The sequence below is a fragment of the Pteronotus mesoamericanus genome, unplaced genomic scaffold, assembly GCF_021234165.1.
Source record: "Pteronotus mesoamericanus isolate MK-2021 breed Mesoamerican mustached bat unplaced genomic scaffold, CSHL_Meso_final contig_101, whole genome shotgun sequence".
Classification (NCBI taxonomy): Eukaryota; Metazoa; Chordata; class Mammalia; order Chiroptera; family Mormoopidae; genus Pteronotus; species Pteronotus mesoamericanus.
In genome coordinates, this window is record NW_026555001.1 from 22,100,621 (window position 1) to 22,244,799 (window position 144,179).

At 39.7% G+C, this 144,179-nt stretch overlaps 2 protein-coding genes across 2 annotated transcripts; one reads left to right on the plus strand and one right to left on the minus strand.

Moving 5' to 3' along the window:
- Positions 1 to 898: 898 nt before the first annotated feature.
- On the minus strand, positions 899 to 82,121 carry VSNL1 (visinin like 1). Its single transcript, XM_054566543.1, has 4 exons — positions 81,857 to 82,121; positions 49,991 to 50,157; positions 3,335 to 3,550; positions 899 to 1,873 (listed from the first exon to the last, which is right to left on the minus strand). Exons 2-4 carry the CDS (start codon positions 50,150 to 50,152, stop codon positions 1,676 to 1,678), a joined length of 576 nt encoding a protein of 191 aa, XP_054422518.1. The 5' UTR covers positions 50,153 to 50,157; positions 81,857 to 82,121; the 3' UTR covers positions 899 to 1,675.
- Positions 82,122 to 96,828: 14,707 nt separating this feature from the next.
- Positions 96,829 to 104,070, plus strand: RAD51AP2 (RAD51 associated protein 2). The gene is made up of 3 exons (XM_054566556.1): positions 96,829 to 100,051; positions 100,387 to 100,470; positions 103,952 to 104,070. The coding sequence occupies exons 1-3, from the start codon at positions 96,829 to 96,831 to the stop codon at positions 104,068 to 104,070; spliced, it is 3,426 nt and encodes a 1,141-aa protein (XP_054422531.1).
- The last annotated feature ends 40,109 nt before the right edge of the window (positions 104,071 to 144,179 follow it).

Sequence of the window (144,179 nt, forward strand, 5' to 3'; positions counted from 1 at the left end):
AACCCTTGGGTCTGTGCTCTCTGGGGCAGCAGTTTGGTGCCATCAGCATTGGTGGGGGCCTGACTGTGGTTTGCTTGCTCAGTTTGTGTTGAGTAGACAAATGGAATTTTTAAGACCTTGATCTCTCGTCTTATTTATCAATCCTATGGCAGACAAGGCAAGAGTGTTTAGGAAAAAAAGCACTCAATAAAAAATGAATCACATAGCACTGCACTGTCTGATATTATACTAACTACATGTGTCAGATTAAGATGAAACGAGAAACAGCTCCTCAGTCACACCAGCCACACCGGCCACACGTGACTGGTGCAGGTTTCCTTCACCATCAAAAGGTCTGTTGGCCGGCACCGTGGGAAGAAACTGCACCACTCTAGGCTCTGAAAATGCAAACCTGCCTTCAGAGCTCTGGATGGAATCTGGTCTTCCTTCTTTCCCTGGGGTTGAAAAGGCCAGAGTGTTGTTCCCCGACTAAAAAGAACAACTAGTGTGCTTTTGATTTGGGAAGATGTCTTCCCTCCTGCAGGCTTCTTCTGGGAGACACTCCCAGCCCGCCGGATGTGCCCTCCACAGGGCCGGGCAGAACGTCACACGTTGCTAGCACCATGGTTGCACTGAGATACAATCTATGTCCATGTCACGGGCATTTTTTGAGAATGAGAAAAGTTGTATGTTTTCTGTAAATGCCACGTACTATATGAATTGTCCCTTTTTTGAGGACTAGGGTGTTGTTGGAAGATTGCTTTCCCCCCCTTTTGTTGTCATTAATTCTTCAAATCCGAGTTGTCTCCGAGTAGATTTGGTGAGTTATTGGTAGCTGACCCTTGATATTTATGAACATCTGTTTCAAATTTAAAATTAAGAAATAAGAATTGAGGGAAAAAGTCAAATGTTATAAATTTATTTGGGACATCTTTTGCCACCTCTTCGGAAGCCTCTGAAAATTCAAGCAGAAATCAATACACTTTCATCTTTTTTTTTTTACTTTCAATAAATAATATCTTTGTGTGTATGTATATATAGATAGGTATACTTAATTAATGAATCATCTAGCAGGACTTTTAAGTCTTATATTGCATTAATTCCAAAACATCTCTTTCCAGATTGGGAGGATGCAAATGAGGTGAGAGTTAAGGCAAACCTAAAAGGCATGCAAATGTCGTACATTTATATTCACTGGTAATACAAGCTCTTGTGTGCGGACCACACAGAGGAGCCCTTGACCCCTCTGTGTGTCTGTCCAGTACTATTTTACAGGAGAATGGTGACACACATAATTAAGTTACGTTACTGTTGGGGGGGGGTCTCAGTGCCACTAACATTGTGTAATCAAGGAGACACAAGCATTAGCAAAACAGGAACAAGAAATCATATAACTCTTTGCAGCACATTTATCGCCAGGCTTTGGAGAAGGAGGGTTAGTTATGAAATAATATTACACATATCACATTGTGGCAGGTTGTTCGTTTGTTGGTTTTATAATATACGCTTTTGAAAATTCATTAGCAAATGACATTCTCATGCACACAAGTGTTTCAAACACAAGAAGCAAGTCCATGTATAGGTAGTCCAAGCAATATCTGTGTGTGTGTGTGTGTGTGTGTGTGTGTGTGTGTGAATAGCTGCAGACTGAATGGAACATTGAGACTTCTGTGTGGTCCATAGCGTTGACCTCCGCTCATTTCTGAATGTCACACTGCAGAAGTAATACAATGGAAGGGTCGCTCTTGGCAGCTTCTTTGAATTCATCCAGTGTAATCTGGTCGTCTTTGTTCTTATCCATCTTGCTGAAAATCTTGTCGACTCGCTGCTCGGGCGTGAGGCCATCCTCGTTCATCTTCATCATGATCACAGTGCCCACCATTTTGTAGATAGCCTGGGGAAACAAGAAGCCGGCCATAAAGTTCTCCCATGATGTGATAGGAATTTCAGTTTACACCAAAGGACTCCCGAAAAGTTTTTAAAGAAGAGAATGATATAATCATGTATGTGGGGGTCTTATAACCAACTAGGTAGAATAGAATTTTCGGTGATTGCCAGATTTCTGGCTGGAGGAAGTGGGTAGAAAAAGTAGCTCCGTGGTGAGATCAAGAATCATGGGTGAGGAACATGATTCTAGATTCTCAGGGAGGAAAATGACAGCTTCTGTTTTAAACACTCTGAGTTTGAGGTGTAGATGATAGTTAGCAAGCCCTAGAACTTGGGGATTTAGGAAAAGATGAAGTGTGGTCTCACCTGATCGGGAACTTCCAATCAGTTTAGACATTCAAGCAAGATAGGCCACTAAAATTTAGGACTGAAAGAAGGTCATGTAAGGAGAGCTGTGGATTAGGTAATGTGTTCGTAAATTAAAGACTAGAGCAAGAAGATTCCAACTGTTCCATTAAGCATACACAGTTCTCAATGTGGAAACTTCCTAGGTAGAAATAATTTCCCCGCCTTGGGAAAGTGCCTTAAAAATAAATGCCCATCTATACAAAGACTTGCAGGTAAACATTCATAGCAACATTATTAAGAGCAAAAAAGTGGAAACAACTGGTAAACAGTAAGCAAATATGACATATTTATACAACTGAATACTATTTTAGCAATAACAAGGAATGTAATAAATCCTACAACATAGATAAAAAAGGAAGCCAGACACAAGAGGCCACATACTTATAGTGTCTGATTCTATTACATGACATGTCCAGGAAGACAAACCCATGGAGACCAATAGTTCACTGAGTCTGGGGGCAGAAACAGGCAGGCAGGCCAGGGGACCTCACTGGGGGAATGAAAATGTCCTAAAATTGAATTATGGTGATGGTTGCACATTTTGCTACATTTACTAAAAATTATTTAATTGTACATTTAAGATGGGTGGATTTATGGTCTATAAATTTTGACTCAATAGAGTTTTTTTAAAGAAATGCAAGCCGGAAGGGCTGTGGCAGCATCTTATACCCACAGGGGAGGCTAGTTGGAGGAGGCAGGTGACTTCTGGCAGAGCAGAGCTCAGCCACGGGCGAAGAAACTAAGTCCTGAGAGCATCCTTCATGCCCAGTAGGCTTATGTTTGCAGGAGATCTTACAGCGTGTGAGTGGCTGGTTAATATACTGATTTTCAGCTGTCAGCACCTGGGAGGTGGGACCTGGGACTTTTCCCAGCGCACTGTGCTGGAGTGGGGGGCGGGGTTAGAACTTAAGGGCTGACGTGTTGCTAGCCCAGTTCCTGAGGGAAGAAAACGAGCCACCATAGTAGCCGTATGCCCAAGAAGCTCTGGCGCAGCCCCGTGGCCTGCCTCTGTGCCCAACCGCCTGGGGCCCAGCCGCAGCCCAGAGCGCCCGCCGCTCACCTCAATGATCTCCAGCATCTCCACGCGGGTGATCTTGCCATCGCCGTCCAGGTCGTACATGTTGAAGGCCCAGTTCAGCTTCTGCTCGAAGCTGCCCCTGGAGGTGATGGACAGGGCGCAGATGAACTCTCGAAAGTCGATGGTGCCGTCCCCGTTCTTGTCGAAGGTTCGGAAGGCGTGCTGGGCAAACTTGGAGGCGTCTCCGTAGGGGAAGAACTACAAAGCAGAACAGGCACACACATTCAGGTCGTCAAGGAAAGAACCACAGGCCGGGGTCTAGGCTGAGGTCTGAGCCAGGACAGAATGAAAGGCCACAGCACCGTGGATGGTCTCATGCCACTACTGGAGGGGCCTTGACAGGCTCTCCGGTGCGTCTCCAGTGCTCAAGGCCAACAGCAGGCCCAGGAAGTCGTCTGTCTCTCCATGGGACCTCACTCACAAGCATCCTGGCTGTTTCCTCTGGGCGAGCATGGTGACACACAGCTTTCGGGTTGATGGGGCTTGGGTGCAGGTAGCTAGCTTTCCTCATTTGTGGCCTCTCTGGTCACTTCTGCAAGGACAAGGACTGGGGCAGGAAGCAGACTTCTCTCCCTATGTGGGGTGGTGCTAGATGAACTTCCACATTTCTCTCCATGTGAAAGTCTGTGTCCACTGCCCCATGAGGCCAGAGCAAGATTGTCCGGACCTAGATTCTCCTGCCGCCGGCTCGCTGTCCCCAGCCTGCTGCCATCTCTGGGTGCGGCTCAGTGTCCGACTTCTCTTTACAGGGGCTTTTCTTTTGTGGAGCAGGCATTTAAAAGCCATTAAAAATAGAACATGACTGGGCTTACTTTTGAGAGATCTAAAGAAATTTCTTCTCGAGCCACGAGTTGGCAAGGGTCATACAGGAGATGATGACACAGGGGGAGAAGACAGAGGAGACCTTGAGAAGCCAGGCCATGCAGAATGAGGCGGTGGCCTCAGCCATGGACAGGAGTCTAAGGCAGTCACAAATGGCAGGCACTCTCTTTCTGCCCCGGCAAAGCTAAAGGGCATTCTCCAGGTGGAGGGTAGAAAAGAAGCAAATAAACCTCAAAGCCCCATCTTGCCCCAGTAACCATGTGTTATTTTAAAGCAGAGAAGGTATATATGTGTTTCTGGATGCATGAATCCAGCAAATACAAAATTCAAAGCATATTCTTGAGGATGTCACTGGTATTCTTGTTTCTTTGTAAGTTTTGCCACTTGCTAGTGGGACAGGCTGGCCCTCCCCACTTGGAACTACCTCTCATTGGGGACCCTGAGTTCTTCTTTCTCGTTGTGTATCCTGACCTGGGACCTGCTGCCCACTCCTCTTACACTTAGAAGCACACTGGAAGGAAGATTTCCCTCCAGAGATAAAATATGCTTTTACATCTCAGAGCCCCACACATGAGGCCCACAGAAGGGACCGGCATTGTAGGGGGAGGAGGAGCCAGCCTAGGCTTGAATTTCAGCAGCAGCCACTTCCAGACATGAAGACCCTTTCTAGTTACGACTGCTGTGCAACGAACTGCCCCGAAACTTAGTGACGAAAAACAACGGCAATCTTTTATTAATGTCAAAAAACAAAAATTTGACAACCATTTTTTTTTTATCAACTCTTTCTACGGTTGTGGAGGGCAACTTTCTCCTTTGTTCCCTCATTCCCTAACATATCGTATTTCTGCTATCCTTCATTGTGCATTATTCATCAAAACCCATTGTGACCTTTATTTTTCCAGGCTCTGGCCTCAGTGCTGGGAATACAGAGCTCGGGACCTTATATTTAATAGAAGAATCCAATGTGAAATTTTCAACAGTCATGCTATCAGGTGAGAGCTAGGACCCAGAAGTGGGCAAAGTCTTCCTAAAGCTCAAGAGTGGTTTCAAGGAGGGGTGTTATGGAGGGAAAATCTTTCTTCTTCTTCCCTGCTCAGCAGGTTGCCCCTCCCCATGCCTCCTGGGAGCTTAGGCCTGACCCCACGTTGCCAGGTGCTCAGTTTTAAACCAAGCAATTTGAACTTGAAGATTTCTAAATATGTAAATTTTGTCATCATGTGCTCTGAATTATGTTTCACTCACACTTCTGTAGAGTTTTGTAGAATGTAGAGAAAAGCTTGTAGAGTCTTTGCTCCCCTCACAACAACCAATTCTCAGACTCTCTGGACACCAACTCGGGGCTCAACAACTCAATTCAGTTCTGACACTCCCTGCCAAGAGTTAGCACAGACCCCGCAGGTCAAGGGCGCAGCCCCGCAAGACTGCTCCCACTGCAGAGGTCAGTCACAAGTCCCAGGTTGCCGCCTGTACCTCTGACAGGCCGGCTGTAAAGTTGGGCGTCCCCTCAGTCCCTTCCTTTGAAAATGTGCAAGAATGACTCACAGAATTCAGAAAGGTACTTGATTTGCTATGACCAGTGTGTTATGAAGGTATAAGGGAAACAACTCAGGAACAGTCCAACAGAAGAGATACACGGGACAGGTATGGGGGCCCGTGTGTGGAGCTTCCACGTCCTCTCTGGGCACACTGCCCTCGCCGCGCCTCAGTGTGTTCACCAACCCGAAGCTCCTGAACCCTATAGTTGATGGGGTCTTACAGAAGTCCAGTAAGCCGGCATGGTTGATTAAGTCATCCTCCACCAGAGACTGCCCTCGATCTCCAGCCTCTCCTCCCTCCCTGAAGGTCTGCGGCGGGGTAGAAAGTTCCCACCTCTAATCCTGCCTTGGTCTTTCCCTGACCAGCCCCAACCCTGCAGTCATCCAGGGACCCCCAGCCACCAGTCATCTCAGTAGCACACACGAGGCACTGTTATCACTCCAGAGATTCCAAGAATCTGAGGAGCTTTGGTCAGGGACTGCGACCAAGATCAGGTATGCACTTAGTGTATCACAGTATCCTCTGTGCCTTGTGCAGGATTGGTCTTCATCTCGTTCTAGGTGGGTGATGTTTGCAGATGTGTCCATCTGGCCGGGGATCTTGGGCCGAGCTGTTACCTGTGACATAACCTAAGAGCAGAGCAGATCGGGCCCCTTGGCTGATCCCGAGTCTCCTTAGGGCTGTTCTCCTGCCTGCCTTTCCAGAGGCGCTGACATGAGACCATTGCCGATTATTTCTCTCCATCTGTGAGGGTTTCTGGCTGTGTAATGCTTTACCTATCTTATCTCTTACAGCATATTTTTAAGCTAAGGAATATCTGACAGCTTTATCTAAAAATAGCTGGCACCTTAGGTCAGTATATTAAAAATTAATCTAGTCCAGAAATTCTTGAAAAAAAATCAATGGTAAATTTTCAGCCATAAAAGTTATATAGGCCTTGCAGAAGGTTCATAACTGACTTTTATAGCTAATGTGTTTGTTTTGGAAGATCTGGGTGCTCAAGAGCCCTCAAACATCTGAAGGGGCTGCTTCCTTTCGAAAATTCATTCTATCATGTTCTGAGTGCTCTAAGCTTTTCCAATCAGGGGAACGCGCCTTCTTTTGATGAAATAATTTAGCTCCAGCTGGATCACCACAGAAAAATGAAGCCACACTCCCTTCAGCCTCTTCAGGAAGAAATGAGGGTCTTGAACTCATATTCACTTCTCTTGGAGGAAAACAGTGCCTGAGAATTAAATTTTTTTTTTTGCATATTGTTGCTTTATATGTTTTAATATTTTTTAAGTCAATGCACTTTGCTTCCATACCTGCATTAAATATTGATGTGAAAATAATTTTTGGTGGCATGAATAATCTACAAACCTTTTAAAATAATAAAGAAATTGGAGATTGAATAATTACAAATATGTAATTATATATATTTCACTACTGTGTTAGTGTTATAGTTCAGGCTACTATAACAATCTCACAGACTGGGTGGCTTAGAAACAACAGAAATTATTTCTCATAGTTCTGAAGGCTGGGAGTCCAAGAGGAAGGTGTCAACATGGCCAGGTTCTGGTGAGGGTCCTCTCCTGGGTTACAGACAACTGGCTTCTCAAGCCTCTCTCGTTCCTCTGCTTTATGCCCCTGTGTCGGGACTCTGTCCCTAGGTGTCACCAAACATGCCCCTTGCTTTCATACGTCCTATGCCTCCCCTTTGTCACCCCCATGTCACCTTGACCAATCAAGAAATCCCACCTTTTCTTTACGTCCAGCTCACATGCGCCACCACCCTGATACTTTCACACTGGACTGAATCTCCCCCTCTGCTTGGTTTGTGCTTCACTCATTTGGATGAATCTCTCCGGACCCTCTGCCTTAGACCGTATAGTAAGTCCTATCCTCACCTTTGTTCCTCCTGGCCCATGTGACAATTTGCTCATCTCTGCACCCCACCCTCACCCAGCTCTTCCCTGAGGGCCTCCTGGGAGCAGCTCGGTGAACTCCTGGTGAGCTGGGGTGTGTGCTCTCGCACTTCTTTGATTTGTCTCAGTGTCGCTTTCTAGCTCCCCTTCCTCTGTGAAATGGGAACGTCGCATGAACTGAGTGCACATGCTCCCGCCTGGCAAGAGAAGGGTTTTCACCACAATTGAACGATATTGAGAAATATTAAAATATTCATCATTAAAATGTCATCGCTTGCATTCTCAGAATTCCCTGCACTGCTTCACTGCTTTATTTTTCTCCAAAAACCTGACCATCCTACAAGTTCTTCCATGAGCAATGTCAGCTCCAGGAGGCAGAGAGCCTTGGCTGCTCTGCTATTTTGTTCAGTGCCTAATTACTATATAGTAGGTGCTCAATAATTAGTTAGTGAGTAAATGAGTGAACTAAGTTCTTTTTGAGCTCTTCTTCCTAATAGCTGTACTGTGCAATTGCAACCGATCACACGTTCAGTGTCTTCTAGAATCCTTAAGACAACCCAAGGGGATGGTTTGGTTCTTAACTTTTACTTAGTAATAGAGAGGCAAGTTTTTAGGACAGAGGTTTAGGCCATCTGCCATTCCTATTTATTTAGGAGATTATTTATTTAATATCTGTTACTGAACTAAAATTCCCAGAGGGAAAATTCCATTTGCTCACCCATGTATCCAGTGCCTACAGCACAGGTTATACAGACGGTAGGTGCTGACTATGATCTGGTTGAATGACCACATGGAAGGAATGTTTGCAGGGCCAGCTTGAGGGTAACAAACACTGCTGCTGAAAACAGCTACCTCTTATTGAACACCTATTAGACTCTAGCCAGCTCTGTCCAGTAGACCTTCTTGTGATGATAGAATATTCTATAAACCACACTGTTCAACATACTAGCCACTAGCCATGTGTTAACCATTGTGCTAGGTATGGGGAATAAAATAGAAAAAGTCAACACATAGAATATTGAGGACGATTAGGGTTGTAACGCTTGAAATATTACATGTGTGACAGAAGAACTGAATGCTTTGATACTATTTAATTTACACATCAGTGTCGATAACCACATGTGGCTGCTGGGTTCTGTATTGACTAGTACCATCTATTCTCTGTCATTGGCTCTCACAGTACTCCTGTCCAAAGGTTACCCTCAGCTCCATCTCATGGACCGGGAAATGAGGACTCAGAAAGGTCTGGCAAACTCTGAATTCTCTTCCCACTGTGTCAATCTGTGGCAATGCCCTGCTGAGAGTAAGAACACACAGAACAGAAAAAGGCGGAAAGTTAAGGGGATTTTCATCCACCTCATCATTTGTTGGAAAGCTTTCAACATTATCATAGCACTGGAGTGGGCTCGGTTCTAAACTTCTAATGTGTGTCATTTCATTTAGTTCCTATAGTGTAGCCTAATGCTGGGCACTCCGCATTGTTGGCGAGGAAACAGGCTTCAAAGGTCAAGGCATTTTTTTGTAGAGGTTCCCGTGTGTCTGTGGCAGAGACAGGAGCTGAATGCAGATAGGTCTGATCATTTCTGCCACATCTTGTTGTTTCTCTTAATCGAGTATTAGCTGATGAAATAAACTTAATTCCACATTTGACGAAGAAAAAAAATTGTTGATTATGTAGTTTTTAGTTTCCCTCTTCTCTGACACTTAAAATCCTCAGCCATGGGTATTTATCTCCCTCTTCTGTCATTTTGTGTGTACTACAAGGAAATTACTAAAAGCCTGAGGGATGCTTTTTTTTTTAAAATGACACATTAACCAATATTTATTGAACAGAAACTATGTGATAGGCACTGTGTTCAGTGCTGAATCAAATAGAAAAAGACTCAGCACATTAAGATTAGTGGGGCAAGCAGACATTAATAACTACATAAATAAGTATAAAATACACTATGATAAATTACAAGTGTATATATAGAGAGATGCAAACAAGAATAATGGAGATGATGTGAATATAATACTTAAAAAAAATTAGTGTACAGTTTCCTCCCACCACCCTATGCCTATTATACTGGCTGTTCTTCATCATAGTTTAAGAATGGTTTCCAAGTCTGAAACCTGGGCTCACACAAGTCTGGACCACACCCTCGTTCAGAACCAACCAAAGTGCAGAAGAAAACTGCAGGAAATCTTTGTGGCCTTTGTCTCGCCCAAGCTATAGTAGGAGATTTTGCAGGAATTAATCATCTCCCTTGCAAGACAGTCCCCCAAAGATAGTGGGCCCAAACCCTGTATTTCTTTGCAATAATCTATCCAGTTGTGAATATTAAAAGGGGTGGCGAATGATCCCCAGACCCCTTGTGCTGAATATGCATTGTGTCACTGCCTCTGCTGCCTGATCCCCCAGGGCGTTCCAGAGGCTGTTCAGTGGCTGCATTAAGAAATGGCCTCAAAACACTGTGCTATATCCCCTCCCAGTGTTGCCGCTGCACCATCTTGCTGCCAGCACACCTCCTCTTTCCAGAAATGGTTCTAACTGCAGATTCTGACATTTAGACTCTCTCCATCTCCCAGAGCCTGCCTCACTCCGATGGAGGATGCAGGGCCCCTAGAAGTGCCCCAGGCTGACCCTCAGAGGCAGGAGGTTTGCCCAAGCCCAGCTGTGGCCCACTGTGACACCAGCTGTGTTGTGTCGGGGGTAGGGCAAGGGGCAGCAAGGTCTGTGAGGAGGACGGTCTCTCCAGGGCTCTGTCCACTGTCCAGCTCCTGGCTGGTGCAGGGCGGCCCTCAGACCTCACACTGGATTTCTGCCCATTAGCCAGCCTGACATAGAATTCACGATGGAATCAAAGAACAGAAGAGGATTCTTGGACCGCTCCACTGCCCAGCCTTGGAGAGAGCTGCCATCCTGGCTCGGGTCAACTCTGTTTCCTTTGTTCTCAAACGTCAGAGGCATATACTCTCTGGCTTATGAACCCACAAATTCAATCTCCTCCCCAGGGGTAGAATCTTCTTTATTGCACCCCTGAAACATGACTATTGAGCCTCCAAGCTCATCTGCCCTCACCACTGCAGGGATTAGAGACTTCTAGCCTCCTGTGGATGACCTGGCCCAGTACCCACGTCCTCAGGCCCTGCTACAAAGGCAGGAGTTACCGGTTCCTGAGTGCCTATCAGGGAGAAAGGCCTTCAGCAGGATCACAGGCTTCCTCAGCTGGTTCTTCAAGAAATTTAGGCGTTGAGGGCTGTTCTTCTGGGTTAAGAAACTGGCATACGGTGATACCACTAAGGGTGTGGGGCGGGCCGGACTCAAACCCAGCCAAGTGTGCAGAATGCTGCCTCTCCCGCCCCTGGCAGACCTGCCCAGGCTTTGACCTAAGCTGCAATCAGCTCATCCAGGGGAGGGTCCACAAGGTTCTCCCTCTCTCTGCCCATTGGTCTGCTTCCTCCTCCCCACACGGCACTCATCCTGGGCTCACTCCCTGTCTTTGTCCTTGTCAGCAGGGCTGAGCCATACATCAGGCACATGGGGAGGAGGACATACCTGTAGGGACAAAAGGGGCATGCATACGACTCCTCGCACCAGTCCAGGCTCATCCCTCCTCTCCTAGCAGCAGACTGTGCCCAGGGCAGGCGAACAGGGCCTGTGGCTCCCAGCTCTGTGGTTGCCGCTACTGGGGAGGGAAGATGTGCCAACCGAGACCAAGGCCAAGGGTTTCAGTCAGCCTCCCGGACTTCAGCTGTGGCCCAACACAACACCAATACTTGGTACCCAGCCCCCTACCCTACGTACACAAGGGCTGCAGGAGTCTGGTGTGTCCTTAAAAGAAATCAGGACCCACCCACCCAAGGCTGACGAGAGGTGGAGGTGGGATGGGAACCCGGTTCTGTTTCACTGTGTGGTATGGCTAAGTCAGTTAACCCATTTGAGCCTTAGTTTCCTTATCTACAAAATGGGGCAATAATAATGAATAGCTATGACATAGAATTGTAAGGTTTACTGGAGATGACAGATGTGGAGGGTCTCTGAGGCTCCAAGGACCTGTGCCCCTGGGTGCTGCAGGTCTTCCTCTCCCCCTCACCCCTCAACTCCGCCCTTCTGCATCCCATGCCCCAAGGCTCACAGGCGGCCCCTGGGAGAGCGCGGTCAGTGGGGAATCTCTGCATACGTCCTGGGCTGCTGGCCGAGCTGGAGCTCTTGAGGGTTATCTTGGTATTCGGTTTGGCTTCAGGCTCTTCACCCCATGGGGCCTCACTGGGAGCAGGACCCCATTCGCTGGGCTGCCTCTCTGGCCCCACTGACGTTACGCCTTCTTTGCCTCCTAACTTCTCCCTCTACTCTCATTCTCAGGCGTCTCCAATCAGATCCCCCCACAGCTCCAGAGGGACCTTTTCACGCCCAAGTTTGCTCATGTCCACTTCCCATCAGATTGCTCTCAGAAGAAGGAACAAAAGATTCCACAGGCCCATGAGCCATTTCAGGCCGTCCTGCCTCTGGGTCAGGTTTCTGGTCCCCGCCCCTGCTCCAAGGACTTTCTTCATCACTAGGAACCTTCTGGTGTTCTTGGTTGCAGTCACGTTGTTCCAGCTGCAATGTTCCTTTTCTGCACCAAACCAGTTAATTCTTATTCATTCCTCAGACCTTGATCTAGTCTTTGTTTTCTCAGGAAATCCTTCTCTGAGCTCAAGTCACATACACGCACATTATTGGAACTCGCCCTTGGCAACATTGATCATAATCGTGCAGAAATGCCCGTGGGGTTGTTTGAGAAATACCATTCTCCCGCAGGGGACTGTAAGTGAAATGGAGGCAGGGAATGGCTAGGTTTTGCACCCCCCTCCCCCGCCCGGCACTGTATTCCCTGGTGCCCAGTACAGGGCCAGGATGCACAGGTGCTCAGTAAGGAAGTGTCTGCCCATTAAAGTAACTCAGTGTTTCAGGTCTTTCTCAAGCCTGAAGAGACGGTGGCACATGCACCCGATGACCATTGAAAGGGCTGAAAAGTGTTCTGATGGTTGTCATAACTCACTATGCTAAAGCAGGTTCACCATTTGGCTTGAAGACTTGTCATCCCCACCGCTACCTTAGTTGGTGATTCATGAGGGCATGAATCATCCCCAGAGCAGCACATGCACTTGGTCACGTGGCTAGAGGAGGAGAGAGATAGCTCCCCTTAATTAGAAATAGTGAGTCCAAAAACTGTTTTCTTGCCAAAGTGTTCATTCAACAGATCCTCACAGAAGCCTAGTCGCTACCAAGCTCTGTGCTGAGCTCTGTGTGGGCAGCAGTGGGGGTGAGGAGAGGCAAAGGGGAGTGACAATAAATGTGACACCTGGTCCCTGTCCTCCAGCAGATGCAGCAAATCAGAAGTAGATGCCGCTGAACCCGGGAGCTTCCACGCACAGGCTCACTGGGAGGAGCCTAAGACATACCCATCCCACCCCACACCCAAAGGAGTCACCCAGGTCTCGTCCCACGGCCACTTCTCAGAGCTGTCCCTTCACTTGTCCTCTGGGGGACAATATCCATTTCCTACAGTCCTGACTTCCTCAGGACCCCAGCCTTTATTACAAAGCAAACATTGTTAATTCATGGTTCTTGTATAGCTACATCTCTTTGAGGAGGAAATGAGTCCTGAATAAATGTCTAGAAAAGGGGCTTTTGCTTTTTGGAACAAGAGAAGCAATTTCTATTTGTGTCTTAGACCAGGTCCCTATTGCATTTGGACCCTTGCTTCACTGCCCCCAGAAGGTCATGGACGCCCAGAGACACTCTGTTCGGTTGTTATAGAAAACTACCTATCGGCAGTAGAAATCCAGATTCCTCGCTCATTTTCAGGTCTGACACTTGGTTCTTTTCCCCCAGGGCGGCAGGAGCGTGGTATCCTTAACTGAAAGCAGGGGTCCCCAAGGCTGATGAGAGGCAGACGTGGGACAGGAACCCTCACTTCAGAGTTCTCTCCATGAGAAAAGCCAAAAGCACCTCTACTTTAGAGGAAATAGTATGCTTTGTCCTTTATTGTATCCTCACTCCTCTTGGAATAGGATATGGTAAACTGTAGGTGCTTTATAAATGCTTAAGATGGATAAAGGAAGCAACTTGGTGCAGAGGAAAGGATGCTAGGTTGAGTGACAGGGTGTCTGGGTGTGAACAAGTTTAAGCCATTTTGCCTCTTTAGGGCATCCATTTCCCTGGATATAAAGTGTGGGGATGAATCAGTAAGCTTCAAGATTCCACTTAGTTATAATGTTTTATTTATTGTTCTTATTCTGGAAGTGAAATTTCAAAAATAAAGAAATAAAAAATGAATGTGGCAAATGTGTGTTACTTTCCTGGTTTTGGATTCATCATTAACCAAAGCACATACGGCTCCCTTGTGCTGGGATGTCCTAATGACAGGATAAACTTTGAAGGGCAACTACATCTCTTTCTGTTTCCTTATATCTGTATCTATATCACATCTCTATCTCTGTCTCTGTTTCTGTTGGTAAAGACGCAGACCCTGAAGAATACTTGTTGGTTACTCAGGCTTTATAACCAGATGAACTCTCTCTTTACTCCTGTTCAATACCCAATTCACATTACAAACTAGATCAATGGCATCCTGATTTGGGACGAGGGCTCCTACAGTGCTTCTCTTGCTGATTGTCAGCTCCCAACACAGATCAGTCCACTGTTAGCACTTATTACAAAAGAGGAAGTCAACAATAGTAAATTACACTACAATAATTGTCATGGGTTGCCATGTAAAGCTAATTTGCTAGATTTGAAAGAAGATTGTTTTATCAACTTGAAAAGGAACTCATTTTTGAAAGGAGGGAAGGGGTGAGTATCTTTGATGCTTGGTGGAAGGCTGGTCCCTTTGGGGAAAACTGGAAAAGGACGCCTCATCTGTTACTCTCTTCACTTACTTCAACTCAAGTCCACAAAACAGCAGACTTTGCAGCCGGTTCTGAAACTAGCTAATTGTCCCTTCTCCCCACCTCCTCCTAGCATTAAATGGTCTGTTTAGGCGCGATTCCCATTTCACCCTAGGGCCAGGTCCTGTCACACGCCATGGTGACAATGGTAAGACTGTGCAGTCTGGCTGCATCTCAATTAGAATCCTGGTGCAATGCCAGAGGCCACCAGGTCTGCCAGCCCTGGAGAGAGACCACTGTACAACAGGTCCGGTGACAGTGACAACCATGACAGCCTGAGCCAGGGAGTTCTATCTGCCCAAGTCGAATGCCTTTGTAAGAAATGAACATATTTAGGGCCTCTGCCTCTGAAGATGTGTCCTCCATTTCCCAGAAAGGAAGAACCTTCCTCTCAACTCTAAAATGTTTTCCCCCAATTTATCGCCATCCGCCATTGCTGTAACTTCTACCCTAACTACTCCAGTCCCACGTAGTCTCATGTCTGCCAACAGGGGTGGGGAAAGGGCTGGCTGCGGAACAAGAAACGAACAAAGGAAATGCAATAAAATGTTATCAGAATTAACTCCACTTGTGTTTTCTACCCTTTTAAATACAGTAATTAGAAAATTTCAAATGAATATGGCTCACAGTATTTTTCCATTGAGCAGGGCTCTTCTTGAAAAAGCTCATTTGGAGACTGCTTCCGCAGTCATAAAGCGCCTGCCATTCTTTATGGTAGAACCGCAGAAAATCAGACCTGGAATGAGGAACCTCAAGCCATTTTGTTCAGTCTCCTGATTTACAGGCAGAGAAACCGAGGAATTGAAAGGAGAAATGATTCTGGTGCTCTGCGCATCACCTGTAGACACCCCCACCTCTGTACCCTGACCCGCGCTGCTCTTCCCACACCACCACCTAGGGCTGATTGGCCTGCTGTTTTCAGGTGTCCCACCCAGCCCTGGCCTCCCCTCCCTTCTGCTCTGGGAAGAGCTGAAGGGCTCTCGTAGGGGAGGCTCAGCGTCTTTATTCATGAGCTTGCTGGAGGGAGCCTATTGGCCTCTCCTCCCCAACCCCAGCCTGCCCCCATAAGTCTGCTCTCTGCTTTCCCTGCAGAGATAAATATGGAAATATGAGAGGGCAGCCTCCCTGTCAGGAGTCAGGACTGCCACCTTGTCTAAAGCATCAACCGCCAGGCTGAGTCTCCCCAGCCCCAACTCAGCCCTGATTCAGCCTCTGGTACCTCACTCTCCACCCCCGCAGGCAGCTTCACCCCGGGCAGGCTCAGCAGACCTGCCAGACATCCCTCCAGCTGGTTTGTGGTTTCTGTTACCCACAGCACCTCCTGTAGGCTGCTCCCCCAAACCCCACAAAGACACAGTCCTTACCTCCTGCTCCCATCAGGCCCCTGCTCAAGCCCACTCCCTCCAGCAGATGACGCCTGACCTCTCTGCCTGGCCTTCCTCCTTCCAATCCCAGATGCCCGGGAACTACATTGCTGCTTTCTGAAGTGTGGTCCCTGGACTGGCAGCTTCTGAATCCTGGGGAAGTGGTTTAGAGACCCCGTGGCCCTGGGGCAAACCTGCTAAATCAGACACCCCCCACCCCACCAGGAGATTTGTTTGCAGGAAAGGAAGCTGAGCTCTGGTTGCCAGCAGTGAGAGCAGGACACAGTGCTATCCCTACAGTGCGCTGAGCTAAAGGTGGAGATTCGCAGCTCAGGAAGAATGTCCTTTGTTGTCCTACGTTAGAGCAGTGCTTTGACACTTGTGGTCTCACATAACCACCCACTGCCCTGAGTGGGCGCTGAGCAGTGAGTCCAGAACCCTTGGCTCTGGCCAAAGCCCACAGCCCCTAAGGGATCTCTGAGCACCTTTGCCCAGCGGGAACGTCAGAGCGGCCAAATGCTGTCAGGCTAGAGTGGGTGCAGCCAACCCACTGTTAGTGTATGGGGAGGGTTAGCGGCAGAATTGGGATGGATGTTGCCCTTTTTGATGTCTTTGTTCCTGTATTTGTTAGATCAGAGGTGTGTAGCTTGTTGGCTGAGAGTGTAGCCTGTAGAGCCAAACAAGTTTAAATTCTGCCACTGACTAGGTATGTGATCTTGGACAAATTCTATGGATTGAGCTAGTAGTACTCAGTTTAGAGGGTTGTTAGAGATTTTGTGGTGAGACATCGGTAATGTGCTTAAACCACGCCTGGCACATAATAAGTGCTCTAAAAGTTTAATTAAATCAGATTCTCTTGTCAAGTGTGAGGTTGACAGTTACACAGATTTAGAAGCATAGGCATTGATAGAACCCCTAGGGCTCATTCTACAGAGAAGATGTAGGCCCAGGCAGCTAGGTTCCTCTCCCAATGGGGGAACTTTTTACTCTGACCCTTGTGTGATCCGGGGTCACACCTTGCAGGGAGTGATTAGAAAATAGAGTGACTTCAGGTCTGGCACCGGAGCCTAACCTGCACACCTGGCTGTGGTTCCTGCCCTTGTTGTCCTTCAGGTGAAAGGGTTCTGGCTGTGGCCCCTGCTGGCAAACTCCCTGCAGACTTCCCCTGTGCCCTGCGCCCTGAGGTCTTGTCTCTAAATTGGTCCTTGCTGGGGTTACTCCTCAGGGAGAGGAAAATCAGGGAGTTTGAGTTTGGGACTAGAGACCGAAGTGGAGGGCTCCCCCTCAGGGAACTACATGGAAGTTTCCATCACTTCTGCCTGAAGCTCTGCAGGGAGGATAAGAAATGCAGGAGTCTGATTCCTGGGCTCGGCTGCCCTTTTAGTGAGTTTTACGCTTCTGCTCTTTGTACTTATGAGTTATGACTCTTGGGGCCTCTCATGGCCCTTCCCAAAGAAGCCTCTACCTTCCCCCAGCAGGTCCTGGACTCTAGGTTACAGTAAAAGGGACTCCCTTCTGGAATCAGGCCCCTGGAGCCCAGCAAGATCTAGCAAATAGATAACTGGGAGTTTTCTGCAGGGATCTGGTCCAGAGGCCTAGTCTGGTCTTTCTATTTTTCCACTAAAGGGTTGGAGAAGGGATGGGGTTGGCGGGGGAGGTGGGAGGTGGATAAACTTCCTTTACTGCCCTGGTGGAGTGAGGGAGGTCCCTAAAACCTCAGCTTTTCTCAAGTTGAAAAATTTGGACTCTGGTTGACCTGGATTCTATATGGGCTTGAAGGTGGTAAAAGGAAGATTTAGAGACACCAGTATGCGTCCCACACAACCTACAAGGTGAGACACGCCCATCCCTGGTGGCCTTGCATTGCTAATTGACTTTGGGTGTGCCTGTCTTCTGCCCCCTAACCAGACTGGAAGCCTGGCCCACGGTTTGCTTTTCTGCATCCCACCCAGCACCTAGTCCAGCACCAGGCACAGAGTGGGTGCACATAGAAAGTGATTACTGATCGATTGCCCCATATTTTTTTCCATAAAAAAATAAAAGAAAATCATTTTTCTATGTATTTTTTAGTGTTCCTCAGTTTTTATATTCCCAGCACAGACAGGATACAGCCTTGCGCAAACACAAAATAATGACAATAATAAAATAGCATCTTTCATTTGCTGAGGCCCTATTATGAGCCAAGCACTGTGTGGGAGTTGCAAGTCATTGCATGCATCATCTTAGTCCCCACAGCTCAGTCCATCCCGGGAGGGAAACCACAGGAAGAGCTGGTGCCCAGTCCCAGGCTTCCTGACTTGATTTCTCTGTCCTCCCACTAAATCCCAAAGATCTCAGCCTAGCAGCCAATTCTCCTCCCGCAGATTTTTACATAAACAAAATAAGGCTTTGAAAAAGATGAAAAACCCTTCGCCCATGTTCCCACACTTAGGAAACTACAGAACTGAAATTCAATCCCAGATGCTTCTGCCTACAAAGCCCACCCTTACTTTTCTACATGATACATAACATTTAACCCACAATATTCAAATTATATTATTTTAATAGGCAATCAATATTAAAATTATTAATGAAACATTTTACAATTTTTTAGACTGTCTTTGCAATCAGTGTGGATGTCATACTCATGACACATCTCAGCTCTCACCAGCCTCATTCTGAGGGCTTATGGCTCGTGGCCACTGTGCACAACCTTGTAGCTCCAGACAGGGTGTCCAATGCAAAAGAATGTGTTTTAGTTACCCAAATTCTGGAAGTATAGGCTAGTGCTATAAATAAACTTCAGGAACATGTACATGTGAGAGCTGTATCCTTGGTCAAGGAAGCAGGGGTTTGTGTGTTAACCAGGAAAGCTGTGAGCCTCTTGAGAAAGGCTATAGCCTCTCAGGACTGGACACCAGTTTTTCTTCCCACCCTTGGACAAAGCAGGCTTCTAGCCCAGTGAGCAGCCAGGCAGTCTAAGCTTCCTGTTTGTGCACGGGGCTTGGAAGAGTTGCATGGATCCAAGCTTCCATTCCGAATCCAGGTGTCTGATGCCCTTATTCCTTGGTAGAAGCCTCCATTCCCCCCCACAAACCCTGGCCTGTGTTTCCCTTTTCTAGGTACCACCCACCAGGGGATGCCACGGCACTCACACTGGCTTTAAACTGTGTTTCTATAATGTTACTCCAAGGAGAAGTTTATCCAGCAATTCCTGACCCCTCTGAGAAATCAGAAATCCTTCTCCGAGAAGCCATAAAGGAGGCAGCTTAGGTCAGGGGAATGAATGAGGGCTCTGGAGCCGTAGTAACCGCATTAAACCCTGACTCCACTTCTGAAGTGGCCACGTGGCCTTGAGCAGGGCACTTTGCTTCTGTGCCTCAGTTTTCACTGGGTTTGAAAAAACCAGTCCCATGAGTGGTTAAAGCAATTAACTGTGTAAGCATTTTGTACACTGCTAGGACACACAAGGACAAACCAAACCAAACCAAAACAAAACAAAAACATAACCTCTCTCTCCTCCTCCTGCCCTCATGCCTGCAGATGTCTGTTTTAGAGTCTACATTAAAATCTGTGCCATCTCTGAAAACAACGTGCCTCAGTTCTGTTGAGGTATGATTGATCGATCACACATTGATTCACACCCATGCTCCAGGCATTGTTTTAAGTCCTTTTTACGAGTTTTAACTTCTTACAACAGTCCTATGCAGTACTCACAGATGGGGAAACTGAGGCATAGAGGTAAGGTCACCCAGTAAATGGCTGAGCCGAGATGTGAACCTAGGAACGCCACCTGCAGAGCCATGGTGCTGATCTGTTTTGTCTCACCGTTAGAGCAGAGGGTCCCTGAGGAGGGGACTTTTGACGTGAAGCTCCAGAGACAGGACATAAACCAGGGTGGAGCTTTTTGGGCAGCCATAATGATGGCCTGAACTCAGATCCCGCCATGGCACATCCTATCAGCAGACATTTGTGAACTTTTACATTTTGCCTGTCACCTGTTACCCACCAGCCATCCCCGCAGCTTCCCGCTGCCTGTGGCTTTCCATCAGGATCCTATTTTCTGGAGCATCCTTCCCAGCACGCCTTTGGGATTCCTGGTGTGGCTCCCAAGGCCTGACCCTGATCTCTAGAGTCATCCTGTGGGGCACCTGTGGTTGCAGCAGCCAGAGCGGCACTGACTTCCCAGCCCTGCCCCAGAGCTAGTTGCTAAGCAGCTGGTGCACACAGAGATGTGTGGAAGGAAACCCTCATGGTGACAAAAACAAACCCTCACAAGCCCAAAGCTGTGTGTGTGTGTGTGTGTGTGTGTGTGTGTGTGTGTGTGTGTGTGGTGAGACAGTGCTGGCTTTGCCCTGTGGCAGGGCTACAGAGGAACAGACTGAAGCACAGAAAGGGGAGGAGGGATGAAGCTACGGGACTCAAAGCAGGGAGGTAACCATTTTCTCTTATGCGGTAGTTGTGCTCCCCACAAAATAGAAACAGATACACAAAAACACTTGTTTTCCTCCTCTTCCAGCTCTTGCCAGAGAACCCCATTCTTTCTCGCTGATCCCAATTTCCATGCAGAGGGGAAATGAAAGCATGGGGCTAGGCAAAGGGGGCCCTGTGGGTCTTGGCCTTGGGCTCATTTTCCCCACGTAGGCATTGCAGGCATCTTCCCTGGCCTGGGCAATGTCACACACTGCCGTTGTTGCTCCTCCCTGGACAAGGTGTTGAGAAGCTGCCAAGTGCAAAGGCTGGGGGAGGGAGAGATGGAGAGAAGGAAGGTCTGAGTACCCTCTTTCTGGTCATCTGTAATACAAAGCCAGTCTCTAGTCTTTCTGATTCTTTATACAATTTGTCGGGCCCAAGGCAAAATGAAAATGTGAGTTCCTTGTGAAAAAATTATTAAAAAGAATAAGTTTTAAAAAGAATTTGGAAACGGCAACATCAGAGCGTTAAACCAAGTGCAGGGCCCTTCTGAGCACAGCCGTGTAGGTGGCAAGTCCACGGAGCCGGCCCTGCAACCTGTCTCTGCCCTGATGTCAGCATATATGAGGATTCAATGATCGAATCCTTCACTTCTTCACTGAGAGCTCTTTGAGGTCCTCCCTCCAGACCTCCCACCAGCCTCAGGTTTAAGCCACCCTGCTTAGCCCAGTCACAGAAGGCCTTTGATCTCTTTGATGTATAACCAAAGGGAATTCAGTGTTGATATTTTTTAAAAAGGACTTTTATTTTCATTCAATGAAGATAACAATTTTTTTTCCTGACTAGCAGGGTAAAAGCCATTTACAAAGAAAAAATCTAAAATGTAGTAATTAAGGAATAATTATTCTAAAACCTACTACTGTGAGAGAACATTATTAACAGTAATATTGTTCATTCATTGATTTAACAAGGGTGTATTGAACACTGACTATGTTCCATGCATTGGGGGTGCAGCAGTGATTCATACCCACAAAAACCTTTTTCTTCATTCTAGTCATTGATTATGCATGTGGTTCTGCACCCACATACACACATTCAAGCGTGTATATTTGCAGTTTCTAACTAGATGTAATCATTTAGTGATAGGTCATGAAAATTTTTTCATGCCACTGACTTTAACTAACTGTATGACCCTCTTTTTTTTTTAATGGCTGATACGTTTCAAAATTTATTTAACCAAATCTTAACTCTTACCCTTTACACTTCACACTTCACCAATGAAGTTTTAATTGTTTACAATTTCATTGTTATTACTACCCTGTGAAGTTTTTTTATTTATAAATTAGTTCTGGCTGTCTCCTAAAATAGGTTGCTGCATTTTGATTTTGATGCAGAGTGCCAGGCGGCGCTCCAACAGCGAGTGCTCCTTTGTCCTGCGCCCCTGACAACGCCGAGTGTTAGCACTTTCCCTAATCTCTCCTCTCATACAAGAAACATGATACCATGTTGTTACGTAACCGTGTTTGCATGTCTCTGGTTTCTAGTGAGGTGAAATATGTTTTGTGTTTTTTAGGGTGGAGGAGATCCTAAGTAAGCTTGAGGATAGTTTTTATTCTGTACAGGGGTTTAAATTTTTAGATAAAATCTATCAGTATTTTTCCAAATGGCTTCTGGTTTTGGTGTCATAATTTGAAAGGCCTTCCCACACTGACATTCGAAATATTCCCCTCTATTTTTCTCTTTCTCTGTGTTTCTCTCTCTCTCTCTCTCTCTCTCACACACACACACACACACACACACATCTTTGCATATTCACAATGCATTTTGTAAATTTAATGGCTAGAAAACTGTTACTGATTTAATGAAGTCTCCATTTTTTCCCTTTCTGTCTCAAAATGCCACATTTACACCATGTACTGGGGGCCTGTGTTTAAATTTGTTATTCTTTTTCTGTTGCTGTCATTCAGCCTCTTCCTCTGTCAGCAGCATAGTGCCTCAATTACTGCAAGCTTATAATATATTTGAATATGTGGCAAACATCCCTTCCACTCTTCTTTTTTCGATTATTATTGAAAATATATTCTCCCAGAGAAACTTCAAAATAATTAGATCAAGTCACAAAACATCCAAACAAAGCAAAATCAAATGAGATTCTGACAGATTGCTTGAGCCCTGAGCTCATTTAGAGAGAGCAGACATCTCTGCAACGCTGCGTCGTCCTGCCCAAGCACGAGGAGGGTCCCTTTGCTCATTCATGCCGGCCCAACTGACCAGGCTTCTGGAGGGTGCACAGCCATCTCCTTTTCTCTCAGAGCCTGGGCGGTGGCCTTGCGTCTTTGGAGCGACTCAGCAGGGGCTCTGGTAGTACTCCTAGCGTCAGCCGTAACCCACTGCCAGGTAAGTCTAGTCTGATGCACTCAGGGGCTCACACAGAGAAGGGATTTAGAAAAATCCTGCCCCAGGAGTAAATATGTCTTTCCCTGGAGACATTCCCTGGAGAGGGGCAGTCTGAGTCCTTTCTGGGTGCACCTTGGAGGGTAGGTGCTTTATGTGAGCGTCTCCTCACACCCCCTCACCACCCCTGGAGTTGGGCGGTGCTGCCCTCATGGCAGGGAAGGAGCTGAGAGTTCGCTGACCTGTCCAAGGCCAGGCAGCTAATGCTCTTGCACTGGATCCTAGGTCTGTGTGCCTCCAAGCCTTTCGCTAAACCACCCTGAGCAGCGAGGGACCTAATATCAACCTGAAAACCCAGCCTGCGGTGGGTGGAGGTGGGGGGAGACAATTTAGGAGCCACAGGCTGGGAGCCCAGGAGGGTTCCAGGCGGGGTGGGTCCCCAAGGCAAATGCAGAGATGGGACATGGGCTGGGACCCGAAGCCTCATCTGCATGGCTCTGAGCCCTGCTTGGAAGGCCGACATGTTCTTTGTCCTGGGGGCAACAGGAGTTTGGAAGTTCAGATGAGAAGGAGCCGAGGCCCTGTGGCTGTGGGAGAGACAGGATGAAAACAGGTGGGACAGGGGAAAGGATCAGGACACCAGCAGGAGAGAAGGGCTGTGTCCCATAGCAGCTGAAAGCAGGTTGCAGAGAGAGCCTGCTCCTGAGCCTGGCTTCTCCAAGATGCTGACAGGACCACAAGCAGAAAAGAGGCAGAGCTCCTGCTCAGGTCCAGGTGCAGCTGCTGGCTTCCAGTGCCTTCTCTGGCTAACGCTGCCAAGTTCAAGGACAGTAAATGTATGGAGCAAGGTTCCCTAGCACCCCAGTAATGGCAGCCTCCTCGAGGTGCTCTGGACTTGGATTTTTTTCTTTTAACACCATTTCAAGGGACATGCTGCCACAAACTGGAACCCACATCCTAACACTCAGGTTCCTGCCATCCTCACCATCTCTTCTCTCTCGAGAACAAACAGCTTCTCACACCTGCTGCCTTTGATCACCATCCAGGGCACTGAGGGTGGTTTTTCTAAAACACAAATTTCACAGTGTCACTTTGCTCTTTGACAACTTCCCTGTCCCTTCAGGCCCAGAGGAAACAGGGTAGACTCTGGGCCTCCGAAATGAGGCACTGATTGCTCATCACATCCCCCGACCCCTACGCAAGACACCAGACTCCATGAATTACTGGTTTTGATTCAAATTCTCCATATGCCTCCAATGCTAGGTTAATTTAACAAACGTTGATATCCAATATGTGCCAGACTTGGTGCTAGATTGAGATGAATACAGAGAAGATACAGCTGCTGCGCTCAACAGCTCATGCTTGGTTATGCCTTTGCTTACTCAGGCTAGAAGCTCTATCCTGGATTTGGGCTTTTTTAACCCTTTATATATACTTGGGGTCCTTATCCCTTTGTGTCTTATTTTATAGCTATGTGTCTACCCTGTTAGACTCGGGTACATGACCAAGGGGAAAAGGCCATCTCTTGTCTGTCTTTGATCTCTCGAAGCACAGAGCAGGGCACAGACAGGTGCCTCATTGAAAGACGGAATAACCGAATAAATCCCAGAAGCAATCACAGGCTTGTCTGGAGGTAAAGGTATCTGAGTGTTTGTGGTGTCCTTGTTTTACCTCCTGAGCCACGCTGAGGCAGCCACCTAGCAGTGGTGTTATGGGAAGGGACCAAGTGTGGAGTTGAACAGGTCTGGGTTTGCATTCTAGCTAGGACGCTGTTTGGAGGCAGTGTTGTTGAAATGAGGGTGGAGCTCCTGGGATAGGCCAGGAGGAGTAGGCCTTGGACAAAATAGCCCTTTATTGCTGCCAGAAAACCTTGGGGCTGACCCAAACTCTAGCTTGGGTCTCTGTGGCAGGCATGTTGGACCAGCAGGCCTGGGCAGTGGTCAGGCCCAGTGGGAAGTGCCCATAATTCCTCAGTGTGTGAATAAATTAATGAATCTTCCCAGTGCTTCGTCTGAGAATTATAGTGAAGCTTTTGGCCAGTGACAAATTTTTCCTGGTGTCCTGGAATTGTGGCCAATGCCCACAACTGGGAATCAGAAGTGCTAAGCACCTCTCATTCTAACTTTAGAGAGCTGCTGGCAGCTGGAGCCAGCCATCTGCAGATGGAGCTTGTTAAAAGATGCTGATTCAAGAACCAGTCCTGCATCCAACCACCAGTCACCTCAAGCAGACAATCAATTAACAGTCACTTCTCTTTCCTTAAAGTTTCTGTTATTTTATTTAAGCAATCAACTCTTTAATTGATTTGGGATTTAGTTAATGTCTGTTGGAGGGAAAGGATCTGAATTTATTTTCCACGCTCTCCCCACAAAAACCCAACCAGTTGTCCCATTAGTCAGTTATCAGTCTAGGATGGCATGTGATCATATGCTACATCTTATACACGCAGGCTAGGGGTTGTTTCTGACCAACTTGTGCCAATTTTGTTGTTATGGCATCAATACTACACTGTTTTAATTACTGAAGTTATAAAACATGTTTCAATATCCGACAAAACAGGTATCTCATTTGCTTAAAAGTCAGCTGATCTCAGATATTTATTCTTCCAAGTGGATAAGTTAAAACTGACATCTAACGACACCTAAAACTAATTACAAAATAACTGATATCTTTAAAATATGTCATTTTGTTATCCAGGAAAATGGTATTTCTCTCTATTTACTTAAATTTTCTGTCCCTCAATAGTTTTCTTTATATAAGTCTCACACTTTTTTTTATTGCTTATAAGTATTATCTTTCTCCAATTTTTTTTGATTAAGTATTGACTGTTACATATTTAAGTTATATATAGTCATTTAAAATTAATCGTTATTAACCTAATTTCTTCTGTTGATTCTCGTGGCACCTTGGGCAATACATGGTCCCTCAACAATGCTAAATATACGAGGTCTGTCCAGAGGGTATCCAGCCATGTAATATGAAAAATAGAGACATTTATTGAAGAAGATATAAGATACAAGAAACATTGTACATAGGACAATGATGCCTCAGTCTCCTTCAAAGTAGGTACTTTGGGGCCTCACACAGTTCTTGCAATCACCATCAGCTTCCCTGTTGCATTTTCCTGAATCTGGTTGATGGTCTGACATCTCTTTCCTTTCAAAGGTGATTCTAGTTTTGAGAAAAGCCAGAAGTCACGGGGTGCCAATTCTGGGCTCTAGGGGAGCTGAGTCACCTAGGTGACTTGTTTCACCAAAAAACTCTGCACGAGACATGATGCATGAGCAAGACATGTTGTCATGATGAAGCTGCCAATCACCAGTTGTCATAGTTGGGGCCTTCTGAATTATTCCAACAGTTTCTGTGGAGGATGTTCAAGCTCAATGCAAAATATGATGGAGGTTGGTTGCTCTTCTCACTCAGTCGTTTTGAATGCAATAGTACACATGCTCACTCAATGTTGTCTACCACCCCCACTGACTATTACAGTGAAGTTGTCATTGTTCACACATGCACATTCCAGTCCCCCCTCCTTGGCTGCCAAGTTACATTGATGTCGTGCAAACCATTTTTGGTATGTTAACAACAGCTTGATATTTTCCGGACAGATCTTATCTCTCTTAATTTCTCATATTGGTGCTGATTTCCTATCTTACTGGATGGAGGAGAATTTCTATAACAAAGTTAAATAACAGGGGTCAAAGATCAAGGAGGTTTCTTTAGTCTTGATTTTAACAGATGTTTATTGTTAAGGACAGTGATGCCAATGTAGATTTCTGATACCTTCCTCACATTAAAAAATTTCCCTCCATTATTAGATATTAATTTTTTCCCTTTTAGAGGGTGCTATCATTTTTCAATGTATCTGTCCAAATTATTATGTTTTTAAAAATATAGGTGTAATTATATTATAAAGTATTTGTAGTTTTCCTAATGCTAAACTATTCTTAAATTCCTGAGGGTGGGCAGAGGGAAACTTGCTTGATTGTGGTGAATGACTGTTTTAATATGCTTTGAGTGTGGATTACCAGGATTCATTGAAGGCTCTTCTATGTTTAGAGGTAAGACTGGTGCTAGAAGAAGTGATCTTAAACAGGCTTGGCCGCTTTGGGATCCCTCTGGGTATGACTTCTGTGATGAATGGGGGAAAAGAGAGGCAAGGAAGTGACCCAGGGGCATTGGGGAGAATGAGTGAAGACAGGAGGCAAACTTCTACTATTCAGATCACCTTCTCTCACTGTGACTTATCCAGGTCTTCCTAGCTCTCTAGAAGAATCCAATCTAAAAATCAGTAGCTTTCCCAGAAACTGTTGATTTTTATTGGGCTGGCTGTTAAGTGAGATTCCCTAACTGAGATGATGGATAGTCCTCTATCCCTCATCAGGCTCGTTCTTATACATAAAAATGACAGGACTGCTCATGACTCACAATTACATAGCACAAGCCTATTATAATTTTCATGTTAGCTTGCCTTATTCTACTTATTAGCATTTGATTATACAAATATTCTCTTATGATTTTGTTATGCTTAGATATGAGAGAATTATAATTTTGTTCCTTAGAAACAATGTAAAATTCAAATAAGCCTTCCCTAGTAAGTTTAAATTAAGAAGTTTCACTTTTTTTTTTCTGAATTTATCCGGGGTTGCTCTGCTTTTTTTTTACTCAAGTGAAGATTGCGTGATCTTTGATTTTTTTTTTTTTTTTTTACTATACATCTTTGATTTCTGAGGCTTGGAATCTATTTGCAATATCACTAAACAAAAGACAATGACATGTGTGAAATTCTTTCTCAGAAGATGACAACATGATTAGCACATTGCTCACCTGCCTGCCCACTGTTCCAGGGGAGCAGAGATGACTACATTCTGTTTTAATAAGGAACTTGGTTTTAATTAGGAACTTGATCCTTGGGGGAGGGGTCCTAGGCTGGAGTGACAGTCCTCCCTCCTGAAAACCATTATTGAGGAACAATCCACTGGGGGCTCAGCTGGTCTTCCCCAAGGGAGGGGGGCCATGCCCATCCTCTACCTGGCTCACCTGGTGGGTGCCTATGGCCTTGCTACCTCCAGCCTTACCCTCCCACTTTGTCAACCTATTGTCCACCCTGTAGCCAGAATGAACTACTTACAGAGGGATCCTGTTGACCTCTCCAGGTTTATCTCCTTCATACAGCGGTGCCCTCCCTGTTTGATTGACACTTCATGCTCTAGCCAGATGAAGTTTGTGCTTCTCCATGTGTGACAGGTAGTTTTTTACCCCCATGCTTTCCCCAGAGAGGAAAAAGATAGCTTTTCCTCTGACACAGATCTTTGAATAGCTTCCACTCTGACACTTTCCTACCCCCTGGGCATTTTCCAACACATCCTTCTACGAGGACTCAACTCATAAAGGAAGCTTGAACTCAGAGCTAGGCTGAGTACTTTTCCTCCAAGCATGTTAACACCCTAACACTGTAAACAGGACTCCAAAGTGGCCTAACCACACTATTGTGTTCACTTAGAATAGTCCTGTGACATCCCTGGGAGATCTTGAGAGCAGGGGTGGCATCTAATTTGTTTTTAAGAGTGACACTAACTCATCTTTTAGTCTCATTTGTAGTACAGTTCCTGGTCACAGTAGGTGTCCAATAAATCTTTAGTCAGTGAATGAATGAATTACCCTCATTTTTTAGGCATGGGGGAGGGGAGAGGCAGTAAAAGCAGCACTGCATAGGAGTCAGGACATGGTGTTCTAATACTGTGACCTGGTTAATCTACTTCCTTGCCTAGAAGGGGCCTTTTCTGCCTCAAAATCTACCTGATTGAGCATATTGAAGTCTTATGCCCAAAGTTTTCCACCAATGTAGCCTTAAGAGAAGAGAATACCTGGGGGCTGCTGAGTTTGACATTTCACATTTTATTTAACAGTTACATAATATTTGCATTATACTTTCCTAAAATGTCTCCTTTTGAAAACTGAAACATGTAACACGAATGAATGTCCATCAACAGATGAATGGATCAAAAAAATGTAGGATATACGTACTACAGAATAGTACTCAGCCTTGAAAAAAATGGAAATCTTACCCTATGCAATAACATAGATGTACCTAGAAGATTTAAGTGAAATAAGTTAGTCACAGAACAACAAATACTGAATGAGTCCACTTACATGATGTATCTAAATAGTCAAACTTATAGAAACAGAAAATAGAATGGTGGTTGCCAGGGGGTGGGGGGAAGCAACAATGGGGAGATTTTAATGGATATAAAGTTACAGTTATAGAATAATAATGTTTTAGAAATGTGCTCACAACATAGTGCCTACAATTAACAATATGATATCGGGTGCTTAAATATTTGTTAAGGTGGGTGGATCTCATGTTGAATGTTCTTAACCACACACACACACACACAGACATATACACACACAAATAGCCGAGGGACACAAGGAACCTTTGGGAGGTGATGGATATGTTTATTTCCTTGACTGTGGTGATGATATCATGGGTGTATGTGTATGCCCAAACTCAACCAATTGTACATAGTATATACATTAAATGTATGCAGTTTTTTGTATATTATACCTTAATAAAGCTGAAAAATGGAAACATGTTTACAACAGCTATAGTTATTTGTACTCAATCACCCCTCAATCTTTAAATAAAATTAGCATTCAGAGGAGATGCACCTTTGTTACCCTCTGCCCATGCCCAGCTCACCATCATGTGGGTAACTCGTTAGTATGATAAAAGGAGAGGAAAGGGCCCTGATCCTGGATTCAAGAAGCCTAAATCCATTCCAGTTCTATCACTTATTAGCTGTGCTATTAACCTCTTTGGGCATTGGTTGGCTGACTCTATAAAACAGGGGGGATGGCAATGCCCCAGGGTCTTGTGAAGAGTCAGTGGGACACCTGAAGAGCAAGGGTACAGGGCACTGCTAGTTCTCTTCCTTCATCTCTGACCATTAGGCTCTCGGCATAAATCTCCCCCATCCACCCCACCCCAACTCATTTGGTCATGGGAGAATGACCGCAAGCAGTAGACGGGAGAGTTTGGGATGACACAATGGAAAACAGTCAGATACACCTGGGGCCATTCCTTCCTCCCCTCCCTCACCACCTAAGCTTACCGGGCCATTTCACTGAGCTCCTTATGTCTATTTCCTCATGTGTAAATTAGGATAATTATACCATCTGTGTAGGCCTTCAGTGAGGATTACATGAGCTAATATGTGTGAAAATTTACCAGAGTGTTTATCACATTAGCTGTTCAATAGGTGCCAAATATTATCATTCTTACAGTAATGGGCTATTGAAGACCCTCATTCATAGAACCCAAATATAGTAGGCAGAATAATGTCCCCCCAAAGGTAGTCTACTTTCTAATTCCTGAAATCTATAAAATGGAATTAGGGAGATTGAGATGAAAAAATTATTTCTGGATTATGCAGGTGGACCCAATGCAGACAGAGATTTATAGATGCTACAGTGTTGGATGTGAAGATGGAGGAAGGGCCATGAGCCAAGGATACAGACAGCCTCTGGGAGGTGAAAAGTGGGATGGATACTTCCCCTGGAGTCTCCAGAAGGAACGTAGCTCTGCTGTTTTTAAGACATCATGATTTTTAAGCCCAGTCAAACCCATGTCAGACTTCTGACCTCCAGAACCATAAGATTATAAATTTGTGTTGTTTTAAGCCACTCTGTAGTAATTTGTTTTAGCAACAGTAGGATACTGATTGACCAAGTGACTACATCCTTGAACACAGACAATTAAAAGACACCACAGTCTTCCTCTGATCTCTAGGTACCATGACAACTGCTGGTCCCTTTCATACTTCCCTCACCTACCCCTCCCCACACCCCTTCCTTAGGTTACTGATGCTATCTGGGGCTGAAACGGGGCTGCCACACCTGAAATGTGCTACTGGGAAGAAGAACCACACCTCTTCTTCCCTGGACAAAAAAGTAGAAGGAAAAGTTGCAATGATGCATGTGTGCCTGATGTGTGTACATAGATGAAGGCATTTCAAAACTGAAAATAATGCCAGATGATAGGGGCAGTAATCCAGCCCTGCTCTCAACTCCAGAATGTCCAACACGGCAAGCCCAGGATGAATGGTAGTTGCCATGGAAACAGTGTCCCTTGGTCCCGTTGGCTGCCTCCTTAGCACAGCTCTGCCTCTGTGCAATCCAGACTCCACTCAGTGCTTGGCAGCTCCATACCATGACAGGGTCTCTGTACCTCGAGCACTTCTGCTACTTTCCATCTTTCTACATTAACTGCATGGACTCTAGAAGCCAGAAAATTGGCTTGAGAACTGGGATGAGAGGCTGCAGGCTCTGCTGGACAGAGTACCAGACCCATGATTTCCTTGTTAAGGTCCTTTTCCTCTTCTGAGTCCCAGTTTCCACTTTAGTGTGATGAGTAGGGGTTGGCCAGGATGACCCCAGAGAGCTCCTCTAACAACTGTGAAATTAAGTTCATGGAGATATGATGAACTTAGACTGAGGAACAAGAAAAAGATGAAGAATGGTCAGGATGATGGCTTTTTCTCTATGTCCTGAAGGCCAGCCTTTCCCACTGGAGGGGAAAGACTTGAGGGGCAGCTGAGTGCAAAGGAAGCAGCTCCCTGTGTTATTCATAGTGATTCAGAAGAGTGTCCTATTCTATAGTGAATGAAGTCAGAGAATGAGCAGCCTGTCTACCACATGACCTCCTGTCACTGAGCTCTGAGGGCCTTGCTTCTTATACTACTCCTCGGGGACAATTTCAAAGCTCTTAAGCCATTTGGCTCCTTCAGCTCATGCCACCTCCCACTTCACCACCAGTCAGCAATGGGATGTGTGGACAAATCCACTCTGTCCTTCCCCATCTTTGTGGGACTTGCCACAACACTGCATAGAGGATTCAGGGAGCTAGCAGGGTGGATGTGGCAAGCCTACTCTATGACATTTCATAGCACTTCATGATAAATACATTGGAGTTCATCAATTAAATATGAGAGCTTGACAGGAGCCACAGAGCTGGTGGCAGGGCCACCCGGAGTCAAGAAGCAGTGTGTGGCTTATTGGGCTCCACTCTGTGATGTTCACAGAATGTAAGCACCTTGTTCCTTTCATCATGACATCCCAAGGGAGCATGTCACAGGCCAAGAGAACAGCTTGAGTCCAGGGCTGGAGGAGAAACAATGAAGAACATTTGGTGACTATACTCTGCCAAGGTTAGTTAGTGCACGGATTTACATAGTGAGAAAGTAAGGTAATCAGGCCCTTTGGCAGATAGTCTAAGTCAACTACCTACTACCGCATCTTCCCCAATTTTTTGTTAACTTGGCTTTTGCTCAAAGAATCAATGTTTTCACCTTTAGGTAACATGATGATGAGACTAAAACTAATAATGATAATCCTGTTTCTTGCTTTTATATTATATAGAGAGAGAGAGAGAGAGAGAGAGAGAAAATTAAATATATAAATATATATGTATATATAAATATTTTGGACACGTGATATAGTTTAGGCCAAAGAGAGGGAAGAGTAAGTCTGTTGAAGGTGGGTGGGTAGGAGGCACTTTTTGGAAATCATTTAATCTTTTGATTTCCTGATTTAAAAAAAAGACTGATGCTGTTGGCGCCCTTTCCCTTTCTCTGGCAGACTTGAATAATGATGTGATGCCTGGAATTGCAGCAATCAGCTTGTATACATGAGGAAAAGGCCAAGAAATGTTCAGAGTTCATGCTTTAATACTAAACAAATCTCTATCTTCAAACTTCTTTTTAGATGAGAAAAATAAGCTCTTGTCTATTTAAGCTACGGTTTGTTAGATATTTTTGTTTCTTGTAGTCAAGTAACTAAGACAGGTCCAGCATAAGGAAATAAAATTTGTACATGAATTTTGTACTTTTCCCTGTAGGCAAGTATAGGAGGGCTTTATGTTGTTGTTAAAGATTAATTTAACATGAAAAGTAATACATGTGTGTTGTAAAAATTTCAGGCAATGAGGAAGTATATAAAGTAAGGAGTAAAAGTCCCTCTCTTACCAAACATTCTTGAAGGTACACGTTATGAAGAATGGGGTCAGGGTGAGGAAGAGATGTGTGTATGTTTTGCAAAAACAGGGTTATGCTATGGAGTGTTTTGTAGTTGGCATTTTTCATTTAATAATACAGCATGGATCCAGGTGGATCCATGGCTCTTGTGGCAGCTGTACTAAAGGAAGGTGAAGTTGATATGATTCAATGATCTATAAACGGGACATAAACAAAATAGATAAAACCTCCCTTGCCTCTGGAAAGAAAAAGGGGACACTGGGATGTGTTGGTAACTTTCTAGGTGCAGGCATTATGCTTGGTGTTTTCATTTAAGCCTAGCTCCTCTGGGAGATTATTCGCACTTTACAGATGTGGAGGTACCCTCAGCATTGGAGCTTGGTTCTACGGGATCTCCAAACCTCTGGTTCCTCTGTTTCACCAATAAACGGATTTGCTTTTTTGCATGGGTGGCCCATCATAAATACTCCCATGTTTCAAGCTGCCAACTGCAAATATTTGAACTGCCTTGATGGGGAGATCTAATTCACAGTGAGCACCCGGAGAGCCTCTTCCTCCTGGGTCCTGCTAGGGCAGCAAGATGTTCTGGACCTGATCCTGAGGCTTGAACGCACCCTTTGGTGTTGGCTAAAGTTAAATAAGCAAGGCAGGGACAAACGGGCAAGATTCAGAGGAAATGGGAGATAGGGCGACAAAGAAAAAGTGTCCTGTGGAGCCCATCAGGCTGGCTTCCCTGCTGACTGTTAAGCAAAGCTCTTGGGAATGTGACAACTAGCAAAACTCAGAATGAGGGGTAATTATGCTGTCAGGCTGTCAGACTCTCAGAGGCACCCTCGGCTGCCCAGGGCTGGGGAGATTTGCCAGCAGGGTTCACTGTGAATATGTAATTTGCTGAACATTGTTAAGCCAATGTTTCCCCCAACAGGGAAGTCTGACAACAGGAAGTGTAGTTTCAACGCTCCCTCCTATGCTGCTCTAAAAGCAAAGGTGGTGAGAGAAGCCATCAAGTCTTTTCATGTCCTCAGCCATGCCCCCTGGGGGTGGGGCTTTGCTCTGATAGAAGGACCTCCTGGTGCAATGTCCTCTCCAGCACAGCCCAGGGGGATCTACCCCAGTTCAGAGCACAGCTGTAATCTACTCCTTTCAGGAAGTCTGTTGTGACAAAACTCCCCATCATGTGTCCCAGCTTCCACTCAGCTTCCCTAACCTTCTGCAACCTCTTTTGAAGGGACCTGAGCACATTTTGCCATAAAGAGATAACTGTTTACCTCTCGTCCCCTGGATGGGGAGATCTTTGGAGCAGGATCTTATCTGATTGATTTCTAGTTTTTGATCGCCCTGCAGAAGAATCATTGAATGCCAGCCACTATTTACGCTTCTGTAGAATAAATGAAGAAATAATAGGTAGAGGAAAGATGTATGCCTTTCTTCTGGGTAACAAGATGGGAAGTGAGAACATGAGTAAATGAGCCCTGGGCCAGTAGCTCTGTCTAGCTCAGGGGAGGCCAAGCATCTTCTGCATGGAGCCCTGCCCTCTGCATGGGGGAGACCCCTGGGCAGCATGAGGAGTGAAGAGTATTCCACAGAAGGGAACGCTGGGGTGACTCTCCAAGGAAGAAGAGCCCTTAGAGGTTATCCAGTCCTGATGTCTTTCACAATGAGAGAGCAGGCCCAGAGGTGTGCGGGTCTGAGGTCTCGTGGGCTCAGCGGTGGCCGAGATTAGAACCTTGTTGGCTAAGGTTGAGGAGCCCAGAGCTCACTCACTGCCCAGGCTTCTTCTGTTTTCTGTCTTGTGGCCATGATCTGAATTTGGCCACAATGATCTCTGGAATGTAGACACATGTATTATTCAAGTATTTTCTATAATTTCACTGTACTTTTCAACTGATTTCTTTGTTTTCTACAATTCTGACTTTCTATTTTCAGTTAATATTTTCTGTACACTCACTAAAGAACCCCCTGTTGAAGATTCAAGAGGCTGCTCCTGTAGCTGCTGATGTTACACAGACAGAGTTGTTCTCTTTTTGCCATTTAAGTTGGACTCCCTGACCATTCGCAGACTGTGATGGATCATGGGAGAAGGATGCTGCAATGCAGCCTGAGTTCCTGAAAGTGAGAGAAGAGGGAGGAGGAGGGGGACAGTGAGGGTGGTAGTTTTGGGGGTGAAGATAAAGAAGGGAGTGGCCTAGAGAGGAAAGGCAAGGAAGGGGAGTGGAGAACCTTGAGTGCCCAAGTCAGGACTGGTTGTCTTATTCGCCTCTATGTCCCCAGCACTGGGGACAGAGGCTGGGCCTGGCTTTGAGGGGAGCTTGGGGATCTCTTTGTTGAGTGAATACATGAATGGCTGAATGGGCAAAGCCACCTTCTGGGAGATGAAATAGTTGCTGTTTAATATGACACTAAATGGGGTGGTCTGTCCCCATTTAGTGTCATATTAAAGCCCAGCTGTAACTTGGGGAATACATTTCAGAGTCATTGTGGAGTTTTTTAAAGTGTAGATGTTCGTCTCACTTCCTTTATACTGAATCAGAAGAGGGAGGGAGGGGCCCATCAAGCATGTAGACATTAGAAATGCACACCCTGAGAGGCTGGGAAGCATTATTTACCACTGTTTTAGATTTGTCCAGCTTCCCTGGCCTCTTCTGGAGATGGCCTTACAGTAGCTGTTGATTAATCTCTTTAGTGGCATATTTGGGGTGATCATCCAGTGAGGCTTGTGGGGCTGAATGTCTCCTTGGATTTCCCCACCCACTAGAACCCCCACCCCTGTACCAGGTTCTCTGATGAAGGACTGATGGGATATTTGTGGAGGGAGAAGGGGGCCTTTATAATAAGGAACACTTTGGGTTGGGAGGTCCTTGGTGGTCAGTCCCCCATGCAAGCCACAGGGATTACATGAGTGTCAAGCATCCTCTGAGACCACTCTCTGCTTCCCTCCTTTGGGGTGGGAGCTTCAGCCCCAGCAAAGGACCACGTAGCAGAAATCCCTTGGCCAAAGTGGCCAAAGCAGCCAAAGTCAGGAAAGGCAAAAACTTTTCAAAAACTTTCAAAACACCTATCCCTTTCCCACCCTTAACACACACACCCCCATACACACACACCCTACCCCCGACACACACCGTACCCCACACACACCTGGAGAAAAGGACACAGTTTATCAAATTCTCACTCTTAATGACTGAAAAAACCTTGCCTTGTCCACCTGTGTGATGTGCTATGAATTTCAGCACATAAAAAAGGTTCCCTCCATAGGCGTGAAATCTCATCTTTATTATTTTGGCTTTCCTGATAGACTACAAATTCCCGACCATGACATACACATTGAGTCTACTCAGCCATCAATGTGTCAGTATAAATAAACTGATTAGAAACATTTGGGAGAGCAGGTTTGGGTGAGAGGTGGGGCAAGAACAGAGTAGGCAGGCATGGGGCAGGGAGCTATGAAGCAGACACCAAGGCACGAGAAAATGGAAGTGGCCAGCTCAGAGACAGAGTTGCCTAATTTCAGAGCCACCACTGTCATTATCCTGATCAGAATAATCATGCAAACCTCTTCTTAGCCTGGAGCAAGTGCACCTTTTGATTCAGTTCAAGCCCTAATTCCTGGGCAAAGCCTGCCCCAATGCAGCTGTGCATGAGTGTGCTACTGCAATTGTGTTACATGGCATGGTCACCCTGCATTTGACCTCTGAACAGGCTTGATCTCTCAGCACAACTGAGAGCCTCACAATGGCGCTGTGTGTGAGGTGTAGCTAGCTCCATCATTTGGATGAAGAAATGGCAGCTCAGAGAGTTTATGTAGGTTGTTCAAGATTGCCCAGTAAGGTCAAGGCCTGGAGTTACAGAGTTAAAACTTATATACCACACAGCCATTCATTAGTTGTGTGACCTTAGACACGTTACTTTTCTCTCTTTCTGGTCAGTTGCCTCCTCTGCAAAATGGAGATAGTAATGGTACATAGTGCAAAAAGCAGTTGTATTAATTAAAAGAGTTAATACAATACATAGAATTGTCCCTGGCACATAGTAAATGTGGCATAAGTGTTTGCTATTATTCTTATTCTTGATATTGTTAGTACTCAATATTGTTTCCAAGAATTCTATCACCTCTGTTTCTCTCATTGCATCTACTAGACACATAGTAGGAACTAACTAAATATTAGTTCCCTTTCCTTTCCTTTTCTTTTGTCTTTCTGAAACTGACATCAGGGCAAAAAAAAAAAAGTCACAACTGCTTGTTCTATGGAAAAAAGATTTTTATGTTTCCCGGGAAAAGAAGCCAACACTAGCATGATTGGATCAAAGCGAGAACAGTTCAGGGCCTTGAGCTGTAGCCCTGACTGGCTCGAGTTCAGAGGAAGGTTCCTTGGAAACACACAGTGGAGACGGACAGCCAAGGCCCTGTCACCCGGATGCTTCCAGTCCCATATCACTGACACGTTGTGATCCATCGTCATGGTCTCGGTCCCCGACAGGGCTGTTTTGATAAAGGACTGACTAATGGGCAGGAAGGGGAACCTTTCACCATGTGTTTGTTTCCATTAGATTATGAATGTATTTTTAGTGTGACTGAGAAATATCTAGGATCTTGCCTTGCAAGAGGATTCTGTGGACTATGACTAGGAAAAAATAAATCTTGGCAAAAAAAAAAAAAGATTGCAAATACTTGCTGCTGTTAGGAGCTCCTTCTTTTCATTGCCACCTGACTGACTTAAGATGTAGCTCAATTATTATTTCTTCTGGAAAGGCCCCCTAGAGCCACTTCCCAGCACTACTCATTTTTAAATGACATCTAGCACAACATTTACTTCATTGTATCATCACCTCCAGATTACTTGATGGTCTCCCCCACTGGCTGGGCTCCCTGAGGAAAGGAGTCATGGCTGTTGGTTCATTTCAGTATCCTCAGACAGCAGATGCTCAATGTTTAATGAATAAATGTGTATATATAGATAGATAGATAAATGGATGGATGGATGAATGAAATACAAAGACCAGTCATTCTGCATCAGTAAATCTTATTATAAGTGTGATTATAATGTCTCAGCATCTCTCACCCATTGTTTGTCCTTCATGTGATGCTGCATTTTTCTGATGCCATGACAGTCCTCATCTTTGTATGTTATTCAAGTCATGTGAGAAAATAAGTGCCTCTGCTGCCAAAATGACATAAGGAGAGCAACACAAGTACTAATCATGGTCTACCAGGCCAGTGGCACATGCAGCAGAGGTGCCCCAAGGGGTGTAAAGAGTTGGGGAGCAGGCACAAGCAGAGGTGATAGAGAGTCTTAGACTAGCAAATGATGGACAATGGCTTCCTGTGTTTAAAAAATAAACCCCACTGACTGCAGCAAACATAGTGACCAATCACACAGACTTTTATGATCAGATTTACTCTCTATTTGGATGAGGTTTCCATTGGGCTCCAGTGAGAGTCAGAGCGAAGCTCAGGAGAGGCTGCCTGGCTCAGCCCAGGCAGTAGAACAAACAGGGTACCTGGGCACCACCCATTCTTGGTAAGGCAGAATCACACACAGAGTCCATTTCTGCCAGTCATGGCCCCAAATCCCATCCACAGGGAAGCTCAAATAGCTGCATATCTTGCACTTGACCTTGAGAACTGAGGCTGATGACAGGAAGGAGCCCCCTAAAACATTCCCTCTGGGCAGACGCTGCTAGCAGTCCCCCATTGTCTAGTATTCTCTCCTTCCACAGTAATGGACCTTTTAGTTGGGCATACAGCCACCCAAAACTAAGGCTCCCTTCCTAGTGTCCCTTACAACCAGGTGTTGTCATGAGACTAAACACTGGATATGGCCTAAGGGAATGAATGCAATCTCTGGGTCTTGCCCTTAAAGGTAAGGGCATATTTTCCCACTCCTGTCTTCTCCTCATCACTAGCTGGAAAGTGATACTGTGGGGAGCCACTTGTGACTCAGAGCAACACCCCGGGTAGGGGCATCAGGATAGAAGGAGGCTGAGTCCCTCAAGCTTATGGAGCAGAGCTGCCAGGTAAGCTTGGACTTTCTGTGAAAGAAAAATATTCTTCAGCCATGCTGAAACCATGTGAGTCTCTGTTGCCCTCAGTTGAACTTTTATCCTAACTAAAGTGTGTGTTGGGAGAGTGTGTGTGTGTGTGTGTGTGTGTGTGTGTGTGTGTGTACACCCTTGAAGACCTTCATGTCTCTTCTATTGACAGTTACTAATTCAATAGAGTTTTGGTCCTTCAAGGCAGTCATTCATCCATTTAAACAATAAACACATATTGACGTAGGTCCCTAACACAAAATAACAGAGCACCTTCAATATACTTGAAATCTTAAAAGGAGATAGTTAGACTGATTCTTCAAGAAATGGTTCCTTACTGGATATATACTATTATATTAATTCTGTATCAAGTGGGATCCTTAGGTACCCAGATCTTTCTTCTTCAGTCTGACCACTAAGATTTTTCTATTTAGGTGGCTGATCCGGGTGTCTAATGCTACCCACTTTCAAATGTCCTCGCCATGTCCTTATCCTAAAAGCTGAGAAATATTTCATCCAGCTCATTTCACCTCTTGACTCCAGGACATCCCTTGACTCTTTGCAGTTGGTCTTGTCTTATGTAATCTCTCCCCAAGCCATCTAGATCCTCATCCAGGGAGTTACCCTGGCAACCCAGCTAAGTCATCTTGAAAGATGTCTCCAGGCACAAGCTTCAGAGTCTGCAAGAGATTTGACTGGGGCCAAACTATGAAGCCACAACATATTAGCTCTAACAGTATGTCATCATTTCTTGTGCTCCTGATAGACATGTTACATTTTTTTAAAGAATACGGATAAAAATAAGTCCTACCTTGACTATGCAGTGAGATTTACTTAGAAAACAGACCATTCCTGTCTTTTGTGGTCTACCTCGCATTTCTTCTAAAAGAAACTCCTTTCAGTTTTCACATTTTTTTCTGACAATCTCATTACAAACTCGAATACATGCAGCCTAATTTTCAAGTCACCCAGATAGCTTTCTTATATTAGACATCTTGAGCTTTATATCTTATCCTTTCATTTCCTCTTTGGGAAAGTAGTACTTAAGGAAGTTCATTGACTACTCTCTTTGCTGGCAAGTGCATTGCATATTCATAAGAAAATTAGCTAACTACTTGACTCTGAGAATGGGGATGCTATGTTATCCTGTTATGTTACATCCTGTTTATTTAAACACCCTATATCAAAACTGTTCATTATGATTCTCTGTAGGTTTATTGTGCTCGATAATATGCTATAACATGTTCCATTCCTTTCATTTATTCTTCAAACTGAATTTCAGTTAAGCTGTAAGACAGAGTTCTTTTTAACATGTTCTATCAACCAACTAATTTTTGTTATCGGGAGTTGAGGATACAGAAATAGATAAGACACAGTCTCTGACCCTGTAGGAAGCCAAACAGGAAAGCTGCCATAATGGCAAGTAACGTGTGGCACAGGGACATACTAGCAGATATCTCGTGATAGGTCCACTTGCATTCTAGAATCTTGGCATTGGAAGGGAATCTAAGAGGTCTGTAGCTCTTTCCCTCATTTTACAGAGGAATAAACTAAGTCCATGCCTACCTGTCTTAACCCTAACCTAGCTTTTGTCCCCATCTCCTCTGCTCAGCGACATGAAACTTCTGTCTGTGGAACATGGCACCATATTTTATTCATTTCTATATGTCAAGGAAAAAAGTAGGAAGTGAAGCTCAAAAAATGGTGCCATGTTTCCTTTTTCCTTCCCTGAGCCCCCAAAGCTCCCACTGACCCAAAACCTCACAGCTCGTGTGTTATGTCTGTACTTGTCTGTTTGGAAGGTTTTATACCCTCCGATGGCATGGGACTTCCATGGCTGTCCTGCCTGTGATCCCCTGAGAGTTCAGTCTGGTGTAGCACACACAAGGTACAGACAGTAAATGTTTAAAGAATAACTCAGCCTATTCTAGCTCTAAGTCATTTGCTTGAGGGACACACTGTGAGCTCTTGCAGCTTCACGCACTGTCACTATGAACACCTACCAGGGAAGTAAAAAAAAAAAACACCAAAACCCCCCCCCCTAAAAACCTTTTCATTCCTGGTACTGTCATTATGCTATTTTAAGAAGAATACAATACCAGGTCATCAGAATGTCTGTGGTCATCTAACACCTCCTGACCAGAAGCCATCTCTTTGCCTTGTGTATACACTCAGGACTTTGGGCTTCCCCAGCATTGGATGACTCTGTGATCAGGCCCCTCACATCTCCACTCTCACTTTCCCCCTGTTACCTCTTTGGTCATCCAACATTTCAGCCAACACAGCTGCCTGCTGTCCCCCATGCCATCCCCCTGTCTCCCTGCCTTGTGTTCTGGCTTAGGCTGTTCCTTCTCTTAAGAATGTCACCCTTGCAGTTGCAACTCCTTCCTATACTTCAAGGTATCTTGAAATTTTCAGTGAAGATATTTATATAAGAATTCACTAGGCTAGAATATCTCTACTGATCTTGGGACAGATACTACTTTCTCTATCATCTCTTAGCTGTCTATGTTGATTGTTGTATTAGGTTGCAAGCACTTTACACAAGTGAAGCAGTCTTGCTCAAACTCTGCATTCCCCATAGTTCCAGGGTGCAGGCTTGTTATAGATACCTCCTGATAGTGTTTGCTGACAGTGCATGATTGCTAGTCACTTCTCTGTATTGCTATCTACACAGGGATTCTTCTGCGACAGAGCTAGTGAAGCCCTTGGACATTTTGTAGGTGCATTCAGGACTATTTTACAGCTCTCTCTCCAATTCCTCCCCAGTTATGACAGGACTGCATTTCATCTAGGAGGGGAGAAGCTGACATAATACAGGAATGATTTACAGCAACATCAGGGCAATCACAAGGATGGGGTGCTAAGCTGCATAACCACCCTTGGAGAGAAATAAAGATCCAAGAATATTTCATGTGGAGACATGAGAACAATAATCAATATGATGGAGAGCTTTCTCTGGTAGGTGCTTGATAAACCACAGGAGGGGAGGAAAGAAATAATTCCCACCAAGTTGGGTCAATGGTACCAAATCTAAGTCCTTATCACCCATTCAAAAGGTCATCAAAGTCCAATAATGTAAAACAGCTTTCCAAAGAGAAATCCAGATATGATTTTGTATCTTTAAATCCAATCCTGTAACAGACACGGGCTATTTCTTCTTCTTTGGCTCTATTTCCAATATAAAATGGATTGTCTTTTAACAATTAGCTGTAGAGGAGAGGTGGTCTTCCTGGCTTAAAACCTCCATAACCAGGATGGAGCCGAGACTCATCCTTTGGGTGTTAACTGAAGCAATTAAGAAACTGCTCCATCTTGGACTGTCCCTCCCTATCCCAAGGGCTTCAGTTTCTCCTTTTGTAAATTCAGGGTGAGGTGAGCTGGGGAGAAAAAGGGGTGGACTGAAAGACTTCTAAAGGGCTATTTCCAATCTTATCCTGAGAACAGAGAAGTCAAGGTATCATGTAAGAGCATTCCTTTGGATACCATGGCTGCAAAGACCATTGATATCTCTCTAACTGACTCCTGTGGTATCACAGGAAAGCAAAATCCCAAGGTGTGGAAGCCATCCAAAAGAATTTCGCACCCTTAGAGACAGGAGAAGGTTATCGCTTAAACCCCTCTGGGATAAAGGCTCTCTCTAATGCAAGACTCACTGGTAGCTAGCTATTCCCTGAGACAGTCTCTCCATGTGAAATGCCTTTGGAGCCTCACATGGGACTTTGTTTTCCCAGAACTGGAACTTTATTGTCATCTCTTTCTTGAGATGTCAGACCCAAGCTTTTGTTTTCTACATTAATTCAAGTTCAAGTGTAGCCTCAATCATGTTTGGGAAACATCCTAAATGGAAATGAATTCCTAGGTTTTCACTGAAAGTTTTAGTGTCCTCACCAGCCCAATCCAGATGACATTTAGTGTCTTATGTAATGTCTATTTCCCGAAGGAATTAACATGATTCTGTATATAGCACTGCCAAACAAATTTTTAATAAGGCCTACTCCTAATTACCTCTTATGAATGAGCAGAATCTGAATCCCTGATAACTGATCATCCAAAAATCACTTTTCAGCCAAGACTTTTATTTTCAAATTTGATTTGAATCTGAGGCTGCAAAGCTGTAATAGGCGTCTCTGTCACATTTTCTTTTGATAAAATATCTGATGGGGGAGCCAGCTCTTGACGCTGTTCAGTCCCAGGGCAGACTGCCACAAAATATTCCACAATGCATGTTGGTTATTTTGAATTAAACTCACTTGAGAAGCAGCAGGGGCAGGAGGAGTGCTCTGATGCTCTTCTGTCTCTATAAATGCATAAATGAAGGAAATAAATCTTCATGTGAGAGGTATATTTCCTTCTATCAAAGGGCTAAGGTGCAGAGCAGTTGGACTAAGGATCAGACAACCTTATAGCCAGAGATAGAGAATCCAGGGCTGAGAAGCTTATACAAACAAACCCTTGTCAATTTTACTAATGCTGCCCCAAACTTACATTCTACTAAAATTCCTTACTAACTACATACCCCAACACCTATTCTCTTTTGTCTTGTCAAAGTCCCAACTAATTTATTGTTTTTTTATGTAAAGAATATATAAATGGCCTGCTCCACTTCTCTATCAGAGAATTATTCCTTTAATTCTCCCATGAACATATAATAATTTGGGGATTTTGTCTTTTACTCTTCCTTGTGCCAATTTTATTAGTAGTCTAGCTGCAAGAATGCAAGAAGGGCAGAAGGAGGAATTCCCTGTTCCTGACAATGCCACAGCCCAAGATACCGGGCTGTTTGGCATCTGGAGGACTTCCCATGCCCTAGTGCCTTAATCTAGCCACTGTCTTACCTGGGTAAGACAATTCACTGTCTACAAAGCACTTTGGTTGGCTTTGACATGAACTACTCAGGATTTGGAGAATTCTCCTCACTTGATAGATGAGGAAACTGAGGTCTGGAGTGCTTTGTTGATTTATTTAACAAACCTTTAAGCATAAGATTTTTCAAAGTTCACATGGCTAGTATATGGCAGAGCAGGGTGTACTTCAGCCCTCTGATTAAACCACACCGTATTTATGTGTTTTCAGACAAAACACTGACAAAAGTGTAGGCTCTGGGGAATAGAGAAGGGCTCTAACTGGTGAGAATGTGAGGAAAGTTTGCAGAGTTGTTCAGCAAAACTATAACGTCCTCGTGAAAGGAGGTGTGGGATTAAAGTCCTGAGAACACAAAGGAGGAAGAGACTCTCCCTCTGGCTTTGCAAATGGGGGGAGCAAGGAAGACTCTCCTAGGTTTTGGGAAGTGAAAGCATTATACAAAAATAAGATGATATTCTAGCTCCACCAAGCTCTGAGCTTACTCATGACACTGCCCAGCACAGCATCTGCCCGACAGGAAGCACAGGGGAGATGAGTCTTAAGTGAATTAGTAAATAAACCCACTTTTCTATGGATAAGCTGGAAGTACATTTTTTAATGACTAAACTACAGAAGCTCTGTAGGAAATGGTTTGGATGGACATGGAATGACCTGGCAGAAACTCTTTTGTTATATGCAAATAAATTTTACTGAAATCCAAACAGTTGAATTGGGAATGGTCAAATTGTTCTCTAGACTCACCATCCCACCTGCTTCAGGCACACCTCCAAGTTGCCAAACACCTAACACTCATAAGAAATTTTGGTGCAATGGGGTTTGCCTGGTTGAAAAGCAGATTAGGAGAATTAACTAAAGCCAAGAAGAAGCACCTTTAGCTTTTTAGTTACTTCTGAAAATTTCTCTCTTCCTTCATCTGCAAAATGATCAACAGTAGGGATTGAGCAGTTGAATGGGTGTGTGGTGCAGGACACTGAGCGGTTGGTGGGACTGCATAACGGCTTTGACTGCCACCCTCCAACTCACATGGCAGCAGGGGGTTGGGGGACACCTTTGTGCTGGGGAGGACACAAAGTTCTGTGTCTAAGGATCTGTGATGGGAATGAGGCTGGCATAGCCTTATGGTCTGGCCATGGTAGCTGCCCCACCTTGGAACACATGGTAGACACCAATAGAGCCTCACATCCTCCCTCTGTAGGCCAGCTATGCTGTCATTGGCTTTGGCACATAAAATAAAACCTATTTTTCACCTTGCCTCTTTGGGAATAAATGAGTAGATCATCATTCACAACAGAAAGCCATCTTGTTACAGGTTGCAAAATTATTCTCACTCCCTTCTTTCCTTTGGGCCTCCACCACTGAGGTGATGGTGATGGGCCTGGGCTTATTATTTCCATATTAAAGATGAGGGCACAGAGATTCAGAAAGAGAGAGAGAGAGAGAGAGAGAGAGAGAGAGAGAGAGAGAGAGAGAGAGAGAGAAATCTGGCAAAGGTAGCACAGCTAGAATTGAATCTCAGGTCTGCCAGATTTTAAATCCCATGATCATTTTTCACTACCCCCTGATGGCTTTTTCAGCTCAACCTGAACCTACTCAAGTGGCCCTGACACAAACAGTCCTGACAGTCAAAATCCAAAGAAATACCAGAATTTATCTGGGGCTTCTCAGGACTCTGCCAGCTTTGTTACCTGGTTTCTTCTGCTTTGATGTTACAGTGACTTAACAAAAAAGACTGGCATCAGACTTTCAAGAAAGAGGTCCTTGGACAGGGACAATTCCTCCTTCACGTAGTTGCTTGCTCTTTGCCAGTGTAGGTTTTCTTTTTGAAACTGTGGCTGCTTCTCTGAAAATATAGTTAAAATCACAAACCTTCAATTTTAATTTGTGATCTTGACTTGGCAATGACTATGATTGTTGGAAATAGGAAATGCTCCTGGGGGAAAATGTCAGGTACATGGGTCTTTGTGACGAAATGCAAAAGCTCCTTTGCCAAACCCTCACAGCAGTGCTGTGGTGGGACAATGAAACCTCTCCTACAATGTCTGTGACCAGAGACACAGACATTACTGAATGCGCCAGAGTGTCCATACATCAGATACTGGGAGCTCTGGGTTTGCACGTGAGAAGCTTGTAACAGAGAAGAAACCAGTACTATATTAATTTGCTGGGGGCACCATAACAGAATACTACGGACTGTGTGACTTAAACAATAAAAATGTATTTTCTCACCCTTTAGGAGGGTAGAAGCTCAAGATCAAGGTGTTGGTAATGTTGGTTTCTTCTGAGGTCTCTCTCCTTGGCTCATAGGTGGCTGTCTTCTCCCTGTGTCCTTACACTTTCCGTTCTTATTACACCAGCCATAATGGATTAGGGCCCATTCTAATGACCTCATTTTCACTTAAAATTACCTCTTTAATGACTTTATCTCCAAATACAGTCGTATTCTGAGGTACTTTCACAGATGAATTTGTGGGAGCAGACACAGTTCAGCCTATCACAGGTACCAAGCTTGAAAAAGGTAAAAATATCTCCTCAGAGATATTTTATCTTCTTAAAACCCAAAAGTCCTCCATCATTGCCTTAATTAACTTTTTATTTTACTATCCCATTTTTGAAATTAACCTCTCCTTTCCACTCTTGACCCACCATAAGCAAGGGTATCATTCTGCCTTGTACTGTGGTTAACCATGTCTTTCCGAGTAGCCTGTGAGAGCCTCCAGGCTGGCAGGACAGTCCTTTGGTCTCCACCACAAGGCTTCCTGGGAAGGAGACACACAGCCAGCATTTAAGATAATTCCCTCAACAAACACTGATGCTTGCTCCACAGCAGGCTCTGCTAGCCACTGGGCCTTACATTATTCAAAATGAAGTAACTGTGGTCAATATGACTGAAAAATGAAACTTGTATTAGGCTAGAAGGACCATGCCCAGATCTGTGTTGTTCAAAGCTCATTCGAGCAGAAATAGAGTAAAGGTAGGGGAAGGCTCGATGAGGGCCTGCCACAGAGTCCAGTCGAGAGGCTGTGAGAGTCAGCATACTAGTGTCCATTGTCCATTCTCCTACTTCAGTCTTTTTGTGACACTGGGAAAATTGCCTCATTTTTCTGAACCTCAGTTTTAAACATTTTAAAACATAGACTCAATGAAACAGTTCCTTCCTGTTTTGGTTACAAAAGCTTCTAAAGTTGAGGGTGTGTGGCTCCTGGCTTTGCAGAAGGGCCTCTCCTCTCATTCTGCTCCTCCGCACACCTCATCAGAGTTTGTTCTACAGCAGTGAGGTGCCCTCCTGAAGCCTGAAATGGGTCAGGTCAGCGACAGTAGATGCGCCAGGCTGACCACAGACAGGAGGGGGGCAGAGGCCACCAGCAGTTTTGCTCGCTCAGCTGTATTGCAGGATGTCTCAATGTCTACATTGAACTAGAAGGAGCCACTGAAAAGTGCTTATTCCCTAGGAGGACTGCATCTTGCTGAATATTTGCATTTTTCAGCAGCATTAAAGGACATTTCTTTTCTTGTCAGCCCTTCTCCTGGTCCTCATTATATAATTCACATTTTTCTGTGCTTTTTTTCCCTTCTAGCCTATCAGACTTGTCTTCCTTTTCTTTTTTACTATGCACGTGGCATACTTTCTATATGAATTTTCTTTGAATTATGTCCTTGGACAACTCTGGAAGGAGAGGAAGACTTTTCTTGCTTTATCACAAGAGCTGAGGGAGGGAAGGGGGGAGGGGGCAAGGGAAAGTGGTGGGGGGTAGGCAGAGACAAATGTATTTGAAAAAATAAATTAAAATAAAATTTAAAAAAAATACATAAAATGGTTTCAAAAAATATATAACTGACATAAAACACTGTATTTGTTTTAGGTATACAATATAATGGTGATACATGTATATAAATGTATATATTGCACATTGATTACCACAATAAATTTAGTTGACATTCATCACTGCAAAAAAAAAAAAAAAAAAACAGAGGCTGCCAAGAGTCTAAACCCTATCCAGAAAGTGATGTATTCCTTTCTTAGAACAAAATCCACCCTGGGGTGGAGTCGGGGAGGTGTAAGTAGGAGATGATGTTGGTACCTATATGTCAGTTTGAGTTGTACCTCAAAATGTTGAGCTGTGTTTAATATTTACATCCTCCCCTCTCCCCTTCTTGAGGCTGGTGATTTTTCAGTGCTGAGTATTTCCAGTATACAAATGAAATACCTTATTTCCTGCATTTCAATCAGGTCTTCAAAGGCAAAACTCCTCTCATTTTAAATAAATAATGATGAACATGGCACACAGAGCTCTCTTAAACACAGAGTGACAGCTTGTATGACCTTTAGTGATATGAAAGTGGCTTTGACAAATCTCATTTGTCTGTACTTTCCTTGAGGCTGAGAATGAAGGCAGTTCTGAGGCTCAGGCTAACTCCTGGGTAATAAAATAGTGGAAGATGTGACTTTGAAAACTATAAAGAGTGATATATACAATAATCTAGGAATATGCATACCATAACACTTCTCTGCAAAAGCAACTTATATCAATTGAATAATCAATGCATTTCTCAACATTTCTATATAAAAGATCTTTGCATGCTAAACATGAATTACTTAGATTTTCTTAGAAATGTCACAGTAATCTTACTACACACATGCATGCTGGTATATATGTACCTTACTACACACACTTGTAGACATAGATTTTTATATACCTAGTACCTTCAGGTGCTCAGCTTTGCAATAACACTCATGCAGGGTTAACTAGCTTTTAATAATGACATAAATACCTGCAAACTCACCACTCAAAACCATAGGTATGACTTCAACACAATTTATATCTAACCATGTGACTATAACCACATCCCTTGCCTTTTCCCCACTGGATATAACTATCAGTCTGAATTCTGTGTCCATCACTCTCTTGCTTTCTTTTTTATATGATTTTATGGCATTCATTTGTAGCCTTATACAATATTTTTTATGTTATTTGTGTTTAATTAAGAATATTTTGAGACTTATTTTTTTCACTTAATATTTTAGTGTTGCTACAGTTTAAATCTCTTGATTGCTTGTGTGAATATACCACAGTTTATTTTCCACTCTCCCTTTGATGGGCATTTGGGTTGTTTCCCAGTTTTGCTATTGTGAACAGTGCAGCTATGAGCATTCTTATACATGTCCTTTCTTGTACATGTGCAAGGATGGAATTCTGGAGCATGGGCTACGTACAATGTTCAACTTCAGGAGACAATGACAATGTTTAATATTTTATGCAATCATCCCACACACATATATATGCATGTGAATGTTTCAGATTGCTCAAATAGACAGTTGCTACACTTAAGTGATAAAATCAACATTTTCTATTTGGTATTTTAGTCAGAAAAAGTTAAAAGAAAAAAACATGCATTTCTTCCACAAGCCTAACATTATGTAAGAAGACACAAAATGGAATGTTTTGAATTATGCCTGATAAACTCAGACAAATCCAAAAAATACCACTGCAGAAGAAATTATACCTTCCATGGAACAGTTTTATCTAATGTTCAAGGAAAGACAAGCTTATAAACAGCACAAAATGCTGAGTTGAGAGTCCATGTGTAGACATTAATGTCCTGATGTCCACCATACCTCCCCTAAACCCTTCTAAATGTGGGAATTTTTTTTCTTATCTGAAAATAGAAAGACCTTTCTTGGTTGAAAAAATCCAAGTACTTTCTTTTTAACTGAGAGAGGTGCAGATACCTTTTCAAGCCAAACAATAGTGTAATTAGCAGCTTGCCAATAATCATCAGCAAGCACGATTAACTAAAATTCTACTGTTCTTTTACCAGTGTTTTGATCGAACAATTACTCTTCTTGTTCAGAAACTGCTTATCTCTGGAACAAAGCACACCCCTTTGCATCTTTAAAATTGTCAATTTTTCTTTTTTTACTTATTTTTGAAATTTTTATTACATTTATTGGGGTGACATTAGTTAATAAAATTATCTAGGTCTCAGGCATACAGTTCTGTAATACATCATCCGTATATTGTATTGTGTGTGTTCACCAGCACCCCAAGTCAAGTCTCTTCCCACCACCATTTACCCCTCTTTTATCCTCTTCTACCTGCCCCTACCCCTTTCCCTCTGGTAATCACCATACTGTTGTCTGTGTCTATGAGCATTTTGTTTGTTGGTTTGTTTAATCCTTTCACCCTTTTCACCCAGTCCTTCAAGCCCCTCCCCTCTGACAACTGTCAGTCTGTTCTCTATATCTAGGAGTAAGTTTCTAATTTGTTTTTTGGGTGAAACAAATAGGCTACTTTGAGTTATAATTCCACATGACGCTACATTTCATGAGGACAATGTGTTCTGGCCTGAAGAAAAAAAGAGATGGACAGAACAACTTACCTTCACGTAGAGCTGCTGGAATTCCTCGAGGTTCAGCCTCCCACTTGGACAGTCCTTGAGGAAACCTTTGTACCACTGCTTGAGCTCGTGCTCGTTAAATTCCGTGCTCTTCACCAGGTCCTCCATTACTTCGGGGGCCAGTTTGCTATTCTGTTTCCCCATTCTGCCTGAAGAAAAGCAAATTAACGCAATCAGTGCTATGGCTGGGATTATTTCAGACTTGGTTAGGAGCCAAACTAGAGTTCCGAGCAGCTCTTTGGTGGGAACTCCAAACTTCAGGATGTCAGATCAAAGTCTCCCCAAGTCCACTTTCTTTTATTTGGTATTCTAGAGAAGAGATAAGCACAAAACACTCTTCTCACAGTTCAAAGGGCTGTAGAGCTCGTCCTCTTCCATCACATGCCATCTTTCACATGGCATTGATGACCAAATAGGAGGGCAACTGTCCCTTTTTATGCTACTCATATAAAGTACATGGAGGCTGTTTATATTTTCCTTCTACAAATTAAGTTTATTGGCATTTGCTGCCCGGGTGCCTAATTCTACATTTAGTTTGTAGGGATATTGAGATTATTGACAAGAACAATAAGAAGGCTTTCTAGCCAAATGATCAAAAAGTGGCTTGGAAAATCTGATTAGCAATGGTAAGGAATCTCCGCTTTTTAAATTTTTTCAAATGGAAACAGCTCAATTTTGTTAGTCACACCAAGTCTCTATTTCTCTTTTCGTCTTCAGAGGCTTCCCACAACACTGTTTTTAGTGATGACCAATGCTTGGTGGCTTTTTAAAAAAATTAGTTTATGAATTTCAGTTGATATAATCCCATTCTTTTATTATTACTGTTAGAAAGTAAAAATAATAGTGCATAAAATAAAGTTACCTACATCAATTAGGTACCAGGTTGTGTGGTCATTATCACAGTAAGAGTGTAGATGAACAGAGCATAGATTTGATGTCATTCCTGATGTTTATTCCTGATTTGGCCATTTACTATGTCTGTTACTTATGTCAATATGAACTGCTTTATCTTCAATTTCTTCCTTAATAATACATATGTAATAATAAAACTCCTTCAGATTCACCCTGATGGCTAATTAAGAAATGGTAAGTAAACAAAGATTAAAAAAATACTCCAAAATTACAATAGTTGTATTAACACAGGACAACTAAAGGTACATTTTTAAAATTTCACTTTAGAATTATTTTGTAATTTAAAAAAATGAAAACAAAATAAATTAATCACACATTTATTTAAAAAGTCAAAGTAAACTTGAAAATCTAAGGGACCACCAGATTAAGAAAAATGTTACAAAATCTTTAAAATCCTGTTAGATTTTGAAGAGTTTACACAAGTGGACCTAGTGCTTCATTTAATGTGCTTGAGACAAATTCTCTGCAAGGCTCTAGGCAGGTCTATACTTTCAATAGCCCAGCAAAGGTAATCTCATTCCACACTTTGGTTTGTTTTGTTTGTTTGTTTTTTGCCTTCTTCTCATACAGATCCCACACCAATTGTCAGTAACCTCTTTGGTAACATTGAACAATTATTCCGCTGAAATGAAACCAAGCCCCCACCTCCACAGAAGGCCTCCCTCTTGGTGCCGTGGCAACAACACACAGCCCCATGAGAAGGTCCCAGGAAGATGGCCCTTTGTGTTCTAGGCTCTTCTGTTTGAGAAAACGGCCTGAGGATCAGCAACTATGCCCTTTTCTCATGGAACTTCTCTACTTATTTTTGCTCCTAATTTCAAGTTCCAAGTCTCTTATTAGCAACTGTCTCTTAATTATACGTTACTGTGGGATTCTACAGCTGGATATGGAAATCAAGTAGGTACTCAGATGTCAGGTTTAATTCATCTGAGTAGGAAAACTGTAATTCATCATTATTCTGATAATCAACAGATGTACGAGTATTACCAAAACTTTCAGTACTTCACTTTGTTCTTTTCAGTAGAGAATTACAAATTTTCATTATTGAACTAGAATAACAGCTACCGAATACTGAGTGTTGGCTGTGGGGTAGGTAATGTGTTGAGCACTTCACGAACTTGCCTAAGACCCTACAACAACTCAGGAACAGGGATTAGGGCAGCTCTCTCAAGGTCATACAAATAATGTGTGGCAGAACTAAAATTTAAACTTGGACCTGCAAGACACCTATGTACAATCACAGACAGACAGCGGCGATGGAAGTCATGTTAGGAGCAGGAACAGGAGGAGCAACCACAGGAAGGTGTAAGAGGCTGAATCAGCACCTCCTGGCACTGAAAAAAAATGATGAGACAAAGATTAGTCACTTTGCCAGGGCCTTATTTGAAAAATAGTTAGATTTACCAAAACTACAAGCTCAGAAGTAAGTTTGTATTAATAAAGGGAAAATGGATTAAGGGTTATTTAAAACCACCACCTCCAAATGCCTTTAGAAGGTCAAAGTGTCAGCTTCTCTCTTAGGCAAGAAAGCTTGGATTCTCCATGGATCATTTATGATTCCTTGAACTGTTCCAACTGCCTGGGGAGAGGCTGGTCTCTTACATGCACAGAGAATACTGTCAGGACCATGAATCACAGTTCTGAAGACTCAAATACATAACTTCATGCTTCTTTGTTATACCTCATGCTCAGCACCATCACTCAGGTATGTGTGCAATAGGTGAATCATGCAGAAAATCAAGTTCTGAACTGGCTCGAAGTGGCACTGACAATGCCCTCATCAGGATTTGCCTGGATTAATGATCAGCCTCTTCACTGGGCTCTCTGACTCCAACCCACTTTTTTCTGCTTGAATGAATTTCTGAAATATAAACCTCACCATTCTAATCCTCTCCCTGAAACCCTCAACAGTTCTCCATTGTCTACACAATGTAGCCCCATCTTCCTACCACAGCCTAGGTCCTGCCTGCTCACCTGTCTTTTTGCCTCATATGCCAGCCAGGAAATCACCAGCTATTACAGGTCCCCAGGCTTACATGCTTCCACAGGTCCATGTCTTGCACATGCTATTCTCTTTTCTTAGAATGGCATGCCCTTTGCCTGCTCAGCAAAGTATTTCTTCTTTAAGTGGCTTCAGCTTACGCACCACCTCCTCTGTGAAAACTGTGTAGACTTTCCCAGGTCAACACAGGCATCTGTTCTCCTAGGCATCCCCATTATCTGGCAGGAGCTTCCACGATCATTTTTTATTTCTCTACTAGATTGTTAGTTTCTTGAGAGAGAGGACTGTCTATTTATCTTTACATCCTTGGTACCTCATTCTACATGCTCCACTGATATTTTTTGAAGGAATGAATGAAGGAGGGGGACTGAGCCATTATGAAGGTGCTCAAGGACCTTGTCATTGATCTTCATTAAGTTATGGTGTTTGGTATGGTTTTTTTCTTCTGGAAAAATCAGTCTCATCATAATCTATATATGAGGAGAATCAATGTAACCGTAAGTATAAATATAAAATGCAGGCAGCACATGGTAGGAACGCTTCATTAAACTGTAGAGAAACTAGTCTATCCTCCTAGAGGTTGTTTCCTTGTCTGCCTTCATCACAAAATTTCAACACCTTGAAGGCTGGGCCCCTGTCTTTTATCTCAGTACCCTCCATTCTTGGCATACGGGTAGTCCTTAGTACTGTTTGATAAATGAACGAAACAGGATCCATGAGCTAATGCTCCCTACCTGCACTCCTTTTGTTCTGGGGTTGTAGTGATAGGGATTGAGCAGTATATTTCACTTGGGGCCAAGAATACAGAAGAGGTAAAAATGAAAGTAAGGCTCACCACGTTCCTATTGAAAATATTTCATGATATAATCTGAGGGAGATTTATTCCAGCTCTGTCCTAGTTGATTCTCTGACCTTGGGTATAATTTTTCCCTTTCCTGTTGCTGAGTATCCTCTTTGATAAGTGAGTGAGTTGGACCAGATACTCTTTAAGGCCCTTCTAAACTACTCCCCTGCCATTCACTGATTTGCAACATGTTTTGTGAATATGAAAATTTGAGCCACAGAATTCAAATTGGCTGTATCGAAGAGTCAGCACATGTGTTTTTACCTGAGAACTTGTTAGTACTTGAGTGTTTGTTACCTTCAAAGGGAGGGGACAGTTTTTTTGCAGTGCATTATTTTTAAGCTTGAGTTTCAGCTACAAGGTAAAAACCAGCCCAACTGCAAACCAAATAATTTCTCACTGCTTGAGTTACAATAAAAAGACGCTCAGTGCTAGGCACAAAGTGGGACTGGCAGAGGGGTCCTTATGGGCAGAACCCTACCAGTGCTAGGCCCTCAAGTGGAAGCCCAGACCTCCTTAAATGCAGGAAAGGGTACATTTTTACACACTGCAGTTTACAAAATGCCTTTGTGCAACATTTGCCCATATAACAATGCTGTAAGAAAGAGATAATCATCATCCCTTCTTTACTGATGAGGAGTCTGAAGAACTGAGAGATTAAGTAAGTTACCGCAGCTCAATGAGCTGGTCAAAAGCTTAGTACAGAATGAAAGAATTCCCTGAAGCCCCACTGGTTTCTAATACAGACTGTCATCTCTTGTATGGATTTTGCAACCACCTTCTAACTGGCCTTGTCCACTTCCTCCCCTGTCTTGATAGCAGGGTTCCAGAGCAGAAGAGGCAGACAGAGCATGTAAGAGTGCCTGAAGGAGAAAGCTGGACAATGTCCTGGAGAGGGAAAGGCCCACCAGGGGAGCTGAGATGCACCCAAGAACATCTTTCCTCTATAAAAACTTTTGGTCTTATAAAGGATTCAAAAAGAATACATTTGTGTGTGCGTGTGTGCGCACGCATGTGTCTTGCCCCGAGTTTTCTCTGACCTATGCTGAAATCTAAGTCCAGCTTCCCAGGGCACAGCAGAGCCTGCTGCATGTGACATGGCACATGGAACAGCAGGTCCAGCTTCTCCCAGGTAATCTGGCTATTAGCCTGGAGAGATTCATGTAAGACTGGAGGGCTCGGGTGGAGTGGTCCAGCCACAGGTGCACATACAGCAGGTTGATCACATCAACAGGGAAACAGCCCTGAAAAGAGGGCTCAGAGCAGAGGAAAAAAAGGCTTCAGGGCTCAGGTTGGAGGTCTATGGAATACATGACAGTGCCAGGTACAGAAGGAGCCTTGACTGGAAGTTGCGCTGATTCTTGTGTCAGGTTACCTGGGTCCAGCCTTTAACAGTTTGGGTTCTCTCTAGGCCCTGGGCTCCTCACCTGAACATGGAAATAACTGGAAGAGACTAGCCTTGCTCAGACTTCAACTCCTTCCCAAATCACCCTTTCTTTTCCTTACCACCTGTCTATACCTAACTCCTTATGCAAGGCTTGGTTCCAATGCTGTCTTCTTGATAGCATGGTTTTGTATCATTCATGATCCATGGCCTGGTTAACTCTGGGTAAGTCAGTTCAGCAGACATTTATAGACATTTTCTATGAGAAAGGTCCTGTGTTGGGCACAGTGGGATATGCAGGGAAGGCATAGTTCCAATCTCAGAGGGCTCTGAGCTGAATGCAGGAGACAGTCCCACCTCCTGGAATAGGGAGCACGGTGAGATGAACGCTCACAGCTCAGAGCTACAGATCACAAGGAGCAGGGAGATAAATTCTCACCAGATCTGGCAACTTCACCTGGCAACTGGTCCCCATGTGAAAAACTCTAAAACAGTGTTTCCTAAACTTGTTCATGTACAAGAATCACCCTTGCTTGTCTTGTTAAAAATATAGCTTCATGAGAGCTATTCTTTGAGGGAATTCTGTACTTTTAATAAGCAACTCAGATGAGTATGAGTCTCAGTTAATTTGGGAAGCACTGATGTAAACTTGAATAAAAATTAAAATAGATAGTCTAAGGAGAAAACACCCAAAGCAGAAGATATGACCCAAGTTCTCTTCCACTCCTCACAGCCTCCATGCGGCATCCCTCATGTAGTTTCAAGATCCTGAATTGAACACATTAGCAGTAAGCATTGTAAGTATTTAGAATTCACATAACCAAGGATGACAAAAGCCTGAAAAGATTTGTCTCTGGGCTCTTCTGTTTTATGCCCTTTTGTTTTAGGTTGGACAGTCTGAGGTTGTCCAAGATCCCACGGGCAACTGATGGCAGAGCCAGGGCCTCCTGACCTGCCTGGGTGTTCCCACCCTCCCACCCCCTAGGTGAGCTGTCTCCCAGGCAAACACTCAAAGCCTATAAGCCAGGAGACGTGTTTATCTCTGTGCCAAGATGGTCAAACAATCCCCATTACCACCCCTCTTGGATCCTGTAAACAAATGACATTAGGTTGCTAGTTTCCAGAGAAGGTTAAAACAACCCTGAAAACCAAGACTCAAAGTTGCTCAGCACATTGTGTGGGGTATTCTTTTCAAATAAAGGCAAATATCTGACACTCTGGTTCTTTCTGCTCCTCCTTCCTTCATCCTCCCAAAGCCAAGTGCTTACAAGCTCCCAGCAGCATTTCCCAGGGCGCAGGGAGCGTGTTGCTCACAGGCTGGCCTTTTGGGTTGTCTCTGGAGACCAGGGCAACTTCAGATAAGGGGAGAAATCTTTCTCCTGGTGTTCTCTGGTGACTTTACTTCAAACTCTGAACCTCATGAGACTATAGCCAAGGTCCTGGCCCACAAGCATGAAACAGGCAGGGAGCACAGGCTGCACTCTAGGGACTCAAGATGAGGAATTATTCATTTGATCTGTAACAAATGAGGAAGAACATCTTGACGGCAGTAGCAGTGGTCGTGTTGGAGTAAGTGGCAAGAGTTTCACTTCAGAAAGTATACAGGAAAGTGAAAGCAGAGGGAGCTCCAGGGACCAATCATCTGATCTCACTCCTTCGTTTTCTAGAGGAGCCCCTGGGACACTAGGGGACACATGCCAGGGGACGCAGGGAGTAACAGAACCCCGCAGTGCCCTGGCCCCTGAGCCTCAGCAATAAACCTGGGAAGCCTGTGATCCTTGGGCACTGAGATGGGCCAGAAGTCCTGGGCCCTGTAGGACTGGGAAGAGCCAATCCCCGTCCTTGTCACCAGGGTGGGAGGAGTGGTCTCTTTCCCTAGGCTGTCCCTCTTATAGCTCAGGAGCTGAGAGCCTGAAGGGGTTCTGGGGATGTACTGGATGGGATAGTGCTGAGCCACTGGATCTTAGCCCTTGAATCTGACTAGGAGGTTCCAAACTAAACTGACCTGGTAACTAGGTGGTCAAGTGCTCAGGGTCTCTACCTGCAATGCTTCATGGAGCCTCATCAGCTTTGGGGGGATCAGACTTGACTGCCATCTTCTTCCTTCTTTCCCAGGCACAAAGAACATTTCCCAAGTACCTGGGAACCACAGCTTAGACCAATGCTACACATGGCACCCAGGTGCTAGGCTATAATTTGGAAAAGTTTCTGCTCAGACTCAATTTCTCTTTTACCCCATCCTGTGGGTTCCCTTCTCTGTCAATAAGGACATATTTTTCACTTAAGCTTAGTTTAATGAAGAAAAGACTATGCTGGAGTCAGACCTGGGGTCCAATGGTGCTGCTGCTTCATGCAAAGTATATGACTTTTTGATAAGTTACTTAGCCCATTGGAGCCTCAGTTTTCTCATCTGTCAAATGGAAATGATGGCATTTGCTTATTTTGTTGTTACAAGAATTAATGAGATAACACATTACATTCCTTCCAACAGTGCCTTCCATGTAGCAGATGTTCAACAAACAGGAGCTATTATTATCCTGATCATGGGACCTAGCAAACTGGGCAGCTTCAGAAGACAGGGGACAGGTCTAGATGTCAAGGAGTCATTCTAACCTCAATACCTACACCAGGCCTAGTATGGGTCAACAGAAATATGCCACAAACTGTGAGACATGGAGAATTTACTCTGGTCCTGTTTACTCCCCTTCCTTCAAGTAAAAGTGCTTCATCTCTGACTTGACAGAGGAAAGTCATCTGAGGACCCCATAGCCCTGACTAAGCATCAACTGTTGAGTAAAGTTTCCATCTAATTCCTCGCTCACCCACTGAACAGAAGTGTGAGCTGATTAATAGCTGGTAACCTTTCATCTGTGAGTGTTTCAAGCATCCACCCACTTTTCTGCATTTTATTTTTACTTCCCTGTGCGTCTTCTCTGCGACTCTCCAATGTGTTACAGAGAATCATTTTCTATGAACAGAACGGGCCGTCTCTGGCAGTGTCAGGACCTCGCTTAGTTCTGCGAGGTAACAGAGGAAATGCTTTCATTAATAATCACAGCCTTCTGTCCAGCAGATTGCATTCTGGGTTGTGCTGCCAACTCACAGTGGGGGAGGACTGTGGCCCTTATCTCAGAGCAGCAGGGAGTGGTGAGAGAGAAGTGCAGACCAGGGACACCCACGTCATCTGCAAGTCCCCAGTCACAGGGTGAGAAGCAGCCTTGAGCATCAGTGGTGCATGTCCTCTCCTTGCTCTCAGAGAGAGGACCTGGGCATCCTGAGGGGCAAGTGACATGTCCATGTGTCTACCAATAATGGCAGAGTCACTCCAGTCTTCCAACTCTTAGGCTTTTTCCTCTGTGAGAGCCGTTTGCACTCACCATGTTCTTAAATTGCTATCTGTACAGTAATCTAAAACATACTTTAATTCACATGGGCAGGTCTTAAATACAGAGGGCTTTGAAATTCTCATGTAAAGGTGGCTTTATAAAAGTAAAAAACATTCTATTTGAAAAAAGTGTGATACTAAACTTATTCAGCAAACTTTTACTTCATATTATCATATATTACAATACAAAGGTAAATACAGTTCCCAAATCTCTCTCTAGAGCACGCCTTTCCTGAATACTATATAATCTCTCCATCTGCCTGCCAGACATGTCCACCTTCATATCCTACAACCTTATCAGACCCAACATGTTATCCTCCCGTGCTATTCTCTGGGTAAAATGCCCCACTGCCTGCCCAGGCAACTGTCCAGAGCCTGGGGTTATCCAGAACTTTGCCCTCCCCTTCACATTCCTGTATCTAATCAGTCATCAAGCAAAGTAGTCTGTAGATTGTACTTCGTAACTCTCCCAAATTCCATCCACTCTCTGTTGCCACTACCTTAGACCAGGCCACCGTCATCTCTGAACTTATTCCCCATTTACAGTCTTGCCCTCCTTACATCCATCTGCCACACTACAGCCAAAATGACCTTTCTAAAGCATACAATCTAACCATGTCACTGCTCAGCTTAACCCCTTCAGTGGCCTTCCATTATCCTCCCTCCTGAATCCAGTCCTCAGCATGGCATTCAAGATGTGCAATTGAGCCTGTTCTGTGCCCCCACATCCAGGACCTTTTTAGTCTCGTCCCTCCCTATGTTCCCACCTGACGCTCCAACTTGCTGTATCGTTTCAAAGCTCTCTGCTTGTGCACCAGCTGTCCCATTAGCTCCACTCTGGTCTTCCAGTAAATTCCCCAACCCATATTTTCAGACATAAATGAGGCAATTCATCTTTGATGATGTCCTCTTTTGCACCCTGACTCTTGTACACACTTCTGTCGCCACACCATGAGGTCACCCCAAGACAAATGTGACATCTCACCATACCTGGGCTTTCTCAAGGTCAGAGTGATTATCAGGTTTGCATGAGCACCCAGTTCTGAGACTACCACTGAACAGGTGCCCAGGAAATGTTGTTAAATTAATTGATTACGATGTGATCCTGGCTGGCAGAGTGCTAGAACTTATCAGCTGAACAATGAGAGAGAACCGATGATGAAACAGAGATCCAAGATGATTGTGCTCAGTGCCTTTATGGAGAGACCAGCAAATAATGTGAAGAATTTTTTACAAAGTTATCCTTCAAAATTATCTCAAGGTAATAATCACATAAATATGCAGAGACTTTTAAACAAGGATATTTATCTCAACATTGTTTAAAACAACACAAATGAAAAAGATTAAAAAAAAAATGACCTAAATGTCTATCATAGGAAATAGGCAATATAGATTTTGGAAGACCTACACAATGGAAATTATGAAGCCATCAAAAGTGGTAAATCCATGTCAATTGACATGGATTGGTATTGATATAATGTCATATATTTAAATTAAAACATAAATATGCAAAACAACTATATATTTTCAAGTATAAACACTTACATGAGGACATGTATTAAACAGAATAGAAGGGAGGAGAGGAATGGAAGTGAGTACAGAAGATAAAAATATATATAATAAAACACAGAGGGGCTTTATATAGACAATGACGATAGTGTTCCATGAATGAACGATGATTAATGTAAGTGTGCTTATTTTGAGTTTTGAGGTCCCAAAAAAAAGGAAAGAAAAAAGGAGAAAAGCCATTGCTATACACTGTTGAGTACAGACAACAAGTCACAAAGCAGTATGTGTATTATCACCTTGCTTTTGCTTTATATGCATACGCTCAAGTTTGCATGAGCTCATGAAGCTTTGGCAGTACATAATTTATATCAAAGTCTTAACAATGATTACAACTGCGGGGTATGGTATAATGATAATATTTCACTCCTAATTATCTTTCTGGATGTTTTATAATAAGCACATATAACATTTATAATCAGAAAATATGTAGATAAATAATTTCAACAAACAAATAAGTGAACAAAATGTTTTGTTCACAAAACAGTCTCAGGAATCCTGGAAATACAGTCTTTAATACTTTCAATTAAAGTCACTCCTTTTCAAACAATTAATTTGCAGCAATATTTTAGAGTTCACTTGCAGGCTGAAGACCTTTAGTTCAGAGGCCTATCCTGGTTAGCTCTAGGTTGAGCGATAAATATGGAGGAGAAGCTTAGGAGAACCCTGAGTCTGACATCTTTGCACCTGTCTCAGCACCCTGGAGAAGCAGTGATGGGGAGACACAGTGTTGTTGTGGGGGAATCCCTGGGTCAGAGTCTCTAACCTTCAGGATAACCATGTTGGGAGACTTATTTGAGGCACAGTGGTGCCTTCTATATTGAGTGTAATAATGTTACACATAGTATTGTGATGATGTTATCACACAGTTTATGTGAGATATAAGATAGGCAAGAGCTGTTCATTATAATGACTGAAATTCACATTGGAAAGATAAAAAATTCAAAGAGAAAAAAGATGATCCACAGGTCATCACTTCTGGGTGCCTAAGGCCAGATCTAGGATTGTTCAATGCAGTCCAAAGAGGAATCTACTTAAAGGTCTGGGGAAAGAGCCAAGAAGGTGAAGGAGAGCAAAATCTCCTCCCCCAAAATATGCTTATTTGGCATAAGGATTATTTTAGGCTAATTATTTTTAAGAAACAGCAGACATAGGAGAATCTCTGAAAACTGAGTTGAAGTTAGCCTTCTGAAAGACACATTTATAAAGAATATTCTCTATTTGTAATGCTGTCTCCCTCTTGTACCAGGAAGAGGGAGATAACTAAATCTCTAGAAACTCTTATTAATGGAGAAGGCAGCTGACTTAAACCTGCATAACAATCATGACCTTGAGTGCTGTGCTTTGCCTGTTAGCCTCCCAGAGCTGGCTTTCTTCCCAACCAATATCTTCTTTTGTCTCTACTGGAGATGGTATTTAAGGTAGTGACTTGGGCCATTTTGAAGGGTTACTCAGTTTTTCTGGTACCTCCCATGTATACAGGAGGTATATATATTATAACACTTCTGCTTGTTTTCCTCTGGTTAATCTGTCTCTTATTATGGGAAGGGGTAGAGCTTAGCCAAAAACCTATAAGGGTAGACGGAAAATACATTTTCTTCTTTGCCAACAGTAGTATCGCTGGATGTGTCCGTAGGTCAACCTTCCCTGCCCTCTTTTCAATTAATAAGGAAATGGTGATTTACTTGAAGGTAAGGTCCACTATTCTGGGTCTTCAACCTGGAGCTGTGGGCCAGGAAGCCACCTCCATATAACCTCAGAAAAGTTTCCCAGGGTCCTCCTAAGTGGCCTGTGGGGGTTTTCTGTGCTTTGATAGGTTCATGGAACCTTTCTCTAAAATGCCAGAGCTGGGTTTCAGGCCCAATTCTGCCAGCATTTTTCTGTGTGACCTTAGGAAAAGTCAACTTCCTCTTGAGCTTCAGGTTTCTCATCTTCACAAGTTCTATGAAACTTTCCACCTCACCTAATTCACCAGGTCATTGTACAGAACCAACCCTGGAGGCAGTTTGTAAATTGTGAAATTGTTTCTAGCTCTTAATTCAGTGCACTTTTCAGGATATCTTAGGAGATAAAAAAAGACTCAGGTATGAAAAGAAGTGGGCTTTGTTAAGCAGGGATGAAGAGAGGGAGTAAATTTCAAATCCAGGGCATGAAGGAGCAGACACCTGTTGATGAGCAGCTAACAGAAGGTTCACAAAGAAGTTGGAGGAAGAAAAGTCAACCACATGCTCCTTCTTGGATCTTTGGGAGGGACATGAGTGGATAGAAAAGACATATTTACCAAAGGTTGCAGAGGAGGACTGACCCTCTCTGGTGAGGTTCCTGTCTTTGATGTGTTTCTAGCTCTGAATTACGCTTACCCTGTCCTTGCTGAGCCTTTGTGGAGTATCCAGCAAGGCTGGAACAAAACACTTTATTGTGGTGCATGAAAAATATCTTGGCTGAAAGGGACAATGCCAAGGCTGACAGGGCTAAAATTAGACCTTCCGGTTCTGTTTGATTTGGCAGTGGTGTGCACCGGCTGCTAACATGGCATCCTCCACCCACCTCCCTCCCATCCGTGGGCCTTCTGAGAGCACAGGTAATGTGCTGAATGAGAGGAAGTGTTGCATCCTCTGCCACCCTGTGGGGATGACAAATGTTTCTGGGCCTGTGTCAGTGCCACTTGGAGCAGTAGGTTGAATAATATTTAGCTTGAAGGGATATGTTCCTATGTCAGCTAATTTTCAGATTAGGATAAAACCATCTCTCTTCTTCCCATTAATATAACACATTTCCATAGTCAAACCAAAAGGAAATCTCAAGACAATCATATATTTGAGCCTTCCACTTATCTTCACCTCAGATTGTAGAGCTGCATCTATGTTACCATTGCAGAACCCAAGAAACCAGGTCTCAGCACTTTATTTCATGCTGTGCAGAAATGTCATCTACAGGAAGGAGCACAGGCCTTGGAGTAAGATGAGCTGAGATCCCAATTCTAGCACTTCTATTAGATTGTGCCTTTGGGAAAGTTACTGAACCCTTCTTACCCCATCTTCAACTTTAAATTGTACATATTAATAACTACCTCAAAATGTTAAATGATATAATAAATGAATATAAAGGCTATTGTAGCAGTAATAATTATAGCTTACTATGTGTTCATGAATTATGCACCCCATCTTTACAATAATTTTGTGAAGTAAATACCAGTATGTATCCATTTTACAGTCAAGGAAAATAAAGTTTAGACAATTTAAGACACTTGCTCGAGGTCACATTGCAAGAAAATGGTAGAGTTAGGATTTGAACCCTGCAAGTTCTCTTACTCACTGATAGCTATTCTGCCTTATTAAAGGAGACAAGAAACAAGAAAATATTTTCCAGAGTCAGAAATTCTGTTATGTCAGTGTAAGTGTTCATCATTCTCCTTCTCACTGGGTGCTGCCCTGATCTATGCATTTCTTTACCCAAGGAAGGCAACTGAAGGGTACTCCACAGCTTGGTCAGTTATCTCACAAATGCTAGCTTTTGGTCCCTAGCAGTGTGGGGAGGGGCTTGGACGCTAAATACAAAAGCAGCAGTTGAAGGAGCTGAGAATTTTAAGCCAAGAGAAGCAAAGACTCAAGAGAGGAAACTTGAGCTCTCCTCAAATAAGTGAAGGATTTACTGGCACAAAAATAGACTTATAGATCAGTATAAAGGAACAAAGAGTCTAGAAATAGATCCAGCTATACATAATTACTTAACATATGATCAAGGAAATTTTTCAGAACAAAGAGGAAAGGAAATATAATTTTGCAAGTAATATCATCATCACTTGATAACAATTTGATCAAAAAAGTAAGTCAGAATTATACTACATATCATCTTTAAAAAAAACACTAACATTGGAACAGTTTATTATAAAAATTAAGTCAAAAACAATTAGAAACTGAAAATATGATAGAAAAATGCGAATGGCTATTGTGTATGTATACACATAGCTTAAAATATAAAAAATATAGTTATTAAGGAAACCATTAGAATCAGAAGAGATGAATGATCAGAGTGTGAATAGATAATTCATACCAGAGTAAACACAAATAATGAACAAACCTAAAAAATATGTTTAACCTACTTATTAAGGTTGTTAGACTTTCTAAACATTAAAAGCAGTGGCAGAAACTATAAAAGATAAGATTGATTGACATACCTACATATAAATTCAAAGTTTAGGGCGTCTAAAAATGACAGAAAAAAAAGCAAATAACTAAATGGGGAGATATGCAAGATAAATGTCTTTTAAGTATTATGTTTTTAAAAAACAGAAAGAGGATATTATAGAAAGCTTGGAAAAAATATGAACAGAATATGAACAAAAGATGAAATATCAATGACCAAGTTCAATCCTACAAATAATCAAACATTAAAATTGTATGTTGGTGCAACCCACTAGAAAATACCAGAAGTTAAGGAGCATTAAATAGCAACACTATTGATACTGGGGGAAGCTATCTTAAAGAAATGATCCAAGAGAAAAAAAAAGTTATATGCAGAGATATATTTAATTCAGCTTCATTTAATAATGATCAAAACTCCAGAACTATAAATAATCATTCCCCACTATGGAAATGCATAGTAAAGTATGGCACGTTAAGTCAATGGAATATAAAATTGTGAGTACTATATTGAAACATGGCAAATTACTTGTGGTATTCTAAGTGGAAAAAAGGAGACATACAACACTGAATATTCATTGTAATTACAACTATTTACAGCAAAAATGAAGTCAGTTGTTTTAGTCTCTTTTTTCCTTATAAATCAATAAAAAGTAAATAAGTAGATCCTAATTTAGGTCAATGCTTCTCTTTTCTAGATGAGAAACAAAGGCCTACAGAAGACATAAATAAGCTTTTTCTAAGAATGTAGAGAACATCTGTAGATCTAGGTCCAGAGCCTCGTCTCCTGATTGCAAGTCCGATGTTCTCTTCAAAGGCAGCTTTCACCCACAGGCCATCAACACAAACACCAGGAAAGGGGCAGAAGAAATGGGCTCCTCCCCTTTCTAGAAAAGCATAAGGCGATAGAGGATATAGTGGGCATCTTGTTCCCAGTAATTCAGGGAAGAGTCATGAGTTTACAAGCCCAAGTCAGAAATTTAGGTGTTAGCATATACTTCTCCATGTTTTGTTCCCTGGTTCCAATTAATTAGAAATTCTGTAATGTCTAACTATAGCATTCATCTTCTGCGGTGCATCCCATTGACTTTACCTTATTTCAGACATTCTTTTTTCCTTTTTTTCCCAAGAACTACAACTACCTAATTAATCTTCCTGTTTGCAGTCTCTACCTTTCAAATTTATTCTTGACATTGCTGCTATATTCATTTCACTAGAATTATTATCTGACCATTTTATGCCTTCCTGTGGCCTGAATAAAAGGTCTAAATTCCTTCATAAGATCCATAGGGACCACATGACCTTGCCTGTGCCTTTTCCAGTTTTCAGTTTTATCGGTTACTATTCATACCTCATACTTCCAGACTCATACTAACACTAAATTTTCATTTTCGATAGAGTTTCAATATTTTATCAGGCCTCTGTTAGCATAATAGGCACTTGTTGAGTGGACAAATGAATGCACAGGTGAGATAAAGGAGATTTGATAAAGATAATTTTTAATGACGCTGATATCTTGGCTAATTAATCCTCTCTAGCCATAAGCTCCATGACAATGGGTACTATGTCTGTCCTGTTCACTGTTTTATGTCCAATAATTAACAGTCAAATAGATGAATAAATGGCTGGGTGAATGAATAAAACTTTGCAACACAGGTCTGTATGCCTGTATACAAAGGCAGAGGAAACAATTAACCACGTTTGTGGGAATTAAGGAAAGCTTCATATGAGAAGCAACCTTCTGCAATAGATGAATAAGGATTGTCAGGCAGAAATTATAGACACAATGAGGAGCAAAAGAGCATGGCATGTTGAATAGGCTAAGCTGGAAAATTTGAGATGGGCAGGATAACCTAATGGAAAGGGTTAGGGAGAGTTAGATTCAAATTCCAGAATTAATTCAATCATGTTATCAAAACCTCTCTTAGCTTCCATTTCCTCATCTTAAAGTAAATTGTGAAGACTAAAGGTGAGATAATATAGAAGACTATTGAATATTGTATGGTATAGACTTAGGAGCTCTTCTTGTCTTCCTTATTTTTTCTCTTTTTCTTGGTGCTAATTGATCAGTTTGGAACAAGTGTCTTGGGCTGCCCCATCACTGTGTAAGACTAGGAGCCTCTTTCAGGTCTAGATCTACAAATCTCTCCATAGGATGTATTCTGTGGGCAACCAGCCTTATCTACATATCTCACTTTTCCTACTACATGCATTGGACTGATACAAAATAAAAATATTTTGGTTCCAACTCAGATTAAAAGAGGAGGGGCCAATAGAACAAGGAGGAATTCACTTGTTACCTAGTTTCTTAAGTTTTTATTCATTTGATAGCTATATCCAAATATTCTGGCCCCTACTTAACTCTCGATAAGGAGATCATATAATTGATTATTCAAAGAGCACACTTAAAAAAAAGGTGCTATTGTTTATGCAAGCATAATGGCCATTATACCCAGCTATCCTAAGCAAATTGGGATAGATGGTCACCTTACCTCTCCAAGTTTATTTTCTATCAATATCTCTTATTTGCTATGCTGCAGCCATACCCACTTTGTGGCATTCTTTTCTAACAGATCAAGTTTATTCTCATGTTAGCTCCTTTGCATCAGTTTTCATTTCTCCTTAGAATTCTCTTCTCCCGAGATCTTTCAAAGCTGACGTCTAGCCATTCAAGTCATTGTTCAAATGTCACACTCCTAATGACTATCCATTATTTCAAACAGCTCAGAATAGATCTGTTAACTTTTTCCTGTAGTGTAGTATAAGTTTCTTCCATGGTACTTAATCCTATTTATAATTTTATGCTATATAGTGATTATTTGTTTAATATCTGTTTCTTTAACTAGATTTCTATGAAGGCAGGGATTATGGCTGTTTTAATTCACTTCGTATATCTAGTACTAGACAAGTGATAGTTTTTTAATAGTTATTTGTTAAAAGAATGAATGAATTGATGAGACAGACAATACTGCATATGAAAGCAACATAATGAATATAAAAACAAAAAGGTAAAGTAAGTAGAAAGAGCACAGATTTGTATTGGATCTTAGAGCTATTACTTACAAATTTCATGGCTTTAGGGAGATTATTCAATCCCTATTAGTAGTGTCAATTTCTTCATCAAAAGAATTGTAAAAATGAGTGAGACAATAGGTATGCCAAGCAAAGCACCTATAGCGTCCTTAGCCCAGAGTGATGCCATGGAAGTTTTCAAACATTACACACCTCAAAAAGCCTCTCTTCCTTTTTCATCTTGTTCACTTCATTGACTGTGAGCAGTTTTGGAACATCTGAACATCATAAGGTATAAATATTTGTCAAAAATGGGAATTATTCATGTGAGGAAGCAGATGTAAAGGCCTTTTGTCCCTGAAACATCTCCTCATGTGGCCAGAAATTCCCATCTTCCTATTCCATCTCTGGTCTTCTTTTGTTCACCCAATGCATATTTATCAAGCACCTATGGTATGCTGTATACTGGACTTGGCTCTGGGAATGCACTGGTCAATTAAATAGATGTTCAGTCTAAGAGCTTTGTTTATATTTATGATTTTTTTAAATTTATTTTTTAGAGAGAGGGGAGGGAGGGAGAAGAAAGAGAGGGAGACATCGGTGTTCACAAGAAACATTGATGGCTGCCTGCCTATCTCTCAGGCCCCCCACTGGGGACCTGGCCAGAAACCTTGCAACCTTTCAGTTTGCAGGCCTGCAAGCTGGCTGGCACTCGACCCACTGAGCCAGGCTAGCCAGAGCTCTTTGTTTATATTTAAGTCATAAAAAGACCTAGGAGCCTTAGTCACATACGACTGTAAACAATAATATTGGTAGCTATATGCTGTGGTACATTCACTCTCTCCCCAGCTCTTCCTAGGTATCCCCGATTCCTAATCTTATTTAACCTTTACATGTACTGTGTAAGATAGACCTAACAGTTTCTATTTTTAGGCAAAGAAACTTCAGCCATGCAACTAGTGAGTAGCAATGTTGGGATCTGAATTCAGGGCTGTGACACTGCAATTATGATTTTCCTTCTGGTTCCATGTCTGCCAGCCAATCACTGTTCATGCTGTAAATGATTTAAGAAGTGATGACTTGACATTATTTTAGAATTTGCTTCTTTTTATCAGGCTGTACTCATATATGACTGTGCAACTTAATAAATATGGTTCTTATAATGACTGATGTAAAAATAGGGGTTCCTAAGTGCTGGGGTTTTCACTGGCACATCGACACTGCCTGCACTTGGTAGAGAAATCTTTTAAAAACTAACCTTAAAATGGTAGCAAGTCAGCATCCAAGAGTTTCTCTTTTTTCGATAAGAAGTGTTGAATTCATGGACCTTGAACCACATAGGACCATGAAAGTAATTGTATTGGCCAATGTGCTGGATGCTATATTTTAAAAGACAAAGATATTAGGCAGGCATTCTTCTTGGTCAAAATACCATCATTTTAACCGTCACTTAACACCTGGCCCACCTCTTTTAGACCTATGACAGATCCAAAAATTTATAATGCCCTGGGTCTACTTTCTAGGAATTCACAAACCAATTAGGAAGATACTATTAGGAATGATATAGAGAGGAGGAGGATGATAGTGGTGGTAGTAGTAGTTGTAGTAGTAATGATAATAAAAGCAAAACATGCCATTAAAACTATATAAACCAGTGTTCTGGGATCTCAGCCTAGATTTGGCTCTCCTCCCTACTTCCTGTTCCAAAACAAAGTGACAGAAGTGATGGGATTTCAGGCAATTGCAGATAGGTTTTGATCAGAAGGGATTTTTCAGAGCTTCCAAAAGGAATGCAGCCATCTGCTTGTAAAGTCGGCCCTGAAAATTGCTAAGTAGTTTAGACAAATTCCCCGCCAAGTACTGTATGTTATGACTCCTCTGGCCTATTATTTTCTAGAGTCCCACCCTCTGCCACTAAGAGCCAGCCTAGGTTCAAAGGAATACTCATTCTATTAAAGATACCTAGAAATCTATGCCAAGGACATTGTACAGGCTACCCTTAAAATGGTAGTGAGTAATGTGCACAAAGATGTTCCTTCCAGTGGTATTTAAAAAGTTAAAATGTATAATATGAAGAAAACAGTGAGGTAAACCTTGCCCATACATGTAATGGAGTATAATATCTTAAAATGACATTTGTAAAGAGTTCTAATTGCATGGGTCATGATAAGGGAAACGAAAGTAGGATATAAATTTTAAAGAATGAGTAGTCTTTATTAGAAACAATATTTGCAAAGGAGGAAAATTTGACCGATAAATAACAGATATTAGGGGATTTTATTCTTTTTTCTATATTTTTCTTTCCAAATTTCCTACAGTGAGTAGGTATCATTCTTTTTACTCAGAAGGTGTTACTAAGCACTTAAGAAGAGCAGATTCCCAGCTGCCAGTCAAGCTGTTTAAGAGCTGTTGTGTGAGTAGGGACTTTAAGGACTGAGTATTGTTTAATGAATCTCCTAGTATGTCAATAGTAGCCTTCTTTAGTTCTAGTTCTTAGAATTTTGTCAAATGGGTTTGTAAAACTAGATACAAAGTCTTCTGAAAGAAAAAAAATAATCTCTGTCTCCTTCACCTAATGAAAAAAAGAAATATCCTGCCCTTATATGTACTCCTAGACAGCCACAAAACTGGAATATTTTCACTGTTATAGTGAGATAAACTCAATTGCCATGTCTGCAATCAGTGGTGTCCAACCTGGCTCCAAATTTAGAGAAGTGGTGGGATTCTTGGTTATCTGCTGTAGGAACCATTAGCTATAATCCTGAGAAGCTAGCTGGAACACTGCATAAATTTTTTAGCCTTTCTTATATTATAACATCTCCCAGTGAGTTTTCATTCACAGATGTATAAACTTAAAGACCTATTACAAAAACCTGAGTACTCTGGTTAGCATTTTAGTTGTTCCCACATAACATAGAAGAAACTGCTCACTTAGTATTTACTAAATAAGCAGGCACAAGAAGTACAAGAACATTATGTTACTGTCATTGTGCTATGAGCCTTTATAAACACAATGTTCTGAATTCAAACATTTATGTTCTAGAAAAAGTACCCATTACCTTCACAAATGGTTTTATATGTATCCAAAACAGGAGCTAGCATGTCAGCTATACTCAGCTGTATATCTCTTGATTATAAATTCATTGAATTTCTCAATTTAAATTAAAAGCCCATTAAGAACAGCAAATGCTACTTCATTATTAAAAATTGAATGCCAGTTAAATACTAAGGTTCTTTTAGTCCTTTAACATATAGTATCCATACTTTTTACAACAATTTAGTGAGAGAGGTTAAATTCACATGTAACAAATGAGACTGAGGCTAGAAAGATTAAATTATTTGCCTAAAGCCAATTATTTGCATAAGTGGTGGAGTCAGAATTCGTTTGGTTCTGATTTATAGTCCAGTTTTATTTCCATTTTCCCAAGTTGCTGATGTCTAATCTTTAGATTATTTTATCCAGAACTTCTATTTTATATCCTGAGAAACTGAGACATGAGGAGTGAAATGACTTGCCTGAGTTCATATGAACAAAAAAAAAAAAACCCCAAATCTGAATCAGATTAATTGCCTCTATTTGTTTTTTAATTATGACACCGGCAACATTATATCAGCCTCTACTAACCTATCATACATTTTTGTATTATTTTTAATTGATGTGAAGTTAAAAATGTTTTACAATATTGTCATTTTTCTGATTTTGAGATCATTTTAAATTTACAAATTTGCTTCCTTTTCATGTGAGAAACCATACAGAGCTATAAACATGCAGTGGGGAGGATTCAGGACTATTAGCCATTAGCCAGTTTGGCACAATCGTGGTCCAATTTCCATCCAGAAACAAAATGGAAGTGATCTCAAGGGATCAGTAGCCAAAGCACTCCAAGAAGTTTCCTCAAGCTTCCTGGCCTATTATTCCATTGTTTTCCTTTTAAATTTTTTTAGAAAGGGAAATTAACATTAACTGAAGGCCTTATACATGCCAGAGACTGTGCTAAGCACTTTCATAGACATGATATTAATCCTTGCAATTAATCTCAGGGATATAATTTCCATTTTACAAAAGTTAAATAACTGCTTTCAGAGTAACTACATTCATCTCTGAAGCCATGTCTATTTTATCTATACCATATTTCTCTAGAGAGAAGCAGGGCTTGTATAAACGTCTTACATAAAACAGGCTACTGTCTATTAGCCAAGTGGGATATGTAACACCTTATTTGGATCCTGATTCAGATAAACTATTATAATTCTTATGAGCTTTGAACACTAACTACATATTTGATGATATTAATTATTTTTGGTGTATGACAGTATTGTAGACATGTTTTAAAAAGTCCTTATAGGTGTATATTTAAATATTCATAATGAAATAATATAATGTCCTAATTTGTTTAAACCAATCTACTGGAGAGGGAAGAAAAGTGACCTGAATAATAGTTGAGGCTGGGTGATGGATAAATGAAAATTCATTACGTTATTCTCTTTGAATGTATATGCTTTCCATAGTATTTAAGAAGTTTTGTTTTATTTTGTTTTGTTTTTTTAAGCCTGTATAGATTGACAGAAAGAGTCCTGGGTTTAAATAACATCTTTTTACTTAGTAGCAGTGTGACCTTGGATAAATTACTTTCTGAGACACAGTTACTTAGTCACAAAATGAAGCATGCTTTGCACTTAACCTTGCAGAGCTGTAATGTGGACTCAGTGAAGGACTGTGTGTAAATATCCACCATAGTGTTCTATATATTCCAAGTTCTTTACAATGCTTCTAGTGAATATTATTGCAAAAATAAATGACCTCAGTTTTCATACCTTGCTCTCATGACTTAGCCTAGAAATAACTTCCAATATTCAGATGAATTTGATATTGGGTAACAGCTAAAATTTCTGTGTACATGGTCATCTACAGAGCACCTGTGTGGAAGAATATCATTCTTTTCTAGTTTCTCCTTTGCCTAGACCCCTTGTTTTATGAACAAACCATATGCCATTTTGTACTGCTCTTTCTATAACCAGTTTATTGAACGTGTTGGCTATCTACCTTTACTCTTTCATCACTGCCTCAAACATGCTCTACTGTGTTTTCCTTTTCCATTCCAGGATGATTTATTCGGTTGATCTATGTCTTTTCAGGTTACTTTCAAGTATCAGAAAAGTGGCTGTTTCTAGATATTAAAAAGTTCGGTCTAATTTAAACATAAATTTCCACTTGTGTACAATATAATCTCCTCTTCCTCAGCTCAGTTTTGAACTAAGCCATTGGGAAGCAGATATAACCTTGATGCAATAATTTGCACAAGACCAGTATTTTGATTCTTAAATTATATCTTTTATCAAAGATAAACTAAAATTCTAAAGTTGCATGATAATAATAAACTTCTTATCATCACATAGCACTATATAACCCATAGAATATGTTCAAAGTCATCTCAATTTCATAACTGCTAACTAGAGAAGACTGGTAATCTCATCTTTATTTTCATACAAGGAAACCAAAACTCAGAAAAATTAAGTAACTTCTAGGACTTCACACTTGTGATGACCACCGCACAGATGCTATGCCTAAAACACAATGGCTCCTAGTTTTATGCACATTCCATTATACACATATAGTTCAGGTTCTGTCCTTCTAAAGTAGCTATGAGATGGTGATAACGATTTTATAACATAAGTTTCCTGAACAAACATTGGAAAAATAAGGTTAAAAAAAGTTAAACAGATACTGGGGTCTTTACAACCCGGCTATTCAGAGTTATTCACAATATTCACATTATATAAAAGTGTACAGGGAATATTTAAGAATGGGATGTAGGAAGAAATAGTCCCTTCAAAAATGTTTCTACAAAACTATTTGAGTGGAAATAACTATGAGTGTCTTGGGAATATTTCTTTAAAAAAATTTTTTTTTTGGTGGTATTTACCACCAAACTTAAACTATCCTCTCTTTGAACTCAGCTACTTCATGTAGAATGAGGGAACTTTCAATAGGTCTTCTTTTTAATGTGGCCTCATAAGCATTGATTTGTTATGAAGCTATTTGCTCTTGGAGATTTTGCTTAAAAACTGTAGAACAATTTATAATAGTACATTGAACTCATTGTGTACATATCGTGTATGTATATGTGTACATATGTATCAGTATGTATGTGCATCTCTCCCTCTGCTTTGAGAGCTGTTCTCTGCTCTGCCAGTGTGCACACTACTACAAACACTCAATAAATGAAACCCTGAATCAGACATGTTCTTCCATGTGGATTGTGTGTACCACTAAGATCTCCTTTTGAGCCATTTATTTGGTGTTATTTGATTGACATTTGTATTATGAACAAAAGATATGTAAATGGTAGTGGTAGGAGCACAAAGAAGTGAAGTAAGGGTGTCACTGGAATTTGGCACAGGTTCTCCATGCACCAGAGAGGAAGAGGTAAAGGAGAGAGGAGATGAAGGTCAGAAGACAATTACAAGCTGGCAGAGGCCCCCAGACATTAATTATGAAGAGTTCAATAAATCACTGGTGTGAGGAAGGATTGTTCATCACCTGGGTGTTAGTCATTAGAAGCTTTGGGAACTTTAGTAAGGGACATGTCTTAAATAAATGGAAGAGATTTTCCAAGCAGATGTGGGGACACAGGTCTCAATTAGGGCATTGATTCAGTTGGTATACCTTTTCTAAGACCACACTCACCATGCTACCTGGGATGTGTATGTATTAGCTATTATTTAACTAGCAGAAAATTAGGGCAAATATACTTGGAAAGAGTAGTATATTTAGAATATGAGGCTAGAAGAAATGATGATATGCAGACTGAAGAGTCTGGGCAGGAGGGAAGGTGGCAGGGTGGAGTGGGAGGAAGAGTCATTTACTTACTCCCTGCTATGCTCTTTTAGGTGGTATATTTACATAAGGTCTTCAACATTCCATAAGGTGAATACATTACCTCCACTTCACAGGTGGGAAAAAGAAAATAAGCTCTCCAAATGAATAAGAACCAAAAATCCTACCCAATTCTGTGAATCACCAAAGACTTTTACTGTACAAAAAAACTTCAGAGTTCAGGCGCAACTTTCATAGCCTTCATAGGGAGAGAGGATGTTCCTTGCTAACCACAAGTTAGAAACACACTTGAAATTCCCCAATAAATGAGGCAGGAAACAGCAGGAAAAGGGACACAAATGCTTGGGAGAAGCTAAAAGGCTCTTAGAAGAGCTAAAGAAAATAAGGCCATTTGGACTGTGTGTGTGTGTGTGTGTGTGTGTGTGTGTGTGAGAGAGAGAGAGAGAGAGAGAGAGAGAGAGAGAGAGAGAGAGGAAGGAAGGATTGGAAACAGGTTTTCAGTGCAGTAGAAAAGAGGGTTATTTTCCCTACTGTGAAAGCACTGAGAAAAAGAATGAAAGACTAGATCACATAAGCGTCCTCCCACAGAGAGAAATTGAAAGATTAGTCATAAAATTAGTTAGAATAATAAGGGAGGTAGGGGAGAGTATCAGATAGCAATCTCTTTTTAGGGGGGAGGTATTAAAGGATAGAAGTATTATAGTATAATATTGAAACCAAAGGTTGGGATCTTAAAGTACTTTTTATTAAAGTTCTGTAGTCTATTGGAGGTTTGGGTGGGATGCAGGGGCCACATAATTTAGCTACATTGAAAAGTAATTAATAGTTAATCTTAAAATGTATTTAATAAGGAAACAAACATAAAAATGTCCTTTTAGTTCCACATTCTGTTTTGCACAATTTACATGGCAGTATAATGACAGTCAAGAAAAGGTGTGATGGAAAGGGGATTTATTTAAATAAAGAATGATAGAAATGGAAAGTTTGAGGACTCAGTATAGGTATTTCTTCTAGAAATTCTCTCTTCTATGTATCTGTACCACCTTTTTACTTTCCTTGACTTACAGAAATGTGTTTATCTGTCTTCCTCATTAGGGATTGTATCTTATTTAGTGTTGATTCCACAGTGACTATATAGTGCTTGGTGCATTTATGCAACAGTCATTTGTTTTGTAGATTAAGCACTGTTAACTGTTCAGCGCTCTTAATAGCTCAATTCGTTATTCAGAGGTTCCATCAGGAATGGGATTACTACTGTTCAGAGACTAAAGTGGTTTATGAACCATTGATTTTTCATGAAAGGGATGATAATAACTATAATTTATTGCACACTTTTAATGAGGCATTATGTTCTTTACATATATAGCTTCTATTTTCTGTTCAAGAATCCTGTGGATGACTATTTTAAACAGAAACTGAGGCTGAGAAGTTGAACAATTTATTCGAGTCATAGAACTAGTAAACTGGGACTGGGGATTTCTATCTAAGCGTATCTAGCTTGAAAACACTTGTTTACATTTCTTTTGAGCCAGTTTAAACACTGGTGAGGGCTGAGGAATTTTCCCATTCACAAACTAAAAATGAAGAAAGATTAAATGGATGGTTTTCATGTCACTCTGAGGAAAGAATACCTTTAAAAACATTTAAAAGAAAACTAACAATTTTGTATAAAATTTAAACTTATTTTGCAGTCTTTTTTAGTTTTCATAAAATTTCCCATATGACCAAGAAAGCAAGCCCTAAGTAGCTTATGTATACATTTCAAAAACACTTGAATTTCTACAACAAACAAAATTAATAGTCTTCCATTAACTCATAGCATCAAATGTCAAAGAATTCCAACAAACAGAAGTTGTTAATTGAATCAGACTTGTACAGCATCATTTGATATGTTAAAAAGAAAATATTATGTTAATAAGCATGTCAACTTTATTGATAATGCTTACTGGAACTCCAATGGGACATTTCACTGATAATTTAAGATTATATTTCAAGAAGTCAAAAATAAGCACATGAAACATAAATTAATAAAACCAATGCAGCCCTGGTTGGTGTAGCTCAGTGGATTGAGTGCTGGCCTGCCAACCAAAGCGTTGCTAGTTCTATTCCCAGTGAGGGCACATGCCTGGGGATATACAAGAGGCAACCACACATTGATGTTTCTCTCTCTCTCTCTTTTTCCCTTCCTGCCCCTCTCTCTAAAAATAAATAAATAAAATATTTTTTAAATTAAAAAAATAAAACCAATGCAAAATATAAAACACCAGAGATTCCTGTAGCACCAGAGTCTACTATTTTAAGAAACCTTCAACTGCTATAAACATTCTGAAATATGAAACAGCAGAAATATTAGGGTCTGGTTGTTTGAATTAGAAAAAATTCATCCAGGCTCCAAAGCACATTTAACATGTTAATGATTTGCAAAAAAAAAAAAAAAAAAAAAAAAAAAATCTATCTACACTTAGCTCCTCGAAAGTTGATAGACTTTCAGAGCTTAAGAGATAATAAACAAGATCCAAAGAAAGGAGAAAAAGAAAAGTACACTTAAAGTGACAGATTTCTATTTTCAGGAATCCCTATTGGAGCAAGAATTAAAAAATAGGGTTTATTCTATAGATCTATAATAACTGTAGGGAAATTTAACTGATTTGTGAATACTTTGCCTTTTATGAGCAATACTTCATAAAAATAAAATCTTTGTTAATTCAGAGAGGCCTACTTTCTATAAAAAGTTCAGTAATTATAGTTAGATATATTGAGCTTGAAGGCATTTGGTGTATGAGAGTACTCCAAGTTTTAAGTGTAATTTAGAACAAAAGGAAATAGGTTGTTCACCTGAAAATAATCCAACAAATGGTTAGAAATACAGTGCATTTTCTTCTAAAAAATAAAAAAATTAGTGGTTACACAGCAGGCCATCTGTGTTAGAAATGCAGTGAATTAAGGCAGTTGAGAAATATAGAGAAAGCATAAGAATCATAAAAAATCATCTGACTTGCATGCTTTAAGTTAGCTGATCAGGGTATAGAACATCTCTTTAATGTATTCACAGGCACCTTATTATTAAAGTGTCAAACCTCTTTGAGGATTCTTTAGTAATTTCCTATTCCATTTCTGTTTCATTCATTAAGTAGTTCCTAAAGCACCCCATTTGTGAAGTTCTCTCTCAATGAATCAAGCTGTGAGCAACTCAAATTATTTTGGTTCACTTAAGAGAGCATAAGTTATCTTTAGAAACCAACCATAAAAGAGAAATGTAGTGTTGTGGTCGATCCCTTCACATTGTGAACCTGTTAAAATAATTCCATAGCTCAAGAGACCCATCATCTAAATGAGTGGTACACATAGCTACCATAGTCTAGGTTTACATTGCCTCTTTGAATTATTAATATCAACTCTAGAAAATAGGTAAAAATAATTTATAGTTTTTCTTAGAGATTAAAAGGAGAATGTTCATGTGAGTGGATTAAAAAGCACTCAAAGGTATTAACATAGTGCTTTATATCTTTACTGAAAATAAATTATAAAATAATCTTTAGTCTAACTTTTCTTTTTAGTAACAAAAATATTTATAGCAATGTTAAATGTTCACATGTTTTTAGTAGAGGATTTAATTTCTTGATATAATTATCAAGGTACATACAACTAATTCATGTTAGAACAAGTATTTAATTGACAAATATTATAGAGTATCTACTATAAAGGCCATTGTGCAGATATTGTGGAAATATGAAAAAGGTCATTAAAATCTCAGCTCTTGTGGACTGTGTTTTCATATGGTAGATATTTCTTTAAGTTAAAATGTTCCTTAATGTACTAATGTACTTTTATGTATTGGAAGGATGGTCTAGGTAATTTACATGGATCTCTTCCAGCTCATATATTCTATTAGTTATGTGAATTAATCACTGGGATAGCAGAAATATCAATCATTTATTAATTTATCTCTATCATTTGATTTTAGGAAATTTAATATATTTATATCTACTACATACAACTAAAATGAACATTGTCAATTTCAATCTTAAATTAACTGAATGTGATTCCTTCTAAAAAAGAACGCTCCTATTTTCCTAAACAATCATTAACCTTAGGAATATAGAAATCACTCAATACAAAGAAAAAGACCTTTAGAATGACATTAAAATATATTGTCCTTGTGAATTAAGAAACCATGCATTTGATATTAATGTTATACTGTCATTTGGTGAAACTCCCCACAGAGCTCCTCAGAAATGTTTGGAACCCATAACCATTTGCAACCCAAATAGAAAGCCTATAGCTTGCCCAGGACAGCATTTCTAATTAAGTTATAGAATGAGATCCATAGCCTAGCAAATCAAAGCAGGGCACTTACCAGCTACAAGTCTCTGCTATGTGCAGAGACTACCTGGTGTTCAGAATAATCCTGGAATGCCTGTTTTCAGAATGGGATAGCAAGACCAGGTGACATATGACGCAAGAGCATTTCTTAGGAACAGACTGTATGCAAAAGAGAACTCTTCCCTAATTGAGTAAAGGTTTACCATGAGGGGAGGGAGTAAATTAACTGGTTAAATGGTGAACCTGTTGAGAAACTCATCACCTTGCCTCCTTGACAACTTCCAAGGGTATTAGCTACTCTCTCAAATAAGACAGAGACTCAGACTCTATCTTGCTCTAGCGTCCTCTAGTGTCTCAGCTTTTTTTTTAGGTAAGAATTCCTAGCGTTTCCCTCAACGGGACATTTGTGGTTGGTTTGGGTTCTTTCTGAGTGCCTGAGAGATTACATTTTTGGAGAAGGAACAGGAAGACCTGGGTTATTTTAAAAATGCCTGGAGCTTTATTGTATAGATACTCAGGAAATTTTTATGGAAGAAAGGAAAACATAGAGAAAGCAAGTGAGGGAAAAAAAGAAAAAAAAAGGAGGAAGGAGAACAAGGGTACTCAGGCGGGTACTACTGCCTGCGTTGCAGTCCCTTTCCAGCAAGACATAGAAGGGGGCTATGCAAGGAGAGCCCCACAAGCCCTTTGCAGGCTCTAAAGGTTTAAAAAATCTGCACTGCTGACCTCTCTAGGGTCTGGTCAGGTCGAACCAGTCAAGCACTCTTCCTGCAGTACTCTTGACCCCCCCCCCCCTTCTATGAAGGTGGTTTCACCTGGAGGATTTCCAAGAAGGCCAGGGACAGGCATTTTGGATTTGGATTCTGCCTTCTAGGAGGCTGAGGAGAGCTGGCAGAGCCCAGGGTGTGTTTACACTGCAGCTTCCTCATTCCACTCTGTCCCAGGGCCTGGTAGCTGCAGCAATTCAGGAGGAGGCAAGAAGGTAAATGAGCATGGCGCCCGCAGTGTCTCTGAAGGCGGGATTCCCTGAAAGATTCTGGGAACTGAGCAGGGAGGGTATGGAGATGGGGCTGGGGACGCCTCAAACGGAAGCTGAAGGTCCAGCTGGTTTGCCTGCTCTTTCAAAACACTCCAAAGATTCTGAAGAAATTAACTAAGGTGCAGAAGAGGCCAGGAAGGCCAGAATAAACATCTAAAGAGATGAACCTAGTAGAGGTGAAGGGCAATAGAAAAGAAAGAGGCCTTACACTTAAGGAGAGGCAGAGAAGTGCTGTGGTGTGAAAAGGAACCCTTAGGACCCTCTCAAAGATGTTTTAGGAGCAAAAAATTACTTATTGGAAGCATTCATCAATGTCACTGAGGATGTTCAGAGTGCCGAGAGAAGGGCCCGTTTCCATTCAACATTACTTTCTAATTGTTTATTCCACAAACCAGAAGTTAATTGACTTTTCCCTTGCTCATGGCTCTGGGCCTCAGTTCCTCATTTGGGCTAGATAGTTTTGAAGGTGTGGGCTCGATGCGTCCCTCTATACCTGTCAGCCTGTGAACCAGGCTACCTGAGATCAAATGTCTGTGGACTTTAATACTGGGTTCCCCTTTCCTCCTCCACCACCCAGTTGTCAATGCAGTGCACACCTGCTGGAGCTGATCCAGCTCTCGGTGATGACAGGGAGTATGGCTCAACTGTGACAAATGATTGCTCTGTCTTCCCTGAACCAAGGAAGGAAGGAGCAGAGAAGGCAGTATAATTTATTCTTTGGGTTTCCAAGGAGAGGATATTCTCACATCTTCTACTTAAAATTTCATCCATTTAAATAAATTATAAATTCCTTTGAGTAGGTTCTAAATGGTTGGACTGGCACATGGGTAAAAAGCCCTATAATGAGCTGCCCTATTTTGGGTAAAATTTATTTCATTCCATCCCAGAAATTGGACCTGCCTTTTTTTTTTTTTTTTTTTTTGTGGAAATCGAGCACACACTGGCCATGCTCTTCCCTTGTCTGTCTGCCTCATTCCATTCTGCCAACCTGCTTCAGTGCAGCATTTTCTGGGGTTATTAAACACCCAAGCTTAATGTGTGTGCACTCTGATGCAGGACCCCTCCGCGCCCGCCCCAAACCCCACCACACCACTGCCACCGCTACTCAAACATGTAGGCACTTTGGGGGGCGGGTAGCGGAGATAAAATGTATTTTCATAAGAGTTTCCTTTTTAATTTGTCTTAACCTGAAATTTTTTAAAATTAAAATAATAATAAGTAGAAATACATCTCCCTTGCTCGTCTTTGTCTTAAAGTGGCATGTGACACACAGTATATACACTTGTTTTCTACACCCACCGCATTTCCATTTCATTTTAGTCTCCAAAATATGGACAGGAGGGCAACTCTAGAAAAATGGATTCCCACTCCCGCATCTCGCAGGGCACTGATCCGCGCAGAGCTGCGATGAGCACTCGCACCGAGCATCACCGTTTCCTCTCGCAGCCCCTTCCCCCATTCACCGGCACCTCAGATTTCCACGGGGGGGGGGGGTGACCTTGCAAAGACCCTTCTCCCGTTTCTGGGAAGGTACAATCTATCTCAAGAGAAAACACAAAAACGACCTTTCCTCCTTTAAAGAAACGCTACCAAATGGAACACGACTGGGTCCACTGTCCCCAACCCCGCATTCCGGAATGCGAACGCGGGGTGCAAAGGCAGGTAACTAGTTTGGGTCTGACTCCCCATTCAGCCGCTCTGTGTCTCCGACTCTGTTCCAAATAGACGGCTGACTGTGCGGTGGAACATCTGTCCCTTTTCTGCCCACTCACCATCGTGACGAAAAATCAGAAAGGAAACATAATCCACTCGTTTCTAAATACTGAGAGAAATGTGCTTATTTTGCCTCTAGCTGCGTGGTTCTAAACGCTAACATCCCGCTTGGAAACCAACCCTGCTGTCCACACCATCTCGTCCACTCAGGTTTACTTAGCAAACACCTTCACAGCTATTCCACGGTGAGAAAAACGCTGCACCAACTCCACGAATGACAGGTTGCTCCTTGACTGCAACCGCTCAATAGTTTTATCAGCAACCGGAAAACTTCTCAATCGGTCGATTAGTTACTTAAATCTCTGTAAGGAAATCCTCCTATTTATAGGCTTAAACTACAAAATCACCTCTGTTTCACCTTTTTAATATATAGCTTAAGACACCCCTCCGCCCCCAGCCAAACACACCGCATATAAACACTCCCCCTTCCCCCACCCCATTATTCCAAAAGTCCCCCGTGGACTAACAGCACAGTCAGATGGCCAGTATTAACCAAGGCAACTGTCACCACGCATGGAGACGCATCTGTATGCAAAGCAAAGTGACAATAATCAAAGCATCTCCCAGACAACTGGCTGCACAACACATGCAGAATGCAACGAATATTGTTTTTTTTTTTTCTACTTACAGTTATAGCGCTGTGCACAGTCACCTAACGAAAATGATAAAACTCAACAGTTCTTTATATATATTTAATTCGGGCAAACGGTCAAGCCGTCTCTCTCTGCGTCGTTCTCTCGCGCCCTTTTTTATCCACTGGAGCTCTAGGCTGCTTAAATCCCTCTTGGATCGCGCCTTCCAAACCCAGCGGCCGCTGCAACACGCTCCGGTAAGTCTCTGCTGCAGATTGGGAATCCCATAGAAAACCTGGGGTCGCTGGAGCTGGATGCGCAGGCGCGCGAGCCGCCGCCTCGCCAGGCACCCCCTCCCGGTTCGCCTCCCCCGCCCCTCCCGCTCCGCAGCCCCAGCTCCAAGAGCTCGGGAGCCGCCGACCGAAAGCAGCCTGGCATTGGCGCATGCTCAGTTGGAGGGGCTCGGAGTTTCCGCCGGTGGATTCCGCGTCTCCAGATTTTAGCAGAAACTCAGGAGCAAAGTAGATAGGAAAAGGAAGCCTGGCTGTCGGGGCAGCCTCACCTGGACAGGCGCGAAGGAGGGCAACGTGGGCTCACCTCGCCCGGCGGCTGCCCAGTCTGATGGTGAAGGCTGAGTCTAGAGATGCAACCTGTGGATCCTGCTTTTCCTGCCGCTCTGAGCCCTAGAGGGCCCCCAGCCCCGCTTTTGTCAGGGAGCAGGTGGAAGAGAAAACTGCCAAAATCCCTGTCTCTGAAGGAAGCGTTCCAAGCAAGCTGGGAGCCCATCATCAGTTGGGCTCCCGTGCAGGAACCCTGATGGTGGGCACTTGGCATGGGCCCCTTTGTCCGAGGGCCTTACGCTGGGAGTACTGGGAGCCAGGCCCTGCAGGAGAACCCCAGTGCCCTGGATGGCCCAGGCCCAGAAAGGCTATGGAGAAATGTGCTTTGAAGGGAGCTGTGTCCAAGACCTTCCCTGTGTGACCTTGAGCAAATCTAACCATCAACAAACGTTTAGTAAGCGCTACCTGTATGCACTTAATAAATGCTTATTGAATATGCTTTTAGTGGGACTGGGGGATGGTGGTGGAGGGGGTGATGGGGAGGGAACGAATGAACCATCGTCCAGGGTTGAAGGCTTGAACTAAGTGATCTTATAACCTCCCCCTCCCTTTTTTTTGTTCTTGAACAAAGCTAGTCTGCCTGCCCTCCTCTGCTCTCCAGTGGCCTGCCAAGCCTAGAAGACTTGGCAAAGAGTGGTGCCCAGTAAATGTTTGGTCGCTTCTGTACCAGGAAAAGCAAGAGTAATTCACATACGTTTCCAACCTGATCATTTTCATCAAGTGTGTATGTTTTTACTTTCATTCATTCAAATATTATGCACTGACCACCTACCTACTATTTGGCACTGTTCTGTGCTTTGGAGGTAATGCAGTGAACAAAACCCCTCCTGAAGCTTACAGGTGGGAATTTTATTTTAAGGGGAGGAGAGTTCTAGAGACACAGTGTAGATCCAAGATCAACATCCTCCTTAAGCAGAACTTCACAATTTGCCAAAAGCCTTCACGCACCTCATCACCTCCAGGAAAATTGCTGAGTTACACGAGCAACTCCCATGGTACATGGGCTCTGGATCAGCGACTTTCGACTTTTTCATTTCATGGCACATATAAACTAATTACTAAAATTCTGCAGCACACTAAATATATATATATATATATATATATATATATATATATATATATATTTTGCTGATCTGACAAAAAAATAGGTATAATTTTGATTCATTTACACCAGAAGGTTATTGTATTGGCTGTAATTAAAAAAAAAAAAAAGATTTAACAGTCTAAGGGAAAAGAGGTCAGCGCCCCTGACTAAATAGTCAGGTATTGCAAGTTTTAAAAATTCTTGAGGCGCTCTGGTTTAGAACTGCTGCTCTAGACTGACATACCACCGCCACCAGGAGAGAGCTGCTCCTGGCTGCAAACTGGAGTGTCCTGCTTGGAAGAACTTAAAACTACTTAAGGGAAGGCCAGGAGAATCTCTCCTTCAGGAGTCTGTGGCAATGGAAAGCCCCGGCTAGGTGAGGGCTTCCAGCGGTGACGCCGGAGGGGGGACCCTTGCAAAATGCTCTCCTGACCGGCCCAGAGCCCAGGCACGCGCTTCCTTGGGCCAGACGCCTGGGGAAGGTTGCGCAGAGAGGAGGAATGCTCTAGGGACTCCGAGACACAGCTCGCCAAGGTTCTCCTCCGGGCTGGGCTCTCCCGCGCGGTGCTGGTGACCGCGGAAACCCGGAGCGCGGAGTTGGGCGGAGTCGCGCGTAGTCGCGTGAAACTGGGCGCGCGGCCCCGGAGCTCTGCGGCATCCGAGCACGTTTGCATGTGGCAGCGCCAGCCCTGCGCTCCCCGACCGCATTGCGCACTGCGCAGCGGGGCTTGCCTGGACGGTTCATTCTGTTTCTCTGCATGAAGTCCGGTCAAAAGTCAGTCCTGATGAGTTGCTTTGGTTTGCTGTGGAGACCTCCAAGGGTTTCAAAGTAATTTCCCGTCTTTTGTCGATTTCCTCTACTAAAGCATATTACGCTGAGCTCTCTGGCTTTTTTCTGGAGAAGAGTCACTGCACTGCAATCTGCATGGACTGACTGTAGGGGTCACGATGCCATTTCTCTGCTTCAAGAGCTGTACCTGTTTATTGCGCCCTAGAGGTCTCCTGTGGCAATGTTCAGTTTTAGATAAATTTGAACTCGTGTTTAGGAAGCCATGAACACCGATCCTTTTAAACTGCATTCTGTTGTAAGGGAGATCTGATTTAGGTGCGTTCGCTTTGGTAAAGCAGCTTTGTCTAAATCTGGCAGGCAGGGTTTTGTTTATTCTGTTTGCACTGAAGAGTTTGGCGTCATGTGATCTCTTAATCTTGATTTTTAATCTCCAGCTATTGTATAACCTTATCTTTTTAAACACTAGTATGTTGTTTTCGTTAAAAAAAATTTTTTTTTTGAGATGCCCTTTAGTCGAGTTTTGTATGCAGGGGAAGTCACAGTAGGGAAACCAATTCCAAGAGATACAGAAGGAATGTTGTCCTTTAAATTACAGAAAGCAATTGCCCTTTTTAGGATGGTAGAGTGAACTTCAAAAGAGGAATGTGTTAGGGATACTGAAAAATAAGGGAGCCCTCTGTTCCTTTCCCTCTTTGGGCTTTTACAGATGTCACGGTGATCACAGAAGAGCAGAAACGACGCGCTGCCCTGTACCGCTGCGCGCCTTGGGGTAGAGAGACTCGAATAATGCGCCGTGTTGACCGAAGAACGCCACCAGCGGTGGCAGTCGTCCCATTACTTAAAGCCTGGCCCCCAACACTGCAGATCTCTGCATTGACAGCTTTCACACTCTGGAGATTTTATGAGGGGAGGGGATAAGTCTGGGAAAGGGAAACGGAAGGAAGGTCTATTGAGAGGGGGGTTTGTTTTTTCTGGAGCAGCTGGCAAAGTTCTCACTTGCCCAGAAACAACTGAAGGAGCCATTTTACTCTCCTTGGTTGCAAATTATGTTCTTACCTGAAGTCACCTTACTTCCACATCATTCCTTCCCAGATTCAAAAACAAAACAAAACCCCCCTGGAAGACAAAAACCCAACAGCAGCAACAACCAAGAATAACTTTTGAGGTGTATCCGACTTCATTTAATATTACCATCCACTTTAATTGTAGCATGGCCAAATTGAAAACTGAGAACCACAGTAGAAGTGCAAAATGCCAGTAGTATAACAGGTCTAAGCTTGTTGTCTTATGAGCTCATGGTAACATTTATTAGATATGCTGTGTATAAAATATATGAGCCAAGAAGGGCTGAACTTAAGACATGAGGGCATTTATGAAATTGGAAGAAAAATGAAGTGTTGGAAAGTCATCATTAAAATGAAAAGAGACAGGAATTGGAAAAACTGATTTATACTCATTTAAATTCATAAAGTATAATGATAGTAATTTTCTTGTATGGGTAAAGCACCCTTATTTTTAAAAACTAAGGGTATTAATCCTCACAGAGGAGAGGCATTATGTAAGATAATTATGTTTATCCTAATTTTTAATCCTATTTTAAAACATATATGGATAAGCCAACAAAATAAAATAACCTCCTGAAGTCAAACAGGAAGTTATTGCCTAGAATAAAATTTTACAGTGTTTTTTCTGACACATAAAGTGTTTCATTGTATAATTTTGTACTCCTTCTACATTTTAAAAAAATAGGTAATAAGATGCAAGACCATGAAGGAGTAATTCCCATGCAGTTAGAAGGAGAGCACCATGCCACTCTAGACAGGAGAGGGATTAAGTTCCAGTTTTAATGGACTGGGTCGATCATTTCACCCAGCCCAATCCTAATTTATCTTTGTCATCCATGACCGAATCTAAATTCAATTTGAAAGATCACTTTAACTGTGTTACCAATTTCCCTTAAAGTTCCAACAATCAACCACAAAAGTGTCTTAAGTCCCTGCTGAATGAAGTATTGCCCAAGTTTCTTGGAGTCTCAGAGATAGTTATAGCAAATGCATGCTCTGCAGCCTTAAGAACAGAAAATGCTTTATTCCATTCTCTCTATCTTTGGGCCTGAACTATAGATTCATAGCAGTGCTCTGAAGTTGGAAATGTTTCCCACTATGTTTAGTGGCAACACAACACAAATAATGATAGCAGGATTGGTCTATCTATGAGCCTATTTCCTTTCTTGAATGACTTTTTAGGTAGTCCTATATGCTAGGCTGTGGTCTTTTTTATTTGTGTTGCAATGAGTCATTGCAAATAGGATCATGGGTTCAAATTCTGGAATTTATGTATGTTGGAGACCATCTGATCCCCAAGAGTCTTCAAAAGCCCTTCTTGCCTAAAGTAGATCTTGCTGACTTGTTTCTTCCTTCAATTTCTGTTTTCCTTAATATTGTTCCATTGGATTTCTAATGAAACTCTCAAACTCAACAGAGAATCTTAGCATAAAACTTCAAAGAAATGAAAAGAATGAATTCTACACTCCCTCTGAGATAACGAACAAAAACAAAATCCACATACTTCACCAAAATATTTTCATAACTGAGTTTATATTTTTACCTATTGCCTGGGGAGGAAAGAGAGACTGGACTTCTTCATTTTGTAGGGTTCTTAACATATTCTTTTAAAGTTCATTTTACCATCCTAAGGATGTTGAAGAAGATAGTGACCATTAATGAGCTTTGCTTTATTTTTTATTTTAGAATTTAGGTTTAGTACCCATATCATAGTCTCTAGGAGGGTGGATTGTATTTAATTTTTAAAAAAAGGAAATGAAAAACTGTTCAGGTAATTAATGGTGGTACTTAGTAGTGCATGCTGGTTGCATTCCTTTTGATCTCATTCATTATTCATGCATTTAATACCTGTTGAGCAACTACTTTGTACCAAAAATCCATTTATGTGTAAAATAGGTACTTGTATAACCCATTTTACATATGAGGCGAGAACTGAGGCAATGTATGTATTAGTAATATCTCCAGATGCCTCCTGCATTTGGCCTCAATTTCTCCTTCTTCTCACCTCATTCCAATTAATACTACAATTTTCCCTCTATAAATTATTACATTTTTATCAACCTAATATACTTATACAAGATAAATGTTGTACAACCCTATTTATGTGTGAAATGGATAGTATTATAACCCATTTTACAATGCAAGTTGAAATTGCCCTTGAATTTGTCTATTAAATTTCCTTAGCTTTAGTTTACAATGTTAGTGACATTGCTTTGTCTTTTTTTGTATTTTCTTGAGTATTTTGATGATAAGTATATTAATCACTGCTCTTTTGTTTCTGTGTTAATCTGAAAGAGGCAGTCTTTTGTGAGCTTTCAAAAAAACTCCAAATTAATGATAAATAATTTCCCTTAATATACCATAAAAAATGGAACACATAACATAGCAAGCCATTACTATTGTCCTTATCCAGCAAATATTTACTGACTATCTAATGCTAGTGAATGATAGTTCAAAGGTTAATAAGACATAGCCTTGCCTATAAAAGGCTTTCAGTCTATTCCAGGAGATGGATGAGTAAATACATAATTATAAAACAGTTTGATAAATTCTCAACTTTATTCTAAGCAGAAAGATCTGGGAGAGTATTTGTGGAAGAATGAACCTAGACTATGAAAGGGATCCCAAAGGAGGTGATGTGTACTAAGCTAACTCTACAGCTTCAGTCGTGCAATGTTAATGAGTTGACATCTTGTACCTAGAACTTTGCAACTCTTATTTAGCACAGCTAGAGTTGTTATAATTAAAAATAACATCTTTGATTTTCTTAAGGCACAATACTCTTCAATATTCTTATCATATTCAATATACTCATAATATTCTGCACCTAATATTCATAATAGTCTTGTGAGGTATGTAATTTAATTACTGGTAACTTAATTTTGCTGTTGAGGAAGTCAAGCACTAGAAAAATTAAATATCATATCTAACATGATAAAATTGGAATCCATAGAAAGGCATGTCATAATTTTGAAATTGTTTGGATCTGGTCAATGATTGAGAGAACACTAATAACTTCAAATTCAAAATCCTTTTTAATGATCCATAAAATGTTAATTTTTTTTAAAAAAAAATCTATAACTCAAAGAAGAGTAAGTTAGCTCAGGATAGAAAAAATATTTAACCATTTTTTTTTATCATTACTTAGGTAAGAAGTTATAATGACTTAAATGGCATTTCCTCAAAAATCCATGTCAATCCAGGACCTGAGACTGTGGCCTTATTTGGAAAAAGGTCTTTGCAGGTTAAGATGAATCCATAATGGGTTACAGTGGGCTATACATCCCAAACAACTGGTGGTGTTACAGGAAGAGGAAGGACACAGAGACAGAGACACACACGGGAGAACACCAGGTGACTGTGAAGGCAGAGACTAGAGTTATGCACAAGCCAAAGAATATCAGGGGTTTCTAGCAACCACCTGCAGCACATGGAGCAGATTCTTCCTCAGAATCTCCTAAAGGAATCAACCCCAGTGACGCCTTGATTTCAGACTCCTGGTCTCCAGAACTGTAGGAGAATAATTTTGTTGTTTTTGTTTTAAGTCACCCGTTCTGTGTTATCCTGTAACAGTAGCCTTAGGAAATTAATACAGAGGATAGTTGCATTTAAATGCAACTTGACAATTAGGTTTTTAATAAAGAATATTCTGGTAGTGAAATAACAGAAAGATAGAGTTTTCTTTTTTACAAATACCCTTCTTTTTTTTCCTGTGAAAATTTGAATTTGAACTTTGAATGAAGAGAGATTCAAGAACCAACTCTGCTACTTCTTAGATGTGGTCTTGGGCAAATTAAGTTCCCTTCATGACTTGATTTCCTCACTGATAAACTGAGAAAGATTAAAACTCTACCTAAAAGTGGGGCTTTGTAGTTCAACAATTCAAGATATTAGGCATCCACAAAATTCTGGATAGTAATTTAATAGTGCTAATTTGCATCTAAGATGATATTGAACCAGTTTCTTCCAATTAAAAACTAAATTAAATTCATGGTTTTGGTTTTGAATTCATTTAAAATAATTTCCTTAGAGACATTTCATATTGTTGCTCATGAAAATCTGATTAGCTACACTGATCATAGTACCAGTGCCAGAAGTAATACAAATTCTGTTTAAGATTTCCCAGGCTAGTTTATAGATGTTCTAATAAAAGTGAGTATTAATAACACTGTTAAATAATATTTTTAAATTAGAATTATATAACACTTTGTCAATATAACTTTTTTTTAAATGGGCTTTTACTTTTTAAGCAATTTTAAGTTCACAGCCCACATGAAGTTTTTAAAACATTCATTAACCATAGACCTTATTGCTTCTGATTGTGGATTGGATGAAACATAAGGATAAATAACATATTAATTGTATTTTTAAGTGTATTATAGACCCTTAGTATTCATGAAAGATATGTTCTAAGACTTTCCTGATTCTCCAATATATGAATATCATTGTAAAATTAAATTGCTTTGTTGGTATGGCCATAATTACCTACTTATAGTGTTTTAAATAAGATAATAAATTAAATAAAGACAATAAAGCTACATGGGCTGCACACACTAAGGTGATCAGTTGACTAGACTTTTACTAATTTAGTTATCAACTATAAGCACCAGCTTCATAGAATTATAAGATTCACATTTGTGCTTTAGCAAAATGACATATTACTGTCATATCCTTCAGGGTCGTTCACAAATAGATTCAGCCCCAAGATTAAATCTATAAAGGCCACATTCTATTAAAATCCCGCTATCCGGCAACATTAACATTTTCATACATCACTGTACTACTTGGAAAATAAGTAATTGAAACTTGAGATCCTGGCCATTTTGAAAGCAATTTGAATCCAGTAGATGAAGGTCAGTTTTCAAAGAGCTAAAATGTACTCTTTGGTTTTTATGGATTCAACATGCATTTGTAAAAACAGACCTTTCTAAAGACTTTTAAAGAAATTGAAGCTCTTTTTCTTTAGAAGCTAATAAATCTATTAATCTAAGAAAATGGACCATTAATAATATTATTTAAAACATCTACTGTGTGAATAATTTGTCACTTTGGTCTAGAGGGAAGAATACTGTAACTCTATTTATATCTTTAGAAAGTACTTGTGTTTGTCTTATGTGGTTGTGCCTCTCCAGCAGGTGCTAAAATAACTTGCAGTGCCACTTTAAAATTAGTTAAGAAAGCCTTATTCAGGAACATTAAGGTAGATAAAACACAGTGTCCCTGATGCTTTCAGGTGAGTGTACTCTTTAGTTCCTCCTCTGAATATTTATTTTTGGTTCTTCCCATAGGAAGGATCACACTGTTGTGTGTGTGTATGTCTGTGTGTGGTGTGTGTGGTGCATTTTATTTAAATGGTATACATGAGTGAAAAGATGCCAAACAAAAATCTCTTCTGATTAATGACAAAATCTTTTTCCTTCAGAGAGAGGAAACTTGTACTCTTTGGGGATTATGGCGAAGCTCTTCTGTGGAGGGAACTAGGGGCAAGTAGTAGGCTGTGGCAGTGATGGCTGACCAGATTTTAGGCATAAAGTTAGAGTAGAAGAGAATTCTTTAACCATAAAGTCTGAGCAGAACAAAATCTTCTCAAAGATCTCTTGTCTCACTATGAGCATCTCTAGACCAAAGTGATCCTGAAACCTCTAGCCTGTAGTGTTCCTAGAATCCCACCCAGATTTGTACCCCCAAATGAGGAAATTTACAATGGATTAGTAGATTTTTACCAATGAGTCAGATTACAGTGCCTTGCTAAATTTGGCTATCTGTAACCTTCCCTACTTTTCTGAGTGGTGTTTTCTTCTTTTCAATTGCCAGTAGACTTAAAATGCTTAAGATGAATAGAATAATAAATGAAATATCACCATGGTACTTAGTTCTTCTTCTAGATTTTTAATATCCAACTATACTGTAAAGCTACTTATCACAGAATCTTCTTTACACTTCTACTTTGAATCATTCAAAATGCCAAGTTCCTGATTCATAATAGAGCTCAGCATTTATTTGGTTGATAATTCCCTCTTTCTTTTTAGTTTTTGTTCTCAGTGGATTATTTTTTTCAATGCTTTTACACTCTAGAAGAATTAAAATTCAGTTGGGAGGTCTAATAATTGGGAAGATTATTTTTATAACTTAATAATGATACTATTTCAAAATTGGTATAGTGGGTGTGATAATTCTCCATTTACAAAACCTCCAACAGTGGCAAACAGTGTTTTTGTATTGATATTAAAGATAAATTTGACATTTTTCCAGCCAGTGATTATACTTTTGTACCTATATTGATATAGGTACAAATATACTGGAATATATTATAAAAAGTACTTAAACAAGAAGAGACTTAGTGTTTGGGTTAATTTTCATGAATACCATGTGACTGGATTTATGAATGAAAGAAGGAATTAGACTGGACAGAAGGATTTCTAGGTTTATTTGATGGCAACAGTTTTTACAATTGGCATTCAACACTGGAACTGAACCATTATTTGGCAACAAGTGTAATCACTTGCAAGCCAAGAAATACTTTTATATTCTTTATTTCTTCATGTAGTTGTCTGTTTTTTGTTGGGATTTTTTATTTTTGCTATTGACAAAGGAAGGTTGTCCTAAACTTCATTTTTACTTTTTCTCTAGCTGTTCATTTGGTAGCTACCCTGGACCTGATCACAGCTTTCTAAGGCCTTTGTAAAAGTTTAAATAGTTTTCTCTTTTATGTTTTCTAAGGCAAAATAAAATATTTTCTTACTTTGAAAGTGATTGTCTATATTTAGGTAACAGTGAAACTCACTAACTCAAACTAATTTTGTGAAATTAATTCTGAAATCAGGAAATACAAGCTTACCATATTAAACAATAAATGAAATCTTCAAGGGGTTACCACTTAAAAGCATTTTGATGACACACCCCAGAAAAAAATCTGCCAGCTTGCAATATTCTCCAAATCAGACTATATGAAAGCAGTAATCACACACTGACATCATTTTTTAAAGCCAAGCTAACCATGCTAATAAGAAGAGATGAAGTTTAATTTCATTGAGATTTAAGAGGTTTCTATGCTCATACAGATTTGATAGGTATCATGCGATAGTAATATAAGTAGCACAGAATATAAATTATATCATTTTGCTCATACCATGTATACTTAGGACAATAATAACAGCAACAAAAAGTTGCTGGGAGTATGCAGTTCTGATATTTCTGTCCTTCACAAACATACCAATTCATTTTAATACACATGCTAAGATAAAATCTATTTATGGGCTTTATCCACTGTTGAGCTTCATTTCTGTTTTTTCAGCTCAGAGTCTAGTGCCATAAAAAGTCTAGCAATTTCTTGAATGCAATATATGCAAATACAATCTTCTCACCTTTATTTTTATAATATGTTCTCAAACAAGTCCAGCTTTTCCACTGCCCCATCTTTATCAATAGCATATCTATTTTCCAAATCCTGGAAAGGGAGCTGGAGGAGGTAGAAGAGGGTAAGGTGGGGATAAATGGTGATGGAATGAGATTTGACTTGGGGTGGGGAACACACAATACAGTTCTTGCACACAGATGATGTATTATAGAATTGTACACCTGAAACCTATATAATTTTATTAAACAATGTCACTCCAATAAATTCAATAAATTTTTTTTTTAAAAATCACTCTTATTGTTTTATTCCTTTCTGTTCCTATCACAGAGAGACACAATTATTTAAGTGCTTCTGACTACAAAGCCTGTGCTTTTCAAAAGAGCATGACACCCAGTAGAGTGGTGAGCACAATATATTCTGTACTAAATATTGTTTGAACTGAAATAAGTTATTTTATGTGTTTTTCTAATCTATCAGAGATTTTATTAAAAAAACAAAGAAGAAAACTTCTGTGCTTTTTTTTACAGTTTTTTAAGATTGCAAAAGTTGGATTGTCATAGAGCATATTGAACTAAAATTCTACTTATAATATTTTGATTATATTATTTTTATATTGAAGAAGACAATTTTTTTTAAATATTCTAATTCACACAGCTTTGAAATCTATGGTCACAGTGCTTCTGTCTCTCCTTTTGTTATGTTTTAGTTTTTCACATAAGAGAAAGAGGATCTTTACCTCAACCATGCTTTCTATGGTTCTATCCCTGCTTAACTATGCATTCTATTCCAAGCCCGACCCCTGCCTTGTTTCAATATTTTATTATAGATGGCATGTAACTGTAACTAAGCAGCCCATATACTGTATCTGTTTGTTTCAGGCTATTATCCAAGTTCTGCAATAAATAACTTTTGAGAAAGTCACCTCTATATTCAGAGTGGTCTCCAGAGATCTAGATTTAAGTATTGGAAGCTGATGTGAAACTATAGTAAGTGGGTGATTAGCTTGATTGGCCTCAGGCAAAGTTGCAAAGTATGTGACATTTTGTAACTTCCTTTCCTTTCTATTCATGATCAAGTACTACATAAAACAACAAATATTGTGTATATAATGACTATGTGTCAGTTTACATTTCAAATCTAAACATGTGTGTTCATCCTATATTTTTCCTCATGACACATAGTTATCTGTGAGAAACTTTTAAAAATTAGGACAAAGATTGTTCTTTAGTAGAATTGTGAGACAAAGCATTGCAAGGGGGAAGCAATTAACTGCCTCTCCACAGGCCCCACTGCTGTTTTCTGTCCCCATTTTCTATGTTCTTGGCTTTCTTTCTGCAAGATTCCTTCAAAGAACTGCCCAGGGGAGTCATGGCATTGGTTACATTTGTTTGTAATCATCAATTCTCCTATTGGTGGATAAGATCCACTAATGTAGAGAACATGCTGAATTCAGTTATGCAGAATGTACCAAACCAGTTCTTTACAATTAGAGAAATTCTAAAGCATATATTACATTCAGGAGAGGTACTGTAAGTTACTAACAGTATTATCATCTGTTTATTTTTTCATTTTATTATATATAGAGAGATATATTTTGTTGCTATTCAAGCACAGTTGTCTCTTCCCCCCACCACTTTCCCCTCCCCACCCCCCACCCCCCCTCAGTCCTGCCTCCCTTCTTCCTCCCCCCTTCCTCCCCACCTTGTCCATGCCCACTGGTCCTTTATACATGTTCCTTGACCCTTCCCCTCCCTCTCCCCCTCAGCCCGCCCCCCCCCCGCCCTGTTATTCCGCTCCCCCCCACCTTATTCCCCCCTCCCTTCCCCTCTGGCTACTGTCAATTCAATGTTTCTGGCTATATTTTTGCATGCTTGTTTGTTTTGTTGATTATCATCTCTGGTTAGATTTAGTTTTTAAAAACATCGCTTAGCTTCCTCCAGACCCTGCGTATTTTTCATCCTGACTGACTAGCTCTTCTTGTAGCCAGGCCTCCTGGCTCAACGGCTTTTCTGGTTAGTCCCTCTCTACCCCGACCGACCTCTCAGCCCAACGCTGGACCTCTTTCTCCACCTCCTTAGTCTCTGAGAAAGCAAAGCTCGGTATTTCTGGGTCTTCGGTCAATTTTTATTTTCTCCTTAAAACCGCATTCTTCGAAGGCTGCCTAGATCCTGTTTTTCAGCTTTAGTCGAATGAGCCCGCATGTACCAAAGACTGAAATTCTGAAAGGGCTTTCCATATTTAAGGCATGGAGAAAATTTCGTGCTGCAGAAAAGTTGTCTCATGGAAATAGACACAGAAGCTGCAAAGAACCAGTTTGGAAATGAACTTTGAAGAACTTTGTAGCCTAACACTCAAATACTAAGTTACAAATCAATCTAGAACCACAAAGCTACAGCAGTTAAACCTGACAGATAGAAAGCTTGTTGCTAATACCGAGCGAGGGGACCAATTCCATCTCCTTTAGCGGTGCCAGTCCGTCCTTCCGGGCTGGTCACAGGCACAGAACAGACTGCATTTGGATGGAACGTAGAATTGTGGAGAATCTGAGACAAAAAGCAATGGGACTTAAGATCTATAGAAGCAGCGCGGTGAGAACTCGCTGATCTGAACAGCCGCCACATTCATATTTATAGTGTGGACGGAGCCCTCCTACTGCAAGGCTTTCTACAAATGTAAGCACACATTTCTCGGGAGGAATTTAAAAGCTGAAGTAATAGCAAATGCTCAGAGCTGGAGTCTCAATATATCTTAGGGTATTTATAAGACAGGAGGCTGGTCAACATCTTGTCGCCTGAAGCAGTAGGCCAGTTATATCTTGCCGTATATGCTCCCATCAGTTCTGAAATTAGGGTTCCCGTTGCGCATTATTGTAGTTGTTATTCATTTTTACCAGGGAACATAAAACGAACCAATTTTGAAACACTCATCAAGGGGACTGAGGTTTTTGATTACTGAGTAGTAATGACATGTTTCTTAGTAAACACATAATAAATATTTTGAATATCATTTTATGACTATGGAATTGACAGAAATCAGAACGAACTGAAATTATTATTTTAGAAATTATTGAAGGAAAAGAAAAATAACATTTACAAAATTTATTAGGGGTGAGTCGGAACCATATTATTATTCATGTTTACAAGAAGTGAAATAGTTGAAATATGTAATCTTTAAGTCATTTTATCCACCATATTAGAGAAAGAAACACAACAGCAGACAGGAAAACTGTTTTTCTACAGTCTTAAAGTGAAGATTAATGATCTTAGGGATAATAATTTTCACACACTTTCCCCTGAAATATTCTTTCAGGAAAGAATGTTAAAGACCAGTGCCTTCTTCCCCCAAAACACACTTTATTAGTAAAGTGTAAATTTGATTTCAAGGGCCACTGAGATGATTAACAGCATTTAAAAAGGTGTTTCCAGACACAGAGAGATTTGGTCTGGTGTTCACTCAACTGCAAGATGTTACTGGACAGGACGCTGGTAGCAACTGTGGGGAAGCCGCTTCTGAGGAGAATATAGAATTTCAAATATTTTTTCACTTTTTTCTTAATTTAATTTAATTTTTCAATTACAGTTGACATTCTCATATTTTATATTAGTTTCAAGGTGTACAGCATAATGGTTAGATATTTACATAATTTATGAAGTGATTTATGAAGAATTTCAGAATTTTAAAAATAAAGCCGGTTCCCTTCACAAATTAGAAATATAATAGAGATTCTGACTTTTCTTCTTAATTCTGACAGAGGGGAAAAAATATTTAGACCAGCCTCAGTCCTGGTATTAGCAAGAGCCGCTAAAAATAAACATCCTAACGGCCGACGGCAGGGGTTCGGTGCTTTGAGGGGGAGACAGCCGAGATCTCACTGGTATGGGATGGGGCGTGTGCGGGCGGAGGAGGGGTGTGGTCTGGGAGGGGGCGGGGCTAAATGCGAGGGGCAGAGGGGCGTGGTCGTCCGGGCTGGCTATATAGCTGCGGTTGAAGTCGGGTTTCCAGGGGCGTGGCGGGGGCGGGGTATCCCTGGGATAAGGCGGTTCCTCTTCGCGCTGCTAAAAGACCACTAGAGCCTGGCGAAAACCAGGGACAGGTCCCCTGCAGTTCTTTGTCATGTCGCTCACGCGCTTCACGCCCGCCACTGCCGAGCTTCGAGAACCGGCCTCCCCTTCCCCGCCTCCTGAAGATCGCGATTCCCAGCCCCCGTGTCATAAGCGGCTCCGTCTTGAGGAGCCTGGCGGTGTCTCTGATGCGGGGTGGAGACTGCCTTCGGTGCCTCGCTTGTCTGAGGTGGAAAAAGAATGGGACTTGCCGCCCAGGCCCCTCAAGGCGCTGCTTGTAGCAGCTGACATGATTTTCGATAACTCCACAGACTTTCGTGTGGAGAAATCAGCTAGTGGGAAGCAAATGAGCGATCTGGGATGCCAAAAGAGCAAATTCGAGATGAGAAGTTGTTGGCAGTCTTCCCCCTCACAAAGATTTGAGTCTGGTGTGAGGGGTTCCGGCAGGTCTCCTGAATCAGGGCTATATGACAAGGACGCTTTCAGTGTGCCCCGCAGTGACAGATCCCAAGCTACGGTTGGTCAGCTTCTGCCCACCGTCTGGATAGATGGCGTACAAGGAGTTAAAAACGAGGATGGAAAACAATATATAGTCCAAGAGATACACCATAGTTGTAAAGACAATAGTTACAGAAAACAGACAGAATATCTATTGTTGGATGTTACCTTTTACAAGGAAACTAAACCAACATTTCATGAAATTAAGAACAGATATAAAGCTGACAGTGTTATGCCATCAAATAAAAAAGAAAATAACATTTCAGCATCTAGGCTAAAATTATCAAAATCTCACAACCAGCCCAGCATGAAAATCGCCAAACGCAGCTATTTTAGAGAGAGCAGCACAATACGAATCCCTGAGTTTCCAACCGATTTAAAGAGCAGAATGTCCCCTGTCTATTTAAAGGAATTAGCAAAGAAAAAGAATGACAAAAATGAGACATATGTTAGGGATTTCGCAAACATGTACTGCTCCCAAAATAGAGTGAATGTCAAGAAGCAAAACTTACTGGATGATAAAAAAATTGTGGATGCAGAAAATATTTTTTCTGAGGGTTATGAAAGTAACCACCAATCAGTCAGCAACCAAAATATTTGTGTGACAGAAAATAACTTGACCAGTTTACTCCACTATAAGCACAGTAGTATCAAGTCTGATAAAAGAGACCCTAATAAAAGTTTTACTATAAAACTACAAAATTCAATTTGGAAGGAGGCAGGAACATGTCCAGACAGTTACACGTCTACCAGATTAGAAAAATCTCAAAGCTGGGACTATTATGTTAGACACATATTGAGAAAAAATAGGGGAAACAGTTGGATTATACATAATTACAAAACTAAATGTGATAGTATGAAAAGAACTGGAGAAAAATTGAATTTGCTACAATTATCAGAAATAAGTGTTTTAAGCAAAGAAGGTTATTATAGTACAAAAACCATGACTACACGTGAAGAACAACCAAAGCTTCTCATGATAGGAACACTGGGTAGACAAAAAGCTTTAATAAATTTTTTTTTGTTAAATGGTGAAGAAAACAATAATATACTGCACTTGCAATATTATACTACGCAAAAAGACTTTTATTTAAGCAATACTTTTGAGAATTTCATTACAGAAAGTTTTTATTTCCAAAAAAGCATTTCAGAAGATGAAGAAGATAATAATATTTTAGCTTGGCCTAAAATTTTGAAGTGTCTAAAGCAAAATCTAATAATTAGGAATATAAATGTCAATAGAAAAAATAACATTTTATGCATATATTTACAAACCAGTGTTTCAAAACCTCTGCCTAGCATATTGAAAACCAACATAGCTTCTCTGCTCAATAACTTTGACTCTTTAACTGGAACTGAAAATGATTCTAAATTAGAAGAGGGATGCATTTTCAATTGGATAAGATGTTTGAATTCTTCAAAAAATATTATAGTGGACAATCATATTGTATACCTAGGAAAGACTTTAAATTTAAGACCATTAGGAGATAATATGAAACCTATGTTAGAGGAAAATAAGCTATTTAAAACTGGACAACTTTTCGAAGTATCAAAGAAAATACCCATCAATTCCTTTAGTATGACAACTAAAAATATAGTTTTAATGGACTTAGATGACATGGCTGCAATTTCTTTGACAAAAGAAATTAGTTACAAGAGTGAGACTTATCCTGAACAAGTCATGAATATGAAAAGTTGGGCTCACTGTACTACTAATACTGTGAAAATATGCTTTAAGCCTCTTCCTCAATGCCTACAGAACAACTATGAATATATTAATGAAAAATTTTATGAAATACATATGTACGAACAAGATTTAGACACTGAAAGAAAACAAGAGCATAATAAGATCAGTAGCTTTAATTTTAAGTACAAATTTGAAGATTTCTTCAATGTTAGGCCACAAGTCATACTGACAAGCCACTATATAAAACATATTGAACAAACCAATCTCACAGTTGTAACTCAGGTGCGAAATTTTGGGAGCTTGCTAAGAAGTGAAACTGAAGCAAAAGAACATGCCTTAATTTTGAAGGAAGAAGAAAAAGTCACAACACAAAGTTTAACATACAGTTGCCAAGTTCATAAAGATACTAAGATTGAAAAAGAGAAAAATATTTTTTATTCAGTGGATGACATGTTTTCTGTGCAACCAGTTTCCGTAATGAATAAGACAGTAAATGTGGAAGGAAGTAAATATGTTAATCAAAATAATCTGGCTGACAGAAATGAGAATGTTTTGCAAGAAAGTGAGTTAGCTAATTCAAAGCATTTTCATCCAAGGAATGGCTCTACAGGATGTGTTAAACATCAATTTGAAATTGATCTGAGTATAAGGAACACTGAATGTTTTCAGGACTTAACTGCAAAGTGTTTATCAACAACAGACACTATGACAATAGGCAAAGACTTTGCCATGAAGAGTAAATTTGATTTAGTACTTGAAGAACTTCGTATGTTTCATGAGATCAGTAAGGAAAATGAAATTATAAGCATTGTGGAAACAAACAATGCACAAGGCAATTACTTTAGAGAAAATAATGATGTTGAAGAGATAAAAACAAAGACACAAAAAGATTTGGAAATGAATCCAGTCAACAAAATATGTGCATCTTCTTTGATCTGTGATACTAAAGCAGGTCCTAATACTCGTAAAAGACACCACCGTTTATTTAAATGGGAAACAGTACCCAGAAATAAAAAATGGGAAGTTCCTAATAAATATTGTGCTTTAAGAACATCAGAGGAAGAAGTTCTCTGTTCTACTTCTGAGAAAGGTATAAAATTAGTTTTAAAATGTTTTTACTTATGATAGAAAAAAATTGCTTTTTTTTTCTGTGTAGGCCAAATATATAATTTTGGCAAAAAGGAGATAAAGTATAAATGTTTACTAATGCACAATATTTCCTAGAAACAACTATTCAAACATTAAATAATGTACTGAAGTTGAAGATAACAAGTGATAAAAATTTTAAAAAGAGCTTTGAAGCATCCTGCTTCATTTACCTAAATATAGGAGCCAATGGGAAGAACATTTTTGGAAAAGTAATTTATTATTAACATTTTATATAAAAGTTACTTTTTACTATAACATGTCAATCTTTATTTTCAGATTGTGAGGAGCCTTCATCTAAAAGACCTGCTTTTTTCTCAGATGAATTTAAGGAAGAAAAAATTAATTATTTAGTAAAAGGAGGTAAGATTTTTGGTTATTTTCTAGAATACGTCCTAAGATGATGATTTCATTCTTGTATTTTTAGCATGAGGAAAATGTACTTAGGTTGTTAGAAAATAAATACAAAGACTTGTACTTTTGTAAACAATAATTTACTGAAGGAAATTCTAATAGTTAAAAATTGGCTACAAATTAAAATGCCACTTCAGAATATAAGATTTAGAATATTATTGGGAAATGTGCTCTTTAAAACTGTTTAAATATTTGCAGGGATGCATTGCAATAACTATGTAATAAGATAGGTATTATACATGTCTAATATATACATCTAAGATATGTAACATTAATTGGCAAAACCAAAAAATGTGTTTATCTAAGCTGGATTTCTATGGATAACATGTTACTCCTAGTTATATAATTATCATAATGTTCTCTATACTTTAACTATTATGAAACTCTTTATATGGACTATCCTGTAACTATTATGATGCTCTTTATAGGGATGTTTTATTTAGTAATTTAAAAATTAAGTATCATTTACATATATTAACAAGATTTATGACTATGGAATTTAAAATTTTGATTTCTATTATACAAATAAACCTAACTAAAAGTGAAACAACTAATTTCATCATTTGCCTAAGAAGTCTACAATATCAGAATAAAACACAGCAAGTCTACATCTATTCTAACTTATAATAGTACCATGGGATCAGACAGGGGTAGGATTGACATTAGGGAATTGTTTTCTAAATGACTAAATTTTCATTTGGTTAGAAACTGCTGGTATTACACATAAGACCAGATCTAAAAACAACAATGATGTAGGTGATACACACTTACCAAAATGTCTTCAGTCATTCATCATTTCTTAAACATTTTCCCAGCTTCTCATCAGTAGAATGCCTTCCCTTGTACCTTTAGACAGTCACTTCAGAAATGCACCTTTTCCTCTTTTTTTCTCAGCTTACAATAACATAATCTTAAAAATTAATCCAAGTCCTGGAAGATGAAAAGCCCACAGGTAGTCTATTCTGTCCTGGAAAAAGGAATAATTGAGAGAACAATATTTTATGAGAGTAAAAGAAGAGCGGCAGAATTAGCCTGCAAAAGATAAGAGTTGTCCCTTTTAGGACAGAAAGAAAGGAAGAACTTGGGTTAATACTGAGATAGAATGAAACATGTATCCAAATTTGTCATCATGATTATAATTGTGATAATGAAATGATTGTATGAGGAAGATTAAATTATGTGTGCAAATTAGAAAAGAAATGTTACATTTGTTAGAAGTATTTAAACCCATAATACTGTATTGTCTCTTCACAAGGAAAGTGCCTCATTATAAAATATGAAAAATAATATGTGTGAGATGAGAAAGAGCTATTTAATATTATGTTGGGATTGTTTCTTGGATTTACTTTTGAAGTGCATAAAAATAGGATAATCTCCCTGAGGCTTATTAAAAATCCACAACGTGAAGGAAAAGCTGGGAGACACTGGGAAGTGGAGATCAGATCTATTCATGCAGCATGAATTTAAAGGCATTAGGCAACTCCTGATTGTGCTGAAATGTTTTTGATACTTACCCACTTGTCATCACCTTGCATCCAATTAAAGTTTCTAACCACTTATGTCTCTGGTAAAATCCTGTCACTCTGTGTCTCTCTCCTTTCTCTGCAGAGAAGGCAAGTGTTTTGGGATTATTTTGAGCATGTGTGATAAGCCAACCAACCAGTGTGCTAGGTGCTTTATATATCATTTAGCATCAGTTCTCCCCTAACTTTAAAGTGTACACAAAAGACCTGGGTATCTTGTTAAAGGAGACTGATTCTGTTGTGGGGTAGGTCCTATGATTCTGCATCCCTTACAAGCTCCTAGCAAATGTAGATGATGTTGGTCTGTGGACTACATTTTGAGTTGCCAGGATTTAGGAAAAAGTTGAGTTAGTATTATTTCTAAAAGACAACAAATAAATTTCATAACATTTTCTAAACTTTGATTTTTAAAATGAACAATTTCTGGTAGTATGCTTGAATATTTAGAGTTGTTAAATGACACAAAACAATACAATTAATCCAATGTATAGCAATGATAAAAGGGGTCATAATTTACTCAATAAAAAGGTAGGAAATCCAGGGTGACAAAAAATCACATTCTTACAACCACAACATAATGACTGGTTAAGGGCATATGCTTTGTATATGCCCTACTATTATAGAAATTGGTTTACTGATTTACCACCCATTGTAAAATAACCAGAAGTATTTGTCATATTGGAATATGAAAGAGGAAAGCTATGCTTTGAAAAAGTAATCAAAAAGACAAATCATGGCTTTATTCTGAAATGATAATCTCATAATGAAGAGGTATACTTAGCATTAATTGTTGACATTACTTTATAACCAAATCTAATGTATCAGACATGATGCAACAACTGGTTTATCTGGACAATCCCATTTTGTTTAAAAAATTTTTTAAATGGCAATAATTTCTTTCTTAATTTTTATAATTTTAATGACTAAAGTATCATAAGATGACTTATATTATGTTGTTTCCTCCCTATATACAGAGTTAAATTTTGCATTTTATTTTATTATTGTTTACATAGATACACATTCTGTTTAGTTAAACTTAGCAAAATTATGCTATTTACCATTTGTCAGATTTAAAGTTATGTTGCTTGCTGTATTTTTGGTGTAATGTGCTTTTTGCATTATGGTCATAATAATAATTCCTTAAAGCTCAATGAAAGCTTGATACATTTTTAGCTTTAAATCTGTACCCTACTGCTTATTTTTAAAATAAAGTGCTCTGAAAATTAGAGGCATTGTTGTATTTTATCATCTAAGGTAGTTGATCCTATTTGTCTAGTTAACTGATTTTGTAATAGGTAAATCATCATGAAATGTTTTGAGCTGTTTTGAAAATGACACTTGTGCTCTATTATTGATCATAATTTCTATTAGAATTAAACATAATCATTAACAGTATAGCTTAGTTGTTTAGCTTCTAATTAAAAAAAATGACATGGTGTTTAAAGACACTATATCAAGTTAACTTAAAATCCATATAGGTCCTGGCCAGGTAGCTCAGTTTATTAGAGCATAATCCCAATACACCAATGTTGCAGGTTCTATCCCCAGTCAGGGCACATACAAGAATCAACTAATGAATGCATCAATAAATGGAACAACAAATCTCCCCCCCTCACTAAAATCAATTAAAAAATTAAAATCTATATAGTTGTTGTTAGATCAGACTGACTAGAATAATGATTGTATTTAGTTTGTATTTTATATTGGCCAAGTTACTTAACTTTTGTGCTGAGGTTTTCCCATTTTAAAAATGGAGATAGGATTAAGTAAACTAACTCATTTAAAGCACTTAGCTCAGTGACTCAGTAAATGTTGCTAGTATGATTAAAAGTTAACAAAATTTTTTTAAGCTTAGAAACTATGAGTAATTTTTATCCCTTAAATACTTTATTGTCTTTTATTTTTAGGTAGTAATTTTTCACACGGAATTTCAAGAGTGCTACCTCTTAAGACATGCAGTCGACCGATCAGAGTTGGTTTGTCAAGAAAAGCTAAGCTTAAACAACTTCATTCCTATCTAAAGTAAATATGTTATGAGGACTTAAAAGAAGATATCGGACTTTAATATTTCAAAAAAATTTCGTGATAACTATTAATCTTTTGTTTTTCTTTGGATAAATGTTTTTCTTCCATTTTGGGGTTTTGGGGCTTTCTTTACTACAAGTATGGAGAGGACTGCGCGCGCGCGTGTGTGTGTGTGTGTGTGTGTGTGTGTGTGTGTGTGAATTATCTGATTACCTTTAAACAATATATAATATTTTATTGATTTGTTTATGTCATTAACACTATACACATCAAAAGTTTTTGTGATCTTATAAAACATGTCAACTTATTTTTATAATATATGCATATATAGATAATGTTTTTGTGGAGTAGAGCTGTATAGCCTTTATAGTTTTCTCAAAAAGACTTGTGACTCTTAAAAGGGCAACAATCTGCTTCTGTTTAAAAAGCCAGAATGCTTCCGTTTCACAGGTGTTCTGCATTTGCGGTGTAGTGAAATCTTTGCTGTTTCCCAGATGTAATGTTTTGGTTCCTTACAAAACAGGGTGAGGGAGATGGTGTGCAAAAACTAACATCGAAATTTTGAAACAGCAGCAGAGTGAGTGAATTTTACATTTTGTTCACTGTTGGTAGTTAAAAGGAAGATCCCCCCCCCCCATGTAATTATTGTGAACACTTTGTGGTCACTGTAGCATTTTAGGGGGTTCGGACAGGGAGAAAAAGTAACAATAGTTCCACCTGTTCCTGGCATCTATTCAGAGCAGTGTGAAGAATGTTAATGCTCTTTCTCAAGAAATGTTTTATGATTTAAAAAATAAGGTTAGTGAACCTATTTTTAGTGGTCATTTTTTAAGATGGTCATTTTTTAAGATGGTCATTTTTCACACTGCTGAATTTCCCTGCCTGCCCCTAAACTAAAAAATGAGTTTGGATTTCAGCTCCTCTGTTGGAATAAATAAATGCATCTCTTTCTTGACTTAGGCAAAAATAGCTTTGCAAATTCAGTTGTGGTGATTTGATACTTTGAAAGTCCATTGTCTGGAAAAAATTTTCTATCATACAAATTCATGCTTATAAATAAGCTGGGGATTCTGTTTGTTTGTTTTTGCAAATTCTTGCCCCTACTTTGCAACAGTTTTCTATGTTAGTAATTGTAAAGAACAGAGGTGGGGAGCAGTACTAAAAATTAGGTAATGATATAAGTTATACCAGAAGCCTGATGATAGCAAGTTTTATTGATCAGAGTAATACTTTCTTATGGAAGTGACTGATGCTAAAAAAAATTCTGATTATTTATTATTAGAAAATTTCTCACCTATAGACTTAAACTGTCGGCCTGCCTAGCATCTATTAGTTAAACTTTGTGTGTGTATATATATATTTGTTTTGTTTTTCAACTGTATGCAAATGGAAAAAAAAGATGTACCATTTCTTTGTTGTATGTTGGATTATATAGGAAATGTTTTTGAAATTTTTTAAAAAAATGATGAAAAGAGTTTCTGTGGATTATGTTTTGGGCAATATTTTGACATTTGTTTTCATAGTTAAAAATTAATTTCTAAATAAAACTTTCATAATGATAAAAAAAGCAAATGAATCACTGTCCTAGTCCATTTCCCTTATTTACCAAGTGAAAAAATAGAGATGCAAAGAGGATGGATATGCCTTTCAAAATCACAAAGTTAGTATCAGGGTTGTGAAAGAACCAATCTCTTCTGCTGCATTCCTTCCCACTATTCTCTGCATTCACTTTTTAGTTTCTACTTCCCCCTCCAGAATCTATCTTTGGCCTCAGAGCAGAATTGTGATCATGCAGTTAATACTTACTATTAACTTATTCACTCATAGAACAAATATATTTTAATACTTCTATTGCTGTGTTAGGCTCAGTGATAGAATACAGAAGACCTTGCCTTATGGAGCTTACTTTCTATGCTCGGGATTAGAAGAGAAATATAGGATATACACAATTTAAGAGCAACCATCAGTAGAACAATACTTTTCAAAACAGTAGACAAAGAAATAAAATGGGCTACTTAGCAAAAACTAAGAAGGAAGCATCAAGAAAACAAAAACAGAAAGCATGTAATGGCAGAAAAAAGACTGCATGTATCAATTAACAAAATAAATGTGATTGGATTAAATTATCCATTACAAGCCAAGGTTTTCAGACACACTAAAAATCATCTCAAATTCAGCTCTATTTATTAACTTCCATTTCCAACCATGTATTTTCTAAATTCAATATCCTGCTCTAATATCTTTTTCTTCTCACAGAAACCATCAGCTTTTCTCCCAATAAGTATGTGCTACTTCTCAACATCACTGATGTTTAAGAGTCTATGCTGGATGTTATACTTTCTAACTGAATATTTAGTTGTTTAAATATTTCCCTCTGACTTGAGTGCTATAAAAGATATGGACTAGTACCTTTTTCTTTTGACATATTAAGACATATTTAGCAGATTGGGTTGTGGTTTTGTGGTGGAAAAGAAGTTAGACAAAAGATGAAAATGAATGTATCATTATGACTTTGGTTACATCATACCCTGCATTTCCTAAAAGGATGTAAAACAAACTGAAAGCAGAAGCAGCATATTGTAACAGAAAGAGGATGGGTTTTTGGAGATAAAGAGATCTTGCCTCAGTGCATAATGCCTTCTCAGAGTCTCTGTTTCTTCATATGCAAATTGTTGATAGTAAGACCTAACTTTCAGGGTTTTTATTAGACTTACAAAGTTTGTAAGCTTTCCAAAGACGATAGCAATTAATATTTAATTAAGCAGTGTTATGAAGCAATTGCTCAAGTGTTTATTATTATTCATTAATATAAGAACTTAATAGAATTAATGTACTAATTCATTCAAAAGTATTTATTAAACACTATGTATAAGTCAGTGTTCTAAGCACTTGGAATATGTCAATGAACAAAATAGATTTTACTGCTCTTGTGAACATTCTGTGTTAATAGGAGCAGAGAGACAATAAATAATAAACATAACAAGTAAATTATACAGTGTTTTAGATGTTAACAAAAAGCGGAAAGGGGTAAAGGGTAGCAGGGGAGAGGGTTATGATATTAAATAGGGTGGTCTGGGTAGGGCTCATTGAAAAAGTAAGGTTAAAGCAAAGATTTGAATGAAATGAGAAAGTAAGATCTGACTTATGATTTAAAGGATCACTCTAATTATTGGAAAATAGATGTCAGAGAGGGAAGACTACAATAAAAACCTGTTAGGAGGTCAAGAAGAATAGAAGCTTGGTTAAGATGATAGTAGAGTTGGTGAAAAATGACTTTATTCTGAATATATTTTGAAGGTAGAAGAAGAAAAAAGATTTTCTGACACTGAATGTGTGGGGTGAGAAAAAGGAAATCAGGAGCTATGGTATGTATGCCTGGCAATATCAAGGTTCCATCTGAGGTTCATGGTCTTGAACTGCAGAGTGAAAGCAGTCATGTGCGGAATTGCATTTTTCTCCAGTCATGTTCAGCTTCATGTGTTCAGATTTAGAATAGGCAGAGAATGAATATAGCCAGAGGCATAAATTTCATCAAGCAAAATTAAAATAGTGAGAGAAGGGCAAGGAAGTCAAGGATATAAGCAAAGAGTAATGATCGGGATTAACTATGTAATTTAAGCTGGGTGAGGAGAAGAGTAAGGACATAAATAAGGGTGAGGGAGAGTGGAAGCTTGGTAGGATTAATGGCTCGGAAGTCCCAGTGGGATCAAAGGATTGTTGGATCTGGGAGACTAGAAAGTGAACTGGCAAGATAGGAGATTGTGGCAAAGAGTGAGATCCGTAAAATTGAAATTATGGAGAGGTTGCTGTGTCTAGGGTTTGACAATGGGAAAGAATGTCTGAGGTAGTGTGGGAAGATTATAACTATTGACAAGAAATTTAATTGACTAAGAAGTTAGAGTTCTGGAAGAATTATTTACATGTACAGGGACTGGCACAAATAACACCATTTTTAATTACAAAATCTTTTATTACAAAATCATAAGCATGTAATTCTGTAACATAAAAATATCACACTCAAGCACTCCATATGACATTTTAGGTAAAATGTTCAAATTAAAACTATAAATTATTACACCCATATTATTACCCTACTAACTACACTCAAGCAAGTGTTACTTCTGCTGGCCCCTGTATATTGAACTCACCAAAAATTAAGAAAGGGGTAGTATTAGATAGTGTCAGTGAGCCAGGCTAAAATGCTGAGAAGTGAAGGGGATGGCCTACACTTTTCTCAACATTGATGCTGAAGAGGACAGCATCAATGAAGGGGTAGTGGGGGAACTTGGTAATATGGGACTTAAGCTATAGATTTTTAGGAAGGAGGGAGAGAGAATGCATGAAAGCTGCAATGAGATAAAGGACATCGATCCCGCTCTGGACTCAGTAGTAGAAGTCCTATGGGAGAAAAACCAGCCGCCTTTTGAGAAGGTTGCAAGGAAGCAGTGTTCTTAGAGGAGAGCCCACTTTCCCTTAGTTCAATCAGGTAAAGATAAGATTGAGCAGGAGGCAGACACATTTGAGAAGAGATCTGTGGGTAGACATAAGAAGACTGATGCCAGCAGGTTATTGATTGGGCTTGTTGGGAACCATGAGGTAACTGAGCATGCAGATGGGGGAGAGTGGACCTGAAAGGAGCCTTTGAGGCCAACTCACCTGGGCTTGGTGCTCTCAACAGCTTCACAGACTCTGTCCCAGTCTGTGCCTTTCACCTTAGGGCTGCTTCCATTCTGTCTTGTACTTTAAGCTACTCAGTAACTTTATAAATAAGTTAACTTTATAAATAAGTTAAATACCATTTTCTCATTAAATATTGTATGCAATTTTTTAATTTTTAATTTCTCATTAAAAGTTAAAAAGATCTGTATCCTGTCCAGTTTTTCTGGAGTGAAATTGTGTCACAAAATACCACAGCTCCTCTCCCTATTTACTTTTGGTGAAGTCTTTAGCATGATCTTAAATGTGTGTGTGTGTGCTCATCTTTATGTATCTCCCTGGCTTTGATTTTGCTCCAATAATTTTCTACTGTCTCAGCAGATATCACATAGGCTCTCCCATTTGCTTGGAACTCTGCTCCTCACCGCTTCCTTCTCTGTCTACTTAATTCTTACTCACCTCTTCAGTTGTTATCATGTCTTGCAGCAACTGTTCCTGGACTTCTGAACAAGCAAAACCTTTCTATTTTAATTCTCATGTCATCCTGTACCCCTCCTTTATAAAACTATAATTTTATATTTACTTTTGTGATTATTTTACTGGTGTCCATCAGCACACCTAGTTGTCTAAGAGCCATAAGGACAATGATTATGTCTGCTTTTCTCAACATTGAATCCCAGCTTCTAGCATGATCCCTGGCACAGAGAAGCTGCTTTTTTTAATTTGTTCAATTACTTTCGGAATTAAAGAAGTAAGTTGAATTAAAAAATATGCATAGAAGTTATGATGGACGAAACTAGCATGGCTATGGTAACATTCAGAAAGTGGGTCAGTCACCTGACTGCCCCTACCATCCCAGGGCCTTGCTTGTTATGGTTAGATGGATCACATAGACCACTAGATCAGATATTTAACCACACTGAAGAAGCTTTTAACCTCAGACTTCATAAAAGTAATCAGATTTGTTTAGAATGTCAAACTGGAATGAACACTGTTCACAGTTTACATATATGTAATCAAGTATGAATATTTGTCTAATTCTAAGGTTTGAAAATGGTCACACTAACTTATTTATTTGTTTGTTTGTTTGTGTACTTATTTATCAAGTTTAATCTACTCCGAATGTACTCTCTTTGCTCTTCCTCACCTTGGCTGGGAGTCAAGCTTCGGCGGCACGCGCTCCCAGAGCCCCTTGCCCTCACTCTCGAGGCTGCAGTGCATCTCCTCACAGTCTCCCCATTCGTGGTGTCTCTTCTAAGCAGGCAAGGTTGTCTTACATCTGGGAAAATCAGGTATTCCAGTTTTCCTTCTTCATCTCCTCAGGCTGGCTTCTTTTTCTTTTTAGTATCACCAATAGCCTCCATCTCTTTTTCTCTGGGCCACTTAGCACATTCCCAGAGGAGACTTGGAAACAGAAAAACACTTTACTTTCTGCTCTAGGTGAGGAAGTGAGGATTGCATAACATCTTAGAAGCATCATATAGTGGTACCTCAGTATGTATTGTCAATTCATTCTGGAACTTGTGATGAGTGCCAAAACCAACACATACTGAATGAATTTCTCCCATAAGAAATAATGTAATTAGAAATAATTTGTGAAGGTTCTCCAGAACTTTCACATTTTACTGGGCTAATATTAAGTACTGAAGTTGCTTTGTAATGCAGAACCTTAAAACTAAACAGACCTGGATAAAAAAGCAATTAATTACATAAAAATAAAGTTTAATTTTACTTTATCTGTGCTGAGAAGAGTTCCTGGCATAATGGGATAGTGGTAAGGCAGAGGAGGAGGGGGAGGGGGTTAATTGTTGGAAGAGGAGTCCTCTTCCAAGACAATTTTCAGCAATTTCTCAGGGGTTTCTTCTGTTTTCTGTCTCTTAGCTTCACTGAACTCTTTTGGAGACTTGGATTTAGGGAGTTTCACTAAAAACCCAACAAGATAAGCTTGTTCCTTTCTAGGTTCCAAAATGTTTTTAAAGTGTGATATTGTCTGTTCATGATACAGGTCCACATTTCAGCTTGCTAGAGCTTTGTTTGGGGGATACTTTTCCACAAAATTTTAAACTTCAACCCAGTTACCGCACATTTCTTTTGTCAGTGCAGCAGACACTTCCTCCCGTCCCTCCTCCTCACCTGAAGAAGTTCCCTCAGCCACTACCTGTTGCTGCTCCTTCTGAAGTTCCTGCAGCCCCTCAGGGCTGAGCTCTGCTCTGTGCTCCTCCACTAACTCTTCGACATCTTCATAACTGACCTCCAGGCCAATGGACTTGCCCAGAGACACAATATGCTCCACTATTAGGCTACCCGGGTCATCCTCAAAGCCTTCAAAGTCCCTTGGAGTTATACCTTTTGGCCACAATTTCTTCCAGGCAGAGTTCATGGTCTTGTAAGAGACTCCATGCCAGGCCTCATCTAGGAAAGTAACACAGTGGAAGGTATTAAAATGGTCCTTGCAGAACTCTCTGAGCGTCAACTGCGTATCTGAAGTCACATTAAAACACCTCTGGAAAAGGACCTTCTTACAGGGTTTTTTGCAGTTGGGAATGACCTGCTGGTCCACGGGCGGGAGCAGAGGCCTTGTGTCGGGGGGGCAAGAACTTACCGGCTCTGAAACAATTCTTCCTCTAAGTTGTCCTCCAAGCCTGGGGGGTGAGCAGGAGCATTGTCCATAACTAACAAAGCCTTCGGAGGCAGTTCATTTTCTTGCAGATATTATTTCACAGTGGGGCCAAAAACTCAATCATCTACTCTGTAAGCAACTGCCTCATCACCCAAACTTTAGTGCTGGCCCTCCACATCCCACTTAATGTTCTTGTCATCACATTCTCTCTCTTGAAAAACTGCGGGTTTTTACTGTGATTCCCTAGTAGAGGCTTAAGCTCTAAATCCCCACTGGCAGTCCCACAGAACAACAGTTAGCCTGTCCTTCAACGGCCTGTGCCTGGCAATGCCTTCTGCTCTCGGGTGATGTAGGTTCTGTTAGCCATTTTCTTCCAGAACAAACCAGTCTTGTCATGCAGTTAAACACTTGTTGGGGGTCAAAACCCTCAGCCTCTACATGCTCCCAAATCTTGGTGACATAGTTCTAGGCAGCTGCTTTGTTGGCACTGGCTGCCTCTCCATGCCTCACAACACTATGAATGCCAGTTATCTTTTTAAATTTATCAAACCATCCATGACTGGCTTTAAACACTTCAGTACCCTCAGCACTTGTTCCAGGCTTGTCTTTCAATGCATCATCATGCAATTGCCTAGCTTTCTCACAAATTATTGCCTCAGAAATGCTGTCATCTGCTGTTTTTCATTAATCCAGATGTAAAAGAATTTTTCAACTTCTTTCGATGTCTGTGAAGTTGCTTACTCACAGAGTTTACGCCTTTAGCAACATTTGGCTACTTTGAATCACTTCCTTATTTCTCACTATCTCAAGATGGTTCTCTGCATCTTGAACATAAGAGCATATCAGTCACACTTACACTACTCTCCTACTTAGCTACAATGTCTGTTTTCTTTTTGATTGTGGTTTGTATTAACTGCCTTTTAGGCTTAGTGGTATCACTCAACTTTTTTGAGACCCATGATTACACTTAAAATGCACAAAAACACACTTAAAACGCACAAGACACTAATGACAAATATGTGGGAGCCCTGCACTGCTCGTGAGCTACCGTTGAGACTTACGCCTTGATCTCTGACCTCCATTTCATTGTGAGAGAGGAGCACCAAAGCCACCAGGGATGATGCATTTTCTCTTGGGGGGCAGGGCAGTGTTGTGACTCATACAAGTTCTAGCAAGCACGGTGAGCCCTGAGCAAGCGCCTACTGCCAAGACAAGTTCTGAAGCCGACGAGTACTGAGGTATGACTGTATTGGCATTTTTTCCCTTGCTTAGGAAGAAAAAAGCAGATCCTAATATTGATTAATTACTTTATTTATAAGTCATTTTGTACATTTGTGCGTATATAATGGGTAATAAAGGTTCTAGTCTCAGCCTCTATTTCCTTTTGATTACCAAGCTGGTAAGAATTGGTTACTAGGGTTTCCTAGGGAGCAATTGTGATCTAGTCTGAACACTATACATTGTGTTGGACCCCACTCATTTCCTACATTGTCACGAGTGTTCTGGGATGTCTATGTCTTACTTCAGGGTTCTGATTATTAATTCTGTGTCTCTCCCTTTGCATTTACTTTGCAATATAATCTTTAAGAACTGGTTTCTTCTTAATCATTTGATTTCTACAGAGCTTTGATTCCCTTAAAAAGGATGGCTGGGTTAATCTGAGATAGTCAAAAGGACACTTCTGTGCTTCAAATAAATGTTGGAGTCAGCCATTTCTAGAGTCAAATTGCACTTATGTTGCTTAATGCAATTGTGATTTTAGAAATCAGTAGTTCTTAATCAGTGGTGATTTTGCCTGCCAGGGGACATTTAGCAGACATTTTTGACTCTCATGACCGTAGGAGTGCCATTCACCTAGTGGGCGGAAGTCAAAGGTGCTGCTGAACACCCTACAGTGCACAGGACAGCCTCCTGCATTCCTGGGAAAGAATTATCTGGCCCAAAGTGCCAAAAATACGAAGGTTAAGGAAGACTGTCTTAGGAAAATTGCTTCACCTTTCTATACTCAGTTTCTTCATCTACAAAGTGGAGATAACAATATCTACTTACAGGGTTGTTGTGCAACAAAAATTAGATAGCAATGTAAGCAGAGTGATTCATTACTAGAAACTACATATATGGCAGTTATAAATATTAGTATTAAATAATGTTAGAACTGGAAGGATTTTGAGAGCATGTTGACCAGCTGTCTGTATTATGTATCTGTTCTGTACCATTTCAAATGTACTTGGCTTCCCTTTTACTCTAATAACTGCTAAGGTGACTAGTTCAATGCAGGCTTTAAATTTCTTCCATTCAGTGAAACCAGGGAGCACTTTGTGTCAGACATCCCTTCATCCCTCTCACTTCCTGGCCAGGGCTTGTCTGATATCTCTGCATGGACACCTGTGGGACCCTGCTCTGAATACAGGCAACAAGGCACTGAGTTGAGGAATGAATGCTTCCTTCTCATTTTTGCCCCTGGGTGGACTGTTGTAAGACTGCTCATTTCATGAAGCTTCCAGAAGGTTCTGAGCATGGTGGCTAACTGGGCACCATACAGATCATCCTGATGGCTTCTTCTCCTTTCCTGTTTCACTCCTCTTGTCCATCTCTTCTGGTCTCAGATCATTTCCCAAATAAACTGTTTTCCTAGTCTCTGCTTTTAACCTCCTGGTAGTGATGGTTCACATCCAAGAGATAGGAAAATCCAGGCTCAGAAAAATGAGAACATTTGTCAAAGGTCACACAGTGCTAAAGCCAAGGCCAGAAACGATAGATAGGTTCTGAAACTTTGTGCTCCTGTTGCCACACCATAATTTCTCTCCACATTATGGTTTAGCCCAGCTCACCAATGTTATTTATGTGCACACTGTTTTGGTTATTATTAGGGACTGTTAAAATATGACAGGGGAGCCGTATGCTAATAAAAAGTGTGGGTTTCTAGAATGCCAGCAAACGCTGCTTATACCATGGTTTAAAAATTATTTAGATTTTTAGGTATTCTACCATCTGGAATGTGTACAAATATATAAATTATATCTCAAGGTTATATGATATTTAAATATACATATAATTGTATTTCTATAAGGTTTGCATAATAAGAAGTTTGTTAAAAACTTGCACCAAATTCTGTTATTAGATGTTTCATAAAATCTGCAGATCATCTTAAGACATGAAAAAGCCATTGACTCCAGCAAAACTGAAATCATACCTACTAAGTGCTCAAAAGTGTTGGTTAAGTGTGTTGTAAAAAAAAGGATTTAGAGGTAGTTCTTGAGGCATCTATAATAAATCTGACAAATTAAGAATAAGCAGAATTACTGCTACTTTATGTGGTATTTACCTTGCCCTGCCTGCAGTATTACATATTCCAGAAGTTGGAAGGACCATGGTGTTCTTCTGCATAGACAGATCTTCTGTCACAATCTAATTTGTAGTTGCTCTTAACAAATTGTAAACTCATGCCAAGTGGGAGTTGATGCATTAATCCGTGTTAATACTTATAAAAATGCATGTGAACACAGTGGGTGAGTCATCCTAGAGTCTGGATTACCTTACCCAAGAACAAAAATATCAGCAGGGTTTCTACATCTGCAAGCTCAGAATAGCATTAAGCTATAGCTTACCTACCTCAGAAAAAACTGGGCTGGTCCAAGTGGTGCTGAATCAGCACGTATTTATTTATTTTTGATTTAAAGGATGGCTCTCTTCTAAAAGGAAAAGAGAAAAATAGATATGATTTTGCAGACAGACAATAGAATAACCAGTTCTGGGGGCTGGGGGATGGACTGTTAAATTAGAAAGCATTCACGCTTTTCACCAAAACAGTTCCAAGAGAAGCAATTACCGTATCTTGTTGTGTATAATGTGCTGCTGTGTATAATGCGCACCCATGTTTTTGGCCCAAACTATCAGGTGAAAAAAAACCTTCCATTTTAATTTTTTAATTCAATTTAATTTATTTATATTTAGAAACAAAACCAATTATTGTATTCCAGTATTATTTTGCATACAGATATCATTATTGCTTTCTAGAATGACACATTTAACACATAAGCCTAAATAAAAGCATTAAAAATGTTTATATAGATATGGGATTAGTACTACCAATATATAATGCACATCCTTATTTTTTCCTCAAAAATTTGGGCAAAAAAGAGCACATTATAATGGCAGAACATGGTAATTTTTTTTTAAACAGGGTCAGAAAGGCCTTGCAAATCCAGGACTATATCTCAGGAAAGCTTAAGTGATGCTATTGGCTAGGTTGAAAACTTGCCTCAGAAAAGAGATTTTTTTGGTGGTGCTAGCCCACTCATTACCTCCAATCTACTTAACTTGTTTTTAAGGCCCATTTATTAAGTTACAAAGGTTTATGTATCGTGTTGGACAACTTAAGAAAGCAGGCTAGACAAAGGCAGTATTAAAGGGGAGAATGACTTCATATATTTAATATTTTACTAAGAAGCAGGAATTACATAAAAACTGGTGGTAGAAAAGGTTGTTTTAATGCTATTGATATAATATAATAAAGAGATAATGGAAAGTTTCACATAGAAAGGATAAGTGGGAATGGCAAGCACACATTCAGTTCGGGAGTAAGAGGAAATTACTCACTTCACCTGTTGCTTGAAGGAATATAACATACTTTTACATACCTATTTTGTGTAAGTTCTTCCCACCATTTTTGGCTTTTTCTCAGATATATATTGTGATTTTGACATATATTAGCATTCATTCATTCAGTCAGTGATTCACTTAGATATTTTTGGAGCATCAAACATATGCTGGAGTCTGTACACAGCAAGAGGAAATAACTATAAAGATTACACAAAAAATTTCCTGAGTGTGGTAACAGATGTAAATTTTGATTATTTCTTTATAGGTGGTTATAATCCACTGGAAGAGTCTAAATTTTCTTTATAATATGGTTAGATATTTTTTTTTTTGCTTCATAGAGGAAAAATAAGCACTAAATAAAAAGAAAAAAGATGTGTATTTTTTTTTTCCACAACATTTCTGAATAATCTTAGATTAGTTACTTCTCTAGCTGTCAATTTTTAATTTTGTAAAATAAGGAACTTGCAACTTCAAAATGTTATGAATTGCTTAACATCATTAGTTATTAGGGAAATGCAAATCACAAAGAGATATCATTTCACACCCGGTAAAATGGTTATAATAAATAACAAATATCAGTGAGGATGTGGAAAATGTGAACCCTTATATATTGCTGGTGGGAATGTAAAATAGTACAAACACTTTGGAAAATAATTTGGCAGTTTCTTAAAAAGTTAAACCTAAGACTACCATATAATCCAGAAATTCTACTCTAGGTATTTACTCAAGAGAAACAAAAACATATGTCTACACAGACTTGCCAGTAATGTTTATAGCATTCTTCCTATAGCCAGGAACTAGAAACAATCTTAATGTCTATCAACTAGTAGATAGGTAGGCAAAATGTGGATTCATACTATTTATAGTATTCAATATATTTATTGTATAAATAGTATACAATGGAATACTATTTAGCAACAAAAAGGAACAAACTACTGACATATGCTACTTTATGGATGAACCTCAAAAACATTATGCCAAGTGAAAAAATCCAAACATAAGAGATGCCCCCAAAACTGGAATTATCTTTTGGAGGGCAGGCCCCTTGTAGTACAGGCTTCCCCTGCTAGGTGAGTGTTCCAGGCACTCATCTGTATCAGTGTATGAGCTGGTGTTGTGTGAGAGGCTACATTTGGCTTCAGTGAATTTTTCTGAAGGCTCTTTTCAACACATTTGCCCATTTCACGATGGGTGATTTACAAGCACACCTGCCCCTACCGTGCTGAGTGTTCAGCAGTTTTTGACCAAAAATGTCATGACCCTCTTGCCCTACCCTCCCTACTCACCTGATCTCATCCCAAGAGACTTTTTGTTTCCTTGGATGAAAAAAGTCCTTAAAGCGAAATGTTTTGCCAATATGGAAAAGGTGAAACACAAAACAGCGGAAGGAATAAAAGGCATCAAAATCATCAAGTTCAAAACCTGTTTTGAACAATGGAAAAAATGTCTCAATAGGTGTATTGCATCAAATGTAGAGTACTTTGAAGGTGCCCGAAGTTTAAATATGGAAGAATAAATACACAGTTTTTAATAAATAAATTAGGTTTTTTGGTCCCCTCTCATATGATTCCACTTATGTGACATGTCCAGAAAAAGCAAAATTATAGAGACAGAAAATAAATTAGTTATTGTTTGGGTCCAGGGGTAGGGTAAGAATTTAAATGGGAATGAGAGATCTTACTGGGAGGATGAAAATGTTCTAAACTGGCTTTCTAACTTCACTTGGTAAAGTTATTGAGCATTGAATTGTAAAGTCAAAATGGGTGAATTTTATGACTTATAAAATATACCTCAGTAAAGTCATTTGAAATGAGCTCTAAGCAATAGGGAATGACCTCGTATTCCAGTATTCCTTGAGGGACATGAAGATAAGAAATAGTATAGCCAGAGTCAGCACATTTTCTGATAAGATTTCTATATTCTTGCAGAGAACCATTACTAGAAATTTTATAATTTCCTTCAGTGCTTCTCATAATGTGATTTAATCTGTTTAGCCTCAAACAGACTTTAATATTTCAGATCCACCAGGTATTTGCCCAGGGACACCATGTTTTCCCAGAAGGGAAAAAGGGTTTTGAAATAGAGAAGTTGGCTTAGTGCAGTCTATGGGGATAGCTTTACCTTCAGTGTGAGCTTCAAGCCATTGTACTAAATAAAGGTGGCTGGTTGAATAGTTAAGGAGATGCAAATATACAGAGTTAAGTGGTGCAGAACCACCCAGGAATGTGTGCAAATTATCTTTAGATGTTATTCTTTGTAAACTAATTAGTCATTCATAGATATGCTTTCATTATTATTCTGCTTCCCAGCAATATTTCTCTTTTAGAGTTTTTAAAATTAATCTCTCTTCATTCACTAAAAGAATGACATGCTAACCCTTCTTTTCTACATATTTTTATTCTTGTTTTTTAAATTATATTTTCCATTTCATTTGTTATTTTTCAGATATTTTTCCCTTTTGGGGATTCTTCTTTTTGGCAGTAGTATTTAATTATGAAAATCTTTTGAAAATGGAAACTGCACTAGGGAAAACTACTATGAAGAGAAATAGAATCTCAGGAAATCCATTTGCTTTTCCTTCTCTAGTGTTCATTGATATGACTCAAGTGAAATCACAATGCGGCAAAGATTTTAACAAATCACTTCTTGAATTGATTTCCTATAAAGATTTTAAAAATTCTTTCCCTTCTATGAGTATTCTTTTTTTTGCTGCTTTCAGTGACACAAGTATACTGAAATTTTTATTAAGATAGCTAGCATTTAACTTTTCTTCAAATACAAATATGATTTATTCTGTATTCTTCAAAGAAAGCAGAGGAGAGCCTACATGTGATTATGAAGAGCACAGAGTGAATATTTCCACTCAGTACAATAGGCTGTCTGTACACACTGGGGTTAGCATTCCTCTCTACTTATTTTTGCACTCTTTTGTTCAGTTTAGGTTAAAATTCCCCTGGACAAGGTATCATGATCTGCAAGACACCTAAAATTTTGTTGATATTAAATAAACATTAAGTAGGCATTAGCTCTTGATTTTATAATACATCACTATAAATCACTAAGTGAGATAACTTAGAAATGGAGAAGAAAATCAGTGAATATTGACATTAGAAACATCTGGGCAAATAGAAAAAGAGAGGTAAGTTTTGGTTAGAAGTTGGATGAAATAAATTGGAAGTAAAGAATTGAGTAGAATGGAAATTAGTGAGTGAGTGATTGTATAAGGAAAAAATACATATCACCTGTATTAAAAAAAAAAAGCAAGTATTTTTCAGTAAGTCAGACTCTGCATTTTAAATCTTGGTCATCCAGTGACTGGATGGCATTGGTCATTCAATGACTTGGGTAAAACACTTAACCTTACTGAACTTTAGTTATATTCAGGTCGAAAGTTGTTGGGTTTAATGAGATACTGGATATAAAATATCTGGCTCTGTGCCTGGTACCTTGTAATTTTCAATAAATAATAGTAACCTTTCACTATTCCTTCCACTTTTCCTTCCCTCTTCCCATACCAGCATAGCTGCTGAGCTTCCACACTAAATTTTAGTTAGTAAAATGCAAAAAAATTTGATTCACAAAGTCAGATAGAATTTATTTGCTATATATACACCCTAGTGCCTGGTGTCTTTTCATATTTGATCTGAGTAAAGACCAAATTCCATCTGGAGTTTATAAAACATCTTTCACTTGTCATTTTCAAACAGATTTTTCTGCATGTGTCTACTAGATGGTTTGAAAGCTGTAAAGAAGAATAAAATTGTGTAAAAGAGTTCCAAGGTGGTATATGTAGCTCTCTCCACTGTAACAGTTTTTTTATTATTAAAATCACCAAAGTTTCTAATCAAAATTACCAGATTTCCCATAAAGAAGAAATTGCATGATTTTTATTAATATATTTAATTTTCTCACTGTTACTAACAGAATAAGCCCAAAGTTTTTAGTATGACAATTATGTTTCTTCATCACTGATTGAGGTTTCTGTTTCATCCTTATCATACATATTTTTCAACTTTTTTTTCCAATTGTGTTTTATATTCCCACCTAAATCTTACAACTTCCCCCTACCCACCTATGAACCAGTGAGGGCAGTGTTTCAAACTTGGTCTCTGTGATGCAAATTTCTTGTTCTCTTTCCACAACAAAATGCTCTTTCTCTTTTGTGCCCTCTATCAGATGTACTTTTGCTGATACATACTCTGTGCCTTCCCTTATCTATGCTTTTGTTCGCCATATTCCCTTTGCCTGAACCTTCTACCTTGCCTATTATTCTATTTCTCTTCCTTGGCTCAAATGACACCTTTTCAATGAAACCTTTCCTGATGTTTCCAGTTGGAATTTTAGTTTATTTCTCTGTACTTTCAAAGTACTGTAGACCCTTATTACAGCACAGTTTCTCAGTTTGTTCTATTAGAGTTAATTATTATGACACAGAGAGTAATTGGTTCCTCTAAATATCCATTTCACTTAATAATGCATAGAATTCTCATTTTTAGTTGCCTACAGGACTGCCTGAAACAAAGCAATATTCTCAGCAACCTTTGTGGATAGAAATGGCCATATGACTAAGTTGTGGTTATTGGGTTACAAGTGGAAGTGCCATGTCACATGCATTAAGGGAGTCCTTAATGGGAGGGTGCTTGTCTTTCATTCCTTCCTGCTGGTTGCAATGTGCTTGTCATCTCTGAAACTCAGACATCCATACTGGGCCATGAATTAGTAATTGTATCCTGAGGAATGAGGAGGAAGCCCAGGTCTATGGTAACTCTACTATTACTATCTTACCTGCTCTAGTCTGCTACTAGATTTCTTTCATGTGTGAGAAAAACTTTTATTTACTTATTCCACTGTTATTTTAGAGTTTCTATTATTTGAAGCTGAAGGTGATTCTATTTGATATAATTCTTATTGTTCCCAGACAACCTCTTTTCTCTGTCCAAACCCAACTTCCTCTCCCTCCTATCATGATCAATAACTGCGTGTAGCCAGGAACCATGTTTTATTCATATTTTACATTTGAAAATATGTTAGAGGGCTAGATATTTAGTCATTTATTCAACAAATATATTACTGTATGTCAGGCACTATGTTAGGTAGGAGCAATTCAAACATATAGTAACTATACTGATAGAACTCAAAATCTAGTGGGGGGGATAGATTCTGAATAAGCAATGTTAACAGTGAATTTCAACATTTATTCTACATTCTATTTACCTGGAGGATTTTAAGAACTACTGAGAACCATTATCACTGCCTTACCCACCCCTCTCACCTATTAAACTAGAACCTGAGGAGATGGGGCATGGGCACTCATGTTTTAGGACCTTACCAGGTAATTTTAAGGTTCATTGAAGATTGAGGTTCATTGAATTAAACCACCAGGCATAGCAAGGACATTGACTTAATTACTAATAACCTCTATGTGAGAACTACATTGGTTTCCTATTATTTCCATAACAAATTACCACAAATTTTGTGGCTTAAATAACATAAAATTTTTCCCTAATAGTTTTGAGGATACAGACAAGGCCACATTCCCTCTGGAGGCTCTAGAGTAGAAACTTTTCTTCTTTCTTTTAGCTTCTGGTGGCTTTAGGAGTTCTTTGGGGCTTGTGGCAACATCACTCAAATCTATGCCTTTATTTTTACATCTGTCTATCAATGTCTTTTTCCTCTTATAAGGACACTATCATTGGATTTAGAGACCACTGAAGTAATCCAGGATGATCACTTCATCTCCAGATCCTTAACATAAACCTGCAAAGACATTTTTCCAAATAAGGTAACATTCACAAATTCTAGGTATTAGGGCATGGATGTACCTTTCTGGTGGCCACCATTCAACCCACTTCAAGAACTTATTGTGTATGGGGTACCAAAATAGCTTTCACGTGTTGAAAACTGTTACTATTGGATAATGGTTACAAAGAGCTCTATTCTCTCTACTTTGGTATATATTTGAATTTCCATTATAAATATTTATTTGAAAAGAAAAAAATCACCTTAATGAGCTTATACTTATTTGCCTTGGCTGGGTAGCTCAGTTGGTTGGAGCATTGTCCCAGTATACCAAGGTTTCAGGTTCAATCTCTGGTCAGGGCACACATAAGAATCAAACAATGAATGCACAAATAAGTGGAACGACAAATAGGTGTCTCTCTCCCTCTCTGCCCCCTCTCTCTCTTCCTTTCTCTCTCTCTCTCTCTCTCACAAAAAATCCATAAGGTAATAATATCCAAATTTTACAGATTTTAAAATACAGTTTACCTAACTTTGTCTTTTTAATAGAAAACAACTAATTTGATATTGTCCTTGGGCCCAAATTTTGACTTTAAAAATTATACCTACTATTAAAGAATCAGTAGTGCTATTCATGGAAGTGTAATGTAGTGTGATGGGCAAAGATAATCCCCCCTGCCCTTCCCAAAAGATTATTCTGAAATAGTACTGGTACTACGAAGCAAAGTGGGAAGGTTTGATGCCTTTTCTTTTTTTATAAAAACATTTCTTTTCTACTCAGAACTGTTTTTTTAAAATATCTGTTTAATGTTTCTCAGAGCTTGAGAGAATGAAAGAATGGTATTATATTTTCACAGTGCCTGGCCCCTTCAATATTTAAGGCAGGCTGAAAAATATGTTTTAATGCTTTAATTTGTTTCATTATGATTTCTTACTAGCAAAAAAAATCTGTTTACATCACATGATATGTACCCAAAAATGAAGACAGTTATAGATGTGATATATTATTATAATGGTGATAGTTGGTATTTCAGAAAGAACATAAATTTTAGAATCAGATTTTATGTATATCTTAATTCCAGTCCATGTACTTTCTAAAGAAGAGAAAATAATATCTACCTTGTAGCTGGCATGAGAATTAAATGAAACTCTGTATAAACAAGGACTTGTCATAGAGATGGCATTCAATCCATGTTAGTTACCTTTCCTCTTTTTACTGATCTCTCTCAAAGCCTGATATTGATTATTTGCATTAAAATCTATGATTTAATTTAAAAAGTATGTTGATACTAAGAATATATAATCTTTTTTCAAGAAATATGTATTGTTAAATATCAAGTAGACTGTAAAATTATTTTTACAGTATGTTGTAAAGAAACTCCACTAGTTATTATTTAAAAATACAGTCTTTATTTAAAAAAATACAGTTTATTTAAATAAAATAAAAAATATTATTTAAAATATTAGGCATTTATAATAATTTAGAAGATCTATGGAACTTTAATCCAAGCATTTATCCACAGGTAAAAAACCTAGGAAAAAAAGTCCTATTTTACTGTTTCTAAGTTCAATTCCTTAGAAAATCTTTGTCTCTTAGAAAATTGTACATATTTAGATGTACACAATATATAAGGTAGCTTATTATTTCAGAGTGAGTTCAGAATGTGTGGAAACTAATTAAGAGATAGTCAGGTTTTTAAAATCATAAACCCCTGCACATACCCAACAGCATACAAAAGAATGAAAATGAAAGCTCAGTATCTAATTAAAACTCATCCTATCTAATTATGTTTTAAACAATACATAATTAAAACATGCATACATTTAGTAGGCTATTCTTAAAGTGAAATGGGTTTCAAATAGGGAGTGAATAAAAACTTGGACTGTTTTACAAATGAGATTGTGCCAAATTGAAAACTTTTTAGTAATTAAAGTGAAGTTCAATTGGATTTAAAAACTACATAGCTTTTACTTTAAAAGGCCATATGAAGCTAACATCCCCATCTAAGATGTTTTGAATGGATGGACACTTGGGCTGTATGCTTTATGTTGAATCCTCCACTGATTTAATGACAATACCACTCAGTGACTGGGAGGCCTCTTTCTCTCTAAGGTTCGGACCACTGACTGTATATGCTGACAATAAAAATTTACCTAAATGCTCCAAAATGCCCTAGGAGAAGACTGGCCTCAATAAGAATGTAAAATATATATTAACTTTTTGTTTTGCCATCCTCTTTTTATATGCCCTTTCTTTGAGCAAGCTTCTTTTCTTTTCCACAAGTATTTGGTGCTCTGCTGTCATCTCAAGCCCTTCTTGTCACCAGGGGAAGTGGTTTACCAAACCCCTAGGTTTTAATTGTGTTTCTCTGAATGCTTCAAGGGTGCCTCTGAAGGGCAAGGGGGTTGCTGATAGGGAAATACTCTTAGTTCATCAACCTGCTCCAATCAGCCTGCTTTACTTTCTGTGCTTTCTTGTAATTTTTTTTTTTTGAACTAAGGTTTTAGTGTTAAGTGGAAAATTTGTAAGTTATGTTAATAAGACTTTGACTACCATTGTAAAAATCCTCCAACACAGAAAAATTGAAAGAATAATACAGTGAATGTCCATATGTCCTCTTTATAGATTCAATAGTTGTTAACATTTTAACCTCTTTGCAGAATCACTTTAGGGAAAATTGCACACCTACAGAGTTCAGCATATGTCTTCTAAAAATAAGAGCATTCTTTCACATAGGAAAATACTATTATTGCACCCAGAAAATTCACAACAATTTTCTTATGTTATATAATGCTTAGTATATATTTAAAACCTTCCCAATTATCCCCAAATGGCTATCATAACTGGTAGTTTTGAATCTAGAATCTATTAAGTTTCATGTTAAATTTTGGCTTATGTCTCTATAGTCTGGAATAGCTCCCCAAATAATTTTACTTTTCATAACAATGAATTATTAAAGAGGCCAGGTTGGTTGCCTCGTTAGAATGTCTACATTTTGGGTTTACAGCCTGCGGTGTACTTTATCTTATATCTCTACCCACTGCATTTCCTATAAACTGTAGATAAGGTCTTAAGGCTCAATTAGATTCAATTAATCATTTTTGGCAGAGTTCTCAACAAGTATATTGCATCATGTCAGGAGACATAAAATATCACTGTTAGTGATGCTAGGTTTGATTACTTGATTAAGGCAGTTATCACAAGATTTCTCTATTATAAAAGTAAATTTCCCCTTTTGCAATTAGCAGCTAATCTAAAGGGAGAAACTTCAGTACAGTGTGAATATCCTGTTTCCAATCAACCTTTCATCTAATGGTGTTAGCATCCAGTGATGATCCTTGACTGAATTATTTCTTTTAATTACATTATATTTTAAAACTATCATTTCTCCTACACTTACTACTCATCATTCTTCTGTAAATTTTTTTTCATTCATCAACTGGCAGTGAACTGTTATTTATCTTTTAAAAAGTGGGGTAAATGCTTAATTATTCCCCTCTAATCACCAATTTTCAGAGTAAAGAGTTGGAATAATAGTTATCCTCTAATGGAAGTAAGGGGTTTTCTTTCTTTCTTCCCTTTCTTCTTTCCTACCTTCCTGTCTTCCTTCCTTCTTTGCTTTTTCCCTCTTCCCTCTCTCTCATTTTCTTTATAAGCACCATATTGTTCTCATGGGTTATTATTTGATCAATGTGTAATAATCAATTACAGTTACTAAATTAATTGCCCAAGTTATTCTAAATGCAGCCAATAGGAGCACTTTTACACAGGTTATAATGTACATTTGACAAGTGAGTCTTGGAGCACTTCCTTGCTTTCTGACACCAGGTGGCCCATGTTCACCTTGTACTTTCCCTGGCCCCAACCTGGAATCAGCCATTTCTCCAGGAACTGATCGTCTCCCAGGTTTTAGAAACCATTGATAGATGGTGTTGTACAATTATATTCTTTCTGACTTGAGCAGGACAAGCTCCATGAGTTTGTGGTCAGTGTAGTCACATGGAGCTCTGTTTCAGAAAGGCCCCATACTTGGGGTCACCTCTATGGCTGCTTTCTCAAAATTCTTAATACTTGTATCTTTGAATGTGTGTTTTTTAAATAAAGTCTGATGGGGCCATTGAGTACACACTGGGGTTTGGAGCCTTAGTTCATGCTGAATCTCATTTTCTGCCCATCTCTTTGGAAGGAGTTCCTAACTGCCAACTCCAGGACTCCTGTTGTCCTGACCACAGAGAATTCCACAGTGCCCTTGACCCATGATGCCCTCTGCTCATAGAGGAGGACTTGGTGTGGACACATGGTGGGTAGAGCCTGGTGCACTTGCCTTGTAGCATTGCAGACACGGTAAGGTGGCCATTCTCTTTGCCTGTAAATGCATTTGGTGGGCTGCCAGCTTGAGGCTTTATCTCCATGGGGATAGGCCTCTCACTCACTCCTAATCTGGATACTAAGCATGTCCTGGTGTAGGCAGTAAAAGATCATCGGGGCTCTCTTGTGTATTTGGGTTGGGGGAGCACACCCTTGGGAAGGGAAACTCCCCCTAGGCTCTGCCCAGTGTATCTGCTCAGGGACTTGTAGGAGGGAAAACCCAGGAGCTGTCAGGCCTGAGAGAGCACATGGGAGAACCCTAGGAATCTCTGAACACATCCCATGTCTATCTTTTTGGCTGGGAGTCTCCGCTGCACAGACTCTGCCTTCCAACCTTCCAGAGAGTGGATTTTTAAAAATTTTTATCTTTATTTTTTGTCCAGCTCAAGGCAACCTCTTGGGGATGAGCTATGAAATATAAATTGTGCAACTCTGGTGATTCCACATCTGAGTTAAGTGTTCTGATATTTGTACTTAAAACTAGCATTGTGTAATATAAACAGTAAAATTTGACTAATTCAACTCATATAAATTACACTACCCCCTTCCCATACACTCCTGATAGCCATGTACTCTAATAATTTTTTCCATAATTCTTGGCTTCTGACCTATATTTTATATGTTTATGAAACTTATATTTTAATGTCTATCTCTACTTATCCTACAAGAATCTAAGTTCTACAAGATGAGGAATTTTTGTCTGTACTTTCACTGATGTGTCCCTAAAGGCTACAACTGTGCCTAATACATCATGGGAACTTAATAAATATTTATGGAATGAATAAGCCACTTATTGAATCATACAGAAAAGTTTCACTGCCATAAAAATCTCCTGTGCTCCACTTAATGATTTCTCCTTCCTCTCCAAGTCCTGATCCTTTTGCTGTTCTCGTAGTTTTGCCTTATATATTTTTTGGGTAGTTTTCCAATGATCAATTGCTGCCACATTATGAACTGTTCCATTTTTTTTTTTTTTTGGTTTTTCACAACCATGTGCTATGATCTCTACCTGTACCATGGTCTGGGCTCAGCTGGGCTATTCTTGCTTGGACTCTCCCAGGGGTTACAGGAAGGTGGTAACAGGCCATGCAACCATCTGAGGAGTCAGATGGACTAACAGTGCAAGACAGCGACTTCCCTCACATGCCTGGAGCCTCAGCTGCGAGAGCAGGAACAGCTGAGGAATAGCCAGGCATCTCTCTTTCAGAGTGGCCTCTGCACATGGTTTGCTCAGGCTTCCTCACAGCATCACACGGTAGTTGGGTTTCTTCCACGGCAGCTGGCTTTCCCCAAGCAAGTGTAAGAGGAGGGAGGACACAGCTGCTGCCATTTCTTTTAAAGGCCAGCTCTGAAATTGGCACAATATTATATCTATTGCATGCTATTGCTGAAAATAGTCATAGTCTCAACCTAGATTTAGGGGTGGGTAAATAGATCTTACCTCTCGGTATGTAAGTGACAAAGAGTTTATGGCATCTTTAATCCACCACGAATGGATAGAAAGGTGGATGATGTAGCATTTCAGTTAAGTTTGGAATGAAAGATTGATAATCATGACAGATAAAAATAGGTTTAAGAAAGGACATTCTGGGCAGAGGAAACTGTGAAATTATATACAGGGAAAGAAAAGTCCAGAATATTCTAGTTTCCTGGAGTGTAGTAAGTAAAATGTGACTTTGTGAAGCATAAAACTAGAAGTATAAGTTAAAGCCAGACAGCGGTAGTTTGAATATTATACCAAGGAGTTCCAACTTGACTCAGCAGGCAGTAACTATAAAAGAATGTACAGTTCAGCCATTCAACTTTATTAAATCTTACTAAGAGAAGAGCTTACTACTTCTGCAGTAATGCATAGTTTTAGAAAACATTTTCTATTAACCAATTCACCACAGCGAGGGTTAATTTGGACAGGGTGGTAGAAAACATTATCACCTAGAAGCTTTTTATCACCCTTGCCTTCTTACCTGCAACCAAAAATAATGCCTCCCTCACGGAGGTCTATAGTTCTCATTTCTTATAGCCCTACAAGCAGTTGTATCATGATTATTTCTGTATGTATTTGTTGCTTCAGTTCCTGGATACGCTCCACAAGGGTCTTTTCTTATTTTGTTTTCCATCCTGTTGAATGGATGACTTGGCTCAATAAGGTCAATTCAACGTCTGAAAACGTAATTGTTTTTTTTATCAGTTGGCTGGACGTTAGATCCCTCTCATTCATCTCCTTGATTACTTGAAATATGGAATTGGTTTAGCTAATCATATCATATCCTTTCTCACTGTAGTTACAGAGAAAGAAGAAATTAAAATAACAATCACTTCTTTAACTTTTTAATAAAGTTTTCTTCTCATTAAGGGTTGAAGTGCTTTTCCTATTCTGCCCCTGTCTTACCTCATAATACTCCTATATTTTGTCCTTCAAAGTGTCATTTTATGAAAGGATCAAGAATGGTACATGGATGACAGTATCCACTTTAAGGCAACATGCTTTAAATGATATGCTTAATTAAAATTGAGGTATTCTGTAAGGGGAGCAGAGCTCATAATGGTTGTGAGGATAGTAAAATGTAAAATTAAATGAAAAAGAAAATGTATATGAAAGAAACTCATTTAATTTTTCTTTTTTTGAACATGAGCCCATATACATTTACCCAAACATCTGTTCTTTATGCATTTTGAAATAAGAAAAGCAAAATAAAATGATAGCTATTATGAGTGATCTAGAAAAAGACTCATTATGAGTAATATAGCAAAGGATTCCTCTTCCATTTAACTGTCTATTTCTGCAACATATTATTTGAAACAAATTTCCCTTAGGATTAGAATTGGGGCATGAATAACTATATGAAATCTCATATGGAATAAATTGTATTTCTTCAGAAGCAGCTACTGGGTTACACACCCCAAAATTAGTCCTTAGAAGCTTAAAATCTTACTCTTTCCCCTTTTTATGTGTTATTCTGACATTCTTACTTAATTCTGTTGCTCTCTAATTTGTTCCATCTATAAGTCAGAAGATTCCCATGAGGGGCTGACATGCTATGTATGAACATATTTTTGGCAATTAGGTGTTGGGGATTCAAAGTAAAAGTGAGACAGAAATTAAAGATATATTCTGTGTTTCAGTCAACTGCCAGGCGTTGAGAAAGATGCTGAGTATGTCTTTCCTGAATACATTATTAGCTAAAAATGATTATCTTCCCTCTGCATTTTAAAAAGTATATATAGTCTCAGGATTTTCATCTTTCAGAATGCTTCAGGATATACTGGATTTAACTGAAATGAGACAAAGAGTCTTGAACTCTCAGTTTGAATAAAGAATTCAGCATTTTCATGGTATTTTTGTGACATTTATATATCAAGGGAGAGAACGGGAAACTCTAAAAGTGCTTCTCTGGCTTAAAACAGAAACCTTGAAACTATTTATATTTTAAGAAACAAGGATGACAATTTGAATATTATTAATGGGGCAAATAATAATGACATATTGACAAACAATCAGAATCACAGACTTGGAGGGTTAACAGGTTATATTTCTAAGGGCAGAGTAATAATCTCTAAATTCCAGGTGCCCCAAAGACTACTTTGTACAAATAACACTTCCAAGGACAGTTTCAATAACCTAACACAGAACAGATTATTTTTTTCCCACATATATTTTATAGGAGTGTAAGACTGATACTTTTGTAGATGTTCTTAATTCACCTTTTTTTTTTTAAAATCAAAACTGGCTGTATTGCAGCTGTAGGGAGAAACACCTTATCCATCTTATATTTCTGTGGGTTTTTTTTTTTTACCAGCATTTAGGAGCACATGCAATTTCAAATCTTAGCACTGTAATATGACTATGATATCATCACTTAGCACCCAGAGGGGAAAGAACAGGCTGGCCTAAGAAAATTAAAATATGGGAAAGAAACAGGCATACAGAAATTTTACAAAGAAAACATTGAGGCATAATATTTTCCATTTACAATTCTTTCCCTTTTTGACTATAATCAACACTCCATCTTAAATTAGGATCTTATTGTGGTGCAATACTTAGCATCCCAGTGAGAACATTTTTTTGTGCATCCTTTTAAGGCCACATTGCTGGTAGCATTTTATAAGCATTGCTTACTTTTACATCAACACTACCCTGTTTATTTTATTCCATTTATTTAATTCCCTACAAATAGGTTCTGATATAAATAGATAGGTTCTTATACTCAATGTGGTGTGACGGTCCAACCATCTTCTGTATGGGGCTTGAAAAATCATAGATATGCTTGAGATGGACAGGAATGCACTTGGAGGGTTACTTACAATCCCTTCTTTAATGGATAAGATGAAATGCCAAGTCACTGTCTCTTAGGGGAGACCAAGTTAAGAGAAACAGTCCTGGCATTACTCTTTTGTTTTAAAAGATTGGTTGGGTTCTTGATCTTGCCAACAGGGCAGTTGACTCCGTAGGATGAATATGTTGTACTATGAAATCATTTGCTTCAGCCTTTTCACCAGGAGAGTGAAACTTTCCTTTGTGGGTCTTTGGGTGCTGAAGTATTGCATAGTTTTTAAAACTTCAAATTTTATAGAGAAACAAAGTTGTGATGTACTCTGCAAGGGTCATATTTTTAGTGCAACATTGAATATAGTTGCCAATGCTGGTTTTCAAAAACAATTTCATCATTCCTATTACAAATATTCAGAGAGAACAGTCACTAAATATAGGTCAGGTTCTCCCATCTTCCTCTGGGGCTAAGTCAAAAACTACTAATTTTATAAGTATTAACTCCAGCCAGTATCATGCCCAGAATATTTAGGAAAGGAAATATTTCCCTACAGATGTTAGACTGTCGCCTCAGATGAAAGACGCAGTTATCATAGGAATTTCTCTTTCCTTGTTATGTGCTATGTAGAGCAGACCCAACGTTTAGAAACATTTAAGGAATGTGTTGTTGCTGCATCTTTGTTATAGTAAAGAATAGAGTAGCAGGAACCAAGTGCAGGTGTATAATTTTTGTGTGGTTTAGTTCTACATATTCCTTGAGATTAAATTCTGTCCTTTTTACATTTGATGCTCAATGACCAATAAGGTCAGATGAAACAGTGCGCTAGGTGGAAGTTATTAGAGTACTCATTGAAACACACTGTTATTTTTGGTTTTATGAGCATTTGTAAATCCTATCTTTTACATTGGTAGAAAAGTGTGGAGTAACACTACTATTTAATCTCTTTATTGTGTGACAGTGCTCAAGTAGGTGTATTGGTCAGTGAGAAAGTCAAATCAATTTCTGAAAAAGAAGTTATCAGTAAAGGGGTTAATTTAATTTAATTTACTTTTTTCAAAGCTTCTAAACAACAGAGAATGCCAGGAAATATATGAGGGCAAAGATAGAACTGGGTTTATGGGAGCTCAGTTAGAATTTAGTTAGAAAGAAAAAAGTAAAGCCAGAAACATTGCTTTCCTATTGACAAACATGTAGGTTGAATGCCGTTTCCTTGCGTAAGTATTAATTAGTTTCTCATGTGGACTAGCCCTGGAAGATCAGGACAACTTTGACACAAAGAGTGAACTTCTATTTTTAGGATTAGTTTAGAATTGCCAGGTGTCTAAAGAATCTGATACCTCAAGGAGCTTTCTCTTGTCATCATGCATGGGTCCGGACTCAAGTGAATAAAATCAATCATTGGTCCCTGTGTCTAGGGAGAAAAAAACAACAACAAATTAATAGCAAGAAACATATTTTATAGGACAGTTGAATGTAAGGCAGTAGATCTTGACACTTAACTACATATTAAAAGTCAGCATGACGTGAAAAAGACCTTTCGGTGAGATTTCTATAATGCCTCTACTTAACCTCCAAATGAACTCAGTTATGTCTTGCCCTAGCACCATTTGTTCAGGGCTGCTGGTACAGTTTCTTGTACTTGTGAATGGAATATGTTCATACAATTTATTAGTGTTAGGAATAGAAAGCACAGCATTATTTGGCACTTACATGTTTTTCCCATGTGTAATCACTGGAGAAGTAATCAGAAGCATCACAGACTAGCCACTAATATTTTACGTGGGAAATTCCTAGTCTTCTGTTTACTAAGATCTCATGTTCTAAAGAACTTTGAGCTGTACATCCTATCACTTCAGTTCTGTTTCTTCACGAATTTGTTCAGTTTGTTTTGAGCATTCATTTTAATATTCTGCTACCCACTGATATGGGGAATGAGGTTACAGATGAATTTATAGGACTTTACATACTTCCTTTACAATCTGTCTTCTAAGTTGCATACCCCAAGAACTTTTCATAACAAGTATTCCACACATGGGGTATGTTCATTTAGAGATATTTTGCTGATAATCATTTTGTCAGCTCTTTCATATCCTGAAAATGTGCATATAATTACTAAACTGTTTTCATGTAAACAGTTTGAAAAATGTGAATACAATTAGTGGTTCGCAAAGGGGAAAGATAAAGCTGCTTCTTTGTTTTTAGAGCTTTCTTACATTTGAAGACCTGAAAAGTAAGGCATATTTTATAATACTGTTGAGCAATACTGGAAAAAATTTTGAGCATACTAATCATGCTAAATATCTTAACATCCCTTTTTGTTTTTATGTCTGGGCCATGGATTATAGGAGTGAGACAAGGGAGTACATTCTTTGGTGCTACTCAGTGGCTATCTGAGAAGTGCAAAAGATAATCTATTATGTAAAAGACACTGTGAGCTCTAAAAAGACAATGCTCTTAAGATCCTGTAGATAATATACATGCACATAATATATAAAATTCAAAACAGGGGCTTGATTTTGAAGAACAGCATCCAAGTGAGTTGACAAAGTAGAATTGTTAGTTGTTAAAAATAAAAGTTCCTGAGAATAAAAAATGTTTGCAGCTCTAGTTGCATACCTAATTGGAGGAAACACATTTTCTAACAACCAAGTCGGAGCAGAGATTCCTTTCTTGAAGCTAATTGAGTTTAAGCATTAGGACCTCTCAACTTCACTCCATGTGAAAAATAAAAACCATAGACTATTTCAGCTCCTCTAGACGTCAGCGATCCTCATTGTTATCACAATTGCTCTTGGTCATGAGATAACCACCCATGTACCACAAGGGCCAGTGTGGATGTTAGCAAAACTCTGAGAGGGAGGAGCCACCCTCTGGGGAGGGTGCCAGGTACTGCCAGCTGGGCACCACGCACAGAAGGCAACGAGGAACGTTTACTAACTCATTTGCTATCATTTACTACCTCATAGCCAGACACCAATTTTATTTTCTCAGAGCTACTCAAACCTTCCTTCCTTGTGACACAAAATATTTTCATTAATTTGACTTATACACTTACATACAATATAGTCATATTAAACACTAATTTAAATAATGTGGTTTAATCTTTAACACAACTCTATATTTGGTCTTCATCCCTGTTTCTGGCAAGAGTTTTCTTAAAACTCTTGGAATTTTTAAAGTGACAAGAGCAATAAAAATATCTTGTGGAAATGAGGTAAATTTGGGGTCTCACTTAAGAATGAGAGCTGGTTGCCAGGAGAACCAACCTTGTGATTAGAGGGTTGGAACTTTCAGCCTCTCCCTCAGACCTTCAGGGAAAGGAAAAAGGCTGGAGATTGACTCAACTGCCCATGGCCAGTGAACTGACTGGTTTAAAGGACTGGGTTCAAACAGCTTGTGGGTTGGTGAACACATGGAGATGCAGGGAGAACGGTGCCCTTGGCAAGGGCATGGACGCTCTGTGTCCTTTCGCTGTCCCTTTCCCAATGTATCTCTTCCATCTGCTTGTTACTGAGCTGTATCCTTGAATAATAAACCAGTAATCTGGTATGTAAAATCTTCCTCTGAGTTCAGTGAGCCCCTCTGGTAAATTAATTCAACCTGAGGAGGAGGTAATGGGAACCTCTGATATTTAGCCAGCTGGTCAGAAGCACAGGTAAAACCTGGGTTTGCAATTTGCCTTTTAAGTGGGGGGAGTAGTCTTGTAGGGAGAAACCTTTAACCTAAGGAACCTGGTGCTGTCTCCAATTAGACAGTGACAGAATTGAGCTAAATTGTAGGACACCCAGATAGAGTCCAGATAATTGCTTTTTGTTGCTGTCATCCTCAATAAAATGAAATGGCCAGGTGTTTTCCAGCAAAGTGAGTTTTGGGAATAGCAGAGAATTGCAATTTGAGATATGTGAGGCAAATCCAGGGAACAAAGGAGAAGAGAGTTCTTGTACAGATAAAAGGGAGGAGTTGGAAGGAGCGGTTCCGAGAAAACCGAAGTTGAAGTATAGTGGCTTCCCATTGGCTGAGTCCGAGCGGTTTCTCATTGGTTGGGTATGTTGCTAGGCAAGGAGAAAATGATTCTTTCTCCTGCTGGAGAAGTAAAATAAGCTTCCTCCCTTCGAGATAGCTGTACGGTTCTTTCGGTTGGAGTGTAAGAAGTGCGGCGAGTGGTAGTGTGTGAGAGAGAGCTCTCCCTTCAGGGCTTCTGGAGTCCATTTGAAAGAAAGTTCCTTTATTCATTTTCACATTGGTATGGGGGTACCCCCCCAACCATGTTCTTCCTTACCCTCCCCAGCAAAAATTGGCACTAGAACCTAAATGACCTCCCAGTTTGCAAAAGAGAACATCACCAATACCATTTGAGGCTATTTGTGTACTTAATTCCAATCACATCACCTTGCTCTTTATGTGAATAACCGCTACCAATTTTTTTTTATCATTCCCAGTTTTATTTATTTGCTTATTTTTAATGTATCATGTAACTATAGGATTGGAGCAAGAGAGGTGATGGGAGGATCTGGTTCTTCTGGCTGAGAACAAAATAAATACATATAAAAGATATGACAGAATCATCTTAATATGGTCAAATCTGTCTGGCTATTTTTTTGTGCTTAGAGCATTTTGTGCCTTGTGAAGGGCTTAAAGTAAAAAAAAATATTACTCTGAATACTATTTTCTTCTAAATATTAAAGGGCTATTTTTTTGGTATGGTTTAAGGTAGGTGCCTATTCTCGTTTTCCCCTTAGTTGATAATTAATTGACCCAACATCGTTCAATGAATTATCTTTCTTCACCTAAAGAACTTCAATGTTGTCTGTGCATATATAGCTTTTATTGTAGTTTTTGATGTGTGCAAAGTGTCTTTTTGTGTTCATTGTTTTAATCGATTTATTATCTTTCCTTGAAACCACTGTAGCATAGTCTTAACTATTTTTCGCTATGTAATAAGTTTTTGTACTTGATGATTCCAATTTCAGTCTCTCCTCTTTTCCTCTTCTTTTTCATCTTCTCTCTTTTTTTCTTGCTTTTCTAATTTAGGATTTTCTCAACTATTCTTATCCATGTAGTCAATATAAATTTTAGAATTAGAGTATGAAGTTTCATAAAATATTCTTTTGGAAGTTTGATTATAATTTATTAAATCTATAGATCACTTTAGTAGAATTGGCATTTTTATAAAAGTGAGCTCTCTACCACAGAGCATTTAAACTGTCAAAAATAATATTTTCCATTCTATAAATACTTTTAGATTACTTTTCAAACAATTTTAAAATATTTTTTCTTGCTCATGTTTTGATTTTTCTTTACTTCCTTAAGCACATTAAATATACTTACTTATATTTGAACTTATAAAGCTTTTTCAATATATACCGAAGTAAAGATGATAGTATGTGAAATTCCCATTTACCCACAGTTCTTCTTCCAACAATGATCAAATCAAGGTCAGTTTTGGTTTATCAAATCCCTCTGCTTTGTTATTTTGAAGCAAACTTATTATGAAGTTCATTCCTAAGTACTCATAAGTGGCATCATCTCCATACAATGAGAACTTTAAAATATAATTATTTAAAAATATTCTTTTTTTTTTTTTGGTTTTGCAAAAGTTACCATGACTGATATTTATTTATTTATTTATTTAATTGTTCAAGTACAATTGTCTTCATTTTTGCCCCACCCCCCCTTGCCCCACCTATCCCTGCCTCCCACCCTTGAACCTACCCCCTTTGGCTTCGTCCATGTGTCTTTTATACATGTTCCTTTGCAACCCTTCCCCTATTTTTCTCCATTACCCCTGTCCCTCTTCCCCTCTGGTTACTGTCAGTTTGTTCTTTATTTCAGTGTCTCTGGTTATATTTTGCTTGCTTGTTTGTTTTGCTGATTAGGTTCCACTTATAGGAGAGATCATATGGTATTTGTCTTTCTCTGCCTGGCTTATTTCACTTAGCATAAGCTCTCCAGTTCTCTGATTGGTGTGGCTCAGTGGATTGAGTGCTGGCCTGTGAACCAAAATGTCACTGGTTCAAGTCCTAGTCAGGGCATATGCCTGGGTTGCCAGCCAGGTCCCTAGTTGGGGTTATGTGAGAGGCAACCAGTATCTCTCACACATTGATATTTCTCTTTCTCTCTCTCTCTCCCTCCCTTCCCCTCTCTAAAAAAGTAAATAAATAAAATCTTTTAAAAATATTCTTAATGTTATCTGATATCTAATGAAATTTAAATCCTTGGTTGTTTCATACATTTTTAACAGTTTGTTTAAATCATGGTACAAATATGGACAAATATTACATTAGTTTGATATGTCTGTTGTAAGCCAAATTTTGCTATAGGCCTTTCCCCCACATTTATATATTGAAACCCCAACCCCCACTACCTCATAATGGGTAACTTGTATTTGGAGATTAAGCCTCAGGGGTGAAGCTACAGTCCAAGACCTGGGCAGAAGAGACAGGGGCTATCGCCTAGGTGATCCCAGAGGACATACATGTATCCATAGAAGGATTATTATGGAGCTTTGAAAGTTAATGGAATTTACCCTGCTAGGTTTTGGATTTGCTTGGAACTGTGCACCTGTATCCTTCCCAATTGTTTTGCTTTGAAACAGGAATGTCTCTTCTTTGTCTACATCATATTGGGAAGCAGATAGCATATAAGTTTTCACAGATTCATAGCTGCAAAGGAATTTTGCCTCAGGACAAATTATAGCTTGAGTCTCATTCACATTTGATTTAAATGAATTAAGATGAGATTTTGGACTTAGTGTAGATGCTGAAATGGGTTAAAATTTTTGGGCTGCTGGGATGGCAGTGAATATGTTTTGTATGTGAGAAAGACATGCACTTTGGAGATCTAGAAGGTACAGGGTTTTGGGCTGGATTGTGTCATCCCAAAGTTCATGTGTTGAAGCCTTAATATCTTGCACCTTAGAATGTGACTGTATTTGGAGATAGGGCCTTTAAGGAGGTGATTAAGTTAAAATGAGGCAACTATGATGGTTCTCCATCTAATTTGGCTGGTGTCCTTATAAGAGGAAATTGGGACACTCAGGAAAATATCAGTGATGCAGAAATGCAGAGGAAAGACCATGTGAGAACCAGTGAAAATGTGGCCATCTGCAAGCCATGAAGAGAAGCCTCAGAAGGAACCAAACCTTGATCTTGCACTTCCAGCCTCAGAACTCTGATAAAATAAGTTTCTGGTGTGAGCCACCCAGTTTTTGGCATTTGTTGTGGCAGCCCTAGCAAACACATACAATGTTTTAAGTCTTTTAAATTCTATGTATTCCTCTTTCCTGTTTTTTTTTTTAATAATATAATTTGAAGAAGGAACTGGTCAGTCATTTGTCTTGCAGAGATTTCCACAGCCTAGGGTTTACTGATCACATCAGAATGGCATTACATGATAGTATGTTTCTTTGCCCTGTATTTCTCATAAATGGATAGTGGGATATAGAAGCTTGATTAAATTCACATTCAATATTTTGGTAAGAATGCTTGACAGGTAGTGTTGTGTACGTTCATCAAGAGGCTCATTATGCCTATTTTTATCTTTTTGTGATAAGATTAATGAGTTGAGGTGATGTTGGTTTGATCCTTAGCTTTAAAGTTTCCATGGTCTTTTTATCTAGTGATTTAACAACCATTAATAGTCATTGTGAAGATTCATGATTTCATTAGGAGTGGCAAAATGCTGGTTGACTAAGTCTATTATTCCTTCTTCAATTATTAAATGGAATATGTCTTTTAAAAACTATTAACTGTTTGGTTATCTTGATGTACAATTTGCATTTTGGAATAAATGCTTGATAACTTTCTTTTATTTAACAGTTTTCAGTATAATATATTGGTTACCTAGAATCCTTCACAGGTGGCCTATGACTTTTCATTTAAAGATTATTATAAACTGATGGATTTTAACTATTTGATATTTCCCTTACACTTATTTTTTGTGCTCAGATTGTTTCATCTTTGGCTAATGGGGGGGTATCATCATTTGTTCTCAGTACTTTCGACATAGTTATAGTAGTTCTATAGCTTCACTACATTCTGGTATGACAAGGTGTTCCAAGATCAGCATTTATGCTTTTATCCCCCAGCCAGTTGTCCAAGTAATCCTTGTACCTTTTAGTGAGAAATAATATTTACAATTGTCTTTTTTGCTAATTATAAAAATTATTTTATATATTACATCTCTTAATATCTTCATTTAAAGTCTTTCTGAACTTTTTAAAAATAACTCTCACCATAATGCTTAGTCTACTTGTGTGTTTTATAGTTTTTCATCGGTAGCTCATATTTGAAAATATATTTATGTGACTCCTTTGTTGCCTGGATTGGCAGTATGTTTCTCTGAAAGAGATTTGCCTTTGGGGATACTATGGATTGGGGTCCACAATAAAATAAAGGAGTTTGTTGTTAAATTTTGTATGCATATATTGTGTGTTTAAATTATCAACTCACATAAGGAACCAGATATTGGTTAAGGATACTCAAGGAGAATGATTTTCTTTCTTCTCAGAACCAAGGTTAAGATAGTAAAGTATTTTTGCTATCTATTTCTGAGACTGCTTTTTTTTTTTTTTTTTGACTCAGCTTTTCCCTGATCCCTGAGACTCGGGTCTGACTTTATGAAACCTTTGTGATTGAATTTCTCTCTCTGTTTTGCCTCTTTGGACCTATGTTCTCCTTTTTGTTTCCTCCCTAGATTTGATGGATTTCTTTTAATTTTTTACATATTAATCCATCTATTTATCTGGGAATTTCTGGCCATGGTTTTTAGGATTTCTCATTCATAATATTGCCAGCTACCAAAATTCTCCAAAATTTATATATTTTTTATGACTTCTCTTCTCTCCAGGAGACTTATCATTTCTGAGCAAAAGGTTAAAATAGAGATTACTGAACTCAGACCCAGGATTCTGATATGGTAGGCCCAGGCTAAGGCCAGTAAAATACTCCCTCCCCCACTCCTCATAAGGTGCTCAGAAGATGCCGATGCCATGGTTCTGAGAATCACATTTTGTGAGACACTATACTAAGAATTTTGCATTTTTTTATCCTATAGGCAATAGGGAATTAGCAGATATTATCAATGAGCGATATAAATTCATCAGTTTTAAAATTACAGTAGTTCCTCTCATTTACAGGGGATATATTCCAATGTCCCCAGTCAATTCTTGAATCTGCAGATAATACTAAAAACCCTACATATACTATAATTATTTATACATACATACCTATGATAAGGTTTAAAATTAGGCACAGTAAGGGACTAATAATAGGAAGAAAATAGAACAATGAATAATATACTATAAAGTTATGTGAATGTGTTTTCTTTCTCTCAAAATATCATATTGCACTTGACTCACCTTTTCACCTACAGGAAGCAGTTGACAGTTTCTCTTTGCCATATCTGAATTGCCTTCACAACTCTTGCACTTGGGACCATTATTGAGTAAAATAAGGGCTATTGAACAGAAGTACCACAATACAGTGACAGCCTATTTGACCCAGACCACTGCTAAGTGACTAAGGGGCAGAAGTATACACAGCGTGGAGACACTGGACAAAAGGATGATTTACAGGATAACCTGTCCCTGGTGGGACAGAGGGGGATGGCAGGAGATTTCATCCTGCTATTCAGAACAGTGGAACAGTGTACAATTTAAAACTTAAGAATTATTTATTTCTGGAATTTTCCATTTAATATTTCTGGGCCTTGACTGACCAAAGTAACTGAAATGTTGGAAAGCAAAACCACAGATAAGGCGGGGTGGGAGACTACTGAACTGTTAGAGAGAGAAGAGAGAAAAGACAGAGAGAGAGAGAGAAAGGACTCAAGTGGGAGAAACATAGAAAGTGAGTAAGGAAGCTATTGAAACAGTTCTAATGAAAGATGAGAGAGAGAGTTGGCTGCTGGCTAGTTTGCGATAAGTTCAATGGTTCATTGATGGAGTGAATTATGGATATGAGGCAGAGGGAAGAGTCAGTGATGATGCCGAGGGTAGGTCCTTTGTCTTTTGCATTCTGTTCAGTGCTCAGCTTTTTATATTTAGAATTTTATGTATTCTTAGGAAATAGTATTTGAATATGCAATTACAATCACTTTATGACATTTTCTAAAAGACTATTAAACACACACACACATAATAGAAAGGTACTTTGTGCCCTACCAACTTTGTGTATACTCGAAGTTTGATATTTGCAAGGTAAATGTTATGCAACATTTTTTTAAGTGTTTTTTTCCTTTTGGCATTTGGGAGAACTACAACAGACCTTTTTATTTTTTTTAGAAAAAAAGTAGAAAGAGAAAACGTGGCACAAAACCAAAAGCTTCTCAGACTCTCTGACTATGGTTCATAGGGGTAACTCAAGATGATTTTCTGATGGTTTTCAAAATAGCCTAACAAAAGGATACACTTGAGCAATAATCAGCAAAACCCAGGACAGCAGTTGCTACAGTTTTTTTGCTCTCGACCTTACTCAGAGGATTGTTCAAAGAGAATTGTACTTGCCTGGAATATCATCTCGTCACCTTGTTGTAAGGAAGTCTTCTAGTGCAATGGTAAAATAGGGCAATATATACAATACCAACTGGTAATCCCATCACACCCATGGTCTTCCTTCTGAAAGCACACTGAAGGAATAATTTAAAGGTCCTAGAATCTCTTTGGGAATTTATACTGCACACCAACTTGATGCCTTGTTCCCCCCTCACCTTTTATTTCCTGGAGCATTTACTTTCCATGAGGATTTCCATAACCACTCTTTATTTTAATAATTCCCAAGTCCGTAGGAGAGAGAGTCCTTCATGAGAGAGTTTTAAATGACACCATGTTATGAACGTGCAAATCTCTATTTTTCATAGTTGCTGGTTTTCAATAGATGCTTCGAACCATGGAATCAACCTCAAAATTCATGTTAAGCAAGACTCAGGAACTTGAATAGAGAGTGAAAACCACATGAATTTCCCAGCTCATTTTTTAAAGGAAAAAGATTTTTAGTTGCTCCACAAGTATGTGTCAGCCTTACATTTTCAACCTAAGTTATTTTTTGAAAAGCCAGTGATAAATATATTTTTAAAGTTTTCCTTAAGTGTTTAGCCGGTCTATTAATAGACTTTCCATTCTGGAAAAGACCTGTAACTTTCTCTGATATGCCTTCTCTCCCTTGGATAACTTAGAAGAGCCCTCAAATATTGAAGATCTAATGAGATCCTTTTATGACAGCATCATAAAAGACTAAGTTGCTCCAAGGGGAGCACCTCCCTTGGCAATGATTTTATGTTTGACGTGGATTTCTCATGGGGGCAGTTCATGACCGCATGTGTTGGGGCTTTGAAGACAGGCACAGGGCATACTAATTATGGAATCATGTAACCTCTTTATGTCTCAGTTTTGGAGAGAACCTCTTAAGGTTCTCTGGAAGATAGAAGAAGATAACATAGGTAACATTCTGAGTGCACAGTAGACTTTCAGTGAAATGTATCTGCTGTATATGAAGAGTTTTTTCAGTGCAGTTGCAAAGTTTGTCATAAAGAGATTATTATAGTGTCTATGAAGTAATCCTGTTCAAAGTTAGTGTTGAATGGTTTTTTAAAATCAAGATATCAGTCACACCATTATTGTTTGCTGTTAATTGCTTTTATTTTGGGAACCAGTGGGATTAGAGTCAATAGTTCCTCCTTAGAGTGTCTCATGGTTACTGCTTTTCAATAGATGCTTTGAATCATAGAATCTCAGAGGGACTTAGAAACCATAATTCCATTTAATTACCTGTGTATGTGTGCATATATGCAGTTTTTTTTTCACATGAAAATCCTGAAACACACATTAAAAGCAACATAGATTTTGGAGTTATATCTGCATTTGATTCCCAACTCTGTCATTAATTAGCTCTGTATTACTGGGCAAATTAATTTATTTCACTAACACTATTTCTTCATCTGAAAAATAGATAAATAATTATAAAAATTAAATCAGATATCTTATATATAGGACCTAGCCAAGTGTCTGGTGCTGTTGGGTTTAATGTTAGTTTCAGGAAACTTACAGAAGGTAACAGTGCTAGTAATATCAGAAGACTTGTGTCAGAATCTAGATATTCTGGTTGTAATCTAGCATTGTTTCCGAGCCTTAATGGGGATATATTGTGGGCAAGGAGTTTAGCTCTGCAACAAAGTCATGAATAAAGACATCAGGCCATAGAACAACACATGCCAGCTTCTGCCATAAATAAATGTAGATGGCAAATGACACAAGGGGATATTTTCAATCCATATAATCAACAAAAGAGTAGTGTCCAACAAAATGTCTCCAATAAATCAATAAGAAAAGGACAACATGTTAGATAAATGGATCAAGGGTATGATTAGAACATTTGCAAAGAAGGAAGCTTAGATTTTACAATGGGGCTTTTGGGGTAAAGTATGACTGAGTGTAGTGAGAAAGTTCCTTGTTTTACTCTAGTTGCTATAGACCCAAGCATCTCTGCTGACTCATTGTTGATCAATAGAAGGATCTGACACAGTGACTGGCTTGTGACGTGTCCCCGGTAAATATTTTTGAATAAATGAATGAACATTCCCCCAACCTGCCTGGTGCCATTCTAGTGGGAATTCTGCTTCTGGTACATCTTTGTTGCCCAGAGAGAGACAGTTCTTCCACTGCCGCCAGTTGACCCAGTTCCCTGCCAATATGTTGGTGTTGGCTTCTGGAAACTCCAGTGCCATTCCTGCTTCTCTTTGCATTTCCATCCACCCTCATTTCCCTATTTCCCATGCTTTTTACAGTAGGAAGAGAGTACTTCTCCCTTCTTTATTATTTATATTTCTGTTTGGCTGGGGTGGCAGTGATGGTGGTGGTGGAGTGGATGAAATTCTCACAACAAGATTCCCTAGTTCCCAAGTTTTTCATCAATTATTGTGACAGCTCTTTCAGTGAACACCTCTAGTTCTGTTCCTCTCCAGAGGGCACACACACCTACAGCATGTCTGCCAAAGGACTAGGCTGGGTAACGGCTTCCATACTTTGTCTTGGTCTTCTTCTTCCTACTTACCAATCTATATACATTATTTATGAGTCATGTTCACTATGACACATTCATTTTTTTCTTGTGAATTTTCTTCCAAGGGCCTTATAATCTCTGCAAATTGGCTCTAGCCACACTGGCCTCTCTGTTGGACACATCTTGTCCATGTCTGAACTAGCCAAGATTCAGGATTTTCTTCTAGAGTCTTGTTTCCTATGTAAATAAACATAGCCAAATAGGATCACAGGTACAACTACATCCTCACTCCATTCACTGAATATTTCTGAGTCTTATTGCCAGATGAGGTAATAATAACTATTGGCAGAGTTCTGAGGATTTGTGAGGATTAACACCAGGCATATGGTAGGTAGGCTTCTCAGTAAATAGAAATGACATAATCAGGAGTTATGAGCAGATTTTCTAGAGCTAAATAGGGACTCAGTGTTAGATGAAATAGGGTTATGGCAGATTATCATGGCAATGACACAAGCAAAGAGGAAAAAAATACTGATTGCAAAGAAAAAGTGGAATTGTATTGACAAAACGAAAGTAAAGTCCCTAGAATTTGGTTGTAAGGCCAGTAGGAGCTTTTAGATTAGGTCAATGCTGAATCTACTAAGTACTGAGCTCAAGTTCTTTACCATTTTCAGCAGTGCAATCAGTGTCCTACCTGCCAATCAGTGTGCTGCCTAGTTTGTCCGTCATTGGTAGGTGAGCCAGCCCCATCATACCACTCATTTTGTTAGTCTGAGATGTCTGAAGGCAGACTGAAAAACAGGATTAGACATGCAAATAATTTATTAGGGGAAATGTGGACAAGGGAAGATGGGAAGCTGG

Bases quoted from the DNA above. Each gene is read 5' to 3' on its own strand.
- VSNL1 (XM_054566543.1), bottom strand. From the start codon at position 50,152: ATGGGGAAACAGAATAGCAAACTGGCCCCCGAAGTAATGGAGGACCTG. The intron at 3,551-49,990 runs GTAAGTTGTTCT...TCTGCTTTGTAG, and splicing joins TCCAGCAGCTCTACGTGAAG to TTCTTCCCCTACGGAGACGC. The intron at 1,874-3,334 runs GTGAGCGGCGGG...TTGTTTCCCCAG, and splicing joins AGATGCTGGAGATCATTGAG to GCTATCTACAAAATGGTGGG.
- RAD51AP2 (XM_054566556.1), top strand. From the start codon at position 96,829: ATGTCGCTCACGCGCTTCACGCCCGCCACTGCCGAGCTTCGAGAACCG. The intron at 100,052-100,386 runs GTATAAAATTAG...CTTTATTTTCAG, and splicing joins CTGTTCTACTTCTGAGAAAG to ATTGTGAGGAGCCTTCATCT. The intron at 100,471-103,951 runs GTAAGATTTTTG...TTTTATTTTTAG, and splicing joins TAATTATTTAGTAAAAGGAG to GTAGTAATTTTTCACACGGA.